The 144,179-nt window shown below is 42.9% G+C and overlaps 1 protein-coding gene across 1 annotated transcript; it reads left to right on the top strand.

The window, feature by feature from the left end:
* The first annotated feature begins 62,390 nt into the window (after window positions 1-62,390).
* LOC147747522 (vitellogenin-A2-like) lies at window positions 62,391-137,667 on the top strand. The gene is made up of 34 exons (XM_086953989.1): window positions 62,391-62,492; window positions 62,758-62,778; window positions 62,901-63,052; window positions 64,362-64,613; window positions 65,900-66,061; window positions 66,151-66,299; window positions 68,676-68,826; window positions 72,866-73,023; window positions 73,107-73,272; window positions 76,598-76,723; window positions 77,441-77,659; window positions 79,601-79,824; window positions 79,943-80,040; window positions 81,189-81,313; window positions 83,291-83,392; window positions 85,647-85,766; window positions 85,856-86,045; window positions 86,153-86,246; window positions 95,654-95,839; window positions 98,516-98,663; window positions 99,290-99,515; window positions 99,642-99,814; window positions 100,193-100,738; window positions 103,538-103,588; window positions 104,282-104,386; window positions 104,814-105,026; window positions 105,140-105,282; window positions 118,572-118,710; window positions 118,799-118,934; window positions 119,811-119,997; window positions 123,874-123,962; window positions 134,184-134,281; window positions 134,375-134,556; window positions 137,403-137,667. Exons 1-33 carry the CDS (start codon window positions 62,453-62,455, stop codon window positions 134,537-134,539), a joined length of 5,154 nt encoding a protein of 1,717 aa, XP_086810115.1. The 5' UTR covers window positions 62,391-62,452; the 3' UTR covers window positions 134,540-134,556; window positions 137,403-137,667.
* Window positions 137,668-144,179: the final 6,512 nt, after the last annotated feature.

Below are 144,179 nucleotides of genomic sequence, written 5' to 3'. Positions count from 1 at the left end.
TGCTGCAAGTTTACTGCTACACGTGTATTTCCCTATTTCCATACATGCACATTTCTTTCCAAATAGCACTGTTGAGCATACTTTCAGTGAACTACCCCCGCACGAGTTATCTTACCGGCTTGCGCTGCGCAACAATACTTTTATCAGTATGTTACATCATTCCCATCAGACCAGCAATGCTACCAATTGTTGGATATGTGGCCGACTTCCTCCCTACCAGCAATACAAGGGAGTCCTGCCCCTTTTCCCGTATCCGTTCACACATAATGGTTCCTGTGGTGCATGGTTTAGTTTAATAAATTCCTTAGACTCTGAGTCCATAGTCTACAAAGGCAGTTGGGTATTGGGAAATCTGAACAAAGTTCTGCATAAAGCATGTTACCCTAACAAGGAGGGTCTTCCACAAAGGACAGGGACCGATCTAGAAAATGAAGTATATGGATTAGGTAATTATACACTTAACCTTATGATTCTGAATGTCCAGTCTGATACAGGACCAGACTTACCCTCTATGTCAGTATTACCAGTCAAAGGCGAATTATGTGTCAGAAAGAATGGTTCAGTACCCCTAGGTCATAGTAAATGTACTACTGTGATCGAATTCAGTGATAAAGGCAAATCTACATTCAAAGCTACCCGCCATTCCTATTTCATTTGTGGTCATACAGCCTATATACGTTTGCCACTAGACTGGGATGGGACATGTTACATTGCATTCCTTCTGCCACCTGTTTTTCTAGCTCCACCTGATTATCATAAGAACTCCCGGCTAGTACCTAATAGACACAAGAGAGATCTCCCGATTGTCGACTATACTGAAACGGCATTGGAACAATATACAGATTTCAATAAAGGTTTCTTTCCCTATTTAGGAGCTATCTTCAATAGCAAAGCAATACGTCATTTGACCAGAACCCTTGATGAAACTACTTCCGCCCTAGGCAACTTAACAGAGGAACAGTCTGCTATGAGAATTGTTGTCCTTCAAAATCGTCTTGTTCTTGACGTCATCCTGGCCGATAGGGGCGGAGCCTGTAGAGTCATCGGATCGAGTTGCTGTGTTTTCATTCCAGAAAATGCACCGTCAGTATATAAAGCCATAACGCGTCTCCATAAGATTGCAAGTCAGTTACACCAGAATCCAGGCACCTGGACTTGGTCCGGTTGGTTCTGGAGCGTATTATCAGCCTGGGGTTGGACAGTCCTATCCTTCCTCGGAATAGCCCTTCTCATAGTATTCAGTTGTTGCTTATGTATACAATGTGGGCCAGCGATTTGCGGCTTGTGCGCCACATCATGTTTTCCTCATCCAAGTCCACGTTCTAAATCCCGCCTGAAAAAGGAAGAGCAAATGATGTTATATGAACAAATAGATGGACTAATGAAGATTGATATATCATGAAGGGTCCGTAGGGGACAAGGAGGGAATGAGGTAATATACATTTTTATGGTCAATTGTGTCCCCTAACGTGAACCCCACCGTCTCCATGTACGAGCTTAAAGTTCATGTAACTTCCCTCCTCGACCTGCTATGAAGACGCAAATACATTTGCGTCCAACGTTAACATGTCCTCTTTCAGATCCACCATGAATGGATCGATAATTCAGTTCCTAAGTATGCCTTGCCAACGTCTTTTCATGGTGCACTTTCACGTTTTTCCTAGCCCCACAGAGCTAGGCCCTGATTTCTGCCATCGAGCCCTTTTCTGTTCTCTGCCTCCTGAAAGCTGCAATGTGGGATGCATCCCTGACCTCTGTCCTACTCCCTGCGCGGTGAGCGGTGCCCGGCTCGGCCTGCTTGCCTGCCAAAGACAGTATTTTGCCTCCAAGTTATCAGTATAGCCGAGTTCAGCTCCTCGAAAACACATTCCAGTCTAGCAGAATAGATAAACATTTCCCCGGCTACAGAGCAAAGGGCCCGGCCTCTCTGTCTTCATGCACGTAATTCATTGCTCCTGTTACCATGGTAGGCCCATGGCCCCTCGCATTACACGCAGACACGTAGTCACATATGCACGCATTAATAGTCAGTATAGAGTAGCCTCTGCCCAAGAGACCTTTCCTTCTAGATAATACAGTTCCCCAAACACAAGATATCAGATATGATTTAGGAACGAGTCGATCTGACATGCCAGACTTCTGTCTCTTTCCTCTAGTGCTAAATGTCAAGTCCCCTGCACCCTCCAGCCTCACGTCAGTCACACGTCATGCTGCTGCGCGCGCATCCTTGCTACTGATTTCTGCTGACACTGCAAGATTCCACTATGTAACCACCCACTTGTGACACTTTCATGTGACGTTTCTAGCACACACCTCTGTGTACGCCCTCGTGCACGCCTTTCTGTTACGCACATGTGTTCTTATCTCGTTTCTCTCAGCTGTTACGCCTTCTGTATCCATCACCATTATATGCATTTACTATAAATATTGTATGCTGTCAATAAAGTATTGTCTATCCCTTCCTGATCCTTTATGGTGAAAGGAACATGATACCCTGGTTCGAACCATTCCATTTTATGGAATAAAACCCTTATAAACTCAGATATCACGGATTTTGCCTCTTATTTTTGACTGAGTTATTTTATTGAACTTTACTGCATAGAAATTCCGACGGTAAATATTTATTTACCACACCAGACCCCCTGCTGACCCCGCAGGACATGTGGGTTAATGACCTGGGGAGCATAGATGATGAAAAATGGTAAGAAGAGGCAATACACAGCCCAAGAGAGATTACAATGTACTCCAGATTTAGACTAGTACAGCTTAAGACACTACATCGTACCTATTAGCCCTGTGCACACATATATACCTTGGTCAGGGCTCCTACAGCATGCATCAGGGGTTGCCAGCAGGAGGGAACTTTCCTACATATTATATGGCAATGTCCAGAAATTACCAGATACTGGCGGAAAGTCACAGACGTTATGTCTAGGGTGGCAGGAGTGACGGTTCCAATGGATGCAAAATGGGTTCTTTTGATGATTAAAGGGGACTCTGATTGCCCCAGATATGTAGGAATATTGTTGGCACTCGTAGCTGGGATCGCCAAAAAGAACATTGCCAGGGTGGGGGGTGTCTTCAGCTCTGTCATTAGAGGAGTGGGAACGGGATCTTGACTGTTGTCAGCGGGCTGAAGAAACAGTGTATCAGAGATGGGGTTGTGTTAAAAAACTGGGAGAAAGTATGGACCCCATGGGGGTCACACAGAGAGACGCTGGTGGGAGAGTGATGCACAACAACTGCAATGGGGCGGAGTGGGGGATAGATTGGAGTAACCAGGCTAAGACACTTCTTGGATAATATGTTGTGCCACGAAAGTACTCCTGGAGAGCCATTATGCAAATGGATTATATCCAACGTGAACGTTGCAATAACTTGAAGCATGGTCTAGTGGTGGTATGTGCCTTCAGTAAATGGATAGAGGCATACCCTACAAAGGATAATACGTCTCTCACCACAGCAAAGGTACTTTTAAAGGAATTCTTCCCTAGATTTGGTATTTGCAAACTTTTGTGGAGTGACAACGGACCTCATTTTATTGGGCAAGTTGTTGAGTATGTCCTGAAAGGATTAGGGATTAAACAGAAAAACCATGCCGTCTGTCACCCGCAATCAGCAGGATTGGTGGAGAGGTAGTATAACGCCACTTTGAAATTAAAATTAGCGAACATACTGGCTTCCACATCTTTGAAATGGCTGATGCGTTGCCCTTGGCATTGTTGTCTATTAGATCAGTGCCACATTCACGATCTGGACTTACACCCTATGAGGTGGTATTTGGGAGACCAATGAACATTTGGGGAGTTCCTAAGCCATGCCCCATAAATGATGTACCATGTGTTCTGATGAGTGACTGATGAGCCACAAAGCCAGCAGTTCGAGTGACGAACAGAAAGAACTGGATTCACTGTAAACTAGTGTCGCCTACCTTGGTGGAACCTGCTGTGCTGACTGACCATCAAGAGATTCTGTAAATGGAGAAAGGCCGCACCATATCATCTGACGAATCTGAGGGAGTCTTCCGAGACCACACGATCCATGGAGTATCCCGGTACCAACTGAGACCACAGAAAGAGTCTGCATTGTTGAAAAAGACTGGTTGAGCTACCATCTTGGGTTTGTGAAAAGGAGATGATGTGGAAAGGAGGGGGGCATCAGTCCTACATAGTGACACCCGTCTTGACCCTCGGTGAAGAAACCAACGGCTGCCCAGGACTTTAGAGCTCCAACGATTGATTCAACAACAAAGTGATTATGTCTGCAGGGAGATCAACTGTTGCTAAGATCTGTAATAAAAAGGCCATATGTGCTGTAGGATTTGTTGTTGCTATGGTAGTTGTAGCAGTGACAACCTAGTTTGTTGAGAAAGTGGCTCGTGCTCGGCAGCTTCTGATCACCACTACCCCAGTACCAGCTGAACATCATTACTTTACGCTTCCATACCATGAGCAAAAGCATCGACAATCCTACCTGAACAACACGTTTACTCAGATGTTACATCACACTCACAATGCCACAAATACTACTGACTGTTGGGTGTGTGGGATGATACCTGCTCATAAAAAGAAGGGAGGAACACCTTTTATTCCTCTTCCTTTCTCGCATAATGGTTCTTGCCAAGCCTGGTTTAAGCTATTTTTTGCTTCTGAAAAGGCTAACATCTCAAGGATGACAGTAGGATGGATTAATTACCATCTCAATAAAGTATGTTATCCAGATGAAGATGGTTATCCTCGAGCTGAAGGGACTAAATGGGAGTGGGAGGAGTATCGACCTGAAAATATTTCCATGCCATATTTTCCCAAATATGAGTACTATTAAGAACAATGGACCATTTGTGATTTATGTTACTAGAGCTAAAGCAGACTTGTGTATAGGCAGTGTTGGGAGAATTCCAGTAAGAAGAAGTGAGTGTACTGTGGTTCTGACTATTGAAGGTGCCAATAACAGTAGTTTCATATCCTCGCATAATACCTACTTTGTCTGTGGTAACAACGGATGTTACCAACTACCTGTTGGATGGTCTGGAGGATGCTATGTGTCCTTTTTGTTGACTCCTGTGTTTTTGGCGCCTGCATTGTATCACAAGGATTTCAACTGTATAATGATATTTCTGAGAACAGATATAAGAGGACATTTAGCACTGATGAGGTGGACCAGACTGACACCACCTTGCAACAATACGTTGATTTCAATTTGGGCTTGTTTTTCTTTGTGGGTGCTGCATTCAAAAGCAGAAAGATAAGATGATTGACTTGTGCTGTGGAAGCTGTTACCAATCAGACAGCTATCGCATTTGGGAACATTACAGAAGAGCTCCAAGTTGCGAGGATTGTAGCACTCCAAAATCGTATGGTTTCAGACGTGGTTTTAGCTGATCGAGGTGGTGCTTGTCGTATCATCGGTAGTAGTTGCTGCTTCTACATCCCTGATCACTTTCCTTCAGTGTTTGAGGCAATCTCTAAACTGCATAACATTGCTGCTGAAATTCACCCAGAGACTGGCACCTGGACTTTCGCCAGCTGGTTTTGGACATTGTTTGTTACCTGGGGCCGGAAGCTATTGACCATCCTATGTGTAATACTAGTGATACTATTTACATTCTGTGTATGTATACAATGTGGTCAAATGCTTTGTTCCATCTGCATTACTGCCTGTACACCTGCTAAGTGAAATGTTGCAGAAATAAAAGCCCAACACATACTGAAAAAAGAGATTACCAAAATGATGCAGATAAACGTACAAGATGTGAATCCAGATTACCCCACATAAACAAATGTCTTCAGCTAATGCTAAAAGGGTCTTCTGTTGTAATTTAGCAGCGATCGGGGTTAGCTGAAGCCATCTTGTTTTCGGCAGTCATCTTGTCTGTCATGTGCTCACCATGTGCTCTGTCCTTCCTTGCTGTTCTTTACTCTTGTACTCTGCTTATGGACAGACTATATTTAAGTTCTGCTACTCTGCACATGCGCAGAAGATACTGCAACTGTTCACATAGTTCTTAGTCTATAACTATCAGGGTATTTTTACCGCAATTAGCAAACTGCTAAGCTCCGCCCTACCGTTGACTGTGCATTTCTGTATGACCTTTTATGTATGTAAACCTTTTCTTTTTTGTACTAGTACAGCCCTCTTCTGAGCCCCTGTGTGGGTATAAAAGGACCATGTTCCTTTTTTTCAGTATGCTACTTCATACACAACCGAAGGGTGTTGTGTGAATGTAGTTCCACCTCATGAGATTAATACATACTTTGTTTTATATTCCAGTTTCTGTCCCAACTTCTATTCTATTGGTCTGAGGACTTTGTGCAGAGAAGGGCGAACCCCTAGCACTGGTAGGCCTAGCTGAGGCTCACAACGACACCAGAGTAAGAATCAGTTGCAAGTACGCTAGATTTAAATGCGTCATTCAAATTAAGAGAACCACAATGGTCTAAATAAATGCAGCCTAAAGGTATGTTGGAAATCAAAAGGGGTCTCTGTGGTGGATGAAGCACGGTAGAAGTGTTTATTTGCTGACAAATGTTGCGACAAAGGGCATACTCCTTGGCCTGTTTGTATACGACATGCCACTTATAACGTTCCGAAAGTAATGAAATAGTAGCTGCCACACCTGCATGTGCATAAGCTACACCTTAATGCGCAGCTATCACTAAGGCTAGTATGTGGTTTTTGTTGGGAATCACACGATCACTAAACTACTGGAATTTTAGCAAAGGGAACATTTTGTTCACTTAAATGATATGTATATTTAGCTGGAAAGTCCCTAGGCAAAGGGGTGTAGTCGTGTGTAGCATTAAAAGCAGTTATTATATCGTCGTCTACCCTCGTATGTGAATGAATAATTGCACCAACAGTTTCAGTCGCAACTGCAGATTTGGCCACTGCATCTGCTAAAGAATTCCCCACAATGTGTGCTCTCACACTTTGATATCTCAATGGATGAATAATTTGAGACCATGGCAATCCATCCTTTATGTCAACCACTTTCACCCAAAGTGGTTTATGCTTTAGTGTGTTGCCTGTAGAATCTTTGAATCCATTTTGGCGCCAATAATGCAAATTGTCATTAAAAGACTGAACACAATCATAAGAATCACACACTATAAGGTTGGGGAATTCAGGATCATTGGGCCCGATTCACAGAACTAAATTAAGACAAAACCCTAAACTTACTACCATTTTGGTATTCACAGAAGGCACTTACTCATTTTGGTATTCACAGAAGGCAATTACTCATTTCGGTATTCACAGAAGGAATTTAGGAGTCCTAAAGTTAGGACTCCTAACTTTACTACTCCTAAACTGAGAAAAATCCTAACTTTAAGACTCGGTATTCACAGACGGCATTTAAGACTCCTAAAGTTAGGAGTCCTAACTTTGCTACTCCTAAACTGAGAAAAATCCTAACTTTAAGACTTTTGGTATTCACAGAAGGCATTTAGGAGTCCTAAAGTTAGGACTCCTAACTTTAGGACACCTAAAAGACTTCTGTGAATACCGAGTCTTAAAGTTAGGGTTTTTCTCAGTTCTATATGTTTTACGGACTATATTATTTATAAGTGCCCTGCTGTGTGTATTTTGTATTGCACATGTGCATGTATAACTGTTTACATGTCTGCAGTCCAAGACTGTGTGATATGAATTATCTGATTTCAAAACAGGAAAAGGGGGACTATTCATTTGAGAGACACAGTGTTCAAATACTCCCTGGTACTCCAACTGGGAGAGTATTTCTCTAACAGGTGCCATAGCATCCCGTGATATTGTGGTTGCAGTTTTGGGTTTGACTAAATGGGTATTTTCTGATAAGTGGAGTCCTTATCCCAGCCAACAAGATTACGATATAAAACTGGGTCTAACGCAAGAGCTCATTCTGCCGAGTAGGCTTGTTTGACCTCGTCAGGGACAAGCGCAAAAAAGATGGGAGTTTTACATCCTCCCCCTGTGGGGATGTTTAGGCAACCTGCAGGGACCAATCGATCTCTGCTAAGATAATGTTGCATGATAAAGTAAAATGTTCCCAGAATATTACCCTAATGGTGCACTGTATGCCACCCTCTATTTGTATATTCAAATTACATAATCTATCTGGAGGTGATGCGCGACTGTTTGGGGTTTCAATTGTAACACATTTATCAGCTGCTGTTACTGCCAGACCCTTCTGGAGAATCCAATGTTCTATAGTAGCGTCTGCAACGCTGTCAAGGAGAGTCACCTCCCACATCCTGTGGAGGAGGAGAGATTGCAATGTTTGTGGCATATTCGGTGGTTATAGCTGCAACTTTATTTTTCAGAAATTGGGGCTTAAATTAAGGAGGTTTCTCCTTCTCCTTAATCTTCACATCACACGAGCACTGTGAGTCCCTCTTTTGATTCATACACTCTTACTATCTGCGGTCAGAACGCCCTCCCCTCTCATTTTGTTTGGCTGATGTGTCCTGGAAGGAACCAGGAGGATGAGTATCAGAAACCTGATATCTATCAGGTGCTTTTAACTGTGTGTGATCACAAAAATTACAGTGTCTGTCAGAGGGCTTCGGTGGTGGAGAACACCTCAAGACTTCACATTATTTGTGTTTGGGGTAATCAACAAACTCTGGGATCTGCTTGGCATTATCCTTGTCAGAACTAGGTCTGCCAAGTTATGGTTTACAGGTCTGGTCACCAAATTATTGTGTCCTATGGAAGTATACACTTCAGAAATAATTATAGGTAGCTTGTGTTCCTGGTAGAGTGGTTCAACCTGTGAGAGCCGCTGGTGTATAGCCAGAGAAGCAGCCTCACCTTTTATATTTGACAAAATCATTGAGGCATCTATGGCAAAGATTCCCATTAATTTTATCCCCAAATCCAGGGCAGCAGCTGACCCGTGTTTGTTCTGTATATGTTTTAACACCTCCGGCAATACTGACATGGATGGTGTGCCGTGTATGATGGAATAGACAGCAGCAAAGACTGTGTACCAAGTGACGCATTCACCTATTAGGGGAACCATCCCATGGGGTAAGCACATAGTCAATATTTTCTGTTTTTATTTTGGTCCTGTATGGCGAAACACTGATTGATTTTGAACGATTTTTTGGTGATCCAAAAAGAAATATCCTTACAATATGCGGGGCTTTTACCCATAGCTGAATGTATGATTAAAGGACTCATTGTTGGCACTGTAGATAACTGAGGATTACCTGCTAGGGCTGCCCTAGCTGGGACAGCTATTAAGGTGTGCTAACCATACTGAGTCAAGCTTCTGTGTAGTCTAACTAGACCAGTGTATAATTGCTGTAGCTCATAAAATTGAGGGGCATATTATCAAGCCTGGGCGATAAAATTATCGCCGCTTTATCGGCAGGAAACTGCCGATAAAGTGGCGATAATGGGCTTGATAATATGCTCTATGGAATTCCAATTGAAGCTCATGTTAGATGTCTTTCACATTGAACATGAGCTTCGATTAGAATTCCATAAAGCATATTATCAAGCACATTATTGCCACTTTATCGGCAGTGTCCTGCCGATAAAGCGGCAATAATTGTATCGCCCAGGCTTGATAATATGCCCCTGAGACCCTTAAATTTAGTAAATGGTGTATAACCAGCTAATACTGACCAGTTGCCCCCTTCATTACTAGGGAACGAATGTGTACAGGGGCAAGTATGTGTATAAGGACGACTCAGAACCAACTCTGATGTTCTCAATGTGAAAGTGGAAAAGCTGACATGCTCTGTATTGGTGCGGTGCTGCAACATTAGTGTATTCATGAAATGTATGTACATTCTCAGCAGGTTTATGACCCATAATAAAATACTTGTAAGCGATAGCCATCATGGGCTTCAACCACGAAGATTATGTCACCACTTACATTGATGGTAGATGGTTGTGCATTAATATTTGTCCTTTCTGTGTTTCTCTGCCAGGGTATACATTGTCTCTAGGGAAAATCTGCCAACCCCAGATATTTTCATAAACTTGACACCAGCGGGACTCCAGGGTAGTATGTCTTGTGTGGATCCCACAAGGTTTTCATTCCTAGAAGCCTTTGCAATCCTCAAACATAGGATAATAACACACCTTTTCTCCATTGCTATGTGACCCAAAGCGCTGGAATCTATGGAGAGGAATGTTCCCTCTATTTACTTTCCTCTATGTGCGATAATAATGTTGCTGCAAACATTGCAGCCAAGGCTGCATGTGCTGAAGACAAGCAACAACTTAACATGGAAGCATATTCAGTGTGGAATCTACCTAAATCAGTGGTGTAGTAAGGGAGCCTTGGGCCCTAATACAAACAAGAAAAAAACACCCCCTTACATCTGGGTTAGTAATAAAAAGAAACCCATTACAGGGGCTCAGGGAGCTCCTTGCCTCCCTGACCAAGGGTGCCACTGCATCTTGGGATCTAATTGTTCTCTCTAGAATTCCTCTCTATTTGATATCCCCATGACGCTCTTATCTCCTCCTTCCACTGCATCTTTTCTTATCCATGTTTACTACCACTCAAACTCTCTTGATTATCCTTATCTCTGTCCCCTCTTTGTTTAGTAATTTCTTTTCTCCTCACTGCTCCTTATCCCTCCCACTTTTCTTTCTCTATGTCTGCTCTGCTCCACTACTTTCACATCTCTCCCTTAGACTCCCTCTAATCTTCATGTTCTCTCTCATCCCAAACTTACTCTTCTTCTTTCTCACCGACCTCATTTCTCTTCTTGTCTCAACCTCCTTTGCTTGTTACCTCTTGGTCTCCCTATCCCCTTTTGGTTGTTTTATCATCCTTTTCTTCCTTATTTCTTTCCCTCTCGTTTTCCTTTCCTTTCTACATTTAACTCCCTTTCATTTTTTTCCTCACCATGTCTTACTCATTCATGTGTTACTTTTTCTATTCACTTCCATCGTTCATTCTCTCTATATATGCCTCCTTTTCTCTTTACACACACATCTCCCCTCTCCCTCACACTCCCAAATCTTCTTTCCTCACCATCTTCCTATTATTTTTCCCCTTTCCTTTCCAGGACCTTTTCTTTCTTTCCAACCCCACGGTTACCTTTTCTTGCCTCTTCTATCTTTACTTCCATTCTGTATTTACTGTCTCCTTGTTTATTTTCTAATTCTGTCTCTCCTCTACCTTTATTCTCTCTACTTCATATCCCAATCTCATCGCCCCCTTCTTTCCCTCCTTAATATATCACTTCCACAGTTGACCTCCTTCATCCAATCTCATTTCATTCACCTCTATAAAATCTCACCCTTCTGCTTTTCTTCATTTCTGCTGCCTTTTTGCCTCATCCATTAATTTCCACCCGCCGCCTTTTCCTCTTTTCTACACATAACAGGATCCTGCACAACGCATTTAACGAATATTTGACTTTTGCTCCACTGTCTCCTCTGTTTTAAGTTTTAGCAGGGCCTGCCTGGGACCTATTTATTCATATAATATATATTATATAGAATATTTATGTTATTTCAACTGTCATTTTCTTTGGGAAAACCTTGCGGTATCTACACCACTGACTCCTTGCTGAACTCAGATTTCAGAAATCCATAGCTTTCTGGGATCACCAATTGGTTTCATCCTTGTTTCCACTACATACTTGAAGTAGGTTGAAAGCACAAACATTAGGAAAAATGCCAAACTCAGATTTACAGTCTCCTATCTCGGGTAAATACTACTGCTTGTCTATCTAAACCTCACCATGTATAAACACAAGTGATTAATGTAAACCATGGTCTTTTGAGCAATGTTAATAAAAACAGCTTTTTTTTAAGAAAAAAAATTATTCAGGAATTTACTGAAAGGCATTTTTTCAGTTCATTTAAAGTGATTTTTTCACTTTTTAAATTTCATTTTATAGGTGTAATTTTACAATTTGTATGTGCAATCTATTTCTCTGTTTTAAAACTGGTTTTATCCTACTAAAGAATAGATTGTATTGAAAAACAGATGGACTATTCCTAGATAATGATGAAATGATGAATGGTACAGTGCACTATATGTCCATTATTAACTGCTCTGTCACTTAAAATCTTTTGTGGTATAAATAGAACAAAATGGCGTCAGGAATTGGTTGTGAAAAAGACCACAGAGACAGTCAAAGCACATTACCTTAAGCCACAATAAAGTTGATTACAAGAGAGGCCGAGCATGTTGGAACATATTTTTGATAAATAAACGGGTGTGTTAAAAAATATATATATATATATAGATACTCTGTGGTGGAATTGGCACTGAGGAAAGCCTTCCGGCTGAAATGAGCCTGCCAAGCACTTCACTGACTTTTTAAACTTAATGCCATGTGTAAGGTCTGGTGGCAATAAATTCCACTTGGTTCCCTAACCATGCGCTGTCGGACCCTTCATAGTGTGAATGGGTTGTGACTTTATATATATGTATATATAAAGTATATGACAAAATTATACATTATACTGCTAAAATGTATTTAACTAATTAAATAAAACTTTTACACTTAAAAAAAGTTTTCAATAATTAAATACCTAACTTATAGCCAGGTTTACTAAATATTACATAAAAATACAACTTATAGTTAGGGTTTATGTTGTTTCAATTATTGTTTAAAACGTAATATTCATGAATGAAATTAATATATTTAAATTGCTTTTTTATTTAATACACATTTATTTTGAAGAGTTAAACTGTGTTTAATTATTTCTAGGTTAATAGTAAATATTTTAAATTAATGTATATTTTACTTAAAGATATTTTTTTTGTTTAGTTTAAAATGAACATTACTACATTTCCCAAAATGTTCCCCTATGGAGACCTCCACCCAAGTGGTGGAAAACTCCACCAATAGGTAAGTTACAAAGAGTACATAAACTCTCAAAAATTATAATGTTAAATGCTACAGCTCCTCATTAAGTCTACACTTATGTGTAAATCTCCTCTGAAAAATTCTGATCAGCAAAGTGGGGATAGGAAACTGAAGAGTTAATCCTAGGTGTCGGAGTAAATGTTCAGGTGGGTAAATATACTCAAGTATATTTACCTTTGTGACTCTGTCTCTTTGTTTTGATTGAGGCTCAAAATGTAATGTCATATTGGTGAACCTAGTGAGAAACAGTTGAGGATACTACCGCAAGTAACATCAGTTTTGCTTTGATGGATGATGCTTGATTGCTGCACAAGCCATGGTAAAGCTTCCTGTTTTTTAGGGTCAATCAATCAATCAATCAAGACAATTGTAAAGCACGCTACTCACCCGGGAGGGTCTCAAGGCGCTGGGGTTAGGGGGGTGCTGCTACTGCTCAAACAGCCAGGTCTTGAGCAACCTCCTGAAGGTTAGTAGATCTTCAGTCTGTCGTAGGAGGATGGGGAGGGTGTTTCAGGACTTGGTGGCAAGTGGGAGAATGATCTGCCACCGGTGGTTGTTCTCCTGATGCGGGGGACAGTGGGGAGGGCAAGGTCGGCGGAGCAGAGCTGGCAGTTCGTGGTGTAGAAGGTTAGCTGTTTGTTGAGGTATGCTGGACCGGTGTTGTGGAGGGCTTTATGTGTGTGGGTGAGGAGCTTGAAGGTTATCCCCTTGTTGACGGGGAGCCAGTGCAGGTCTCTTAGGTGTGTTGTGATGGGGCTGTGGCGTGGGATGTCGAGGATCAGGCAGGCAGATGCGTTCTGTATGAGTTGCAGTCGTTTCAGTATTTTGGCCAGGGCTTAGGGGTAGAGGGTGTTTCCGTAGTCCAGTCTGCTGCTGACGAGGGCCTGGGTGACCGTTCTTCTAGTGTCAGTGGGGATCCACTTGCAGATCTTTCAGAGCATGCGGAGGTTGTTGAAGCAGGAGGATGAAATGGCGTTGACTTGCTTGGTCATGAAGAGTGTAGAGTTGAGGATGAATGCCAGGTTGCGTGCTTAGTCGGTAGGTGTTGGAGCAGCTCCCAGGGCGGTCGGCCACCAGGAATCGTCCCAGGCGAAAGGTGAGGAGCCGAGGATGAGGACCTCCGTTTTGTCCGAGTTCAGCTTCAGAGGGCTGTTCTTCATCCAATTGGCAATGGCTTTCATACCTTCGTGGAGGTTGGTTTTGGTGGTGACAGGGTCCTTGGTGAGTGAGAGGTTGTGTGTTGTTGGCATAGGAGATGATGTCGAGGTTGTGCAGTCTGGCAACGTAGGCGAGTGGGGCCATGTATATGTTGAACATCATCAGGCTGAGGAAGGATCCTTGGAGTCTGCTGTAGATGATCTTGGTGGCTTTGGATCAGAATAGGGGGAGGTGGATGCTCTGCGTTGTCCAGTCCAGAGCTTTGACTCAAATTCCTGCGTCATGGAGGCGGGTGCATAGGGTGTATGGCAGACAGTGTCGAAGGTGGCGGACAGTCCAGGAAGATGAGAGCCACGGTCTCGCCGTTGTCCAGCAGGGTCCTGATGTCATCGGCGGCGGTGATGAGGCCCGACATGGTGCTGTAGTTGCTGCGGAACACGGACTGTGATGGGTCCAGGATGTTGTTGTTCTCCTTGAGGTAGCGGGTCAGCTGTTTGTTGACTGTTTTCTCGATGACCTTCACCGGGAATGGGAGCAGGGAGATGCACCTGAAGTTCCTGAGGTCCTTGGGGTCTGCTTTGTGCTTCTTGAGCAGGGTGTTGATCTCGGCATGCTTCCAGATTTCCGCCAAGGTCGCGGTCTCAAAGGAGATGTTGATGGCTTTGCGGAGGTAGGGTGCGATGGTGGTGCTGGCTCTGTTGAAGATGTGTTGGGGGCACGGGTCTGACAGGGTGCCGGAGTGGATGGTGCTCTGCTCATGATTTTGATGGTGTCATCATCGTTGATGTTGGTCCAGGTGAGGAGGGGGCAGCCGTAGGTGGTGGACGAGGGGTCTGAGGTGTCGCGGGCTGTGGAGGAGGCCTGGTTGTCGAACTGTCATGGATGTCTGCAATTTTGCAGTGGAAGTAGGAAGCCAGGTAGTCAAACAGGTCTTGTGAAGGTGGGATGTCCTTGGTACTGGCGTTGGGGTTGGAGAGTTCTTTCACAATGTTGAAGAGGCTGTTGTGTGCATTGTTGTGGAGGCGATTCTTGAAGAAGGTCTTATTGGCAGATCTGATGAGGTGATGATGCTGGCATATGGCGTTCTTGTGGGCTGTTTAGTTCTCTAGTGTTTGTTTGTGGCGCTATTTCTTTTCAAGCTTACAGCAGTTTTGCTTGGAGGTCTAGAGGTCCATGGTGAACCAGCCGGCAGTCTTGTTTGAGTGGCTGTTGGAGCAATTCTTGATCGGGGTGAGGGTCTTGGCGCAGTCTTCAATCCAGCGTCTGAGGCTGCTGGCGGTGGCATCTGGGCCGGTGGGGTCTGTGGGTGGGCTATGGGTGAGGGCGCTGTGTAGCTGGTCTTCGGTGATTTTGCTCCAGCAGCGGCAGGGGATCTGTTGGGTGCGGTGGTGCGGTGGTGCATGGTAGGCTTCTTGAAGGAGAAGTAGATGCAGCGGTGATCGGTCCAGTGGAGTTCGGTGGTGTGGCTGAAAGAGACGTGGGGGCTTGCAGAGAAAATGGGATCAAGCGTGTGTCCAGCGGAGTGGGTGGGAGTTGTGACAAGCTGTTTGAGTACGAGGTTGGCAAGGTTGTTTAGCAGGATGGTGGAGTTAATGTTGTTGTTTTTCTCAAAGTAGAAGTTCAGGTCCCCGAGGAGGATGTAGTCCATGGAAGTAAGGGCGTGCGTGCTGACGAAGACGGCAATGGAATCACTGAACTGTATATCAGAGTTCCGCTGAGGGTGGTGTTGGGATCAGTGTGGATCTGGAAGTGAAGGTGTTCGGCAGTGTTGAGGGTGTCGCCGGAGTTGGTTGAGATCTTGAGGGTGGACTTGTGGACGATGGCAATTCCACCTCCTACTCCATTGGTGCGGTCTCTGCGGGTGATCTTGTAGCCGTCCGGGATGACTATGGCGATGTCGGGAGCTGAGGAGTCGTTCATCCAGGTCTCAGTCAGGAAAGCAATGTCCGGGGAGAATGTATCGAGCAGATCCCAGAGTTCGATGGCATGTTTGCGTGTGGAGAGGGTGTTCAGGAGTATGCATCTGAGGTGGTTGCGGCCTGTCCTGGTGGGTGGATTGGCGGTCCTGCTGCTGGTGAAGCTGCAGTTCGGGCAGGAGAAGGGTCCTTGGTGCTCTTCGGGGCGGCCTGGAAGCAGGAGTGTGTTCGACCGGTTTTGAGTGCGTGGAGGATGCTGGCATCGGAGCGGAGGCTGGAGTTGTGGTGGTGTTCATGGAGGTCAGGGGTTCTGGTGCTGGGCACGGTCACGGTTGGTGGGCGGGGCTGCAGGGGCAACAGCGGTTGGAAAAAGCCCGGAAAAACACTGAAGATGCCTGAAGGAAAGGGGTGCGCAATACCAGAAATACAATTTAAAAATTAAAACTTAACGCACTCACAATATGAGGCACAGGAAAGGAGGCAAGACAATTACGGCGAGCGCAGGGAGGCAGGAGCAGTTACCGACGGGCAGACTGCTGGCTCAAACCTGGAGCTGGGAGGCAGTTAGAGAGCAGCCAGGAGCAGTCAGGAGTGTGGCGTGCAGGCGAGGCTGCTGGGAAGAGTGCTGACCTTGAACCAGTGGTCAACGCTTCACATTCTTGCTTGCGCATAGCAGTACCTCAAGTAGCAGACAGAGTTCTCCAAATCAATGAACCCTCATAGTTTTAAACTCCTTTGAATGGTTTAGGACAATAGAGTTTCTAGTCTTATTTGAAGTGTGCATTTGCATGCCACAATGGAATTTTGAAACACATTTTGCACTTTCATCATCTTTACTGTGATTTTTACTTAATGAATAAACCATATGCACAGTAGGGGCGGCTTTACTTTTTGACATTCATTTTTTACCTGAGGTCAAAGTCTTAATTACTTGTGATAGGATGAGTATTCGTTTACTTGAAGTAAAAAAAAAGTGACCACTTACATGAATTCGGGACTACATGATATTTTTTGTAAAGATCCTGCCATATTGAAACCACAAAGCTGCCCACAATGCTGAAAGCCTTTTCACTTGCTAAATGATTCCTATTCAGATCACCAACTGTCACGCGTTAGGTAGACCACAATATGTAGAAATAAATATTATTTTAAAGAGTAACCTGTGCCAGTTACCATTCAGGCAGTAAAGTTTTTGCTGTACACTCCCATTTAAAAGACACATCAAGTACCTGAAATACACTGCTCTAACTTCTGTTTGTGAGAAGCTTGTTACTTCAATGAACAGGTCATGTGGCCTCCTTTCTTTCATTCTTTCTACAACCCTTTCCATGAATGTATTCTACTCCCAAGTTCCCTTCCATCTCTCAATGTGATACCTATTGTGCTGAAAGATACCCTAGCAAGCAGCTGCATAGTCTTGCACTGCTAGCTCATGGCATGTGTAAAGCACAAAGCAGAAGAACTTTTGATGATGTTAAAAGGTCCAACTACCACAAATTTTGTAACATTTATAGAAGTTTTAGGACTGTTTTCCGCATCAGCAACAATCTTGTACGTCTTAGCTCTTCACTTAGTCAGGCTGAGGCTTTCTCTCAAAATCATCAGCAGAGCCTAAGTAGAGAAGACAAGCCTGCATATTTGCAGGTTGCAGAGGTCAGGTGAGCCATGCCATTACTGCCAGTGCCTCTAACTCATTTGCACAATGGTTTGCATCACACAGCTATGAGTGAGCCAAAGGTGGGCTGAGAGCATAGGACTGTTCCCATGAGGCACAGGGTCAGACTGATTTGCATATGGCATTGTCTGGAATGGGGTGGCAGAGTGGGCTAAAGAACAGTGATGGATTAAACCCAGATCTGATGACTGGATGTGAGTGTTTGATTGGTTCAGATGCTCCGTCCATCACCACCCGCTTTTGTACCGCTTTGTTCGCCATAAGTTGGCAGGGTATACTCAGACGTGAGTCCTTTGCTCACTTTGCCACTGGATTCAAGCAAGCTGGGCTGAAGACGGCTGGAATGCCAGAAACCCATCCTCGGAAGCATGTTTCCGGTCCAGGGAAAGCATGGCTTGGCAATTCGGGCTGGACTGTTCCCATGAGGCACAGGGTCAGACTGATTTGCATATGGCCATGTCTGAACTGGGGTGGCAGAGTGGGCTAAAGAGTGGTGATGGATGAAACCCAGATCTGTTGACTGGGTGTGAATGTTTGATTGGTTCAGATGCTCCGTCCATCACCACACCCTTTTGTACCGTTTTGTTCGCCATAAGTTGGCAGGCTATGCTCAGACGTGGGACCCTTGCTCACTTCGCCACTGGATTCAAGCAAGCCGGGCTGAAGACGGTTGGAATGCCAGAAACCGGTCCTCGGAAGCTTGTTTCCGGTCCAGGGAAGACATGGCTTGGCAGTTCGGGCTGGACTGTTCCCATGAGGCACAGGGACAGACTGATTTGTATATGGCCATGTCTGAACTGGGGTGGCAGAGTGGGCTAAAGAACGGTGATGGATTAAACCCAGATCTGTTGACTGGGTGTGAGTGTTTGATTGGTTCAGATGCTCCGTCCATCACCACCCCCTTTTGTACCGGGCTGACAGCATATGCCAGTTTCGCAGCTAAATTGTTTACCTGGGGCTAATACAAAGATTGGACTGGTCTGACTCAGGCTCCACTCCACTCTAGTGTATTGCATTGTCTTATAGTTGAATTTATATGACACTTACTATCCCTGATGAGTGGTTAATTTATTAAAGAATAAGTGCTGATGTACAATATCTTTCTTAGAAGGCCACGGCCCACTTCCATCACTGATGCATCCATAGCCGATGGAAGTGGAGCTGTGGGAGGGTGGTACAGACCACCATGTATTTATGTCAAATTTCTCCGGTATATGACCCCATTAGCTTTGTTTGTAAAACCACAACTCAGTCATGGCTAGTAAGTGTAAAGCAGAAGTATCCAAAATACCAAATAAGAAGAAAACCCAACACAATAAAAATGTGACAAAGATTTGTACATATACTTAGCCAGGAATACCCAGGAATTGCAACACATCAAATTAACATGCTATTAGAATTCCAAATTTCCCCATGTCATAGGATGTATAGATGGGACACATGTGCCTCTTTGTCCTCCATCTCTTCTTGAAAATCTTTTTAATAACATGAAAATACACATTCTGTCAATATTTAAGTGTTGTGTGATGCCCACAATATAAGAACTGATATTGTGTCACAATATCCTCGAAGTACCCACGACTCTTTCTTTTTTAAGCACAGTGGAATATACAGACAGATGGAAATAGGGGAGTTTTTCATGGATATTTATTAGGTAATGATATGGAAACTAACTATAAATATGTCTGTGGTAATCCATTTAAAAATGTATGAAGGTTTACACTTATTTACGTGCTTCAGGTGATAGTGTGTCTTCCTTATATCCCTTGATTCTGAAACCATACCTTTCCCCCACATCCCAAAATGAACAGTGATATAACAATGCACATCATCACACTAGGACTGTGACTAAGAAGAGATTTCAGCGACTGAAAGCTAAATTCTGCATAGGAGTGGGGGTGCCTCACAATAGATAGTAGCAGTGTGTGCCATCCCACACAATATTGCCAACAGAATAGGTCTACACATCACTGTTTCAGAGTCTGACTCAGATAATGAAGATCCTGGGCCACCTGTCCATCAGTCTACAGATGAGAGTAGTGTAGTGGAGGGGAGAAGGTACAGGGACAGCATTGTCACACATTACTTCTCAAAGTAAGCCATATGTGCATGTAGAAGATTAAAAAAATCTACAACACTTGTTTGACTCTTCACAGTAAAGATACCCTTATTGCCAGGTGTATTGAAACTGTTCAAAAACAATCTGGAACTGTCACATGCAAATGCAATATAATGTGTATGTGAAAAATAAAATCAGTTACACCACTGACATACCCTAAATATTCTTCCCACAAAATAATTCTCATACATTATTTTGGGTCCACTGGATCCCCATCTCAAGAATGACAACACTCATTTTTTACTGGACTTAATGCTGACTCTAGCCTGCAAGCTAATTCTAAACAACTGGTAAAACTTTAAAGCGGTCTCTTTTTCTATGTGGCAAGAGTGGTAAACTTTTCTCAGAAGCGCCAATAACATTGCTCGCCAATTCTCCCCATGGATATCTGCGCATTGTTCAATTTGGAATGCGCTAGACACAAGTGCCTTCATTGACAAGCCCCCATGATCTCTCCTCCATGAAAATCAATTCCCCTTCAGTAATCTCCTTTCCCAACAAAAAAAACTCGGTCCTGCAACTACTACACCAAGCTCCACGATCACCCTCAACACCACCTTCCCTCATTCATGTGAGACAAAATCATTTTATTCACACCTGTGCATATCGATGTGTCATAGAAATCAATGTATATTATTCAGTTTGCATCTATTTCTCAACAGCATCCCAAATTGTATTGTGTGAACATGTATGAACTTTGCTGAAGTAACCCTTATTCGAAAATGTAAAGCTCTTCGACGATTTCATTACGTTATTTATGCCTCTCTGCTTATGTATTAACTCTTACGGAAAGTACTGATCCCTGTGCCCCCTTCACCTTCACCCTCGCCCTCTCCTTTCATGCTCTGGCTCACCCTCCCCTACCGCTTTCCCTCTTTCATTCTTTGTCTACTTACTCTGCCCATATCACCCTCCCCTTAATTATCTCCCCTTGCCTTCTATGCCGCCAAGCCCCCTGTCCCTTGTGCCATTTAACTAAGCACTCCTTCTCCCCTTGTTGGGGAAAGATCCAATTACTTATGCTCAGGAGTCTCAGTGATCACTCTGAGAGAGACCACAGCGCCAAGGGAGCCACTTTCAGATTAGGTACGGTATGGTGCCCCTTGCCAAAGCACTCCCTCTCCCTTTTTTGGGGAAGGATCCAGTAGGTAAGACTTGGAGTCTCAGAGACCCCTCTGAGAGAGTCCATTGCGTAAAGGCAGCATCTCACAACAGAGTTGGGGAAATTATACCACTTCCCCTGGGATCACAGCTTACTGGACTTTGGACGCAGCTATTACTCATCTACCGGTTTATACTCCCATCACCCTACCCCTCTTCGTTCATGCTGTGTCTCTCACCCTACCCCTCCTCCTTCCCTCCTTTAATTTTTTGTCTACTTCCCATGCTCCTACCTTCTCTCCAATGAATCTCTCCCCTTGCCTGCTTTTTCCCTTACACATTTTGTCCTTATTGTCTGTCTCGACCTAACATTGTTTCTATGTAGCTATGCTCTAATAAATGTGTAACCTTTGTAACAATGTAACCTGTAACTATGGTCTGATACTCATGTAAAGCGCTCTGATACCTCCGGGTCTAGCCAGCGCTATATAAAACCTTTCAAATAAAAATATGCTAACTGAATACTGTTTACTGTATCATCTTATGCACAGCCTCTCCCCCTCCCCTTTAATGTATCCTGCCTTTCCTACTGTATATTTATTTTTTTGACCACTGTCTATCACGGCTTGTAAACTTAATCAAATACATTGAACATTAAAAAAAAGTGCAGCAATGTAGGTATTTCCTGTTCCATGCCCTTTCCTACTTCTTCTGGCTGTTTCCCCAATGAGATGTGCTACCATGTTGAGCAGCAGGAGTATGTCTGCTGCTGCATCACAGCATGTGTGCAACTGGGTCGGGGATGCTGCTGAAACTGGATATATCCATGCTAGCATGAGGTTCTGCGACTACCCACTTGTAATTTGGGCAGTTTATATAGCTTTCACCACAGTGGCGATCTGACATGAGCCCCTTGATACATTCCCACTGCAGTGGTGGCCCATTTCCACCTGTAGCATAACCGTCTGCCTGGATAGGGTTAAGGTGGTATTTGAAAAGCTGCTGTCGTGGCTTGACAACTGGTTGCAGGATTCGAGTAGGTGGCTGTATTACATCAACCTCATCTACTGATGGTGGATGTGGGGGAAACATGCACTGCTAGAGTGGCCATGAGGTGTAGTTGTCTGACTCTGACAATATTGGATTTTCCACCACCATTTGTGACTGCTCTTCTCCCTCCACATTTGTCCTATCGTTTCTTTCCTCAGACACATCTGTTTAAAGAATGAATGTACAATGAATGTTATTACATGGGGACCACATTTCTTCTTTTTCATTTAATATAATTTCAGTACAGTGAGTTATTTCATGACTACTTGTCCCATAATGCATTATGATAGGGGTTTTTGATAAGTTACAAAACATTACTTATATGTCTGTATTAAGATAAATTATATATGCATAACAAACAATATACACATACTTTGCAATGCTACAGGTGCTGATGTGTCAATATTGGTGAGGTTGTCTCCACCATTGCCTCCGGTGTAGTGGGTGGGAGAACAGTAGAGGGGCCACCTCCTATTGCCGGGGACTCACTCAGGTGTGTTGCTTTGTTCTCTTTAGTGCAGGACCTGGGGTCATACCACATCTTCTGTATTTGTGTTCTATTGAACTCTGTGCCACCCCTACTGCATTTATATTCTGATGAATGTCCTCCCAGTTTTTACACTTCTGTGCCTCCGGCACAGTCATGTGTGACCGCCCAAACAGAAGGGCATGATTTTTGCAGCACTCCTCATTAAGTATTTCTAATACTTTTTCAGATAAATTCAGTTTTCTCTTTTGTCCCTCTGCCTCCTTCTCTGAGTCTTGGCTGGCCATTATTGATGTTGGAAGTTGTTATTTGGATGGCCCAGTCGCAATTCTCTCAGACAGCAGTTCTTCACCTCCACTCTTGCTGCTATCCAGGTTTGAAATGAGCGCCACTATCTGGCTGAGTCATCACACAGAACAGAAAGTACTTTCTTTGTGTGACCGCATTTGCAATTTGCAACTGAGTTTGCAATTTTGGAAATCCTAAATCTGATTTTGAAACTAAAGAAGCGACTCATTTAAGAGTTGCTACTTTCTCTGTTATAACATATGTGCATTTTAATTTGCGATTTCTTAATTGCGATAAGCAAAACATCACAATTAGGTCATCGTAAATCAGAACGTTCATACATACTAAATGTTAATGTATTGCGATTTATATAGCACACGTATCACCCGAAGGCATCAAGGCGCTTGCTTAGGGAACCCGTCCTGGTATTCCCTGGTGAGATACCCCGGCAGGGTATCCGCAAGGTGAAAGCCAGGCATCCCGCCGCGAGGGGCCATTGTGGAGATTAAGCAAGCTATTGCCCAGAGTCACAGAGTGTGAACCCGTGAATCGAGTCGGCACCGGAGCGAGAATTGTCGAGTCCATGGACATTTTAGGACTCAAGACCCCGCCGAGCCGGGAATTGAACCCTGGTCCCGGGCTTACCTCTGCTTCCAGGTCTGCCTCCTCTAACCAGTGAGCCACACTACTCCACTAAGTTCTGATATGCAAGTAATGCCTGCTGGAGACCAAACAGTACAGCTAACTGCTTCTGAATTGTCAGACAGAGCTCAATTCAATTCAAAACCCACAACTACTGCAACAGTAACTCCTATGTTTGAAGCCAAATTATCACACAATAATGTAGACAGATGTGTTTAATGATTCAACAACAGTTTCTACAAAGGGGACGCATAAGAAAAATATGCAAATAGAGGATGAGGATAGCATTATATATAATAATGTAGTTGTATGTGGCCCTTTCTGCAGGGTCATCCCCGAACTTTTTGCCTTCATCCTCCTGTTTTCTGAACCTGTTTTGTTGGTTTGTAGGACTCTGCACACTTTACTTCTACTAATCAGTGAAAAAGTGCTTCCGCTTTCTTCTTTAATTTGCTTGCAAGCCCCTCGTAGAGTGGTATACCATATACCTTAGGCCTGTAAAGTGAATGCTACTAGTGGGCCTGAAGCACTTATTGTACCACTCACCTAAGCAGCCCTTTTAAAATATGTCCCAGGCCTTCCATTGGAATCTGCCATTGTATGCAGTTTTAAACTGCCAATTGGATTAGGCAAAATATTTCTATTGCCAAGCCTTAAACTCTTCTTTTATTATATTTACTTTATTACATATGTCACCCCTAAGGTAGGTTCCACACACCCCAGAGGGCGGGATGCAGTCTACTTTAAAAATTGGTCATGCATTTTTAAGTTTTACATGTCCTGATAGTGAAAAACTCCTAAATTTGTTTTCACTAATGTATGGCCTGCCTCTCTCATAGGATAATATTGAGTTTCCATTTGCATTTAAGTGATAACATTCAATTGAGACCAGGTGGACAGGGCGAGTTTGGTGTCTAAAGAATTGTGATTAAAGGTCCTTGTTAATGATAAAGTCAGATATTTAGGCACAATTCTGAAAATGACACTTTTAGAAAGGTGGCTTTTTCTTGTCCTAACCATTTGGGGCCTACAGCTGGTTTCTGGGTCACGTGACTAGGTATAGCTGGCAGTTGGTCTTTGTGTATCTCTCCCTGACAGTAAGACAAAGGGAAGCTATTTGTTGGCAGGATGGGCTTCTCTGGCTTAGATGGAGATGCTGTCACCACCCACACTTGTACATCACATAGGCTTTGCCTGAGTGCTCTCACACAGGGTTTGCACTAGTCTTTTGTGTCCCCAGACAAGTGGGGGCAAGGGCATGGAGGAAGGGGATGCCTGACACCTCAGGGGGTGGAAGCCTGTAGAAACGTCTCCCATTTGAAAGTGGGCACTGGGTATAAATAATAGACCTCAGCTTCCAGCTCTGCAGTACACATCTAGACCTGTGGAAAACTAAGACTAAGGACTGCTGTTCTGCTTTGCTGCAAGAAGTACTGCTACTCTGCCGCCCTGCTGTGCTGCCCTGCCGCCCTCCTACCTGAATGAGAAGGACTGGGCCTGCAGATGGAACCCAAGACTACTCCCAGAGTGACTCAAAGCGCTAGTTGGCTGGCCTACTGATCAGAAACCTCAGGGACAGAACAGGCTTTCTCCATCTTGAACCCAGCACTTGGTTATTGCCAGCTGTAAGTGCTGCCCTCCCAAGTACTGAATCCTTGGAAGTGGGGCTGAAGGTGCTTTGCCAGTCCGGCTGTGGTCCCCTTCAGAATCGAAGGAAAAAGACGCGAAGCCCTGCAATGCCTCGCAGTACAGCTGCTAGCTTCTTTGGAGTTGACGCTGAGCAGCGCAACCCCCCAAAAAGCCTTGCTGCACAGCTGCCAGCTGCATAGGATCCGTAGAAAAGTGGCAGCAAGCCCATCAAGCTTTGTCTCGCACCTTCCCAGAACTGACACAAAGAGATGCAAAGCCCTTAAAAACCTCACCACACAGCTACATCATAACCGATACCGGATGATGTAAAGCCTCATGAAACAATATCACACAGACTGAGATTAGGATTTAAGGCATGTTGTTCAGTGGGCCTAACTTGGCCCATGTAGGTGGTCCACACTCTATCGCTGACGGCCTGCATTTATGACTTTGTCCTGATCCAGTGCGAACAGATAACTAAAGTTGGCGCTTTGTGCTTTTTAGCTCTATTTTCTTTCAAATCTTTAAAATTGCATATCTCTGGCTCTGCTGGTTAATTTAGCAACTTTTATTGTTAACCCTGCCTGGGACTGTGTCTGTTGCTTGACCGGTGCTTACACCCCATGCAATCAACAATCCAATTTCTCACATATATGCAGACCAAAGCCAATCAATCACTCATATGAAAAACTTGCTGCGATGGACTCAATCAGCAACCTAAGCAGAAAAACTGTTTGATCAATCAGTTGGCTCTAATTATAATTGGACTAGCTCAATCAATGCACCCTTGCAAAAGGTACGTTTTAGTGTAGAACCAGCAGAGAAGCAAACTATCACACAGATGCTGGCTGCAAACCCAAAAACTAAATTAAATATATGAAACTTGCAGAAGAGATAACATCAGAGCAATTGAAGGAGAAAACGAAATGCATTGACTTAACATTTTGACAGTTGTCATCTAGAGATGATCAAGTAGTTTTCATAAATTAAAATCTCACAATTTACATTTTAGAATCAATAGTAAAGGATTTAATAGAAATGACACTGAAAAAGCATAGAGTTTCACTCAAAATCCTCAAATCTATGAATCATGTGCATACCAAAACATAAAGAGGACAGTATTGATTCACTGACTCTGCTAGAAAAGTTGATGAGAACCTTTAATTTAACTCAGCCATACCACATTTTAAGTATCTATTTACAATTCTGGTAAAGGTTGCAGACTATAGAACTAAAAAGCAGATTCTGTGTAGAGTACTCTCTTTCTGATCTTTCAAAATCAATAATAAATATAATGTACAAATGTTTCCGCATATGGCTCATGACACTGCTACATGCTAATATGTTACTCTTGAGGAGTTTGTAAATCTATATTGTGCGCTCTGAACTGAATATCACATAAACATTTATTCAGAGAATATTGTGTGTATTCTCTAAACTGAAACATTTCTCAAGTTGAAAATAAAAGTCTGTGTCAGGGTGAAGCCACAAGCAAACTCCAAATTAACCTGTGGCCCACTCCCTGATAGCTTGGCTTAGAGCAGTCAGGCTTAACATAGAGGCAATCTGTAAAGTATTTGCGCAACACTTCAAACAGTACCATAAGGACAAACACACCAAAAAGGGATCACACACCAGGTATTTTGAAAGATTATTCTTTAATAAATAAAACAAGACTAAAACAACAGAAGCCTAATCTGTGGAACCAAAGTTATGTAATTTTAAAGAGATTTGCAATTTTAAAGATGTTAGTAAAAATAGCGACATATACAACAAAAAAGGGAAACGTTGGATATCTGCTCTTGCAGGATGGGTCAGCTACAGCAACCCAGGTATGCCTGCAGAACAGCAATACCTTAAATCCTGCTTGCAGGGATTGGCAGGTACTGTGTCATGGATGCGTCACACAGCTAAGACTGTGAATTGGTTCAGAGGAGCTGCTGAGGTTCAATGAAAGGTTTTGCATCACTGTTGAGTATCCCATTGACAAGGGTTTGTGATGGAAAATCCAGGACTGAGGATGCGTCTCACAGTGGAGGTGATGTGTCAGTTCAGAGGAGCTGTGATGCAAGAACCTGCATTGTCGGGTAGGCTGCCATCGACAAGAGATTTGTAATTCAAGTACCTGCATCAGAGAAGCTTTGCACAGCGGCGGTTCCGATGCGCGCTGCTAGGTCAATGCGAAAACCTTGCTCTGAGATAATCCTCATAGCAGAGGCATGCATCAGGTCTGTCCGGGATTCTGCAGTGCAGCAGAGGAGATGTGTCAGTTCTGATGGATCAACAGATGGGCTGGCAAAGCATCGTCAGGCGCACCTCCTGGAGTCCAGGACTGAGGTGGTACCATGTGGCAGGGTAGGACTCACAGATGGAAGAGTCCTATGCTGGGTTTAAGGTTGTTGGCGCCTTCCGTTCCTCAGGCTCTAGTCCGGAGGCCAGCCAATTAGCCCTTAGAATCACTCTGGGTCCTGGATTCACCAGATGGCTGTCCAGTCCTTCTTACATAAGCATGAGGGCAGCAGGTCAGCACTCACCACAGTAAGGCAGCATTCCTTCAAAGCACAAGTCAAGCAGGGTGGAAGTCCTTTAAGCAGCACAGCAGTCCTTTTTCTTAACAGAGTATCCACAGGTCCATATGTGAGCTGGAAATTTGGTGTCAGAGGTCCAATATTTATACCTGGGTCTTCCTTTGAAGTGGGAAACACTTCTAGAAGTTTCCCTTTGAAGTCCACAGGCTTCATACCTTCACTGCCCTGGCACCAAACTAAGTACAGGGGGTATGCAGTCCTTTGTATGGAAGCAGGACACAGCCTTATCAAGTGTAAGTAGCTCTGTGCCCAGGTACGCTCCCCTATCTTGCCAGTAATGATCCATCCAGGCACACCTAAGCTTTCTATTTGTGTGTCTGTCTAGTTGTTAAGGGAGAGACCACAAGCACTTGAGCACTTGAGCACTGGTTAGCATTGATAAACTGCACAGAGGTCAAAGGCCAACAAAAATGAATTCAGCAAAAAAGTAGAGGGTAACAGCAAAATGTTTGGGGGTGACCCTGTAGACCCTGTAGACAGGGCCAGGTCCAACAGTCATTAAATAAAACATTATCATGTTTCTATAAATCTGGTTGTATGTTGGACTCTATGATACAAATTGCCCCCAGACTCTTTTTTGTTTATTAGAAAACATACAAGTGTTTTGGCTGGTAACTTGTATATATGTAGGGGGATAAGCTCCAAGCATTCGTTTTGGTTACCCTCATCATGCAATTTCTTAATGATTGAAATAATTTTCTTATAAACCGATTCTGCTCAATAAATGATTCTGTCAATAGGTTGTATTAATGGTTAATGACAAATTACCATCTCTAGCTTTAGTAGTAAACGTCATAAAAAGACAACATGAAACTTCCAGTAGTATTTGGGTGTTTTCTAAAGCTGCCCTGTCATACTGGGTTCGGATTAAGAACCAAAATTGGTTCTTACACTTCACCTCACTCTAATTCAATCTTATATTTTAAATAGTTGTTTGTGTTGTTTTTGTAAGGTGAAATGATTTTCTAATTAAATATTGGCACTGAAATATATTCAAGGAGTTTAAAAAAAACATGAACTGAGAAGGACTGTTTATTTTCTTCTTGCCTTCTCAGGTATCATCTTTTTATTCCTTCCACACATATTTGAAGACTCGGTAGTATCCATTCTCCTCAAATCAGAAACTAAATCCAGCGGGGATCAGAAAAAGGAGCATCTCAAATGTGCAATTTCCATTGTTGATTTCCATAAGAAACTTTGCTCTTCAATACAGAAATTTGTTGAATAGTTAGAACTTCATACAGAAAGCATTCTTTTGGGATATTTTGTAAATTCATTCAGCTTTTTTTCATAAATTAGTGTTTAAAAAGGGGCTCTGGTTGGGCATGAAGGGGTTAAAAAATTGGGTATATCTGGACCATAAATACAGAATATTAATGCTTGACTGCGCTGAAAGTGTGGCAACGCAGGGAGAGAGCAGACTCTAATTATTTGTAGATATGGCACTATTTTGATCTCTTCGGTTCAAGCAACACAGTGCAGCTACTTTGAGTGCTGCCACGTATTGTTTCAATCTTTTGTAACTCTATGCCTCTGTGTGGAACAGAGATCTTCTCTTTTGATGCACTGCTTAGGGCCCGAGGGCCATGAAGTATTTGAACATCTTCCTGAACTGTCAGCAGATGAGACCTTGGGCCAAAGAGAAATTGTCTTAAAAAACTTGACTTGCATTATCGTCCCAAGGTGAGCACCATATAACAATGGTAGCACTTAGGAAAGAGAGTGCTTCTCATGCAATTTTGGTAGTTCAGGCGAATGTTGGATGGTAGAATGGAGATTGCAATAGAATGTTTTAGGCAAAAGATGATCCTTCTTTGAAGGAAGTCTTAACCTTTACCAATACATGTAAAGACAGTACACTGTTTTGGAGGAGACGAAGAAAGATAATTGTGATGTGACAAAGGAAATGGTGACAAGGTGCATGTGGTTAAAATGAAAACATTTGAGAAGGATTATGTGAGAGAGTAAGAACTATTTCAGGTAAAGTGTTTAGGTGTGGAGTATATGGCCACATGGAAAATATTATTATTTGCAGTGGATGGAGGTTAATCTGCAAATTGTGTCTAGAGGAGGGACATAATGCCAATAGTTGTAAGACTGAATGAAACAAAAAAAAAGAGATGTGACATGATAAGTAAGACAAGTGTGCGGATGCGGTGTTGCAGGAAATTGGCAAGTTTGAGAATGACCCATTTGAGGAATTACAAACTGAAAAAGAAGAGATACCATGGTATTTCATTTGGATGTGAAAGTTACCTTAATTCACTGGGAGATCTTTGATAAGGAGTTAAGATGGAAAGTTAAACCATATATGCCTTATATAAACTTAACGGTCATGACAATTAACCTATAATGCTGCTAGATTACTTTAGGGTCAATGCTTTGAAAGATATGCCACTAAAAAGTTTCATGTATTCATTGCAGGGACTCATTAATGTGCTCATTTCATTAAAGGGATCTAATGGTATATCTCAATCCGAGTGCAGTATTCTCAGCCAGACTAAGAAATTGATCAGACATTAGTCAAGTTTGCACAAAGTCTAAACTTTGACAAAGAGTTCCCAGAGGTATCCAGAAAGGATTTGGGATGGCACAGGTGTTATGTTCATATGATTAAACTAAAGGAAGTTCCACAACACATAGTCAACAGAGTCATAAATGAACTTTAAGAACATTGTTATTGTTGAAGAAGTAGATTAGGAACCATAGTTGGAGCCTGTTGTGGTGGATTGTAAGGCCAGATTGTGAGTAGATATATGAGCACCAAACAAGTATGTTGTAGTGGACCACTACCAGATGCCGAACATCACTGAGAAGCTGTCTTTGCTCAACAGGGCCAAATGCTTTGTCACTGGATTTCACTTTGGTTTATCACCAGGTGAGGCTACATCACAAATCACAAGAATGAACTTGATTTATTACACGGTTCTGAATGTTTAAATTCTTGAAAATGCCTTTTGGCTTACTCTCTGCAGCTTCAGTCTTCCAAAGGTTCATGACATGTTGAAGGACATAGCTGGAGTGAAGGTATATCAAGATTATGTCCTGCAACATTGCAAAACGTTGTGGTGAGCATTATCAAAGGTTGTAAGAGGTGCTAAAGAAGTTAAAAGAAAGTAGCCTTATGCTCAAAGCAGAGTTTAATCTCACAGATATAAAGTGTCTGGAACATAAGGTCACATCTGTGGGTACTTAACCTAGAGATGAATATGAGGAGCCCACCCATAAGGAGGACTTGATTAAGTTTTTCAGCATGGCTGAATATTTTAGTAAGTTCATTCACAATCTTGGAAAAGGGAGCAAGATCATGAGGGAATTGATAAAAATAGAATATAATTTGTTTGGAAGCTGGATTGTGAGTAAGATTTAACTCATTTAAATGTAACCTTTGAGTATGCCCAAATCATAATGACTGATGCCTGTTCAAAGGGTCTAAGCTATACTGACGCACATAAAGAAGAATCTTGTTTATTTTGAGAGGCACACCTCCTGGTCTTAACATGGCGAAATGAGGAGAAATGCTTCATTTCACCTCATTTTTTGCTGTTTCTATGTGTGCTGCCTTGTTCAGCACATATAGAAAGAGCAGATCATCATAAATGATTGATCATGTGCAGAAAGGTGTCCCTTCATGCACATAAACTATCATTTAGAAAATTACGATATGCAACTTCATTGTGCAGCACGCATATAAGTTACAATCCCCCATTCTGGATTGTTTATGTGCTGGAAGGGACACTTTCCTGCTCATAAACATCCATCCCACCCAACAAATCACCCTTGCACTATGGTACAAGGGTGCGTGCATTGGCACTAGGCAGCAAGATTTAAGTCCAGCGCTAGCGGAAACACAGGGGAGCACTGCATTCCTGTGAACAGGGCACATCCCTGCATTTTCAGAATGGCAGAGTGTTACATTAGCAATGTTTTCTTAATGCCACACTTTTCCATTCCCTTGTAATGCCCCTCTGTGTTTGACATTACTTTTGTGCCCAGAGGTAAACATTTCCTGGTTGATTTCTTTTAGAGGTTAATTGAAGTGAAGTTTAGAATGTGAAGAAAGAGATAAGGTAGAGACTAAACCTGAGGAAGTGTATAGATATATGAGGTATTATGCAGGTAGAAGAACAAAAGAAGGTAATGAAAGTGTATCAGGTATTACTAGAAATGTTGGGCAAAGCAAATGAAGGTTGGAAGGGAAGTGAAAGGTGTAGTGAAGGCCCCCCGGTTTTTTAAAATTCAAAAGATGCTCTTGTGTGCAAGGATGGATAAATATCATGTGCCATTCAGTTGATTCCTTGTGTTGATTGATTGTGTTCATGAGAATTATTTCTGTGTTACATGCATTATGATGTTGCGTATTGTGTTAGGGGTGGTCGGCACTCGCAGACAATTCTGTGGAGTTACAAAAAAACTCTGTGGGATTCCACAGAGTTCTGGGAGTGGGCTGAATTCAGCATGTTGCACTGTTTTTGAGCACCTGAAGCTTGTTATGCACTGTAAAATCAGCACAAAGGGCACCATGCAGTGCGCCAGCGGCTGCTGCTTCTTTCTGCTGCTCGAGTAGATTTTCTACTCAAGTGGAAGCTTTCTCAATGCAAATGGCAGTTAACTGCAGTGACCGCCCTTGTTGATAAATCTCACCAGGAGGCATTCTAACACCTGAAAATCGTGCTAGGGGAAGCAAATTCTCACTCACATTCTCCAATTTAACATTGGTGAGCCGCAAAAAAGAAAAAAATCCGCCACGCGGCCCTTGACAGAGTTTTGCTGGAACTCCTTGCTCCAAAAGGAACACAAAGTGGGCAAAACTCCACAAACTTCACCAGTGCATAATGTGGCAGCAAATGATCTTGCCAGAAATCTAAAGCTGTCTATAGCAAGACCTAAATAGGGTTCCTATATGCTTAGTAATTGTTGTTGAGAGAGTTGCGTGCAGTCTAAACCAAGTATACAATATTTGAGTGGCATGAAGTACGGACTCTTCTTTTACACTCTTTAGTAGATGTGAGAGATAATGAATTGGTGTATGCAAGAGACCCGATCGCTAACTTTTCTCATGCCCAGAAGGTATATCACAGTCAGAAAAAAAGCAATTACAGAAAAGACAGCAAAAATGCAAGCTAAGTACAGAAACAAAGCAAGCACTGCACAACTAAGGTAAGATTTTAACCAAAAAAAAAAAAATGCCCATCAGAGGCACCAGGAATGGAGACTTCTCTGATGCACACACACAAAGGGAAGGAATTGTATAGGCAGCAGCAATCCTACATTCAGACATTGATATTATGCAGTTTTTCTTTTATACATGTCTGGCTAAAGTATGCTGCTAGCTTAATTATGTATCATTGGGACTCAGATGATGAGCAGCCCGGTAATTGGTGTGATATTTCTCACACCTGAACAAGCTGACTCTGCTGAGTTAGATTGTATCAAGCATGATAAATACCACATAATTACAGAGTTTGGGAAAATAACATGCAGATTTTGGTGCTTTAACATAAAGATCAAGAACAATGGATTAAACCCAGATCTCTTGACTCGGGGTGAATGTATGATGTAGTCATCATTTCATTCATCATTTGTTTGTGTAGCACCTTTCACCCTAAGTGGGATGGGTATGCCCAGACATAGGTCCTTTGCTCACTGTGCCACTGGATTCAAGCTAGCCTGGCTGATGAAGGGTAAACTCAGAAGCTGGTCCCAGGATGCTGGTTTCCGGTTCAGGGAGGACCAACCTTCGCAGTTAGGTCTGTACTGTTCCCATGAGGCACAGGGTCATGACTGATTTGTATATGGCTTGATCTAATCTGGGGTGGCATGGTGAGCAAACAAACTATGGATTTAACCCAGATATCTTGACTGGGGATGAATGTATGATTTTTAAGCATTCCATCCATCATTTGTTTATGTGGCACTTTCACCCTAAGTGAGATGGGTATGCTCAGACGTGGGTCCCTTGCTCACTGTGCCACTGGATTCAAGCTAGCCTGGCTGATGAAGGGTAATACCCAGAAACCGGTCCCAGGATACCTCTTTCCGGTTCAGGAAGGACCTGGCTTGGCAGTTTGGTCTAGACTGTCCCCAAGAGGCACACGGGCAAGACTGAATTGCATATGGCTGGGTCTAAACTGGGGGGGAATGGTGAGCAAAAGAATGATGGATTTAACCCAGATCTCTTGACTGGGGTGAATGTATGATTTATTCAGTATTACATCCATCATTTGTTTGTGTAACACTTTTACCCTAAGTGGGATGGGTATGCCCAGACGAAGGGTCACTTGCTCACTGTGCCACTGGATTCAAGCTAGCCTGGCTGATAAAGGGTAACACCCAGAAATCAGACCCAGGATGCTTGTTTCTGGTCCAGGGAGGACCTGGCTTGGCAGCTCTGTCTTAACTGTTCCCATGAGGCACAAGGTCAAGACTGATTTAAATATGCTGGGTCTAAACTGGGTGGCATGGTGAGCAAAAGAACAATGGATTTAACCCAGATCACTTGGCTGGGGGTGAATGTATGATTTATTTACCATTCTATCCATCCTTTGTTTGCACAGGACTTATCATCAAGATCAGCATTTCTGTTTAAGACCAGATATTTTTCTATTGATAATTATTGACAGGTTTTACCTGGAGACGTTTATCTCAAAACGAATAATTTCAATATGTGCATTAACAGGAGTTACGTTAGAAGTTAACTAGCCAGCCTATGAATGTGGAGCTTTTATTGTACCATCACAATTTCAAATCCTCGATTTTGACCTGTTAATAATTTTGAACTCTGGATAACCAAGATTTTGGATTAACATTACTTGATATGCAAAACAAATCCCAAATAACAAGCAGTTAAGTGTACAGGTAAGTAATTGTGTTTGCATATGCGTTTGCATATGTGTGTGTTTGTTTGTGTCTGTTTGTGTGTGTATGTGTTTATATAATATATGTATATATGTGTGTGTATATTAATATATGTATATATTACTTACTGAAGGTTGCTAGTAAGTAGATATATTTAGGGCCATATTGTCTCTAGGAAATGCATTTTTTGTTTTGCCAATAACTTTGGCGCAGATTGACGAATCGTCACAAAATTTTTAAAAATATCCCCTTTTTAATTCAGCTGCTATGTTGAAAGTTGGTGGGTGATCCATCAAGCGGGGGCCAAGAAAAAAAAGGAAAAAGGGGGGATTCCCCTTGTTATGTCTATGGGCATTTTTCATTTTTTTTACATGACTACGGTCTGGTAAACAAAATTATACCAAATTTGGCAGAAAACTAGATGACAGTTTGGAAAGCATGCTTTTTCTGATTTGGTGTACATCTGTTCAGTAGTTTCTGATATATTTAAATTAGTAAAATATAGATATCTGGGGATGCGAGTCCTTGCAGTGGACTCGCAGATCCTACTAAAATTGAATTGGCTGCCAACACTTCAACCAGGAAGATGAAAAAAATGGAAAATTAACCAAAGTGGGCAGATATGGTGGGGGGGGACTGTCCCACAGGGACCCCGCTGAGGTTTAAAAGCAATTTTTTTTATTTTGCAGCAAATTCGCAGGTGAATCCGCGAATCAGCGGCAACATTTTAGAAAAGAAATACAGATCCCATCCGCCTTTTACTTTAAGACCCCGGCTGGGCCAATTCTCAGGGGCATGTTACATAATAATGTCGGGGTGCCCTTGCGTTACCCTCATGCCCCGGGACTGTCACCTCCCGGGGCAAATATCTTTAAACAGCCACCTACCTGGGGCTCAAACGATATAATGGAGCGGTCCATTACTGACTCCGGGCCCCGCAGACCAACACCTTCATGGGGATACATGAAAGAAAGGAGTGGGGGCCCGTTCCTGAAGCCGATGATGGTCCTGGGGACCACCACCCCCCAGGGCTATCTATAGCAATGTCCCAGGGTGCCTCCCTGGACATTGCAATTTGCTATGGCTTGGCAGGAGCACCATGTCATCAGTGATGACACTCGAGCTGTCCTCAGTAATATCAATAAACATGTCATGTAAGACGTAATATATTAGGTCATTAGCACAAGATATAGTTAGCTCAGCTAACTATAACAGCTGAATTTCACTGGTTTTGTACAATTGAAACCTGATCCTAACTATACATTTCCTGTAACCTTTGTTTTTTTAATGAATTTCTAAACTATAACATCTCTGTAACCTTGGGTTTTTTCAGTATTACCTACTGGCAGTCACCAGTAGGTAGTTATAGTTAGGACCAAGTTTCCATAGGAAGAACAATTTTTGTTTTGCTTATAACTTTAGCGTCGTTTGGTGAATCTTCATGAACTTTTCCAAACGAATTCCTTGTTCATATCAGCTCCTATGTTGAAAGTTTGGGGTGATTAGTCAAGGGGGGCCAAGATAAAAGAGGGGTCTCAATACGTGTTTTCTCCATGTTAATTTCGATAGGTTCGACAGGTCGAACGGGTGAACGGAATTACCCCACATTTGGCAGGGACAAGGGTCTTGGTCTAGAATACGCACTTTTGTTTATTTGGTGTAAATCTGTTCAGAGGTTTTGGAGAAATATCGAAATTTACAGATATCTATATTTGGGCACGTGCTTGCTGCTTATTGGCTGCGAGAGGTTGCAACTAGGAAGTGTTGGCCGCCATTTTGTGATTCCGTTGAAGCAAGTAAAGGGGAAAAAGGGCAAAAAGAGTAGGAACAAGGAGGATAGGAGGATTGTAACCTCTGTAGGGGAGTGTGCAGCAAAGTAGTCACTCCTACTGGTCTGAAAGTGCGGTGTTGCTCAGAGTGACATGGTGCTGAGATGAGAGGCTGCTACACTCGGGTATGAATCTGAGAACCTAAACCGTGAGCTCATTGCAGTAAAGTGTTGTGCTCTGGTCTTTGTAGCATACGTGTGCAAGTAGTGTTAGTAGGCGTTTCTACCATACAGGGAGTGGAAAGCAAACTACTGACAGCTACCGTGCATTTATACTATACTGGAAGTGGGAAGCGAAGTACTCACGCCTACTGGTGTGAAGACTCGGGGATCATACCGAGCGGAATGCTGTAAAGTGATGGACTCTGGGCACTGTAGCATACTGTGTAGGTAACGTTAGTATGTGTTTATAGTATACAGGGTGTGGGAAGCAAACTTCTCACCTCTGATGGTCGGAAGACTCAGGGATTAAACTGTGAGCCTAAATCGTGAGCGCATTGCTGTAAAGTGATGTGCTCTGGGCGGTGTAGCATACCTGTGGAAGTAGTGTTAGTTTGTATTTATACAATACAGGGAGTGGGAGGCGAACTACTCACCCCTACCGGTCTCAAGAGTCGTTGATAAATGCATGAGCTCATTGCTGTAAAGTCATGTGCTCTGTGTAGTATTCCGATGTAAGTCATAGTAGAATGTTAGTATGTAAATCTACTAGAATGTAAGTATGTAATGTTAGAATGTAGGGCTGTCATAAGGAGAACCTTGGGGAGTGTGTACACAGTGCTGGAGAAGACGGTTGCCATGCTGTCTGCTCCTGTTGGTGGCTGTTTCAGCTGTCTTGTTTTCCAGCAATAAATGTACTTATTGGATCCACTGCTGTCTGCCTCTTCAGTACATAAATTTGGTGACGAGAGGGAAAAGGTAAAAAGAAGGCAGCACGCAAGAATATTTTGAGCTTGCTTGCGTTGTGCTGAAGACCAGTTTTCTTCGTGAAGCTGTTTTTACTCATGCCAGGGTTGTCGGCTCATTGAACTATGTCATCAGACCTCTGGTAGGATTTATATTTTCGATTTTGCGCTTCCTCTGCCTTTTCAGTACAATCTGGTTGCTGTACTACACCTGTGCAAGTAGTGTTAGTATGCGTTTATACTAATTCTGTAGTTATGCAGTACCCACTGCATCATGGCCCTAGGGAGCGGCACCTCCCAGGTGCAGCTCAGATAATGTCCCAGGGTGTGCATCCCCGGGACATTTATGTGTGCTATTAGAGGGCGGGTGCATGGCTTCCACCATGTGATAGCAAATCCTTGTTTGCCTTGTTGAAGCGAGAGGAGGAAAACCTCTTATTGCTTTAATAGAGCGGATCTGGATGGTAAAAATGGAGAAAAAACTCTGGAGTCCGTGAGAAAGAGTGCGGTGAAGCAAGTCCTTAAAATGAAACAGATATGAATGAGGCCAGAGATTACATTATTATCTACGGCAACATCACTTGCCTGCACCTGTGCACCCAGGCTGCTGCACCCAAACCCCATCACCCGCACTGTGCTCAATTGTAGCTCCTACGCACCGAGGCTTCACTGATCACCTGCCACCATCGGTGTGTTCAACGACGTATGAGTGCCTCTGTAGGGTGGCACAGCAGGTCTCCGGTCGGGGACGGTGTCTTGATACCACGATGGAAGGCGTCAGAATGCCCAGGGCATCATCACGGGGTGAGCACCCGCTCCGCCCATTTTGCCGCAACCAATTCAGAGTCAGAAAAGGGAGAAAAAATACATTGGTGGAAACATCTGGAGGTAAATGAAGCTTTATTTGAAGCTTAATAGAGAACACCAGTTGAGTGCATCATAAGGTGGACTTACCTGGCACTCTATCCTGCCGTGAGGGGAACGGCTGCATTGGAGAGTGTCCCGCTGACCTAGCTCTCTATCCTGCCATGAGGGGAACGGCCGCACTGGAGAGTGTCCCGCTGACGCCGTGAGGGGAACGGCTAGACTACTGCTCCCAGGTGCCCCGGCGGTACACACCTGACGCCGGTAACATCGGGCCCGGGGGCGCTTGAAAAGGAAGGAGCGCTGAGCGCTCAGTGGGGGACTTACCTGGCACTCTATCCTGCCTTGAGGGGAACGGCCGCATTGGAGAGTGTCCCGCTGATGCCGTGAGGGGAACGGCTGGACTACTGCTCCCAGGTGCCCCGGCGGCGCACATCTGACGCTGGTAACATCGCACCCGGAGGCGCTTGAAAAGGAAGGAGCGCCGAGTGCTCAGTGGGGGACTTACCTGGTACTCTATCCTGCCGTGAGGGGAACGGCTGCATTGGAGAGTGTCCCACTGACCTGGCTCTCTATCCTGCCATGAGGGGAACCGCCGCACTGGAGCGTGTCCCACTGATGCCGTGAGGGGAACGGCTGGACTACTGCTCCCAGGTGCCCCGGCAGCGCACACCTGACGCCGGTAACATCGCGCCTGGAGGCGCTTGAAAAGGAACGAGCGCTGAGCGCTCAGTGGGGGACTTACCTGGCACTCTATCCTGCCATGAGGGGAACGGCCGAATTGGAGAGTGTCCCGCTGACCAGGCTCTCTATCCTGCCGTGAGGGGAACGGCAGCACTGGAGAGTGTCCCGCTGATGCCGTGAGGGGAACGGCTGGACTACTGCTCCCAGGTGCCCCGGCGGCGCACACCTGACGCCGGTAACATCGCGCCTGGAGGCGCTTGAAAACGAAGGAGCGCCTAGCGCTCAGTGGGGGACTTACCTGGCACTCTATCCTGTCATGAGGGGAACAGCCGCATTGGAGAGTGTCCCGCTGACCTGGCTCTCTATCCTGCCGTCAGGGGAACGGCCGCACTGGAGAGTGTCCCTCTGATGCCGTGAGGGGAACGGCTGGACTACTGCTCCCAGGTGCCCCGGCGGCGGACACCTGACGCCAGTAACATCGCGCACGGAGGCGCTTGAAAAGGAAGGAACCCTTCCCGCATCCGCAGAACGCCCGCGGGTGGCGCCGGTGAAGCCCAGGCAAAGGGCGGGCCGTCTGTTGCCGTCCGGGGCAGGAAGAGGCAGGGCAGGGCCACACCACCAACATATGCAGCTACAAATGGGTAAGCGAAAGAAAACACTCACCATGGAGGAGGGCAGAAAAAATGCTTAAGTTCCTTAACACTCAAACTCCATCATGACTTATCTCTCCTCTGCTGTAGGGGCCCTAACCAAGGAGATTGCTAATGCCGAGCATGAACTGGGGCTGACATCCCTTTCCCCCTCTAACATTGTATCTTCTGATCCACTATAGGACGACGCCTTAGGCCCAACCAATACACCTTCTGTACCCCTGGAACCAGTGGTGACTATCGTAAACCCCCCCCCTACCTCGCCCTATGAGCAAGGATATTGCCCCTGTCCTGCCCACAAATCTTACAAGACAGAACCCCCAGATGGTACCTCAACCAGCTAGGCGGAAGAAGGGGAAAAGCATTAATATGATGACCACTTCCAGTGAACAACATTACCTATTGAGAGATAAATTGGAGGAAGTTTTTGTGGCCAGGATTGAACCTCTACTTGTGGGAATTGCGAAAGATATTGTGGACACATTAAACACCTGTCTGGAATGCCTTTTAAAGAAATGCTCCCTTATAGATAGACGTGTAAACTCCATACCCCCCAATATTGACTCACTTAGTAAGGGATCGACAGTGGATAGAGTAGGGAGCTGGGAGGCACCCGGTAATAGGCTAATCACACAGTCCTCAAGCAGGGCATTGCATGTGGGTGTCAGTTCACATGTTACCAAATCTACTCCCCCTTGTAAAATGGCTAGTGCTTCTAACATGGTGGATCCAATATCCTCTCTACCACAGATGAGCCCACCTGCCCATAGGAAAGTTATCTCCAGCACATACAAACTTAACCTACCTCCAGAGGCGTCCCCACTAGTTGCGGTGTTTATTGGGGTCTCGCCACTTATGGAGGGGGAGAGGGAATCAAACCGGGACCTTATGGTCAAGGTGAATAGGTGGTGCTCAGAGAAATGCTGTGGGGAGAATATTGCAGACATGATTATCCATGCAAGGAGGGTGGGTTGGATTGGTACACAACCAAAAACTATGCAGGGGGACTGTGTGGTAATAAACTTTTGTAGGGCTGACCTGGCTGACAGGTTATTTTGGGGCGGCTCGGCGATTTCAATAAGGGACCATCTGAGACCCATTCCCTTGGGTTTTTTCTATCAACTCCCAGCCCGTACTAAACAAACAATTCACTACCAAGCAAGATGGCAGGGTTTGAGGTCATTACAGGGGAGGAGCAATGCACAAGACCCTACAAATACACAATTTTTAAAGCGACCCACTGCCCCGCTAATACCCCGCCCCCAGGCTCCTCAGGGTCAAGAAGAGGGCGCTGGGTTGGTCACCAGTAACCATTTTGCCAACTTGTCTGGCATGGATGACACAGACTGCCTAACAAATGAAGCTTTAACATCGGTTAAGGGGGGTAGAAATTCAAATGGGATTGCAGCCTGTAAAATCCTTAGCTGGAATGTCGCAGGAGTTAGATCTAAAATTGGCGACAATGAATGGTCTAGATTTGTTTCTGAGCACAATGTTATCGCCCTACAAGAAACATGGGACACCTCATCCTGCTTTTGGCTGGACGGGCTTACCAGTTTCGCTGTAGCCTCCACCCCCAGCAATGCAGGCAGGGCTAGGGGAGGTCTTCGAACCCTATTTTCACTAGATCTTAAAGGGCCTTTAAGGCAGATTAAAAATGATTCACCACATTTTTTAATTGTTGAAAGGGAAATTAGTCCCACAAAGAGCACTTTGTTTATAAATGTTTTAAATTCAGGAAACAGGGATTGTTTGTTGTGTTCTATCTAGGACCTCGATCAATATTGTGACCTTATGCCCCTATACGGCTATAATCAATACATATCCCTATAATGGCATAAATGATCAGAGCCATATTTCAGTAACTCGTCTCTGCAGCTCATTACAGTACATGACACAGCAGAAGCCACTTCCTTAGATTCCTAGATAACACACTGAGGTCTTTCGACAGCTCAAACCCCCCAGCAACCTGGGAAAGCCCCGCTTGCTTTGTTTTGATTACTAATAGAACTCCTGCGAGCACTGTAAGAAGAGACCAGTTCTTAGTGACATCTTTATTGACGTCTTATGTCCAAAAACTTACGTCAAACTCGGCACCTTTCAGGTATAAATAATCCCGACGTTGCCTTAAGCAAACACGACGGTGGTGGTGAATATTGGAGCAGAACAGCTGTCCCTTGCAGAGAGCCCAGCAGATGCGAGAAGCCCATGGACACTGCCCCTCCTCCTTGACGCGCTGAGAAAGACGATGTCTTTTCTCCTGCCGAGAAAATCCAGCTCCGGCGTTTCCAGCCTACCCTTGCGGGTGACTGGAATATTGAGTCCTGAAAGGAGATACCAGACCTCCAACATTTTAATCCAGAGGTACGGTGCTGAATAAACCCTTAGAGATAATTCTTGAAGCAAACCCTTGGAAAAACCAACTTAAACTTAAACTGCTACTTACTTACTCCCTCCCACGTATTAGGCTTAGGTCAGGTACATTGGGGTAGGCGTAGTTAGAAGCACCAGTTGAGGATGTTAGCCAAATGTATATATGAATGTATATATTTTATTCATTTTAACTATCGTATGGCTAAGAAACCATATCAATGCTTTTACAGTATTATTTCGTAATACTCCTTTTACTGTACGCACTTTTTATAATAACAAGTCTTGCAATTGTGGCAATTCATTTCTCTTGCATGAGAAGGAAGACTGTTCAATAAATAATACCTTTTATTGAAAACGCCCGTCTTTCTATTCTCTGCATACTGGTGAAAGTAATTCTGCACAACTGACTGGGTGAAATAGCTGTCTATTGTTTCACACGACTCTAGAGATTGACTCTTATTCTGAGGAGCAAAGTTGTCATGTTAATGCGGTTGTTGGAAAACTGAATCCCTTCTTGTCTGACCCAGGGAAGCTGATCACTTCCTATTTAGTCAAGAAAGTTTCCAGTGACCTCTGAGCTAGCTGGTACAAACCCAATTAAGTCTAACATAGTCAGTAGAGACCTAGAAGATCGCAGTCCTACGTCTACACTGCTGTTTATGTTATTCCAATGTGCAGGGCCTATAGGGAAAATAGGAACTACACTACATGTTGTGGTAATAATATTGCTGCCCTAGATTCCTTCTTAAACTCAGTCAGTCACAATACTCATATCAATTTCGAAGACGTGCTTATGGGCGATTTTAATATCCATCCCTGCAAACTTATGTGTGGCTCAACCGACTTTGTGGGGGTTATGGGATCTGCGGGACCCCACTTTGAGCACACTAAATCAGGCGAAGAGTTGGAAGAACTCCTGGCCAATTTCAATTTCTAAGAACCCACAACTATGGAAGGGGAGTCTAGAACACCAACTTTTAAGGGGATAGTCCCGGTACAATAATCGTTTATATATTTGTGACCCCAGCTATCCTTAACAGGGCTATCTCTTACTACACAGTCCCCTCTCCCCTCAGTGACCACAATCCTGTACTTCTGGAGGTCGCTTGGGGGGGACTCCATCGGCCCGAAGCCGGGGCAAGCCAACTCAGGGCTTACTTTACGCCCAACAGACCAGGGCAGAAGGCTCAAGTGGGCAAATGTGGTACCGGACAATTTTTATGTTGATATTCTCCCGCAAATCGAGGACCAGGTCACGATCTGCCAGAACCCAGACACCCCAGATCATGAGATAATGGATGCTTTTCAAATCATTTGTAGCCAAATTTCTTCTAACCTCACAGTTAAATTGAGGAAGGGCGAACGCAACCATTGCCGCCGGTTCGATGCTTCATGCTCGAAATCCCACAAATCTTTAAAGGCTGCTCTTAAAGCAAACCCAAGGGTGAGGACAGAAATCGCATTTTTAAGAAAGGAATATAAGCGAGCTATCAAGGTCAGGCAGGACACAATTAAAAACGAAGCCTGGGAGAATTTACTCTCTACTGATATCTTACGGGACAGCAGGCAATTTTGGGCCGTAATTAATCAGCCCTTCTCTGACTCGCCCAATCTAGCTATGGACTGTGTCATCCCTGATGATAAATGGTTGGCACATTTTAGATCAGTCTATGGAGATAATGGCACGTCTTTGCAGTTGATTAACACGACCGTCCCGGAGGCCCCCCCCATATGCTTTAACAGGGTTGAGGTTGAGAAAGCCATTCTGGCCACCACTAAGAACAAAGCCCCTGGGCCAGATGGGGTGCCGGCAGATTTCTACATACACTCCCCAAAATTATGGGCAGGCATTCTAGCTAATGTATTTACAGCAGCCAATGGCAACTCTCTACCAACTACATGGGTAACCTCTACAATCGTTTCCATATTTAAGACGGGGCACCGGGACGACCCAGGGTGCTATAGGCCCATATCCCTTTTGGGCTCTGCAATCAAGATCCTAGGCAGAGTCCTTTTGGCCAGGCTGAGGGACAGTTTGGAGAGTTGTGGAGGTTTGGCTGACATCCAATATGGATTCAGAGAGAAGAGAGGAACAATAGAGCAGTGCTCCAACTTACACCTGTTGATCTCAAAGTATACGGTGGCCAAGGAGGGGCTTCTGTACCTAGCGTTTATGGACCTCTCTTCGGCCTTCGACTTGGTGAACAGGTCTAAGTTGTGGGACATCCTTTTGAGGATGGGGATCGATGAGGCACTGGTTAGGTTTATGGCCTCACTCCACCAAGAGCTATTTGCAGTTATGCGGGTCACAAAAGAGGGTAGATGCACGTCTCGTTTTAACTCCATGCGAGGGGTCAGGCAAGGCTGCATACTGGCTCCCCTGCTTTTCCCAATCTATATCAACGGCCTAGGTAGCCACCTGGATGCAGCGGCCAGAGACGTTCCACGTGTAGGAGAAGTTAAGATCCCTGCTCTCCTATACACGGACGATGCAGTGATGATAGCCCACACCGGTGTCTGTCTCCAGCAGCTCCTGGACGCCTTTTGAACCTTTATGGACCAACTAGACTTGAAGGTCAACTCGAACAAGTCACACACCATGGTTGTTGGACACCACAGGAAAAAGGCCATAGTAAAAACTTTTAAATGTAAGGGTGAAGTTGTTACTAGTGTTTCAACCTTTCCCTACCTGGGGATGCTTTTTGATGACAGGGGCACCTGGGGCCCACAGGTAAGGGCCAAAAGCCTGGCGGTGACCAGGACATCAATGGCCCTTTTGGATTTTGCGAAAAGGCTGGGCTCTAGACCGATGGAAGCCCTCTTAAAGGTTTACAACAGTAAATGTTTTTCAGTGGCATTGTATGGCGCCCCATTATGGGGTTATGTATGTCTGGAAACTATCCAAAAGGCGGAAAATAGATTCTTACGTTCCCTTTTGTCTGTTCCCCAGTCGACACCAACTTTTTCCATACATGCAGAAGTGGGTCTGGATCATGTTTGTGATAGGTTAAACCTAGTGCCTTTAATCTACTGGCCTAAGACATGGCTCAATAAAGAACTAACTCTTAATCATTTGATTAAGAAGGAAGTCATGTCTTTGGATCACAGTAATAGAGTACCGTGGATGGCCTACCTGAAGAAGTCCTTTATGGAACTGGGCCACCCAGAACTCTTTACAGACCCCTCTGGCATCATGAAACATGATGTAGACATTGTTAAAAAACAATTTATGCTAAGGGCAATAGTGTGTCGAGAGGAAAGGGAACTGCAGAAGCCAGCAGTGAGACGACACTATTTGCTAGTGAGTTCCATTGCACTAGAACCTTATTTATGCTTTGTCACCAAGCCATTTCACAGGTTTCTTTTAACCAAATTTAGATTCAATCTTATACATTTTTATTTAGGAAGTTTTAATACATGGGTGAAACCAGAGTCAGCACCGCCCTGTACTTGTGATAATTTTTCCGTACAAGATACTCTGCATTTTGTTATGTTTTGTGGTTTCTTTTCAGATTATAGAAAAAGATATTTGTTACCTGTTCTAAGGTAAGCTGGCTTCTCTCAGGTGAGACCAGCCATGTTTTATCTTCAATCTTTGTGTAATATCCGTATCACATTTTGTATGGCAAACTTTTTAGTGGCGGCGGTTAGATCGAGATCACGCAAGGTATTATAAGATTTCCCCGTATGAATTGTATTCTAACACCTTTTTATAATCCTGTTTTTAGCCTAAATAGTTTGCCACATGAATACGATTGATATGAAATTGTTTAATCGTGTTTTACTAGTATAAAAATGTTTTTATTTTCTTTGTATGATTTTTAACTAAATCGAATAAAGATTCCTTGACTGACTGACTGACTGAGTGCATCATTCCTTCTTGAAGTACTATCTACTAACTGTTAGTGGTAATCGTGGTTCAAAGAAGCATAATGTGCGCGTGTAATGCAGTGGCGCAAGCCTGTGTGCATGTACACTTAGTGATCAGGTCACTATAGTGCCCTGAAAGCCAACGCCACGGGTGTGTAGGGCAGCGCTGCCCGCTGGCTCAGGCCTACTGTACGGTTCAGCAGGTCCTTAACATGAGACAGAGATGTGACCGAATGAGGTCAGAGATCACATCATTATGCACGGCAAAATCAATTGTTCGCACCTGCGCACCTAGGCTGATGCACTCCACCCCTCCCGCAGCACCGAGCTCAACACGTGTCTGTAGGGCAGTGCTACTTACTGGCCCAGACCTACAGTACGATCCAGCAGGTCTGTAAAATGAGACAGAGATGTGACTGAATTAGGTCAGAGATCACATCATTACGCAGGACAACATCGTTTGTTCGTACCAGCGCACCCAATCAATCAATCAATCAATCAATCATCGAATTTATATAGCGCACTACTTACCCAGAGGGTCTCAAGGCGCTGGGGGGGGTCTGTTACTGCTCGAACAGCCAGGTCTTGAGTTGCTTCCTGAAGGCGAGGTGGTCCTGGATCAGGCGAAGGTGGGTGGGGAGGGAGTTCCAAGTCTTGGCGGCGAGGTAGGAGAAGGACCGTCCCCCTGTGGTGGTTCTACGGATGCGGGGGACGGCGGCGAGGGCGTGGCTGGTCGAGCGAAGCTGGCGTTTGGGAGCGTAGAAGTTGAGGCGGCTGTTGAGGTATCTTGGGCCTTGGCTGTGTAGGGCTTTGTGTGCATGGGTGAGGAGACGGAAGGTGATTCTTTTGTTGACCGGGAGCCAGTGCAGATCTCTCAGCTGTCCGGAGATGTGGCTGCGACGGGGGATGTCCAGGATGAGTCGTGCTGAGGCGTTCTGGATCCGCTGGAGTCTCTTCTGGAGTTTGGCGGTGGTTCCGGCGTAGAGGGTGTTGCCGTAGTCCAGACGGCTGGTGACGAGGGCCTGGGTGACCGTCTTCCTGGTCTCGGTGGGGATCCACCGGAAGACCCAGGCTGATGCACCCCACCCCTTCCGCAGCACTGCAGTCAATTGAAGTCCCTGTGCACCCAGGCCCCACTGCTCACCTGCTGTCATTGTTGTGTGTCCAAACACGATGGGCAGCAGTGTTCACAATTCGGGTGCAGTGTTGATTGCAGGATGGTGTACACCTCATGGATCCCTTTCGAAACAAGAAATCCAGTAGGGTTCACAATTCATGTCCAGTGTTGATTGCTAGAATGGTGTACGTCTTATGGATCCCTTTTTTTATTGTGCATTGTGATATGCGAGGTGGATCCGGCCATATCACCTGAGGCAGTATGGAAGAACTGGGACATGTGGCGTCGTTGTTATCCTATTTATACGTACGCAAAGTGGTCTGGGCTTGCGTACGCCAGACCAGCGTAGGGGTGTGAATAATTGTTCCGGGGAACTGGGTGTTGTTCAGTTCCTGCCTGGCCAGGAAGTGTACGTATGTGTGTTTCTGTTGCAGTTTTGACGTCGCAGAATGGGCAATTTACATTAATGTGGTATGTACCAGGAGGGCAGCAACTATTGCTAATGAGATGCTGTTCGAAAACATTGAATGGCCAACATCACATGTAATTGTCAAGGTTGTGGATATGTGCAGACACACATGTAAATGGTGTGCTGTATTATTGAAAGTGTTGCTGTCGTGAAGCACACACATGTGAATGTGCTCGGATGGAGGGAGGATCAGCAGTGAGGCTACGTCATATATAGATGATAACGTTCATTACAGTCAAGCACTGCATGCCAAAGGTTAATCTGAAAGTCTCACTTATGACTCACTACTATACTGGTAAAGCCTGACAACAGAGCATACAGCAATACACATCTACACATTACTGTTTACTGTTTGTCAAATGTGATCTAGGATGTGCACTCTGCCCGTGGCTGATGATACTCCTTAGAGCCACCAATACCCAGGCGGAAAGGCAGCACAATAATGTGCTCAGACTCAGACCAGGAGCATCGTGAAACACACATTGGTTTTTTGATGTAACTTTTGAGATGCATGGCCATCCCACGTGGAAGGCTGATGTACAGACCATCAATATTGATCAAGATGATTGTTGCATGTTGTTTGTAGTATAAGATATGTGTACACAGCAAACAAGCTTTTCAAAAATGCGCTCTAAGCAGAAGGGGTGTGTCTCATCAAACACTTTAGAGAGAATGACTAAAATGAGTGGGGTCCTCCAATTGTTACAATGGGAAATGTTATCATAATATAAGTTTATCACAGTTAGAAATATATAAATGTTTAAAATATTTTAGATTATAGCTTGCTGACGTACCCGGCGGGACACCATACGTCTATGGCGTATTAATTTTATTTATTTATTTAACACAGGGCCTGGCAGCGTGCACTCGTCGCATACGCATCGTACATGATGGAACACGTGGCTCGGTACTGGGTACCCGCCGGAGGCCAAAGTAGCAGCTGGTGCGACCTCATAGGAATGTGATGTTACGCGGGACGCGGTGCCACGAACCCGTCGTAAACGAAATACCCATCATTTATGAGTTTAGCAATATAGTGGATAGGATTCGCGTGGTGATGGAGCTTGGTACACTACCGGTATGGGAGTGCAGATATACATATTTTTGGGGTAATTATAAAACATTACATAAATTTTTAAAGTAAAAAAAAGCAGTATAATGGAGATCCAAAATATTGCAAAGAAATTGAAAAAATATAGGTTTTATAAACATTCAAATATGAAATTAATATTTAAAAAACCTTTGAAATTCACTGAAAAAAACATAGGTTTTACAGACGTTATAGTTAGGAATAGCATTTAAAAAGCCTTTGAAATTCACTTAATAAACCATAGGTTTCAGGGACGTTATAGTTAGTTGGACATTTGACTCATATAAAACCAGAGAAATACACCTGTTATAGTTAGTTGAGCTAACTATAACTCGCGTGCCCGGAATGCACTGCTGATGATGTCACATTTTACATCACTCAAGACATTGATTTGTTGAGTATCACACGCCAGTCAACCAGATTGTGATAGTCACCCACTCAACCCTGTCTATCCATACCCCACCAGCTACCTATATCGGATATTGGTTCTCTGCTACAATCCCACGGTGAAGCCTCTGAGAGACCCATATTGCCAACTTATGCCATACAGATGAATACTAACACTTACACACGGAGACCAAAACTGAAGAATAAAACTCTATCCTCTGCTCCAGGGGCAGGACTTAAATGCATGCTGCACAATTGCATGTCAATGGCCAAACATGCAACAGACACAGCAGAAGCAATCACACAAAGCTAGACGTTATGGGGCTTTTTTAAAAGCCCCTTGTGCTTCTGGTACATCACCTTATCCCATAATAAAAGTAAGGTATCAGCAATGCAAGGGGCTTGTATATAAGCCCCTATATTCCAGAATTAAATGTAGCTAAATCACTCCTTTGCCCCCAAAGGATATCCTAGTGGTTGTGAACTCCCAGATCAGCCACAGTAACAGGTTCACTGGATTACAGTCATTCAGTGAAACTCCCTAAATATCGCTTCTTTTCCAATTGATAACTTTTCCACCTGTGAATGCATGGGAGTCGAAAGGTTCACAGCACTAAGATCAGTAGCTAAATGAATCGCATATTCATTGGCACTCGACCAAGGGATACCCAGAGTCATTATTACAGTAATCGATCAGTACTTTTGTAAAGTGCACTACTCACCCGTGATGCTCTCAAGGCACAGGTCAAATAGCCAGGTCTTGATTAGCCTCCTGAAGGTTAGTAGGTCCTGGGTATGCTGTAGGAGGGTGGAGAGGTTTTCCAGGTCTTGGTGGCGAGGTGGGAAAACAATCTGCCACCTGTGGTCGCTGTTAGGATGCGTGGGACAGTGGCAAGGGTGAGGTCGTCAGAGCAGAGCTGTCGGTTCGGGGTGTAGAATGAGAGTCGTCAGTTGAGGTATGCCAGTCTGGTGTTGGGGAGTGCCTTGTGTACGTGGGTGAGGAGCTTGAAGGTGATCATCTTGTGTATGGGAAGCCAGTGCAGGTCTCTCATGTGTGGTGTGATGTGGCTGTGATGCGGTATGTCGAGGATCAGGCGAGCTGAGGCGTCCTGTATGCGTTGTAGGTGTTTCAGGATTTTGGCTGAGGATCCTGTGTAGAGGGCTTTTCCGCAGACCAGCCTGCTGCTGACGAGGGCCCGGGTGACCGTTCTTCTTGTTTCGGTGGGGATCCACCTGTAGATGTTGCGGAGCATGCAGAGGGTGTTGAAGCAAGAAGATGAGACAGCGTTGACTTGCTTGGTCATGGAGAGTGTTTGGTCGAGGATAAACCCCAGTTTGCGTGAGAGGTTGGTTGGTGTTGGTTCTGCACCCAGTTTGGACAGCCACCAGGAGTCCCTGGCTGAGGGGGTGGAGCCGAGAATGATGACCTCTGTCTTGTCCGAGTTCAGCTTCAGATGGCCGTTCTTCATCCACTCGGCGACAGCTTTCATTCCTTCTTGGAGGTTGGTTTTGGCGCTGAGGGGGTCCTTGGTGAGGGAGAGGGTCAGCTGGGTGTACACTCCCATCTACACACGAACACCATCTTTCTAGCAGAATCCAACCTCCACTGGAATGATGAAGAGAAACACCAACTACTGCTCTAAAAACCTTCTTTGCAGACCTTAACCTTCTACGAGCATGTACAGGCCCAACACACATGAAAGAGAAAATGATTGAACACATTGTCGAGGATAAAGTACTGCCCATCAAATCCACCAACCTAATTGACTGCTCAAACAACCATTCAATCCTATTCCATCCCACTCTGCACATACAGAAGCCAAGGGATCAAACTCAAACACTGAATAGGAGACACTAAAATGTAAATAGGAATGATCTAGTATCACTTTTCAGAGGAACCTTACACCCACAAATGAATTGCTGAATGCGCAAGAGCTAATCGAGCAGTACAACCAGACTATGACAGACACTATGGAGGTATTAGCTCCCCTGCGCCTCAGAAGGCACAAAAACATAATATCCAGCTATTGGTACAACTACAAGTTAAATGTAGAAAGAAGGGGACTTGGACTAGCAGAGATAACATGGAGACAAGAACCATCCTCCGTGCATGTAAGAGAGCTCTAAGAGTTAGGGACTCCTTCATGAAACTAACATGGAGTGCCAAAGCCTAATTCTGCAGATTCTACCTCAAGAATGTGAAGACCAGCCTGGCAAATGTTTCAAAATTTACAAACAATAAGCAGGCACCAATACTACCACCACGATCAAGAACACCTCCACGTAGAACTATGAGGAATTGCAACCTTTTGTGAGGAACACATTTGAAAAATTAAACGATCAGTTGCAAATGACAGAGGCAATACAGACTATGAGAAAGTACATTTACTCTTCCTAATAAGAATACACAATCACTGAGCAGGTTTTTAGGATCCTGACTATCCCCCTAAGACCTACAACAATACAACATGTAACAATTCCAAAACCCTCAACTGATACCAACTCACCCACTGAAACCAACCTCTAACTTTACAGATCCAATCCCCTCAGACATCACAAAAGATCTCAGTCACCTTTTAAGATTGGATGAATATTGAAAATGCATCACTAACCCAAGTCACAATTCCAGACTACCTTTAAAAAATCAGGTGTTAATCCAAACTAAATTACCTTTGTCCAGATATTAAAATCCTGTCCTGTTAAAAAAACACTGGAAAAATGTGTACACCTCAACTCTATCAATACATTAAAAAGTTTGACCTTCTCAACAACTTCCAATCAGTCTTTACACCAGCACAAAAATTTCAATATGGACAACACACTCAAGTTCCTGGACTTGAACAGCTCCAGCATGTTCGTTCTCCTCGACCTCTTCTCAGCTTTCAACATGATCAACTCACAGCAATCTTTTGGAGGTGTTAGAACTCAGATTGGGGATCAAATACTCAAATGGTTCCCCTCACAACAAATCAAACTGGGTTCCTCAGTATGAGGACCATCCTCAGTCAGGTTTGGAGTCCCACAAGGATCCATTATGTGCCCCACAAACCTCAAGATCTATTTGGAACGACTTACTGAGATCTTCCAGCATGCAAATCATGTGCAACACATGTACCTGGATGAGACTCAGTTGCACCTACAGATATTCTCCCTGCAGGATAATATCTGACTCAACAGTGCTTAAAAGAAATCCAAATCTGCTGACACAAAACCTCCTCAAACTGAACTCTTGGAAAAACTGAATTCCTCCTCATCTCCCCATGACAGTTTTCCTGCATACAAGAAAGCTTCAACCTCCTCAAATGCAAACCTGTAATTATTGAATCAATGAAATCCCTTGGGATAACCCTAGACCAAAACCGTAACATGCCCACAGGAGTTCTTTTATGTGAAATGCAATTCTCAAATCAGCTTCCTCAAGAAGGTTAAACTGTGCCACCAACTTCAAGGCTGCAGTGCTGTCCATGGTTGCATCAAAACTAGGATATGGAAGCAGTACCCTAATAAGAATATGGAGCACAATTTTTGCACAGCTCAAGGCAGCCCTCTACGTATCAGCGCCAATGAAAACAGGAACAATATGTTTTAATCACATGACACCTCTCTCATGTGCCGCCAATGGCGCCCAATGAAGCCAGGAGCCTACTTCAGGTAACATGCCTGATACAGAAAGCACTACACAACTGCACCTCCAAATACGTATCCCTAAATCTCACCATCTCATAAGGATGCTGCTCCCCTGAAAGCTCAAGATCCTTTATACTGGAAACACCCAGATCCAAGAAAAAGAAAGGTCTATGCCTGAACTTTTTCTAGATCTGCCCTCAGAATCTGGAATTCTCTTCCACAAGGGAACCCACCTACCATTGCTTTCAAGAAAGAGGTCATGACAGTGTATACTAATCATGCCAGCCCTGCATTGGCAGGCCTGGGACATCTTTTAAAGGGCTAGTGAAGTGGGAGGCACAATCAGTGCTGCATGCCCGCTAGTAGTATTTCATTTATAGTCTGTGGGCACATATAGTGCGTTTTTTAGGGACTTATAGGTAAATTAAAATATGCCAAATGTGGATAAGTCAATTTTGGGAAATGACCCTCTTTCAAGGGTCACTGCAAACTTTTTTCCTTCTTACTCCTCTTTTTCTGGCCATGTTTTTGTTGGCTTTAGGTTTCTGAGCACCCTACCACCGCTAACCAGTGCATGCATGTCCCCCTCCTCTAAATATGGTTTAATTTATGAATCCACAATAGACATATTTAATTTTTCTGTAAGTCCCTATACAATGCACTACATGTGCCCAGGGCCTGTAAATTAAATGCTACTAGTGAGACTGTAACACTGCTTGTGCCTCCCACTCAAGTAGCCCCTTAAAAAGGTTTCAGGCCTGCCACTGCAGAGTCTGGGTGTGCAGTTTACACTGCCTTGGCTGCTTTTAGTACATTTAAGTTCAGCATATCCCGGTAGTGAAAAACGCCCACATTCATTTTTCACTACTGTTAGGCCTACTCCTCTCATAGCGTAATGTTGGGAATTTCCTATTACACTTTTAGGCTGCAATTCCTGCATGAGAAGGAGAAGACATGTCATGTTTTATATCATTAGCATTGTAATGATAAATCTGCCTTACTGGTAAAGTTGGATTTAACGTTATTATTTTAGAAATGCCACTTTTACAAAGTGCTGGGTGTTAGGGGGTTGGGCCCTTGACAGCAACCACTGTGGACCTCTATCAATATGCAAAACAAGATAATAGGTGGTACATGATTTAAATATACTTTACTTTGAATATTGTTCACATTACTCAATAACCATGACCTTTCAGCCTCTGAGACACAGTTAAAAGACTATATCAATGGTATAGCACTGCCTTTGCTCAGTGCCGATTTAGCACAGTTGCTTACTCAAAATATTCCTCTAGAGGAGCTTTAGGCAGCAGTTGAAAAAGTAAAGAGAGCCAGTGCTGCCAGGTTGGATTGTATTCCCAATGAGTTTTACAAATCTCTTTCCAAAGAAAATGTGCCCATTTTGGCTAAGCTGATCGGGGGAATATTTTTTGAGGCTCTATCGAGCCTGAAGTCTTGAGACAAAGCGGCCGTTAGCTTAATCCTGAAACCAAATAAAGATCCTAAAAATTGTGAGTCTTACAGACCAATTTCATTGCTTAATTGTAATTTTGAAATGTATGCTCAAATTCTAGCAAAGAGGTTGGATTCAGGATGATCTGAAGGGAGTTATTAAAGGCCATCAGCTGCATCATTTAACACATGATTTGATGGCACAATTGATCTAGCTATAATAGACAACTTTTCTTTATCTGTTCTCACATTTGACGCGACAAAGGCCTTTGATAGAGTATGCTAGTCTTTCTTACTTCAAACTATCCATAAATTTGGACTGGGTGAGAAGTTTGTTAAAGCTATCAGTGCCATAAATAGGAAGCCTACTGCGAGGATTTTAATTAATGGGACCCTCACTAAGTCAATTAAGATAGAATGAGGGACAAGACAGGGTTGAACCTTACCCCCTTTGCTTTTTGATTTATATCTCAAACCTGTAGTATGTAAAACTTAGGCAAATCAAACTCTCTTGCCATGTCTGGGAGAATACGTAGAGCGGTCGACCTCAAATCTGGAGAACTGGGCGGGAGTATCTGCAACAACCCTTAACATCCTGTGATTTTGGGCACATCACTTAATCTCCCTATGCTCAATAACAATAAATGTGTCCTTCTGTAACAAAACCATTGCTCATGTAAAGCACTCTGATACCCGATGTCTTGTGTCTAGTTCACGCTTTACAAAACTTTTTTAAAAGTGGCAAAACACGCTGACTATTTGATGGTTTTTACAAGGGACTTTGCTCGTACCTTTCCTGTTAGAGCAAATTTTAATTATTTTGAGGAGATGTTTGGTATCAAATTAATCCACAAAAAAAATAGATCATGTCATGGAATACTCAATTAAATAACCCCCTGATAAAACAAGAGATAAGATATCTCAGGATACAGGTTACTCTAGACCTTACCAAGATGGCCCAATGATGGAAACTAGACCTTTGTTATGGTCTTAGAGTGTTTACCACGCTCAATGACAGGCCGTTCGAATCCGGTGAAAATGTCTATTTTACCAAAATGTGCTTTTATTTTTTATACAATCCCGTTATCATTTATTTTAAACTAAAAGCTATAAAAAACTCTACACTGAGAAATTACAAGTTTAATTTGGTCCTGCAAGGGAGTGAGGATCACTTGAAAGAAACTTTGAAGATCTAAATTAGATGGAAGCATTGCAGGGCCCGATTTTCGTTTACACTGTTGGACCCTTAAGCTAACAGATATAAGACCTCTCTTGTGTAACTGAGCTTATTTTTCTCCTTGTTTTTAAGCAATGACAAAAGACTGATCTTTTGGTGGTGATTTCTTTCTTTTTAAATTTGGTCACCCAAAGTTTTTCAGAGAGTTAAACTTAAGGTATTAAGAGCGGCAAGTGAGCTTTGGTACTAGATCAGAAGAATTTTGAAGATACCCTATTACAGTCTATGTGTACCTTTTTGGAATTCCCCAGGGACTCCTTATTGCCTACAGGATAAAATGGCTGTCCCATTGATGATAAATAAATGGGGCATTTACTGTATGCGGGATAACACAATAGTTTACTGGGAGAACTTAAATACTATCACGTACCAATGTTTATCTAAGTTTAAGTTTTATCAATTACCGACCTACACACGCACCTTATGGAAGAATTGGAAAATAAACTGCAGGGACCCCTTCATCAATGCAAAGACGTTTCCAAGTGGTACTGGATGCTGGTAATGGAGAAAGATTTGGTTTCAGGACCTCCTGAGGAATCCTGGAAGAGTGACCAGCATACGATAGATGTAGCATACCTATGATACGTATTGATGCTCACTCTATGATCGGTTGTTAAAGCTGTACATCACGGAAGAATAATCCGTTTACTTTTCACAGAGCGTAATGGACCCCTAAAAGATTATCAAAACTGGGAGGTGAAGGATCCAAATCTTGCTCAAAGGGTTTTCACGTAATGCTGATGACATATGTTCGAGCAGTGTCCTCAGATCCACGTCTTCTTGCAAGATGTTGGTAAGGCTATCTCAGAAATGTTGGAAAAAGAGATTGAGGTAATCCTTGCTTTGGCTATTTTCGGGGTATTGCCAGGAGAGGAGTTACAATTTAAACTTAGAAAACAGCATGCACAACTTTTATTTGTCTAAATATTATTGGCAAGAAGGGAAATCTGCTTGAAATCGTTATCTCCTTCAGCTCCAGTATATTTGGATTAGGTCAGGTCTGTAAATAGAGTAAGCAGTCTAGTAGAAGTCTATTAAAAAAAAAAGTTTGTGAACTTGGGTGGCTTTGGAAGAGTGGGTTAACAATAATCATTAGATAATATCAATTAAAGTTCCAATGATTATGAAATAAGCAAGACCATGGCAGGATGGAGGAGTCATTTTCAGGCCGTTATTAATCCTCTGTTTGATTGGTTCACTTGAGATTGGCTCTTTGGAAATCTCAGAGACGGCTGGAAACCCCTTGAGTAGCCGAGCCCCTCTCTAATTGGAATTACATTTGAACCCATAAGAAAAATGTCTTATTTGTGAATGAAAACTAAAAAATAAAATAAAAGAAAGAAACATGGTTGCTGTTTCCACACTCACTGCATCTGCCTATGACACTAATATTATCATCAATTAACCGTATTTGCAATACTGCCGGTCTAATTATTAAAAGGATCCTGATATATGTTTTGCACACCTCATGACAAGATCTACACATCTGTATACAGCAGCACATTAGGACTATCTTTATTCATATTACAAAAAAACAAACTGTATGTCAAACTTGCCAATAAACTCGGACCTTGTAGTCCATATCACAAGATGAGAATGTTTGCTTTTTATACATACATTATTGCTACTGTGCATGGTAACATATAAGGTGTGCTCCGGACAGTCCGAGTATACTCAAATGAATCACACCTAAGCCTAAAACTGGATTTACAAATTTTTCATGTAACACAGTGCAGCAACCTAATTTGCATCGTGCAAGTGGGAAAATCTAATGCAGTTTAGAAATGACCAACACTTCAGAGGTCATCACTGTACCTTAAGAAGTTTCCTTCTAGGTGCAAAATGTTTTGTCGGTGTTTGCCATCAGTTCCTCCAAACCATTAAACTGAATAGGAATGTGTTTATGAAAAACAAAAAACTAATGGCCCTCACACCCTGAGATATGTCTCACAGGGTCAAAGGGTTATTATTACAATTGTCTGTCATTCACTGTCAGGTTTACCTGGTCGTGATGGGCAGAAAAAAAGGGGGTTCACATTGCCTATCCTCAATCAATCAATCAAACAGGGGGATTATAAGCATGCTCCTCACCTGCGAGGGTCTCAAGGCACAGAGGGCATGGTCGTCAGAAGGTCTGCTTAGCCAAAGAGCCAGATCTTGAGGGTCTTCCTGAAGGTGTTCAGGGAAGGGGCACGTCTGATGTCTACCGGTAGCTCATTCCAGGTCTTCGCTGCGATGTGGCAGATGGAACTTCCGTCTGCTCTGGCTCTATGGATGTGCAGGGTTTCAGCCAGAGTGAGGTTGGTAGATCGGAGGTTTCTCTTGGGTACGTGGAAGTTGATTCTGTCGATGAGGTATTTTGGCTCATTGTTGTGTAGGCATTTTTAGGCCTGGGTGAGGTTCTTGAAAGTGACACGTTTCTCCACAGGGTGCCAGTGGAGTCTTCATAGGTGCTGACTGATGTGTTCTCGCTTGAGGATGTCTAGGACGAGTCTGGCGGAGGCGTTCTGTATTGTCTGGAGTCTGCAGAGCAGGGACTTGATGTCGACGTTGAGTGCATTTCCATAGTCCAGAATGCTGGTGATGAGTGCATGGGTGAGCATCTTTCTTGGCTTATGGGGGGTCCATTTAAAGGTTGTGCGGAGGATTCAGAGTGTGTTTAAGTAGCTGGAGGTGATGGCATTGACCTGTTGGTTCATGGTGAATGATGAGTCGAGTATGATGCTGAGGTTCTTGGCGTGGTCTGTGAGGGTAGGTGGGCTTCATAGGGCAGTCGGCCACCAGGTGTGGTCCCATGCAGGGTGGGAGTGGTTCCAAGGACGAGGACTTCTGTCTTCTCTGCATTGAGTTTCAGGCAGCTGTTGAACATCCAGACTGGGACGTCTTGCATACCTTTCTGTAAGTTGGGTTTGGCAGTGGAGTGGTCTTTGGTGAGGGGGAGTATGAGTTGGGTATTGTCAGCGTAGGATACGATGTTGAGGGCGTATTGTCAGACGATGGCAGCGAGGGGAGCCATATAGATGTTGAAGAGGGTCGGGCTCAGAGGCGACCCTTGTGGGACTCCGCAGGTGATTTTCATGGGATAGGAGACGAAGGGTGGCAGTATGATCTTTTGGCTTCTTCTTGTGAGGAATGATCAGATCCATTCCAGAGCTGTTCCCTCTATGCCAGAGTTGTGTAGTCTTGTGGCTAATTTGCAGTGGGAGACAGTGTTGAAGCCCGCTGATAGGTCGAGTAGTATGAGTGCTGTGGAGTGGCCCTGGTCCAGGAGGATGCGGATGTCATCTGTGGCGGTGAGTAGGGCAGTCTTGGTGCTGTGGTTGCTTGGGAATCTGGATTTAGAAGGGATGAGGATGCGTTTTTTCGATGAGTCGTGTCAGTTTCCTGTTGACTGTCTTCTCCCCATCTTTGGCTGCGAAGGGGAGGAGCGAGATGGGTCTGTAGGTATTTAGGTTGTTGGGGTCAGCTGTGGATTTCTTGAGCAGGGGTCTGACTACTGCGCGTTTCCAATCGTCGGGGAAGGTACCTGTTGTGAAGGTGGTGTTGATAGTGCGTTGTGGTTTAGGTGCGATGGCGGCCGTAGCTCTGTGGTAGAAGTGAGGAGGGCAGGGGTCGGTGGGGGTCCCCGAGTGGATACCTTTAATGCTCGAGGCAGTATCTTCGGTCATGATTGGTGTCCAGTTGGAGATGGAGCTCCATATAGGGGTCACCAATGGTAGCAGCTCTTGCTTGTGCCTTGTGAACGCTGGTTGCTCCCTTGCAAACCCTGACACTGAGCCTGCAGGAAAGTTACAGGACTATAATGGACAACACAAACCATTTTTACCTTAAGCAGAAATTCAACAATTCTGTCCCAACATCAGCTTTTAACCATTAATAGAAAATTAAACTCTGTGGAATATTGGGAGTTGAAAAGAAAACTCCCAGCTCCTTTCATCCAGCTGTGGAATGAGAAGAACAATGAATACTGCAAAGCAACGAAGTTGGAGCTATAAACAAGAATCTGAAGAGAAATGCCATGCCATCCTTACCATTGAGGATTGACGGGGGCAGAAGTTTGCCAACTGTGCTAGCTTCACCAATATTATATTTAGTTAGTCATGGCATTTTGGCAATGACCATCTTGTATGATGGGATTAGTATATTTTCTTTTCTTTTATCGTTGAAGTTGTCGGCCTACAAGTTTCAGCCTTCATGTTTTCTCTGAAAAACAATAAAACAGGACAAGCTAAATGTATTGATAACAACAAGAGGGCCCCTTTGAACAATAGGGAGAGAGAGAGCCTGCGGTAAAAACAGAGACAAAAAACAAAACTCTATTCGCCCTCAAATGTATAATAGAGCTTAAATCCTATGGTTTATGAAAATTAATTTAAAGGAGCCAAGATCTTTATGATCAACATTTATTATTTATTATATTTGTGATTTTTTTATTTCATCACTTATAAAACTGATAACGAATAACAATGATTTAAGAAACACATATTGTGACAAATTACATAATTCTTTACTTCAAAGATAGATTAGATAACATCATATATACAAATAAGCCACCCAACCATCACTCATACTAAAATAGCATGTACATACATATCAGTCATAACTCATTCACTCTCATACACAGGACAATAGTAAATTGCTAGAACAGTTTATGTGTGTGTGTGTGTGTGTGTATGTTTGTGTGTGAAGTGGAGTTTGGCTAACAGTCTGCATGTACTGGCATTTGGTTGGTGGTGTGTGTACACTGGCACATGGCTAGCGATGTGTGTGGACTAGCGCTTGGCTGGCAGTGAATGTGGACTGGCGTTTGACTGGTGGTGAATGTGAACTGTTGTTTGGCTGGCGGTGCATGTGGAATCGCGCTTGGCTTGTTGTGTGTGTGGACTTGCACTTGGCTGGTGGTGTGTGTGGACTAGTTTTCATAATTATACAGATTTGCTAGATTTCCCTACTTGCCGGATGAGCTGAACTCAAAATCCACAGTAGACAAATTGCAAAAAAAGAGTCCCTTTTCATAGGAAAAATGTGATGTATCCACGTTGCGTTTTCAGCCATTTCCTGCCACTGGCACTAGTCCTACCCACACAAGTGAGGTACCATTTTTATCGGGAGACTTAGGGAAAAACAGAACAGTAGAACAAGTGTTATTACAGTTTGTCTTTCTATGCATTTCTACCTTCCAAATGTTTGAAAAATGCCAGCTAATTCACATGCAAGTGTGGGTACCACAAATTCTGAGATGTACAAATAACCACTACTTCTAAACTCCATAACTTGTTCCTATTTTAGAAATACATAGGTTTTATTGATGCCTATTTTTCACTAACTAGGAGGAGGTTGAAAGTACATAAAATAGAAAAAATAGACTATGTCTCTGTAAAATGGGTTGCTTCTATTAACTTTAACAACATGCACTTACCATACATCTGGTTCAAAGGGCAAGTGGCTTATCCTCATGCGATGTCATTGGGTGTTAAAACTATGTAAAATCATATATGCTACCCCAGGCATTTTTTGTGTAACTAATCTCCTTTGACCATTCCAGTCTGTTAATGACCACATTTCAAGCCTTGACTCTTCCCCTCCTGGATGCAGGTTACACACTACTACTCCTCATCTCATCAAGTGTGTGAAGAACTTAGACCACGTTCCTCAAACTGACAAAATGTAATGGCCTCCTACTGAAGCCAGCGGCATTGCCCACTATACTATCAGAAACAGCACTCCTGTTTACTTGGCTCAGGAACTATCTTTCTTGGAAAAGAATGTCTCACCAATAAACAGGACATATATGCACAGGAGGCAAAGAAATACAATAAAGAAATGACCAGAACATGTATCCACGTCTATGTCTGGCCTCAGGGTCTGGAACAGCATCCACATCAATATCAATTTTGAGCATACAAAGCAGACATATCTTCAAAGAGCCCACACAGCGCACACCCTATATTAAACAAACGTATTCCTAGGCCTCGCCCACGGTTCAGCGCTCCATTAATCTCTAGATAGAGACACTTTTCTGTAAAATGGCCCCCGTTATTCCAGTATTTTAGGAGTGGCATAGTAATGCAGCATTGGCTGTTATTTTCTGACAGTTGCATGGTCTATCTCAGGGACTACATCAAAAGGAACATATTACTAAAATAAATTCTTTAGGCTCACTAGCATTTTTCATCTGCTTGCTGATATATAGGGCAGCAATATTACTGGTGCTTTCTTGATATTGAAGTGTATGACCATGGTTCTAATTGAGGGTGAATTATGGGAGTGAGGCTAAATCAAGAGTCCCACTGTAAGGGCAGGGGACTCTGGTATGACTTGCACGGTACTACAAGGGGATAATGTACCTGTTACAATATATATCATACATGTGGATACCTCCTTACTCACCACTCACCCCACAATTCTTGGTAAGTAACTCTTACATGGAAGTGAGTTTCTTGTTACACCTTTATAGAATACATTTGCAATATGTACAATGAAAAAGATATGACCAAAAGCAGCCTCCGACTTCTTGAAGATAGTTTAAAGCAAGTCAATTTCCATGTGTAAAATGATTGCCAATGTGCACATGAATAGCTGCCCTCTTACATTCAACTCAAGGTGGGCATGTTATTCATAATCTGACACCGATCGCTCCTTATCATATCAAGCCTGTGAATGCTAATTGTATAAGTGGCACTTGGTGATGTGCTTATGCAGCTGCTCTGCCCACTGTCTCTGGTCTGGCTCTGGCAGCAGGTGTTGTGCACCACAACTGCACAGCAACTGCACAACAATACATTAATACCATAGTGGGGCTGTTTTCTATTGCAGAGGATTAGCAATGTCATGACCACAGTCTGATAAGGACTTAGATGTAGATATATACACAGGCATAGGGGGCTTTCTATATATCATATCTGCCTTCCAGCAGTGACCTCACAGCCTGTGCCTTATAGTGTAAAAAGAGGCAGCTGCACTAAGGACAGATCCAGGAGCATGCAGCATTAATCCACACATTAATGTTATATATAAACCTAGGAAGGTGCCACAGTGCATCACTGCATTCACACAAATCCGTTAACGTGGAAAATAATACATTCCTGGGGGCAACTGTCTACTCTGATGTCATCTTGTGGTTTGCACAGTGCTCAGACTCACTATCATTTAGATAAGATCTGTCGCTCGAGCCAGAATGACCAGAGCAAGGTTATCACAACCTTTCACAGGTGTACAGTAAGACCTGCCAAAAACCTACAGTGAATCTCATCAGCATAACCACGTATTCATTTCTTTCATCGCTGTCTGACAATCAATCACTTTTTTTATAAATCTTCACAAAGGTACATTTGAATTATTTTAGTGTATACAATATGTAGATTAATGCTAGCTATGTCAAGCCTTTCTGCATCTTTATTTCCGGCTAGAGATCGATATCATTGAGGGTGAAAACAATGCTTATCGTGAATGCTAAAAAAAACGGACGCATCAGCTAAAATCAGCTGGTAGGCAGCCAAACACTCCCCCTTTCCTGCTATAAAAGCAGCAGCACAACCACTCCCCTCCATCCACCGCCACCATGAGGGGAGTCATTCTAGCCCTTCTGGTTGCTCTTGTGGGTAAGCTCGCACTTCTGCTCCTTTCAATGGAAACTTGAGGGGAAGCATAGAACATGTTTCTTTTAATTGTATTTTCTGCATATTTTTTAATAGAATTACTAAATCTAAATGTTTCTTTCAGAGCGCTTGCGGTAGAGTCAATAGTAGGACAATGAAAGAAGCCTCATTTATTTAATATAGTGACCTTCAATATACTGTTAACCTTTATGAATCTGGTTCTTTCTAAGCTGCTTCTCACCTTTCCTGTTTGGTATTTCTCCCACAGGCAGCGAGCAGTCCAACTATGGTAAGTACCTTTTTTGGTATAAGTGGTGTGTGCACCTGTAATGACCTCACTGCATCTCATTATCTTGCGTCAATGTCAGGTGAAATGTTCGTCTCTGTGCTCAGCTCTATGTTTTCTTCCAGAACCCGTCTTCAGTGAAAGTAAGACCTACGTCTTCCAGTACGAGGCCATTATCCTGAATGGATTACCGGAGGCTGGCCTGGCCAGATCTGGAATAAAACTGAACTGCAAGGTGGAGATCAGTGGATTCGCACAGAAGGCCTATCTCCTCAGGGTAAGAACGAACACAGTGTGAAGCGCACAGTGATGACGTGGCAAAGGGGGGCAGTGGGAGGAGGCTCTCCTACAATCATAGCATTTTCTTTCAAAGTTAAACAAATATGATAGACTTAGCCAACGTTGCCAGTGGAACCACTCTTCATTTAATTGCAATTGCATAATTTAAAATAATAATGATTCACTGCTTTGATATCACAATAATAAGTTCACAGCGATGGTTCACAGGGCAGAGTTCCTTTCCAGTCCTGGTCATTTGGAAGAGATTCAGTCAGTATCTTCCCTCCAGAGCGCTGCACTCTGCTTCTGCGTTGCTTTTATTTATCCGTCGCTGTAAGCCTATCTCAGGGGGTGCAAAGCCTTTTCCTTCCTGGCTGCTAAGGCCTGTATTGAGCTTCCTCGAGACTTGTGCTGGATCTCTTCTGAGCTCACTTTCCCCCAAAAACTTCAAACCTGGATACTCTTCGGAGTGCGCTAAACAAATCCCACTCATTCATTAATTAGGTTGTAATTACTCTGCTATGTCACCAGTGGTTGTGCTCGTTTTCCTGGTGTTCCTTCACCTTACCCAGGTCACCAGAGATTGAGCGAAGCAGCAGAATGGCACATAATGCTCTTCTTCGTCACTAGCCTTCTCCCACTTCTGTTGGGTCTCCACAAAGCTGAGGGAGGTGGAAGAACTTAGGTCGTGCTCTGTCACTCCCCAGCCAACATCTTCGTGGTCAGCTTCAAGTCTGCAGAGACCCACAGCGGGCAGGGGATTCAGTATGTGCTGATGTGGCTTTCAGAGAGCCCCTACTGGCACTGCGCCTACCCTAAGGCACAGATTCAGGTTGGGAAGGCACAAAGTGTTGTGGAACAGGATTGCAGAACACCAGTTATTGTATTTGCTATATTTGAGTGAAGTTGGGAGGGGCAATAAAGAGAGGGTCATGTGGATATGTGGCAGCACACCAGAATTTAAATTTTTCTATATTTCGGAGTTGAAAGATTGAAAAATGCTGAGGGTGCTGTGGGAAGGTGACAGGATGACATGTATTTTGTTTTCCATTGGATTGAGGTGGGAAAGGCATCCAGAATGTGGTGGGAATGAACTATAAATGCCAAAGTGATCAGTATTACAAACAGTAGTGCACTGTGTAATACATGGGTACAAAGTGTAATACATAGGTGCACACATTATGGGTAAATCAAGAACCTCAATATTCTACAGGATGCACTCAGCGTCTTAGTTTCTAATGGAATTGTCTTCAGGATATCTAGCAATACATTTCAAAAATCCTACATATAACTATTTTATTTTGCAGATCACATCTCCAGAAATCAAAGAATACAATGGCATCTGGCCCAAGGATCCATTCACTCGTTCCTCAAAGCTGACACAAAGTATTGCTGCTCAGCTGAGCAGACCTGTGAAGTTTGAGTACAGCAATGGACGTGTAGGAAACATGTACGCTCCAGATGGTGTTTCTGAAACTATACTTAACATTTACAGAGGAATCGTGAACATGCTGCAGGTCACCATCAAGAAAACACAAAATGTCTATGACTTGCAAGAGGTTAGTGTCAATTATTTTAAAACAGTTGTTTGCAATATTGATATCCATTGGGAAAATCAAGAGCAAATACTTTCTCAAATATATATTTAAATGGCATGAACAAATTTATTAAGCCACCTGCAAAATGTGGTAAAAAGACAACTTAAGGTTTCACCTTGGCTCACTTCAAGATATAAAACTGCGGTTGCAGTGTAATGGGGTCTGAGAGGTGAGGCCTGCTTTGAATTGCAGAGGGACATGCAAGAATAGTTAGTTTCAAAAAGTATTTTTTCTTTCCAAAACTTCAGAAACTAGTCAAATAAAAGTACGCCTTCACCCACAATCTCCTGTTTTTAAAACTCCCATAGTTAGTTGCCATGACATCATTGAAAGTTTGATGTGAACCTGGTCAACAACGCCCTGGATGTCTTTACCAGTGTTTCCTACTAGGTTCATTGATGGTGTGATGATAATAATATCTATAAAGCATAGACCTGCGGATCAACATTCGAAGAAAGAATATAGACCGACCTTCAGAAACAGTGTCAAGAAAAAAGCCTCACAATATCTCCCCAGAGTGATAATGGCACAACTTGAAAGACTGTCTTAATGTATAGTTTCCGTCTTGTTTCACGTTGGTAGAATATGCTCTGCGTTTTGCTAACCTAGTGTGTTCTGAGAGCAGTAGTTTTTGTTTGCTTTCATTGAGCCAATCAGACTAATGCACTCAGTAACAATAATTTAAAGCAAAAAAACCTGCAGACAACTCGTTTCCTGCATACACAGAGAAAGGTAGTAAGGTCCTCTTTGAGTTTTGTGCTTTCTAAAAAGATGAGTTTCTAAAATCCAAAGTGCATGACTCAGGTGGACCTGGACATACTTAGACTCTGAAGTTTAAGCAACATTGATGATGGAGATGCCAACCCTATTTTACTAGAAACAAGACAGTTGATTTTCCCAACACCTTGCATCCAAGGATTACTGATGCAGACTCTATAGAATGGATGTGAAGTAATGACACTTGTTTGTATCACTCACACATCTGAAAGAGGCATGGTGTCCTCCCTAAAGAGTCAGTAAAATTAATTCTAGATGGTTTTCATAGAACATTCAGCTTGCAGCAAATCAAGATATCACCCATTGCTGTCATGGCCTGCAGATCAGTAAGTTGAATCAAGTGATGGGCTTCTTACAGCAGAAACCTTTCATTATTGGGAAATATTACTTTATCTGAATATGCTCATATAAGGACAAACCAATATCGAGAATACTGACCAATAATTTTGATTGTCTGCTAATTTCCTCAGTCTGGTGTCACTGGTGTCTGCCACACAAGGTATGTGATCCAAGAAGACAAGAGAACAGATAGAATGATCGTTGTGAAATCCAGAGACCTGAACAACTGTCAGGAAAAAGTGGAAAAGAACATCGGCATGGCGTATGTGGAAAAAAGTGATTCTTGGCTGAAGGTACGTCCATGCTACATATCTAGACTCAAATTTGAGTGTTAATATCGTACCTGTCCATGATCATTTTATGTGCTTCTATAATTTTACAGATGGTAAAGAATCTACGAAGGGCTGCAACATTTACTTACAAGATGAAGCCCAGAGATGGTGGCGCTCTAATCACTGAAGTGACAGCTCGACAAGTGTATCAGTTCTCCCCCTTCTATGAACTCTATGGTGCAGCTGTAATGGAAGCCAGGTGTGTCCCTTTCTTATATTCACCAATCTCTCTGTCTTGTGCAAGATCATAAAATTACATATCCTCTGCTCAAAGGATCACAGCAATGTTAATAACAAATTTAGCTATTCAAATTTTAAATAAAGAACTTTTTTTCGGCGAAACAGATATTCAAAATGTTTAAAATGAAGTACTTATTAAGGTTAATCACAGCTAGACCAGAATCATCATGGACCTATTAACATAAAAGTTAATAAGCTTGCACATTAAACACAAAAAAATAATTTATCATCTATACTTTAAATTCTTCCTTTTATAGAGTCATCTACCCTCAACTTCCATCTTTTAGTACCAGTTTTTTCACCATAAAAACAAGTGTCTGCCTGCCAGTGAAAGGACAAGTGACATCTCCACCTTCATGGCCTTCTGAATTGATTGTGGAAAAACATGTGTTTACACTTGCTTTCACATCTATCAAATGTTTAAGACATATCAGTAATATGGCAATAGCTTTTTGAAAATTTGAAATAAAAAAATTGGCTTGGTTCAAAATTGCTACTGCTTAGCTAGACTGATTATATCCCAGAGTACCACCCAGATGATCACCAACAAAAGCATGTTATATGTTCCAAGGCATACTAAGATGAGAATGGGGTTCGGCCATTTTCCTTTCTGCATGCAAGCTATGGAACACCAGACCAATTTGAACTTGAGCTCAGAAAGACCGTTTGTTCTTTTAGAAACAGCTACACTGCCTGTCTATTCCCTCAATAATCCTCCTGTACATCATAAGGACAAAACACTCGCCCTTACAGCTCCAGGAATCCACACATATGGTGACAAACAGCTGTGAGCAAAGAATAGCTTTTAATTGGGTATTGAGTCCACTGGTCACACATTTATTGCTAAGGGAAAGGCAAACACATTTATATAGTGCATGGAGCTTTGTACTTTTAGAGGTGGAGTCTTGGAAGACAGAGGATGTTTGATTTGAGTCATGTTAGAATATGTCTGAGATCTAAATGTGTGTTTCAATGATGCTAAAGCTTTCTATTGGAAATTTGTAAAAGTACACACTGTGTCAAGAATAGAGGAGTAGTTGAAAAGTGTTTGTCAACACCTGTCCCAGTGGTTTGAGTGCCACAATGGCGAGATTTTGATTTATAGAATTAGAAATCACTTTGGTATTGAATAATTTCAGAAAGCCAGCATTTCAAATTCAAATGAATGTAAATGCTTATTGGTGGTTCCCTTTGTTTTTAGTTATGTGAGTTGACTTAATGGAAAGAAATACAAAAGCTTTCCCTTGAGATTGTTTTATACATTGGATAACGTTTGAGAGTTTACAAAGTTTCCCCCAAAAAATATATTTGAATTCTGATTGATCTTTTTTCTTCATGGACCTGTTGTCCATTAACATCAGTTTGAAGTAGCCAAGTTAGCAGCATCTAACTCTTGCATGCATTTAGGCACCCCTGGCACTGTCCTTGCTATCTCAGGCTCTGCGATTATGCTGGGATTAACAGCAAAAGAAAGCAATAAAGGCTGTGTGAGCCCTATTTACCATACGTAGCTTCCAATCACGGGCTTTTCCTTAGGCACTTGCAGCAAACATGATTCTTAGAGAGTGCGGGATGTCAATTATGATACACCTGAGGAATTAATGTCCATAATAGTGTCTACAAAAAGGCAATAGCAGATTGATAACCATGCTCTAGCAAAAGACTAACTGGATTTTTGCTCGTTAAGTGTTGTCCTTCAACATTGTACAAGGGTATGTCTCTGTACATCATTGACATAGTAATGTTAGTATACAACCGTAGCTGTTTAGTGTAGTATGATCTCTACATCGATTTTGAGCATCTCTCGATGTTGCTGTACCTTCTCTATCAGATAGGTTAAAATTAAGGAGGAAAGACTGAAAGGGTTCATGCCCTAGATATCATTCACAACCTGGAGCTGTGAATTGAAAGGTGGTGAGGAAAAAAAGTGTCCAGATTCTCAGCTCACCAAACCATAGCATTAAAACGAAGTCAAAAACATCCATGTTTGACTCTTAGGCTAGAGTGTTGTCCTTGCATATCAAAATGTTACTTTTGATAACTGTGAGGGAATCATGGCCGAAGCAACTTTTGAGGAGGGCCAAAAGAAATTAAAATTCTCAGTGAGAAAGACAATGGTCCATTAGGAAGTAGGAGTAACTGAACATCTGCCCTCATTGTATCAGTACAAAAAACATTATTTTCAGTCTTCAGTCAGATGTCCAAATATTATATGTAAAGGCAAACTCCAAGCAGGTGACACTTTAGGACCACTTCCTACTTGATCATATGCAAGCTAAGGAGCTTGACAATGCAAATTGGGAGCTAATACATTTTCTGTTCACCTTTCTTTCAGACAAGTGCTCACTTTTGTGGAAACTAAAAGCAATCGAGTGAATGCTCCTCAGACTGAGCTTCAGAACCGTGGTGGTCTTCAGTACCAATTTGCTTCTGAAATTTTCCAAATGCCTATTCAGTTAGTGAAGACAAGGAGTCCTGAAACACAAGTATGTAAATCACAATATATCATTTTACATGTGAACTTCAGATTGTCACACATACACTTTGCATTTCAACATAGTACTTATCAATATAGAAATACATATGTAACATTGTATTGAACAACTTTATTGAAGGAAAAAATCATTATTTACAAAAAACATTTATTGATTTTACAGTGCTGTAAATAACTGTCAATAGTACTCACTTCCACAACTTTGGAAAATGAAGGCCAATGTCAGACGCACCAGAATTGAAACCTTTACACACATATCACAATATATGTTTAGCAGTGAGATTTATTTTCAGGTACCTGTCTACCTGCCATTTTAAGTCCATCTCTCCACCCATGTGCAGTGGAAACTACCACTTAGTTTGACATATCTGATATGTGTCTCTTTATGAAAGAGATCTTGGGTCAGTCGTATCAACATTAGTAATACCGATTTCCTAATTGAAATTCTCTCTCGAGAAATTAGGAAATCCTAATATATGAAACTCACTGAGTTTCAAATAGGTAATATTAATGAGTTAGGTCTCAGTTTATGACCCATTTGGAATCACTGCCATCACAGTGATGGTGTCTTGCTGAGGTCAGAAGACCCCCATGCCTGCGACTGCTTTTTAATCAAGCAATCTTTTTTTTTAAATGCAGCCTGTTTTCCTTAAAGTACAATTGAATGTGTTTCAAAAGGAAAGAATGAAACCTTGAAGTTTTATTTTTTAAGAGTAGACGGTTGTCCACAATAGAACTGCCTGCTCTTAAAAATACTTGCATTTGCATTTTCAAAGGGGAAGGTGTCCCTTGGGGACCGCTTTCCCTTTGCAAATGGGTTACTACCAGTTTTAAACTGGTGATAAAGTATTACTGTTTTGCTACCAGAATTCTATTGCAAAACAGTAATACATACCATATTGATTTGGTATGTCAAAAGGACACTCTAAATATGCCCCTTCCAAATACAGAATCACAAATGCAAAATGTGATTACATAAAAATATATGGAATCATATATGGTGCATTTGAAAAAAAACATTCTTCCTGTTGCACACAGCCTGATTCCACCAATCAGGACGTTTTAAACTGGAAAAATGCATTGTACATTTGGCCCCTGGTTTCATCACAGCTGATTCTAGCCTCTTACAGGCCCATCTAATGAATATAGAATTATATTTGAGTAGCATAGTACAGGTGGAATTTTTTTCACCGAGGTGTTCTTACTGGCATTAAGTAGACAACAGAAGCAAAGGTCAAATTGTGTATGATTTTACTCAGAACCCAGAGGTGAAAAATATCTCAGTTATTCACTTTATACCCATATATACTTTTATATTATGTTATGTTATTTATGGCCTCCAAAATCATTTGCCCCTGGTTTCAACAATGCAAATGAACAGAGGAGATAATTGGGGAACTGTACATAACATGGCCTCCCCACCCTTTCCATTGTAAAATAGGAACACCTTGCCACCTGCTATAAACTCCAACACACTCTGTGTACTCCCACCCCCAATCCTCCTAAAGCTGTGCTAGACACAGTGATGCGCTAACAGGCTCATAGAGAGCTCTGTCATACCAGTCTGGACTTAATTTAGGAAGTAGCAACTGTGAGCATCAACATTTGTTTCTCACTGTTACTACTTCATACCAGGGAATAAAGAGAATTAGAATCTGGTATTCACAATAAATGCCTCCAATGGAAGCCATAAACAGCATATAGATGTATAGATGGGTAACTGTGCATTACAGGGATGTTTTTCACTGAGGGGATTCTGTGAAAAACTTAAATGTACCCATCTATAAAGTAATGAATGGCCTCCAAAAGCACTTACCCCTGGTTATCACTGATACCCAAGGGGCAGTGGAGTAATAGGGGAGCATGGCCTCTTCGCTCTGACCCAAATGTGAAAAAATAGCTTACTGGCCATCCTTAACTAGCTCCCAACCCTTCCCCACCTTCCTTTTCCCTTCTGCAGCTGTGCTTTCTGCTTTCAGTAAAAGCAGACAAGTAGTGCTGTGTTGGCAGGCTTTTAGAGAGCCCTGTCAGGCTGGCCTGAGAATCCTTTATAATGTAGCAATGGTGGATAATGAGTTTTGTTATCAACTTTTGCTATGTCATAGTAGTGAGTTGCCAGCTTTAAAATTTGCTTTAAACAATAGAGGTTTACTTTGGAAGTCATGCCTGAAAAAGGATCATGTATTTTCACCCATTTGCGCATCATTAACGAACAATCGATCATCAACAATAAGTATTCTAAAATGTTCTCTGTCTGATGATGTCAGCTTCGGCTTTAAGACATTATTCCCCAGATGTCCCTTTAGAATGCTTGGAAATTCTTTAGTAACACACAAGTATATAGGCCCCTGTATCTCTTAAAGAATAATTTTTAACCATAAAACAAGGCCTGACCCCAACACCACCTAAGATCTGTAGGACCCCTTCAATGCTTACCTACATTGCTTCTACTCGTTATCGAATCCAGAGTTGGCTGTTTGTACTCATGAATTGATGATACATAGGTACAGCTCCTGCACAGGAAGAGGCCAGGCCACACTGGTTTAACAGTTTAAAAAAATCCTTGGATGAGGAAAAACTTGAAGGACAACAGGCTAACTCTCTTGGGATACATTACAATTCAATGTATGTTCCCATACCTCTCCCCTGTCGAATGTACAACCATTCTAACCGCTAAAGTTAATCCTCAGTCTGCTCACTCTACACACAAAGACCTTACTTCCTGATTTATTGCTAGAGATGAATCAATGGTACCTCACTGAGGCTCCATGATCATTCATTCAAAGTGTTGTTCCCTTTATGGTCAGACCTTCTATGGCATACAAGTCAGATATCTGCTTGAGACAACCTTCTCCCTTATTTATTTTTTAGAGATTTTGTTTAGCGCCAACCGGTCCACAAGAGGCGTCAGAGTGTTGTACTGTAGTGGTATACACCCGTTACAACGCATCTTTTACTCCGCACTACCATTACAACGCGACTTTTACTCCGCATACCATTACAACGCATTGCGCTGGGGGGCGCTCTAGGATAGGGAATAAGTATAATTTACTATCCAACACCTTCCCTAGGGTCCACGGGGACTGGAGTTAGAATAGTAAATTATACTTACAACTATCCAGCACCTCAAAGCGCTATGCGTTGTAATGGTATGCGTTGTAAAAGTCGCGTTGTAACGGTATGCGGAGTAAAAGTATGCGGAGTAACGTCATACATCCACTGTAGTAAGGGTTGGGTAATAGGATAATAGATTTTAATTGCACTAGAAATATCTTTAAGCAGAGCCATTTACCATCTTTTTAAAGCATTGTACAGGTCCTACACTGATTTTGTTCTGTAATCCATACATCATTTGTTAATATAATACAGTTGTCCACAAAACGTACTTCTAGATACTTTGCCTCTATAAATTAGACATTGTACGTACTCATACCATATAAGAGTGAGAGGCAGAGAATTAATAGACACTTAAGACAGTAAGAAAGTTTTGAACAACAGGTCTGATTAAGAATTGGATGGTGATTTGATTCCACAAAGACAATGTGCTAAATCTGGAGGCTAGTTCCCCAAGGAATTGCCCAAACCATGGTGATATTGTGTAGAAGAAGATAGAACAATACCTGGGATTAATCACTAATAGAATTCAAAAGTTTTTCCTAGGAAAATTTGAAAAACATTTATTCAAATATGGCACTAAAGATTTTTCATCTTCTGTTTTTGTATCTGTGTTTCATATAATAAATACCATGTATTGTTTGTGCCTTTGATTCATGCTGCCCCTCTAGTGCTCCAACTTTAGGTAACTCTAGAAACACAAAATTACCCAGCAACAAATTAATCAGGGACGAATGTCCTTACAGAGCTAGTGTGAGGAAAGAGGCAGAAAGAAGTATCTTTAGCAATTTAAAAACTTCAAATTTGCAAATCCACTCCTTTCCCCTAGCTTCTTGAAAGATATGGCACAGTGTGTTTCATGATCCTTTCCGTATGTTTTTGTGAATGCATTCCACCCATTTTCTTTTTTGGTACAGGTTGCCGAAGTCCTGCAGCACTTAGTGCAGAATAACCAACAACAGGTACATGCTGATGCTCCTGCCAAATTCCTACAGCTCACCCAGATTCTTCGCGCAGCAAACTATGAAAATATGCAAGCCATATGGAAGCAGTTTTCAGACAGACCTCAGTACAGGTACTTTTTGCCAGAATGTCACAAAATGCTTGTAACACTGGAAATGTATCTGTTTAATTCATGGGTTTTGTATGGACTTGCAGGCGCTGGCTGCTGAACACCATCCCAGTGGTAGGAACCATTGATGCACTGAAGGTTATCAAGCAGAAGATCCACAACCAGGAGCTGAGTCCCAGGGAGGCAGCCCAGGCTGTCACTCTAGCTCTCCAGTTCACCAAAGCAGATCACCAGACCTTACAAGTAGCTCAAGTAAGTCTTTTCAAATCTTTTCATTTTGTTCTTTCATGTTCATGGACATATTTTGTCCAAATATGGAGGACAATGTTGTATGACTTATGAGGGAAGTCAAATGCATGATAAAACACCTAAATGTCCCCGCTTAATACCTCCCCCAATTGGGGCCAGGGTCAGCCATTATTCCACATATGCAATACCATCAAATAATTGTTACAGAAACGGTATCCCTACTGATATACAAACAAACTGCAACACTATTGTGATTAGTACCCTGTCTTTTACCTTGTTAACAGCAAAACAACATGAACAATAGTCAGGGTGCATAGTTATCCAGGAACACTGGACCATAGTAAATTTCAAAGTCATGTCTTGAGTCACCCACAGCTAAAGATATCTTTTCCATTGCACTGCATTTAGATTCTGTTCACCCATCCATCAATGCTTAATACGACTTCCCTTCCCCAATGGGCTGCTAAACGTTGATTGTCTGTGAAGGGACCTGGTGATGTTTGTTTCCCTGATTGAGATAAGATTTGCGGTTTGGTGTAGGGCAACTGCAAGTTCATTGAATGTGCAGTGTTAAAATGTCATTCAATTTTGTTATCACATCATCCCAGCTGTGGTTTAACTATTGTAGTGTTCAATTTGTAAAAATGAATAAAAAACACCAAGGCAATGCTTGCAAAAAGTCTCAGTCTGGCATATGCGTCCACTATTATAGTGGGAACCTTGCACCAGTCCAAAAGTCCCTTATCGTAGGTTAAAGACAACCTTTATTGAAAGAAATCCTAGTGGAATTCTACCCCCACTGCCAGGACTGGCGGGTGGGTGGATTAGGATTCCAAAGTGTTTGACACCAAACACAAGATGTTTCCATACAGCTATCCTGAAGTTAGCATTTACCGCGAGGTTATAATGCACTTAAGAGTATATGGTTCGGCTGCATCACCGAACGGTCTCAGAGAATAGATTCCAAAAGCTGCAGAGGGATTCTGCTCATACATGCGCACCCTCTCACACGAAACCAAACACCCTGCCTTCAGGATTGATAAGGCCTGCCATAGGGGTGACTGATATGTTTCTAAGTGCAGAGATTTAAGGTAGATATAGGTAACCTATATCTTAGTAAGCAGTAGCAGTCCTGTTGTTTCATTTTGGAAGGCTTCCCAGGGGTGGCATAATACATGTTGCAGCCCCTGGTAGGCCTCTGGTGTACCTATGCCCTTAGTACCTAAGGTACTATATACTAGGGACTCACAAGGGTACCCCAGTAACCAAACTGAAGTGTACCTAAAGTACATGCAATCAATTTGGAGAGGAAGTAGCTAGGCTGGGGTCCTGGATAGCAGGGCCCCAGTCAGACTAAAGCAAAAAACAGTGAAACACCAGCAAAAAGTGAGGGTAACCATAGTAAGCAGATCCTACTCTCCTACACACTAGCAATCTCTCTTGCTACATTAAAGTATTATTTTCAGCCCAGTATAAAACTTAGGATGTGCAAATCAGCCCAGGTCCTACTCCAATAGGAACAACAGTGCACAAACTCCGAGGCATGGTCTAAATGAGAACACCTGCAATTCCAGAAAGGTCTTGGCTTATCTAAGCTTTGTTGGTGAGATATAACTTCATATATGTCAACAAGGAGAGAGGTAGGGAGAATCAGAGACACTCTCTTGATCCCCGGTTAAGTATCAAACAACAAAAGAAGAGAGGTCTGGTCAAGCACAAAGCTACCAGAAATATGGAGCAAGGAGATAAGAGGGTAATTTTGAACACAGTCACTCTATTTGAGTAGGAAAGCCCTCACACACCGACCTGGTCAGTGTCATGCTTCATCATCGGGCCCCACCGAAGAGACCGAGTGTCTCTTCGGTGTGCTGCGACGCCAGAAAGACTGCGGAGCTGGTCGTGTGGGGAGGACGTGTTGTGGAAATTATAAAATTAAAAGTGCCTAACAGGGTATCAAAAAAACTTTTAATGAGTGATCCCTAAGACACGTGTAAGTGGTATATGTGTCTGAATTTAAGGGCCAAGGTTAAATTCAGCTAAATACCACAAGTTTTTAAAATTAATCAGTCAACATGTTTCTGCCGTACTTGTGGTATATATTCACCATGGCATTCTTCAGGACTATACCCCGGCGGTATGGACACCGGGGAGGGCTTTCCTACTCAAATAGAGTGACTGTGTTCAAAATTACCCTCTTATCTCTTTGCTCCATATTTCTGGTAGCTTTGTGCTTGACCAGACCTCTCTTCTTTTGTTGTTTGAGATATAACTTCAGACAAAATAGGCAACGGACCCAAACTGGACATTCCTGTAGTACTTAAGACAATGTGTGGAGGAAAAAGCAAAGGTGATGCATGGAATGCTTGTAAAAAGCCTAATCCACTGATAAACGATTGGGTTGCATTCCAGTGCATTATTTTTTACATACTATGCCACTTTAGATAGAGACCAGCCTTGTTCACGTCTAGCATGGTCCTGCTCCTGTAGGAACAGCCAAGCTTAAACTTCAGGCTAGGTCCCCTCTGAATGAGAACACAAGTAACCCAGATCATTTTTCAACCATTAATGGACTTCAACTGGTCTGGGATTGCTTGTGTCATCGGAGACCTTTCTAGCAGTTTGGGCTGAAGTGTTCCCATTGGAACAGGATCAGGGTTGATTTTCATTTGACAGGCCTCTGATAGTTTGGCATGGTGGAAGAAAAACAATTGAATGGAATGCAACCCCAAGAGATTTGCAGTGGTTGAGATTAATTCTAGCATGCCATCCATCATTTTGGTGTTTGATGCAATTTGTGAAAATGCCACACTTAGGATGCATATTCTAAGTTCCACACTCTACGTAAATGGTTTGTTTTGAATTGCTTACTTTTCTGCTTTTTTGAAGCATTTTATGTATTTGATAGTATTACCAATCAGTAACATTCTAATGTTGACTGTGTTATAACTTCTTAAGGAAATACCTTAATGCCACCATTTACTTTTAAAAACCACCCTGTCATTGCTTTTACTCACCCAAAACATATTGGCTAACCAATATATCCTTAGCTGTCTAACCTCGGTGCCATTAATGTCTGAAATTCAACAAATAGCCCAAAGGGGCATGTAAACTAAGTTCACTCTTGTAAAAGCATTTGATAAATGATTGTCATGTACAGTGCTTCCCTGTATGATATACCTCAATGATGTATTTTTGTAATCTATTTGCCATCGTTTATGTTTTAACCATATTTGCAAACATTTAGTGAAATGTCCATACCATGTGTGGTGTATAAAATAAACATGGTCTACAAACTTCCCGTGATTAACCTCTGTCCATAACTGTGCAGGATTTAGTGAAAGAGGCAGAACATCAGAAATCCCCTGTCGTCTATAAGGCAGCGATCCTGGCATACGGGTCCATTGTGAACAAGTACTGTGGTGCACATTCTTCCTGTCCTGAGGAAACTCTATCTGTGAGTAACTTTTCAGTATTGACAAAGCCATTTTTTTTTCCATTTTTATTTTATTAAAACAAACAGTGTGCTTTATTCAATCTAAGCACTAAGGTATGTGCATCAATATGAAAACACAACATCTGTGACCATTTTGTATTCATACCACCAGGTAGACACCAGTAGAAAGTGTGAATAAAAAATCCAGAAATTAGCATGTTATGTCCTCAACTTCTTAGTACCAGTCATTTGCACACACTAGTTCGAATCCACCCAAGGGGAAGAATGTCACTGCATGCATTGAGCATGTCCAGATCATAACTCATGTAGAACACTGATGCCTCTGTGCCAGATTACTTTTTCCTCTATATTACGGTTAGAAATCAAACATTATAATGAATAATTGTGCTTTATGTAGAACAATGTTAACAATAAGTTCACTGCATTGCCATGTTTGTGGGTTTCGAGGAGAGCCATTAGCTTGGAAACTGGATTTGAAACCCGGTCATTCACTGTGATGGCACTAGAGCAGTGAAAATTACAGAAACACAAGCCACCTCTTATTTGGGTTCTGAGAAGAGGATGGTAGAAAGACACGGAGGTCATTAGACAGGGAGCCGGAATTTTGGGTAATTAAATTTAATTCATAAAAAGGAGGCAAAATAAAGAATGGGAGATAGAGCTTGAAAGTCAAGGAAAGGGGCTAAATGGTGATCATTAGATGTGTTTCTTTTGCAGCCACTCCATGACTTGGCAGCTGAGGCGGCCAACAATGCCCATGAAGAGGATATGGCGCTCGCCCTGAAGGCTCTTGGAAATGCAGGACAGCCAGCCAGTATCAAGCGCATCCAGAAGTTCCTGCCAGGTTTCTCCTCCAGTGCATATCAGCTCCCTGTTAGGATCCAGACTGACGCAGTGATGGCTTTGAGGAACATTGCAAAGGAGGATCCGAGAAGGGTAAGACAGAAGGAGCAAGATTCATTAAAAAAATCATACTAAGATGCGTACCAGAATCGAAAGAAAAATTAAACAGTTCACCCTGAGTACAATATTTGTTTGCCTAAATACGAGCACGATAAAAAAATCCTAGAAGAACTCAGAATTTCATCTTTATCTTATCTTTCATGCAAAATACAATTAATAATGTAATTTAGGTGTTGCTGAGTGCACTGAGTTATTGTCTGTTGGGTTATTAAAGGACAATTCATCCTTCATGATCCTGGCTCCACTTTACACCTTGGTGGTGCTGTCTCTCAGTGATGTCTTTCCAAATGTTGTTCAAATAAAATCACATGAGACAGCGCATGTGAATGTGTGTGCCATCATATGTGTGTGTCCCCGACTTTCATTTGGGCACGTTTTCGTAAAATGTCCTATATCACGTCTGGTGTCAGTATATATCCCTTTTCGAGAATGGTTTGAAGATATCTCAGATTAACCATAAAACATCGCTAATTGTCCAAGGAAACATTCATTTATCTACTATATGCCCCTAGTAATAAGATTACATCTAGCCTTCCATGGAAGGTCTGTGTAGTACCAACGCAGGCAAATTCTATAGGCCCTTCACAATTTTCAGTTTAAAGAATCTAGTGAAAAAGATGTTCATTGTTCAGGCACTTAGGTCTGCCTCCTTTTAAAGCAACACTACAAATGTAATTTAATATCATCACATGGTCCACTGAGTTGGTGATAACAACATCAGTTATTCTCTCTTTGAGGGATTCTGGAAGACTTTCTAGGAAGTGGACAATTTTTTGTTGAGTGATGTTTCTGATATAAAAATCACAAACAAAACCTGTGGAATGCAGAAGTCTTGTCAGAATCAGGTGAATCCCACGTGCAATTTACTGGAGATCCAATATGGTACAATAGAGTGTGTCTTACTTCTGACAACATTTGAAAGACAGCAGATAATTTTGTAATGTGTTTCTCGAGTATACATTTTTACTCGAACCTCCAGAAGTGATTGACACACTTTGGTTCATCTACTAAAGTAACATAATTTCCAATGTTTCCCATTCTTCAATATTCATCATTAATTTAAAACATAATATAAGAAAATGCCTCTAAAGCATAAACATGGTTATGTCTCAGATAAGCATGGCCAATTGGTATGGAACATTTTGATTTGCATCAATTTCCTCAGAGGCACTTCCAAATTCTATGTATATGGAGTCTCTGAATTTTTGAAAATTCTCATTCTTATATTATGATAGCTTAGACTACTGGCCTGACAGTTCTGCATACAGGGTTTCTGAACTTTTCCCTCAAAGGACTGCTTTACTAAAAATAAGGTTTGTAAGAAAGACAAAATATGAATCTTGAGGGCACAAACTGTACTTTATGGTAGCACACATTATTTCAAGTTAACATATGGATTCTCATAGCCAGAGCTTTATAGTTTCAGGCACATTAACAAATCTACACGTTCACTCACTGAGAGGACACATCTTGTGTAGAGTTTGTCTACTTCACTGGTATTCTGCCACATCTTATCACATGCACATTTTGGAAATAGAACTTTAAATCACAAATTGTTGCTTCCTATGAGGTACATTGAGTATGTCATCTAGATCTGTTTAATCTTAGTAGAACATTCATACCACTTGGTAATTCTGTTGTTATTCTTGCAATAAAGATAGATAAATAGAAAGCTGGACAAATATTGAATGTTGCATGTCAGCAATCTTGACATCATCTTAGACAGATGAAGAAATAACTAGGCTGTAAGGTGCCTCTTTAGTAACTATTCACCCCTCAGCGTCTTTTGGGTATCAAGCTCTTTATCAGTGCAAATAAATGGATTTTGTACAAAGGTAGATGTGCATCACCGGATACTGTTGATGTGTTTTCACCCTCTATATTTAAATAGATATATTATGTTTCTTTATGTAGGTTCAGGAAATTCTTCTGCAGATCTTCATGGACCGCCGGGTTCGTACTGAAGTCCGGATGATGGCCTCAGTGGTTCTGTTTGAAACCAAGCCTGGCCTCGCCTTAATGACAACCATTGCCAACATTGCATCAAAGGAGAGCAAATTGAACCTGCAACTCGCAAGTTTCGTCTATTCACAGATGAAGGCCTTGTCCAGAAACCGTGTCCCATCGCTCCATCAAGTGTAAGCATGAAAGTACAATGTTATGTTATGGATAGAAACTTATAATAAAATGTGATCATATATGCTAACTCATCTGTAACAAGACCTCAATGATGAGAGTTAACATATATTCCTCTAGGGCTGCTGCCTCCAGTGTTGCTGTAAAGATGTTGAACCCCATGCTTGACAGAATGAGCTATCGTTACAGCAAAGCTTTACACATCGGTTCATTCCAATGTAAGTACATAAAATGCATACAAGATACTTGAGCAATTTTAAATTTGTTTCGACTGTCTATATTCAACTTTCCCAAACCCAACCAGCTTTCATGTAGCTCAATACAAATGCATAATACAAACAAATATATAGGTGACCTTTGAAGTTCTACAGAACAATTACTACAATTAAGAAATAGTGTTCATGTAAGATAAATGTAAGTAATTCACGATTTTCAAAATATTCATCCTCCACACTATCCACATTTTTACAGGCGGAAGACATTTTGAAATTATAAAAAACTTCTAACCTTCACTCACTATCATGAATGCCTTCAGTACCAAATGTCAGTGGTCTGACACAAACACAGGGCAACAAAATATTTATCTTGTACTAAATATCTACCTTCCACATTAACAGGCTGTAGTCAGTTTGCTGTTGATACCAGGCGTACACCAAGCATCTCTGATCTGGAGATCTGTAGGAACCCATATTTAAAGTCAATGAGCTCTTAGCTTTAGAATGGAAAGTCAAATTATTGTTTGAGGACTTCTTGATCTATTGAGTGTTCACCACATATTTGATGGTGACACAGATAAGAGCTATTCAAACTGAAATTTGGATGGATAAGAAATACCTAGACAGTGACACCCAATCATTAAGGGCTTTACCTACTTCCACACAGTGCTAAGGTGGTAAACATTGACTGCCAATAGTTCAGAAAGAGACACCACTCAGAATATACCTATTAAATAGTGCATCCTGTGAAAACGTATTTCCAAATGTGGTTCCTAGTCGAAGGTGCCTCTATTGACATGTATATGAATTGCAAATGTGACGCATGCCTCACTTGGCCAATAACATATTCCTCATGACTCCATATGGATGATCAGCTTTTTTAGGTGGTAGTTAGAAGTGACATTTGAGCTTTCTGTGAAATTTATGCTGACAACATTTTCTCTGAATCCTTTCTAAATTTCAAGTTCAATGCATTTTACCTTGATGCTGTGAAGTGTTAATATTAACTACACATTTCCTAAAAACTAGGAATCTTGTACAGTGTCTTAAGTTGTCATGAGCATATGGGAGTCTTACAATAAAGCAGAAGGATGATGAGCCATCTATGCCATTTTTTTAAAAAAGAACATGAATGTATTCTTTTACTATAGATGCAGTTATGGCTGGAGCAACTGCAGATGTCTTTATCATGAACAGCGCAAACACAATGTTCCCCGTGTTCCTGCTTGCCAAAACCCGAGGGTACATCACTGGTGCAGAAGCTGATATCCTAGAGGTAAAGACTGGTAGTCTGCCATGGTAAATGACCCCCCTTCTAGACCAGTAAATAAAGAATGCAGGAATTGTCATTTTAACCAAAGCACTGAAACCCTCAATGCACTTCCCTGCAAATTTCTTCAATGAGATGAATAATTCTATATTCCAATTTTGACCAAGATAGTCAATGCATCCCTACTTTACGGCATGATCCCTGATAGTCTAAAGTGGGGCAGCTTATTCCTATTTTGAAAAAACCCATGGCAGACCACTGAGACCTCAACAACTTCTGCCCAATCACCAACATTCTGACTCTGGTGAAGCTCCCCAATAAATTAGTCCATGTCCAACTTCGCAACCACATAGACCAATTTGATTCTTGCTACCCTTGGTGTAGCAGCACTGACAGGCCACAATGCACATCGTTGATGATGTGTTAAAAATACTTGATCAGAATGAAGCCTGCCTTCTAACCCTCCTCGACCTCTCTTCAGCTTTTGATAATGTCAAACATGTCAGCCTCCTAGAACGCTGGATGGGGATATCCGGGCCTGTTTTACACTGGTTTATATTGCTCCTCTGCAATAGGATGCAAAGAATCAAGGTCAATCAGTCCCTGTCCAAGTCCACACCTGTCACACTAGGGGGTCTACGGGGCTCCACACTCTTAGCCACTCTCCACAACCTGTTCATCTAGCCTTTAACTCAAATCTTGAAATCATCTAACCTACATTATCACTTGTATGCTAGTGACTCCCAACTGTAACTGAAAATCTCTTCCCCTGAAGATATCAGTTTCCTCAACATAACTTTTCTTGAAACAAAAAACAGGATGAGCTCCAATCATCTCAAACTTAACACTCTTGAAAACAGAATTTATCCTAATCGCCCCACCCAAGCAATCTCCTTTTATTGAATATTTGAAACAACGAACTGCTTTTAACTGCGTACCACACATCATAGATTCTGCAACACCTTTGGGAATAGCACTAGATAAGATCCTGAACATGCAGGAGCACATCAGCACTGGCACCAGAGGAGCAAATTTTCAAATGAGCATCTTAAGGAAAGCAACCCTTCTTTCCCCCTGATTATTTCAATTCTATTGTTCTAGCCCTAGTACCCTCCAGGTTGGGCTAGGAAAGTGGAACCCTCTTTTGTTTACTGAGACACAGGGTTGCGCTATAAGGGCCTCTCTTAACACTGCACCAAGGCTCATCACCGGATCCAAAAGAAACAACCACTTCTCACTGGATTTGAAATCTCTAAACTGGATCCTTCATTCAGCAAAAAATTGGCTGCATAACCCATAAAGCCCTACACTTCAACACCCCACCGTACCTTGCACTTAAACTGGTGTTATTTGATGGCTGCAGGTCCTCTTGAAGCACCAGTACTTTATTTTTTAAACTACAGAAATTTCATTCAAAGAAAACCAACAAACCTCCTGTGCCCCAAAGCCAGACTGAATCCCTCTAACTGCTGCTTTAAAAAAATAAGTTAAAGCGTTGCTGATGAATAGTTTTCTGAACTAGAATTCACAAAGTTGACCTCCGTATTATGTCATGGGGCAGTCGATTTACTCAGATTTACCACTTCCTACCTATGCTCTTGTTTGTTTACATATCTGCCTTTTACTTCAGGGGAACTTTATCTCCTCTCATTGACCTTGTGACAGCTAGTTTCTTTCTGGGATTTATTGTTTAATTTTGATCCACTTGTTTCCTTTCCCTGACTATATGTAAAGTGCTTTGATACCCTCTTGGTTCATGATCGCGCTATATAAAACCTTATAAATGAAATAAATACAGGCAGATATAGTAAAGTGTGTAACAGGAAATGAGACGAACCTTGCACACCAAAGGCCAAATGAGACACCGCTGTAGGGGAAAATAACTATGGCAATTCATTATATACCAAATCAGAGATCAACATGTTCCTAACTGATATATCACCGCTGTCATACAGAAACTTACATTTGAATATTTGTTATTAGATTGCTGTTCGAGCAGAAGGTCTGGAACAAACTCTCAGAAAACAGAATACTCCATTTTCTGAATACCCAATGCGCAAGAAAATCCAGCAGATTGTTAAAACGGTAAGGCATTTATTCACATTTGTTGAACTTACTATTTACACAATAGATTTAATGGGGGATTTCTATAAATACTGTAGCACACCCATTTCTACTTCAGTATGTCAATGCCTGTCAAATATAGGACACCACCGAAAGTCTCCCACAAGTTCACACTATGTGCACTATTGCTATGATTAACCATTTCAGGTTGTCGTTCAATCTCAGAAGATTAATGTTTTCCCAAATTCTTTTGCAAAAATTGCCCAAATAATGTTGGCTCTGTTTTAGAAGTGGACAGCTAAGTAAAAAACAATGATTCCTGTCAGATGTAAATCTACCAGCAAATGTGTTAATGCTGGCTCCAGTGGTCTGAATGCTGTGAGGATGTGCTGCATCTGTCAGGAATCAGAAGATTTACCAAAAACGCGAATCTTTGTATCATTATGTTCTGCAATACTAAAGGTTCATTATACAATTTCCAACACAACTAAATTATGCCTAACAATGTATATTAAATCAGTCTTTCATAGACATGCATCTCTCTTTTATGAAATATTTATTCATTTTCCGACAAAATTCAAAAGTTAATGAAAACAGAACAAAGATAGTACATTTTGCTGCTATAGGCATGAAGAAGAGCTACAGGAATGGATTTGTCTAATGATAACAAGCCTTTTGGAAAAAGGAAGGTCTTTCTCTGTCCCTGAAACAGCTTTTGGTCTGGCTAGCACATCTTAAGGCAGGGGTCCCCAAACCGGTCCTGGAGGGCCGGATCCATGCCAGATTTTGTACATATCCCCATTGAGATACATGTAGTTTTTTTAAAAATCTGGCATGGATCTGGCCCTCCAGGACCGGTTTGGAGACCCCTGTCTTATGGCATTAAATAGGCAAGGCCACTCCATTTTACAATGGTGTAATATGACCAAAGTATTTATGTGCAATTACTGTGCCCCATCTGAGTTTAAGACAGTTACACATAATGAGGCAAATTTAATTCTCACTTGGTGCAATGGGGTCCTTGTTTCTACCTTTCTGGCAGAGCACCGGCCATCTTAGAGATTTCTGCCTTGTTGGTGAGCAGTGTATTGATGTAGGTGCTTCTGCTAACATGTCATGAGCACTTTTTGAAAATCTTAACTGCCAACCAACAACATGCATTAGTGGCCTGTCATCATTACCTGTGAAACAAGCCCCTAAAGTGGGGCCATAGCAAATCAATTGCCTTGAAATGCAAGCTGTTTGTACTCTGAGCATGGGAGATATTGATTTCCCTACATACGGCAGTCCCAGGCAGGAAATATATGCATTGAAAGGCCCATTCTATTTATGGGGCCCTCAGAGATACAGACCAAATATATAGGCCAGAAGACCTATGCATTTCGTCTGTACCTCTGTTGGCCTAATACATAGGGTATGGAAGGTGGGCGATCAGATCAGGAGTCTACAACACTTGGGGCTGCTGGGGCTCTGCAGTTGGAAACATAATGAGTGTCCCAATCCTAAATAAGATGGAGGAACTTCAATTTTTGTGGCACAAGATCATTGCTGAATTACAGCTGGACGATCATTCTGCAATACTCTATATGGTGCCCATAGCTTCCCATTACATAAACTGTTTAAAGGGTTCTCTGACAATAGTGGGTAGTTCAACCATAGGTGCTCTTGCAACCCAATATGTGACTACTGCGGTGACAGATTCTACTTCAAAAGGTCACAATACGCATAGGACAATTTCATTAGGTCATCTGAGGGACTTCCAAAAGTATCCTACGGAACCCTCTCTGATGTAGGGGCATCCAGAGACCCAACTTCTCAATGGGGAGATGATCTCAATCAACATATGTTGGATGGCCGGTTTGAGAACCTATAGCACTCTCTCTCAGTGAGATGACATATCTCTCTTGTCGCTGCCAAGGCAAAAGATCCTCAAACAAACATCTGAGCGAATCAGTTGAGAGTGTCAATTCCTCCTAGTTTTCAACAGGTTATTGGAAGCCTAGGTGTCCACTGTTTCTGTGCCTCACTCCTACTGGCTAGGATTTAATTTAAAAGAAGGGGCCCACTGGAGTCAGGGCTGGCCACAGTTCCTTTTTGCCCATGCCCTGGGCAAAGGTTAACTGACAGAGGCTTATTCAATGTCTCCCCAAATGGTATCTGCTTACAAGAGCTTTGCATCAAACGCTAATTACTTAGTGAACTTAGTTTTACAAAGCATTTTGATTTTATAAAGCTGTTTTGTATTTCTGACTATTTGTGTTCTTTGCTTCCACAGCTGCTGGGCTTTAAGGCGCTGCCTGCAGATGCCCCATTAATCTCGGCTTACATCAAGCTGTTTGGCCAGGAGATGGCCTTCCTTGATATTGACAAAGAATTTATTCAAACTGCCATTAAGGTAAGCACTGCCCTATTCCGCATTCTCAAAGCTCTCTACAACAGCAGTACATCTCATTGAATGCTCCTCTTTTTTTTCACTTACCAAAGGCTCTCAATGAACCAGCAGCAAGGCACAGTATGGTGAAGACTGTTATCAACAAACTTCTTAATGGTGTTGGAGGGCAATATGCCCAACCAGTGTTGGCAGCTGAAGTTCGACAGATCGTTCCTACATGTGTTGGTCTGCCCATGGAATTGAGCATATATTCTGCTGTTGTAGCGAATGCTGCTGTTAACAGTATGTTTCTTACATTAATTTATTGAATACTTATATCAAGATGAGGACAACAGTCTAGTGCTGCACAGAGATGTGTGTTTGTTTCAATATCAATCTTTCTTTTACAGCTGATGTGAAGGTGTCTCCAACTCCATCCTCGGATTTCAGTCTTGCTCAGCTTCTTGAGTCTAATATCCAAGTTCACGCTGATGTAGCTCCAAGGTAAAATAAATACACAATAATTTATCCAATGAAGATTGGCAAAAATGTTAATATCCACTGTGACTATTTGTGAAAGTCCTGCACCTGCATTTGAATAAAGTGCCATAATCCTAGTGATTTATTTTTATCCCAAAAAGTTGGATGTAACAGTTAGGCCCCAAATACTAGTGAGGTGTAACTAGGTGCTGAGATGCCAGGTGGCTGAAATTAATGGTTCTGGTCAGTGTAGTTTGAACCTAACTATGGGGCCGATAATGATTGCGGTTAATCCGCATCCTCCGGGCCGCCGGATCAACCGCTGCGGACTGAAAAAAGACGCCCCGCCAGATTACGATGGCTGGGGGATCTTTTTTCCGTCCACCGCTTTTCCGCCGCGGTCGCCTTTCGACCGCGGCGGAAAAGCTCTAACATGGCTGGCGGTGTCTATCAGACACCGCAAGCCATATTAGGATGTCAGCGGTCCTATGCCTTTCCACGGCGGCATTTCCGCCGTGGAAAGGCATACTGTCTTTTCTTTGGGGGCCCGTTGCGGGCCCCCAGGGTGAAGGGGGAGTGGGGGTGCACATAGGAGGTGCCTATGGTACACCCCTGCATTTGCATGCACGAAGCGGCAGGCACCGCGCGGTGCTTGCCGCCTTGTGCATTCAAATGCACTGCTTGCATTTTTAACATTGCGGCGGGTGCTGCTTCAAGCAGCACCCGCCTAATGTTAAACATACAGAATGTGACTGCCAGGGTGGCGGTCACATCCTAATTTCCACAGAGGGACCGCCGTAGCCCCTGCGGATGGTCCCTCCTCCTCTGGGGTGGCGGACGGACTCAGGTCCGTCCGCCATCCTAATAGGCCCTTATGTCTTGTATCAGTTAAATCCAATGAAATTGGATAATAATTGTGAAATCTCAGAGTTCATGGCAGAAGTATGTGGGATTTAACATACACATTTTCCACCTGCTACAAACAAGTAGGGAATTGGTGCGAGGAGGCTGGTGCAGGGTTGAGATGGAGTGAGGGGTAGACAGTTGATGGGAGTGTTACATGCTGCCCCTTGTCCTGGCAGAAGGTTGGGTACTGAGGACAGGGGCAGTGCTGCACTGCAGTCATTTACCAATGCAAGTATACTGACTGACTTGTAGTGTATTATTTAATTTTTGTATTCAGTAAAAATCAGGAAATGCAATATTTCATTTGGTTGCTACCAGATTACTTAATAGATTTGTTGGCTCTTAGAAAGAGAGTGGTCCAACCCTACCCCTTTTCTACTATAAACACAACATTTAAGAGCTGTGCTTCATGTTTATTAAATAAGAGGGAATTCTGAATGATCTTTTGTGTATGAGGACTTACAACTCCTGAGCATGAAAAAAAAACAAGCCCCTTCTGTTCAAGATTACATGAAAGACGGGGATGTGTTCAAGGTTAAGACACACATGCTGTAACTATTATACCTTTGGCATATGTGTCTATATAAATCATAGCTGCACAAAAGCACTTTCAAAGTGGCTTCCAAACTCACAGGTTTTTATAAAAAGCATCACGTAGGTCTATAGAAGCGGTAAAAGACTTCTGAAATTGGAAACGTGCTATCCTGCATCTCGCTTTCCTCTGATTTCTATAAACTGTGCATATTTGAAGAGATTTATATTTGCCTTATAATATTAATACCAATGATACTGATGATAGCTCACAGATATTATCATATTTCTCAGTTTGTTCAAATGGAGAGGCAGAGAAAAGGGCATAACAAGTTAAGTTAGTATTTCCTTTATTAACAACCTACATGAACAATAATCTTTAAAATTGTGGTTCATTACCAAGTTAAAGGTTTTAGGCGATAAGCAATCGTAATTTGAAACAAAAGGAAGAGATTTGTGTTAGTATTGTCCCCCTGGCCGGCTGAGTGAAAATGGGCACATTAACTAGGGCAGGATGATGAGGGAGCAGCCACAGGCATTGATGCATGTGATACCAAAACTTCCACAAAAATAGGTTCAGTGGATGTCATCAGTGAAGGCGAAAAAGCTTCTTTAAAGTATCCTAGCCTTTGATTCTATGAGTCATGTTGAAAGAGTACTGTAGGGAAATAAAGCGATTGAAAAAGCAGGAAAATTAAAATAATAATGGATATGTGTTGTAATCTAGGCTTTGAAAAAGTTAACTACACTGTAGAGTCCTTACCAATTAGAAAAAGAATACAGGTGAAACAGGAAAAATTATTTAATCATTTGGAAGCAAGTCAATGGGAGCAACAAAATGATGGATTTTAGCAGAAGAAAAGAAATGACTAACACTCTGTGTGGGCTTTTAGCTGGAAAGGTGCCAAAGTCCAGGCAGATTCATGTATGACCATATTGCAATTAGACTTTGAGGATTGGATCAGTAAGTGAAGTCACCATTGAGGTTCAAGCATAACCAGCTTAATGGCACCGAAACAGATATAATCCTCTTTAAGTTAAAGATAGGCCCATCTAATTCAATGATGAAGATTTCCTTCACTGAGTTACTTGGAAAGATCAAACCTAAGTATGAGCTATAAGTAAAACAATAAACTGGCAATGTAGAGCCCAACATTGACTTCCAAACAGCACTGTCAACATACTAAGTTTAGACTTGCTCTGGCTCTTCACAAATATGATGATAACTTGCAAAGATAGAGGTTTATTCAATGACTTGAATTTAAACAATCAACTAAGGTTGAAGATCTATGTATATACCTAAAACTCTACATGATACATGGCTTAAATACAGGACCGTCACCTGGAACAAACAGGGACAGTATTAACATCAGAAATTAACCTGTTGAATATCTTTAAATGCCAAGGACAGAGAATGGGAGAAGAAGCCTCTCATTGCTGCAACCCAGAATGTGAATTCCTATTGCTGCCATTAGAATTTGCTACTTGAAAAAAGGTGACATGACACCAAAGATATGTGGATAAAAAGGTTGCAAGCAGACAATAGACACGTACTTTGTTTGGGCAAATCTTCATCAATTAGGTTGCTGCATAAAAACTTGAACAACCTAGCAAAACCTAGATTACAATGTTTGTAGAATAAGTGTATCAGAGTTGCACTTACATCCCATTACAAGAATTGTATATCAGCTGAACACAACTGATATAAATACTTTGTATCAAACTTTTTCAATTTTAGTTGGTGAGAATCGAGGTTCATATTTCAAAAATAGTATACGGAACGGCAATCAAGCCTTATCTATAGCAGTTTATTAAGGCTGTAGCCAGCACACAAGCTAATATGAATTTTGTCTGCCACTTTCTACTTAGGACCTTTTTTTAGCTCTATTTACTAGTTGGGTTTTATATTTGTACCTTCCACAAACAAGATTATACAGATTGAGGCCGATGAATTGGATGCTTTGAGTTTGTCCTGTTGGAACATGAGCAGTGCACGCAGTCATAATTTTTCTATTTTTGCAAAAATAGAATCAAAACTACCATTCCCAGAAGTAAATTGCACTTTAAAATGGCCTCAAAACTTCATGGTGACTCACAATATGTGAGTAATATACAGTTGGGTGTGCATTATCCCATACATATTATAGTAGAAACTAGTGATAAGTTGCAACAACCCTTGGCTGAGTGTGGCATAAAAAGGTTAAAAGTTGGGGAGGCGTTGCTAAGAAGGCCAAGATGGCAATGGCGCTTTGAGAATGGTCCACAACCTCCTCCCAAATCTGCTGTAATCCTCCATTCCCAGCCACACCGGTCCCTCCCAATAACCGGAGGTCCCAGGGAGTGCCTTACTATAAAATTGTACCAAAGGGGCAACTAAGACACTGGTCGGGGTCCAGGCTAGAGGTACGTTCGCCACATTCTCCAAGGCAGTACTGACATTGGAACAGCTGCAAGAGAACACATCCAGCCTTGGAGGAGACTGCAGACCCCCCAAGGTTTGCCTACACTAAAGCGCATGACTGTGGTCACAAGGTGGGTGATTGTCCGAAGCCAGGGCTGCACTATTCCACAGCCCCCAACACAAGTGGGCTTGGAACCCTGCAGGAGGCACCCAATGGTTCACAGCCCACTCCAGCTTGGAAAAGATTTAACCCTAGGGGATGTGGCTCTTAAGATGTTGGGCCCTTCTATCCCACAGCAGGAAAACCATGTAGTCAGCTGCTGCCTGTTTGTGCTGCCTCACCCCCCTCAAAGATCTCCTGAGGGCAAGTGTGCTGATAGTAGGGCGCCAACAAGCTAAATCTAATGGCACCCATTCCTCCCATCCACACTTGACATTCCTGAGCCAGCCCACACACGACCCACTTGGCCAGGGGCCGGGAAGCATTCTCATTGGGCCCTTATTTTCCCCTATACCTTGCAAGATGAGGGACTTCTGTGAGAGGGTATGGAGTCAGACAAGGCCTATCATGGGCCCTGAAAAATGGGCTGCCTTGGGGCCACAAATCCGAGACCAATACAAAGTGAACAACTGTAGGTTGCTGGGTGCTTGGAAGGTACCATTGACCTGATCCCAGAGACCCTTGGAATCCTTGTGTTACCCAACTCGCACCCCTGCCACCAAAAACAGTATCAGTTGGACACAGCGTCATGGGGAAAGAAAATGGCATGGGTGCTCTATCTAAAATGGGCAGAAACATGGTTCGTTCATCTGGTGTGACCACACCCCACAAGGATGTCTTGCTCCCTATAGATCCTGGAGATCTAGCAACCATCCTGCAGGTCCTCTGGTCCTTCCAGAAAGCAGTGAAATCAGAAATAGGAGAGTTAAAAGTTGATGTCTCCTTCCAGAAGTGGCATCCAAAGTTACTAAAGACTAGAACCGGGACTCGAACCTTGAGGATGGCATTCGAACCTTTAAAACATGAGCCTCAAGGCTGCTGTCCACTGTCATTGCCTGTGAAGCTTGAGCAGAGAACACAGAATACAAGTCGCACAGAAAACAGATTGCATTGGAATAACGTATTCTTCGCCGGTGTGTGAGACAGAGATTAAGAACACAGAATCCTTCCTGGAATCCTGACTCGAATCCTAAATGCTCCCAGAGTGCCTGTCCAAGTGGTTTATAATTGGAAGGGTGCACTGCTCTCTAGCACAATGTCCTCCATGGGGGACCCCCCAAGACCTCTGTTTGTATGAAAATAGAACTATAAAGATGGAGACATGATCCATAGAGGAAGTCAAACAAAATCTTTGTGCCATCAGGCCTCCAGTATATGCTAATATTCCCAGCACACCTGAAAATCCTCTATCAAAAGCAATCATATTTCAGTGATACTACCTAGGCGGCGTGGGAAAGGGTGATGGAGAGGCCTAAGCTACAAGATCTAGGGGCTCATCTGTTTTGTTCCCTGAGCCACCATTCTTGTGTACCAGCGGCTGCACCACAGCAATCCTCCAGGTGCTAGACAGTACCAATAGGGGAGACACCGTACACCCTCCCATAACCCACCCAAACCTCATGATACTGCAAACTGATAGACACACTGATATAGATACCTTTCACCAATGGGGTCACTGCTCTACTGGAGCCTCAAATTAAGAAGAGAATCTGGACCCAGACTCCTTGGGCTGAACCCTTCTGATTACTGTGATTTGTTTCAGTGCCATACGGTGTGGCTGAAATTATTACTGTGTGACCCTGGGACGGAGGGGGATTAACTCTAAAGCCTGTTTTTTTTGGTCTGTGTTTGTTTATGAGTTCTGTTGCAGGGGATATTTGAGGTGACAAATCCTTATGGGGAGGAAGTGCATGTTGGAGGGCGTTTGTTGAGGGATGTGACATTATGGTGATCTGCCATTAGTTTGTTGGTTTAGCCAGCCCTTTTTCACTAATCCCTGATACACAACATGAACAGCTAATTAACACTGCATCAGTATTTTTTTAGCAAATTGCTCACCAGGATGGTGACCCCTCATGCAGGAAGTTCAATGTTCTACTTAATATCTTGAAATATGAACGGTCTCGTTGACCGGATAAAATGATTTGCAGTGCCGAGACTTATACACCCACTGTCCCGGTCCCCTGGAGAAACTGCACACCCCCATTGGTTGCAGACATATCCCTCCCTCATTTTCCAAGATTAGCCTTACTGGAGGCTGCTCTAATTATTGATCAAGTAGTGAAGGCAACACTAGCACTAAATATTGGAAAGACCCCAGAACCTGATGGAGTCCCTTATATTATATATTATATTATCAGAAGTATTGAAACATGATCACTCCACATTTACTGGGGGAACACCAAGAAGTTTGTGATACTGTGGTCTTCCCTGCAGAGATGGGCTCTGTGACCAACAAGGTCATTCCAACATTCTCTAATCCTAACCCCAAATGAGATCCCTTTTGCCTCATCTCCCTGTTAAATATAGAAATCAGAATCTTTTCAAAGCTCCTTGCCCTAAGAATCAACTATCTTCTGGACACACTCGTCAACCCTGATCAATGCAGCTTTATGCCAGGTCACAGTACCCAACACTGTAACAGACTAGCAGATACAGCACTAGCCCATGCCTGGGAACTCCGAAACCCAAGTGTCTTGCTGCTCTTTATCTTCAAGAAGGCATTTTATTCTGTAGAATGGACCTTCTTGAACATGGTCCCCAACAGCATTCACTTTCACCCTCACTTCCGCTCATTTGTGCATCTCCTTTATGCTCAGCGATTGTGCAAGTGCAGGTCAATGGAGTACTGTCTGACTACTTCTGTATATATCGAGAAACCCACCAGGCCTGCCCACTCTCTCCACTCCTCTTTGTCCTCGCCATTTAACCACAAGCTAGACTGACTCATTGGGATGTTCTGATTATGGCCTGGGACTGAGGGGAGGGTTTTAAAGACAGGATTACCCTATACGCTAATGATGTCCTGCTCTATTTGTTGACAGACCCCCACCAATCGGGAACCCGTTTCTTAAACATACTAGCTCTTTCCAAACAGGCATCAGGACTCCTATTCAATAAAGGTATATCCCTCTCCTCATCCTAATACACAATTCCTGGCAGGAAAATGCACCGATCCACTAGGATGGGTCGCTCTATTCAAAATAATGATCCTCCCTCATTTCTTCTACACCTTTCAAAACTTCCCTTTAAAGATCCTAACACCTGCCTTACACAACGGACCACAGATATCCATTCCTTTCTATAGGCCAAAAATCCCCTGGCATGTCCTAGGCCAAATGCCTACTCTTGCTATATTACTGAGGGATGGGAATGGCCGACATACAACTATACTACTCAGCCCCCTACCTCCTAGTAATCAATGACTGGATGTGTAGGGGCTGAAACGATCCAGCATACCGCTCAGAATTCTTTACACTGAGCCTGGATAAGGCGATGGGACTGCTATATGGGGACCTGATTCCCCGAAACCTCCTTGGCATGATACAACTGGTACTTTTAACCTAGAGAGTGACTTTACATTCCACAGGATGGCTGGGCAGACTGCTGGCCCTTCAGATTTACCTATGGCAGGACCATCTCCTCCACCACATTTCACAGTTGTGGGGATCCAGCAAATGGGATAGAATTATTGGGATGTAAACTCTTGGGGATGTATGGGGAAGAGGGGGTCCAAGATCCTTTCAGGAATTACAGACACAGTTCCACCTCTCAAATACCTAGTTTCATAAAGACCTGTAACTCTGAAATACAGTAACAAAATTCAAAATAGAGTTGGTGGACTTACCTGAACACAGCCCACTAGAGGCCAAACTCGTGATGGGGACTCTTGTAAGGAAGAGGATTTCCCAAATATACCTAACCTTAATACTCGATGCACAACCTCCTGGACTCCCTGGGATGGTTGGGTGGGCCCTCTCAAAGATATCAATTGGTACAAGGCCTGAATACCTCCAACAAATTAGTGATCTCCTCCTGGCTCCTGATGATTAATATTAACTGTCTTGACACCACATACCTTGTGTCTCAACATCTATGGCTAACAGGTTAAAGGATCAGACACTGACCTCGGCTTGACCTCGGCTTGCCTCCAATCATCCAAACTGACACTGACTTGGCTTTGTCTCCCTATTGCTCATTATTGCTGCAGGGTGGGCGAAACCCTATCCAGAATCCTAGAATATCAAATTACACTTACACCAAAGAGTACTTTGCTGGGATTTCTGAACAATTTTAGTGGCACCAGAGGATACAAAAAGATGATGAGCGTAGTCACCTTAGTGACATAAAGAGATACAGCCTGAATATCAAACCACCCACATCTACCTACACTGGCCATGTGGTGCAAAGTAGTAGACTGGTGCACCAAACAAAAGGCCCCCATCTATGGAGTGAGAGGCTGTGCACAAAGACACACCAAGATCTGTGTAGGTGGTGCATATATTCTGGATTGGACCTAGCAGTGCTGACTGCTTCCTGATTCTTAGCACTGATGTTGCTAATAGGAATGTTGTACATGACTTGAGGGCAGGTGGCCTCTTACCTGTGTATCTTACTGGTTGTGATTTCACTAAAAACCCAATGAAATTATTCATCAAAAAAGGGTGAGAGGTGATATATTAAAGAAGATGGCAGAGCTGCAAGGAATGGGGATGAGGAGTAATTTATTGCCTGGAATTTTTGGTTAAAAACACACCTACAAGTAGACTTTACATTTTTGCAGAGTATCAAAATATAGAAAGTCATCAGTTTGTGCCTTGGTGCAGGGACTTCTGAATTTCCCACTACATATTTTGGAGGGAGCTACCCACATTCATTGTGTGAGGTATGCTAAAGTTACTCTACAAAGGATACTATTCACTCACGATAAAAGGACAGATAGGCAGAAAGACTTTCGTTTAATCACACACAATTGTACACTAAGTATCACTTAGTGTCTAATTTAGAGTTTGGCAGGTGGTGTAATTGTTACAAATGTGACAGGTATCCCAGTCACCTTATTTCAGATGCAGTGGATACAACACATTTGTAATAATGTGGGTGGGATAACTGTCATGTTTTCGAAGGAGTAACCTGTCTACCATACTCTAAATTAGACCCCTAGAATATATTTCTCCTTTGCTCAAAGTGCCTTTAACTTGAAGGATCCTGGAAGAACAATGTTGCTGTTCTATTGCTACCCAGGCTAATGATCCCAGAATTTATAGCCAGCATATAATTCGTAAATATAGTCTTACCTTTTCCTTGCTCTATCCACTGTAGAAGATTATCTTATCTTATATCACAACTTACATGAATGTGTACTCTACTTTAAAAATGAATTGATATTACCTCACTCTGCTGGCTCTCCTCTACAATCCATGTGACACACATATTGTGTTAACAAATACTGATACTCTACACACGGGTGGCAGATGAGTATTTCCTATTGTGTGCATGCAGTCCTACAATGACCACCTTCTGCTGGTCCACAACATATTATTCACCTTGATAGTGAGTTCATGACCAGAAATATTCTAATTTTTCTTTCAGTGTGTCCAAGCACACAGTGGCAACTATGGGTATCAACACCCACCTCATCCAGGCTGGAATTGAGTTTCATGCCAAGGTTCGTGCAAATACTCCAATGAAATTCACAGCCAAGATTGACATGAAAGACAAAAATATCAAGATTGAGACAACTCCGTGCCAGCAGGAGAATGAACTGTTAATAACCAGGTATTCCATCTGTTTGTTTACTATTTGTTACTGTAGATTTGTTGCAAATGCTTAGCTGTTGCTTTCTTCATCATTAAATATTCTATCATAAATATTTACCTGAGAAATTAACATGACTGTAATCTGTAACCAATGGATGTTAATATTTTCTTTGATTTGGTAAATTATCAAGGTTCTGAGCATTTCCTTTTAACAAGGCAAAAGCACTGCCATACAGCAAAAAACACATCTTTGGTACTAATCAGTTGCTTTGCTTCATATAATATTCCCTTTGTTTTAACAATAAATGAGAAAATATACACCACCTAAAATTTCATTCTATGAGAGCATAGGCATGAAGTCTTGGTTTTGCCAACATAAATGCATGGAAACAGCTGTGGTAGGTGTGCGTGCTCTCGACTGAAAATGTGGAATCACTCTTAAGAAGCATACACCCATTCTCTTAACTTTTGAAAGATACAGAGAGAGATGATGTAGAGTTCATAGACAGCCTCGCACTCAATTTCTATTTAACTTGTTTGCTTAATCTAAATATACATGGATGCCATCTCCTGCCCTAAAGAATTTGAGGATATTCATATCTCTAACACTGGTTCTGGTTGGTACGTTTCACCCCTACATGCTATTATACATCTATTATTCAGAAATATATAGCAGGGATTGTAACCCATTACCCTTATCCTCCCAAAACAAACATCCCATAGTCTCTGTTGTGTTTTTATCCACCAAGCATCTGCCTTTACTAATATGCCTATGTGTGCATATGTCAAAATTAACATGTTCTTTATTACAGAAAATAATGTATCTGCATCCATTGAAATGGTGAAAGAAAGTATACAGTGTCAAAATAAGGATAAAAGACCCATTCTGCAGTTTTGTTTTTTGTAGAACGGGTCATCCATCTTATTTTTCCCACACCCGCCCCTCAACAAATGGGCCTGTGTGGCTTTTGCTTAGCAGCTCTAAAGCTGAAACTAAAATTACACAGTTGGATCAGACCTTGATAACTTCACATTACTTGAGTCATTAATCATATATATTGTCATCTGAATTTCAGAGCACTATCTTTACCCTCCTTCTTGAAGTCCTATTTGCAATCGACCCCATCCTAGCTAGTACTGTGTATTGATGAGGTGTTTATAATATATGTGCTACTTGTGCCTATCACAATACATTTAAAGCTACATTATATATAAATAAGTGGTAGATTCAACTATACACAAACCAACCAGTAGATATATGATGGTATGTGGCAATTCCCTTCGCTGTGATTGTGTTGAAAAGCCATAAGGGTTTATTAGCAATCCTTGAGGCGGGAAACATCCTTTACGTTGCAGTGATTACACTGCGATGCATTTAGAACGCTGCCATTACAACGCAAGCATCGACTTGCACTGGAGGGCGCTATAACTTAAGGAATAGTAAGATTTACTATTACCAGACCTTCCCTACTGTAAGTAGACTGGTGTTGGAATAGTAATCTTACTACTCCTAAGTCCAGCGCCTTCCAGCGCAAGTCGTTGTAACAACTTGCATTGTAAAAACTGCGATGTTACATACTGCGATCATTTTGATCACGTTGTAACATCACATGTTCCATGAGACAGATGTAAGAGCTGTGAGTGGAGGCTTAAATCATGTACAGCCATCACCATTTCACTTACAGCTGAAATAGCTACCAGTCAAGGGTCAGATAAAGTTAAATATCGGAACCTTGAGGGATAAATTGCAAGAAGAAATTACAAGACTGTCACTTCATTAAACTAAAATAAAACTCTCCCTCACATAATCTCACATTTCCAAAAATCATCTCTAGGGTGAAATTGCTTTGTTGCACCTGTTACTACATTTTTTAACCTTCCTCTGTTAAACCTTTATCTGTTTCATAAAGACAGCTAGAAGTATAGCATTAAGGCTGAGCATGAGCATTTGTGGTCTGACATTATTATTGTGTCCTGTATATTGTTTACAATCATGTTGGCCTTTTCTAGCAAGTTCTTTATTATTACCTCCAATGAGACAATATTTTTGAAGGAATATATAGGACAGAATGATTATATCTAATGATAACCTGACAATAATGTTCTGTTACCACACTTCTTGGAGTAACCTCAGTGGTGTTGTGCATGTTTTAGGCCACAATCAGATATGCAGCCTTTAGATAGAAGGAACATAAACAGCAAAGTCTTCAAAAATGACCCTTCACGGATGGTCAACTAGTTCAAGTGTAAATAAGTATGTGTTCAGTGTCTTCCAGTATAATTGTTAATGAAAATTGATCGATCATTTTGTGATAGGATCTGAAGCAAGCATTCGGAAGCACACATAAAAATAGAGAAAAGCCTCCCAGGGTTGTTTTTGTACAGGTAGGTGCAACTTCCGCACGAAAACAATCCTGCCGACAACACAGGCACCATTGCACCATGGTGCGAGGGTGCCTGCATTGACGCTAGGCTGCAGAAATTGCACCAGCACAGGGGGAAAGGACAGATTTGCAGCGTATTGGCAATTTCACTTTGATGTAAGGCAGCACAGCAAGGTGACTTGCTGCGCTGCCCTATGCCAAAAAACCATTAATATGCCCCTAAATGCACAATGTAAACCTCACCTCTGAACCTTCATGTGCAGCCCCAGACCATTCGACAGATTCACAGTATTTCTTCTTTGTGTCACCAGAGCTCAGGTGTTTGCTGTTACAAGGAATGTAGAAGACCTGGAAACAGCCAAGAGAACCCCATTACTGACACAAGGAGCTGTGCCAAACATTCTTAAGAAACATTTTGAGACAACAGGAAAGTCATCAGCGGAAGCTGCCAGCATGATGGTAATATGGGCTTTTACAACTTCAACTTGTACTGATCCTATTTGAAAAGGGAATTTAACAGGCATATTGCATTAACTTTAATTTAATTCTGTTTAAAGTTCAAATGTTTAATACAAACAAGCAATGTTTCAAACTTGATGTTAATTTGTAATCAAATACTTAAATGTCAGATCAGGACAAAGCAGAATAATGTTTGACCAGATGTTGAAATTATTAGAAATATATAGGGCTAAAACCCTAAACTTTACCTAATTTAATGAACTGATTGGAATTCAAAAGAAATGAAAGTCAAAGAATAATATGAAAATTAATTTAAAAAAAGGTATTGTATTCCTTTTCACTTCATCTTCGCAAAATTTGATCTACATCTAAAAGAGTTCTTATTAACTATCTGTGCAAGACCGAGAGCAACAGATAGCCACAAAATCACAAAGACAGACTGACACAATGACCACTAGCTAGACAGATGTACAGGAAGACAGGCAAACATAGAAATAAACTAATTAACCATTATTGCCTACATAGTAACACAATGAACAGACCTGGCAAGAAAATCACAATATGCACTACATGTACAAACACTAAAACACATTTATGAATAATCATTTTTTCTATGTTTAAATCAGGAAGTATCGTCTGAACTTTTGTCCAAGAGGTATGCCTACTCCGCAGAAGATAGAGATCACCACTCTGCTGCCAGAAGTACTAATGCATATCAGGCCTGTGCAAAGGCTAAAACCTTTGGTTTCCAAGTCTGCCTCGAGTACAAATCACAAAATGCTGCTTTTCTCAAAAATTCACCTCTGTACAAATTAATTGGAGAGAATGAAGCCAAGCTTGTCATAAAACCAGGTACACCTATTACAACATTTGAGCAATTTCTTTTTTGTGTTCGGGCACAAAATGTTGAACATTATTGATACCTGAAGATGTATTAAAGATAGCATGCAATAATTCAATTCCCCTGCTTGATTGCAGCTCATACAGATGCAGCTATTGAGAAACTGATGCTAGAGGTCCAGGCAGGACCAAAAGCAGCATCAAAAATAATCACTATGGTAACGATGGAAGAGAACGAAGGTGAAGAACTTGAAGACTCAGTGGTTCAAATGAAGCTGAAGAAGATTCTGGGAATTGATGAAGAGCATACGGTAACTGGCAACATACTATCCTAGCCCTCTCAAGAAATTGTTCTTCATAATGTCATTTACATGATTTGCTTTTCTGATAAAGTTCACCATTATTCTTCTGAAGAATGTTTTGCAAATATTGGACGAAGATGTTTACATAATTTTCTGTTTTAAGTTTGACTTTACTTACCGTGTGTATATCTGTTATACTACTTATATAATAATCATAAGAACATCATTTAAAATGGCGGTCCATGGTGCATTGTGCAAAATTACTTTGGTCACACCAAACACCTCTGGCATTATGTAACTTTGCAAGAGAGTATTGTTGGATAAACACTGATGGTATTTTGCAGAGCAAATACAAGACCTTGCATTCATATTTAATTCTGTTTGCAGGTTAAAAAAGAAAGCTTGCTTAAAAAAAATAAGAAACGTCAGAGGACAGTCAAACATTCTTTGGAGCATGCTCCAAATGTTGCTGAGGTTGCAACGCCTGGAAAGAAAAAGAGTTTATCTAGTTCATCTAGCTCGTCTTCTTCCTCTTCCTCCTCATCCTCATCATCCTCATCTTCTAGCAGACTCTCAAGCAGCAGCCAGCAACAAGACAGCAGAAATGCTAGAAAGAACAAAGGTCGAAGCAGTAGTAGTAGCAGCAGCAGCAGCAGCAGCAGCAGCAGCAGCAGCAGCAGCAGCAGCAGCAGTAGTAAGAGCAGAAACAAAAAGAGGCCAAACAGCAGCAGCAGTAGCAGCAGCAGTAGTGTTAGTAGTAGCAGCAGCAGCAGCAGTAGCAGCAGTAGCAGAAGAAAAAGTAACAGGCACCATCAAACTTCTCACCATGAAAGCCAACAACAGCATCAACATAATCGAAGGAATCAATGGAGCATTAGCAGTGCAAGCAGCAGCAGCAGCAGCAGCAGTAGCAACGAGTCCCACAGGAAACGGGTAATGTACTGATTTAATTGTGATATGAATGATATACATGATATAATTTGACAAGGTATATTAATGTAGTTAATGTAGTAATCTTCAAAAATGAGTCGACGTATATGCAGCTGAACTAACTGCATGCACTGTCCCGGTGGGGTCAGTCCAAAATAAACACCCAACGAGGGCCAGCCTTTGCTAAGATAGTGCCCTGGGCATGAACATCCCCGCACCTCCACCAGCTCACCTAAATCACTGATAACTTAGATGCCTCATGCAGATGATAGTTTTGGTGATGTCTGCCAGCAGGGTGCAAAGGGATGACAAGGAAGGGGCCAAAGGGTGCTAAAAACATTGGCTGCCATATGATAATGTAGGACTAAATCTACTTTACACTGGCAAATCAGACAAAAACGAAAAGGCAGGGACAAGGACATGGACATGGCTGGAACATGACCTTATTGCACAAAGCTCCATGAACCCCTCAGAAAATTGCCCCGCGGGCCCAGTTCGCCTATGCGAAAGGCCATCCCCGCACCCAACTCATGTATTCATACAGTAGTATATCCGGAGCAAAACTAGTTCACTTATCGGGTTAGAGCAGAGCACAATGACTACACTGCATCATCATTCTTCATATAGTTGATTCAATTTGATTTCTAGGCATGCTAGACTTGTGAGTTAGAGATGTGCACTGTGATAATATATCCCCAGCTCTCACTCGAGTCCACTTTATTCAAACCAAACCCTACAAATCTGAGAAAATTTCCTCAGGCAGTCATACACTGCGTTCTCAGACATAATTCACCAGTTCACGCTCCTGCTACAGTCATGGGTGTGGGGTGACCACATCATTTTTGTGTAGTTGCTTTATGTACTACAATTATCCTTTTCTGATACAATCTTTTTTGTACGAGTGACATACTTTATTTCCCATATGCCCAAAAGTAAAGTAAGGGTTTTTAGATCCAAAGGAAGTCTGAATGCTGTTTTCAGTTTCACACACACTCTTCTCCAAAATATCTCTATGATTGGGCAGCTCAATAGCATGTGCATGAAGGTGCCTCTTGACTAACATCCTCTCAAGCGATGACCAGTGGTTGACCTGCAATTCTTTATTTTTACCTGAAGCCTCATGTAGTATCATGTAGTATACTCAGTGAAGAATCTTCAATTGCATTATTCGAAAACCTGACCTCAGTAATACTTTGCTTGGGTACATCACTGGCTCCTCCCACAAGCTCTCATTAGCGCTGCCTCTGCCTTGTTCCCTCCTCTACTGCATGTTCCTTAGATCCGTCTGTGTGTTCATCCTGAGGGTGACATACGTGCATGATTTGACCTCCTTTCCATCTTGCTTTCAAACAGTCTCTATGTGTTCCAGGGGTGATTCCAGCTGATTTCATTACTGATACTCTATACTGGCTTCAGGAGTGTATTTAATCGTGCAATAGTAAACCACATTTTGACCAGTCATACCTTAGCAGTAATGCACATCAAACAAAATAATTGTATTTCATGAATATGTTTATAAGATATCATTACTTTTGTAGCTAGGGACCCCAATAGAGTATAGGTAAAAACGACCAATACCAAATGCATTATTCGTTGCAACAGGTTTGTAAATAGAGCGCAGAATGACATAACCTAGCCAATGTAAGATATGCAGCAGAACAGGTGTAGCTAACACTTGTTATTTAACGCACTCTTTATCTTTCCTTTTCATACATCCTTCCAAAATTGTTAACCCACTGACCCTTTCAAATAAACTTAGAAGGCAAAAAAACGTAATGAAATCTCATTACTCCTCATATATTTTGCAAGCCAAATGGCATTTATTCTGGAAAATTGGATCTAGAAATACATATGGCATCAGACAAAAGAAACTCCCTTTAAGCCTTTTAGAAGAACTAAGGACGGCTTCAACAGAAGTTGTCAAGTTCAAATGAATGAATAAAACCTGCCGCTCACTCTACTTGGTTCCTTCCTCACCTCTAATACAGAAGATCATGGCATCCTACCTAAAGAAGGAAAAGGCGGATGTGCACTATTTAGGATGCAGCTAGCAGGAAAGTTGAATATTAAAAATTAATTAAATGGATTTCATTTTATGTGAAATACATTTGGGAAATGCGGAATACTAATGGCATTTAAATGTTAAATAAAAGTTTAATTTTAATGCGATTGAGAAAGCGTGCACCTAGCTAAAATGAAATGAAGCGCTGTACAGGAGACAAGTTACAATATATGTAGGTGAGAAGAAATACAACTTTCTGGGAGGGGAAGGATGGTGATGGAGTCAAAGTGAATAGGTGTAGAAAGCTAATAGTAAGATGACTGGCGAGCACGAGAGATGGGGACTGATGAAGTGGCGGCACCTTACATTAAATGGTAGTGAGGGTAGTGAAGTGATGGAGTGCTGCTTGAAGAGAGGATTCTTCAGCTCCTTCCAGAACTGGAGCAGTGATATGACCTGCTGGATTTTATTTTGGGGGTTTGATCCAACCTATTGACACGCAGTAGGTGTCGGTCTGCCATCCCTTCTTTTTCGTCTTGCTGTTCTACATTTGTAGCCTGGAGACTGTTCTCCTGCATGTTGTTTGTGTTTTGTTAGAGGTTCTCTTATTGGCTGCAAATGTAGGGAAGGAGGTTGGTATTGACAGTCTTGCAATTAATGCAGCTGGTGTTGAATATGATACATCGGGTGTGATAATCATGTGTTTTGTTCTTTGTGCAATATTAATTGCATGTTTATAGAAAAGACCAGCGCTTCATTGTTCTCACCAAACATGTCTGTTCCCATTTTTTCTCCTGCAGACGAACCCTGACATTTATGACCTACGTTTCACCCCAGCATACAAAAGCTCTGTAAGTGGTATTCAAAATAATCTGGAGTTAATATTTGCGAAACCTCATGTTGATTTGCTTGATTTATGTGTTAGGAGCAATAATCCTTCTTTAATGTTAGCACCACGTTGCATATGTCATCAAAAACCTGAATGTGGGGCTCTCATGTGTGAAACTATGCTATTTCTCTTAATTGAGCTATAAGCGGTACCAGTCACAAAATCCGGACACACTAATTATTACATAAACACATTAAAATATTAAGTACCTTTTACAGGTCACAGTGTTTTCATTTAGTTTGGGAGTTCAGCTATAACTTTGTAGATAGAAATTAAAGAATGTTCAAATCTTGAAGGCACGTGTAGTTCCTTTACTTTGCTTAGCTCAGTTCACCCAATAGCAATATTCATGCACTAGCTGCTGCTTGTATGTGGAAGTAAGACCTTCGAGCACATCCATTGCTGCCATACCTCAATCCAAGATATCTTTAGCAGGAGGACAGAAAGATCAGGAAAATAATGTTTGATAGAAATACAGCAATACATGACCATCGAGCTCACTCGTGAGGGTTAGTTAGTCCTGAGATCTCTAAGGATTGGTTAGGCCTGCACATATATTTAAAAAGTCGTGTTTTTAAAGATATTGCCATAACTATCATTTAGGTAAACTGCATTTAAATTGTGCATTTTCATAAACAATTTTGCATTAATCCAGAATCCTAAGAAGAGAGCCTCAGGACACAGAGCCTCTTCCCAGTCCAGCTCCAGCTCTTCAAGCAGCAGCAGTAGCAGCGCCTCCAATGCCAGAAGATCCCAGAGGGTAGGTGCCGCATGAATATAGATCAGTATTACATTATTCCCCCCATGTCGGACATCTTGGGAGGGCTCCTTTTCAGATTCTGCAAATTAACAACTTACGTTTTGGCCAACACTGAGAAAGTGGATATAGAACGCTGGCCACCTTAGGGGAGGGGTGGATCACGAAATCAGGACACTGGGTGCCATACAAACTGTAAAAACACTGTATTTCAAGGCAATGCCCACATTTCTAGAAGCAATGCAAGGTTTATGATTACAAATATCTAAAACACACCACTTTGATCAGCTGAGAACATCAAATTAGGGAATTATCCAACACTCTATCACTGAAAAGTAAATTTTTAAGTATAAGCTGATGATAGAACTGATGCATTGTTTTCAGGTCCTCATTTTATTAGCTGTTTTCCACTTTTGTCACATGCCTCTAGCCTGCATTTATGGGAGACAACAAGCCCCCAGTGCTGGCAGTTACTGCTCAAGCGGTGAGAAATGACAACAAGAAACAAGGATACCAGGTGATCGTATACGCCGACTACCACGCCTCCAAGCCCCAGATCCAGGCCTATGCTGTGGAAATCGCTGCCTCCAGTAGATGGCGCGCGTGTGCAAATGCAATTGTTGTCAACTCTCATGAAGCACAGGTGAGCAGCTGTATATAGAAGGGGTTGGGAGCAGAAGATATAGGGAAGAGTAACATGGTCTCTGTATTAAATACTTCGGATTTAATAGATGCCATTTCTTACATTATGATTAGGCCTATCTAAAATGGGGTCAGAATTGCCAAGACTACAAAATTGCTGCAAAGGCTCAATCTGGTCACTTTGGCAGCCAACCGGGCTTGAGGCTGAAGGTGGAGTGGCCAAGAATCCCATCAAAACTGAAATCGGCTGGAAAATGGTAATATTTCTACATTTTGTAGCAATTTACTAATTGCATATATTCTTGAAAAGCAAGAAAGCTATATTCTTGGGTAGGCACTGACAGGTGATTTCCCTTGTGACTTACACATTAGAACTACATAATGTCTCAATTTAACCTGGAGTTTGAATAGTGTTAAGCAGGATGTTAGGTTTTAGGAATACAGAAAATAAAACTGGGGATTCAAAATGTTATTTGTTGCAATACTGCAGAAACGGCATTGTCTTAAAATCAACCAAGTTTACATCATAATCAGCCACAAAGTTTCAAATGTACCCAAAGTACAACACAAATACACCAATATGCCTAGCTGTGTGGGTTCCTCTGCTAAGGCGAAGGAGCGTCACCCTACTGCTTTCAGCAGTGCAAAAAAGGAAAATTAAAATGAGATCAAAATGCTGTTGTTATTATTTTATTTTTCCGTGCTAAGGCAATTTTGCAGGGCGGGACAGGGCTAGGCTGCTCATCTCACAAGGGAAAAGTAGTGAACACTTAAGTGCGCATGAAGGTTCGGCCGGCCGTCTCGGGACGGCCAAATCATCATGTGCACTTTGCATGTTCTGCACCCAGGCTGTATTACAGCCTGGGTGGAGAAAATGCACAGGCTATTAGTCCCTGTCTGAGTGCCTAACAACAGCACTCAGACCAATCACAACTCTAATATTAGCAGTGTTATGATTGGCTGGGGAAGCCTGTGTGCTTCCTGCTTCCATTCCAGGCTCATCGGAAGGGAAGTGGAGAAGAGAAGCGGCCGGCCGAACAGGTACGTTATTTTTCCTTTTCTTCCTGCAAGGTTTCCACTGGTAGAACCTCAGTTGGCTCTTCTGTGGGAAGCCCAAGAATGGTGGTCCTTCGATCATGAGATCACAGGGTCAACATGACCAGTCTTCCCAAGCTAGTCAGGTCTGTACGATTGTCACTCGTATTACCCACTGGGACCACCGTATGTGACTGACGTGAGGTAATTGTGGGCCTGGTTGGGAAAATTGCATAGTAGTGCACACACTCAGTGAAAAATAGCACTACAAGTCAGAGGCATTGTTGTTTTGTTGTTGAGGACCAAAATTCAACTTTGGAAGTTTATTCTTGTAGAAAAAACTACTTTGCCTAGCAGGCATAACAAATATGGCGCCTTCTTATCAAATATTCAGTGGCTTTAATGATGCCTCGGCATCAACGCCTTCATTGAAAGCACAGAAATCCGAGCCTGGCAGATAGCGATTGCTGCATCTGCTGGGGTGTCCTCTGCTAGGAGTGTGAAGGCCAGAGACTCTGCTGAACTGGTGGGTGGGCAGGCCACATCCTACACTCTAAAGTACAGTTCTTAAAACTGTGGGGCGTGCCCCCCTGGGGGGCATGATTCAGAAAAGGGGGTGGTGATGAACAGAGTGTCTGAATTAAGCAGACCACTCTTACCCAGTCCACCCCAGCTCAGAACCTGGCTATATGCAAATCAGTCTGTCCCTGGCCCAGTGCATCATGGGAACAGGGCAGACTAAACTACCAAGCCAATTCTTCACCAGAAAGGAGACAAGCTACCGGGGACCGGTTTCTGGCATTTCAGCCGTCTTCGGCCCGGCTTGCTTCAATCCTGATGGTGCAGTGAGAAAGGGACTCATGTCTGAGTATACCCTGCCACACCTATAGTGGCCAAAAACGATTCAGAAAAGGGGGTGGTGATGAACAGAGTGTCTGAATTAAGCAGACCACTCTTACCCAGTCCAAAGATCAGGGCTTGATCCATCACCGTTATTTATCTCACTGCACCATCCCAGCTCAGAACCTGGCTATATGCAAATCAGTCTGTCCCTGGCCCAGTGCATCATGGGAACAGGGCAGACTAAACTACCAAGCCAATTCTTCACCAGAAAGGAGACAAGCTACCGGGGACCGGTTTCTGGCATTTCAGCCGTTTTCGGCCCGGCTTGCTTCAATCCTGATGGTGCAGTGAGAAAGGGACTCATGTCTGAGTATACCCTGCCACACCTATAGTGGCCAAAAACGATTCAGAAAAGGGGGTGGTGATGAACAGAGTGTCTGAATTAAGCAGACCACTCTTACCCAGTCCAAAGATCAGGGCTTGATCCATCACCGTTATTTATCTCACTGCACCATCCCAGCTCAGAACCTGGCTATATGCAAATCAGTCTGTCTCTGGCCCAGTGCATCATGGGAACAGGGCAGACTAAACTACCAAGCCAATTCTTCACCAGAAAGGAGACAAGCTACCGGGGACCGGTTTCTGGCATTTCAGCCGTCTTCGGCCCAGCTTGCTTCAATCCTGATGGTGCAGTGAGAAAGGGACTCATGTCTGAGTATACCCTGCCACACCTATAGTGGCCAAAAACGATTCAGAAAAGGGGGTGGTGATGAACAGAGTGTCTGAATTAAGCAGACCACTCTTACCCAGTCCAAAGATCAGGGCTTGATCCATCACCGTTATTTATCTCACTGCACCATCCCAGCTCAGAACCTGGCTATATGCAAATCAGTCTGTCCCTGGCCCAGTGCATCATGGGAACAGGGCAGACTAAACTACCAAGCCAATTCTTCACCAGAAAGGAGACAAGCTACCGGGGACCGGTTTCTGGCATTTCAGCCGTCTTCGGCCCGGCTTGCTTCAATCCTGATGGTGCAGTGAGAAAGGGACTCATGTCTGAGTATACCCTGCCACACCTATAGTGGCCAAAAACGATTCAGAAAAGGGGTTGGTGATGAACAGAGTGTCTGAATTAAGCAGACCACTCTTACCCAGTCCAAAGATCAGGGCTTGATCCATCACCGTTATTTATCTCACTGCACCATCCCAGCTCAGAACCTGGCTATATGCAAATCAGTCTGTCCCTGGCCCAGTGCATCATGGGAACAGGGCAGACTAAACTACCAAGCCAATTCTTCACCAGAAAGGAGACAAGCTACCGGGGAACGGTTTCTGGCATTTCAGCCGCCTTCGGCCTGGCTTGCTTCAATCCTGATGGTGCAGTGAGAAAGGGACTCATGTCTGAGTATACCCTGCCACACCTATAGTGGCCAAAAACGATTCAGAAAAGGGGGTGGTGATGAACAGAGTGTCTGAATTAAGCAGACCACTCTTACCCAGTCCAAAGATCAGGGCTTGATCCATCACCATTATTTATCTCACTGCACCATCCCAGCTCAGAACCTGGCTATATGCAAATCAGTCTGTCCCTGGCCCAGTGCATCATGGGAACAGGGCAGACTAAACTACCAAGCCAATTCTTCACCAGAAAGGAGACAAGCTACCGGGGACCGGTTTCTGGCATTTCAGCCATCTTCGGCCCGGCTTGCTTCAATCCTGATGGTGCAGTGAGAAAGGGACTCATGTCTGAGTATACCCTGCCACACCTATAGTGGCCAAAAACGATTCAGAAAAGGGGGTGGTGATGAACAGAGTGTCTGAATTAAGCAGACCACTCTTACCCAGTCCAAAGATCAGGGCTTGATCCATCACCGTTATTTATCTCACTGCACCATCCCAGCTCAGAACCTGGCTATATGCAAATCAGTCTGTCCCTGGCCCAGTGCATCATGGGAACAGGGCAGACTAAACTACCAAGCCAATTCTTCACCAGAAAGGAGACAAGCTACCGGGGACCGGTTTCTGGCATTTCAGCCGTCTTCGGCCCGGCTTGCTTCAATCCTGATGGTGCAGTGAGAAAGGGACTCATGTCTGAGTATACCCTGCCACACCTATAGTGGCCAAAAACGATTCAGAAAAGGGGGTGGTGATGAACAGAGTGTCTGAATTAAGCAGACCACTCTTACCCAGTCCAAAGATCAGGGCTTGATCTATCACCGTTATTTATCTCACTGCACCATCCCAGCTCAGAACCTGGCTATATGCAAATCAGTCTGTCCCTGGCCCAGTGCATCATGGGAACAGGGCAGACTAAACTACCAAGCCAATTCTTCACCAGAAAGGAGACAAGCTACCGCTGGGGGGCATGACACCATCCTAGGTGGGGGCGCACACCTGTCGCAAATCGAGGGAGGAGGGAGTGGAAATCGATGGGGCACAAAGTGTCCATGTTTTTATTATGTTCACCATCCCTGGATGGGGTTAATTCATTCAGCTTCAGTTGCAATGAGGAGGCAGGAAGCCTCTGCTAAAACCGAAGGTAAACGAACAGACAAGCCTGTACCTTCGCATTCAATAATATAGTAGAGGAGACTCCTAGGGATCACTGAAAAAATATCGAGGGACAAAATATCGACTTGCAAAAATATCGTGGACAAAATATCGACAGTCAAAATATCGAGTTTGTATCTACAAACAGGTAAGTACAAAAATATCGAGTACAAAATATCGTTTACAATAATATAGTTATAAAAAATATCGACTTTATTAAAAACAGTCTTTAATTAAATTAATATTAAATTTTAATTACTAAAATATACTTAAAAATACCTAAATTAACTTATACTAATTAAATAATAAATGAAATTAATTAAAATAATTTTTTACCATCATATTTGTTAAAACATTTATATATAGTAACATACTATAATTAAATAGGATACTATTATATTACCGTACAATACCAGAAGTGTAAAAAATACTATTCCCACTCCAAAGAGTATCGACGGTCACATTATCAACTTGCTAAAATATCATTAAAAAACTGAAAACTGACCCTGAACCCTAAAAATACCCCTTTACCCAAAAACCCAAAACTGACCCTGAACCCTAAAAATACCCCTTTACCCTAAAACTGAAAACTGACCCTGAACCCTAAAAATGCCCCTTTACCCAAAAAATGAAAACTGACCCTGAACCCTAAAAATACTCCTTTACCCAAAATTAATCAATATTATTTAATTACCAATTAATTATTAATTAACAATAACAACAAAGTAAATATATTAGCACATTAGCTGTAATTAATTTCATAATTAATATTATTTTTTCCCAATTAATTACTTAACAATAACACAAAATTATATATATTAAAAATGTACTCTAATTAATGTAATGAACTAATTACAATTAATTAATTTCCAAATAATTACTAATAAAAAATATGTACAAAATTATAATTAATTAACTAATTAATAATAATTAATTATCAATTAATTATTATTTAAAAATTTGCAAACATATATTAATTAATTAATTATTATTAAATTACTTCCCACCCTATTCCCCTATAAACCCACAACCCGCTACAGAATTACATTACGCAATTATTATAAAAACAAAATTCATTTAATAAAATATTTTATAACATTAATACACACTTTTCACACATATTATTACATAAAAATACACTATAAAATATTATATATTATGAAAAATTCGATATTTTTGCTATCTATATTTTATACAGTCGATATTACTTCACTTACCTTAAAAACGATATTTTTGTAGTCGATATTCTGTCCAGTCGATATTTTGTCCAGTCTATATTTAAAAGTCGATATTATGTCCAGTCAATATTTTGGAGTCGATATTTTGTCTGTGCACCGACTCCTAGCCATGCACTGCAGCTGAAATGCCTGTCTGTTTGTTTGCTTTCAGTATAAGCAGTGGAGACATCCTGCCTCTCACTGCAGCTGAAGCATTTCAGCTCTATGAATTAACCCCCTCCTGGGAGGGTTAGCGCTTCCCAGAAAGGAGAGAAAGTTTCATTTAAACTACACAGGCAGGCACCCAAAATGCAAACCAGCCATGTGTTCTTTTACACAGACTGCCAATTGCTTGTCTATAAATAAAGAAGCATGTTCCCTTTTATTATTTGTCATAGATTATTCAGGCAGCCCTAGAACACAAGTAAAAGCTATTTCAATTTATATTTGCTGTTCAAAATATGCATGGACAAGAACTAACAAAACAGTTGTAGGTGACTGCTTATTTTTGTACCGCTTGGGACATCAAAATAATGAGTTGGCAACTCTAATCACAAGACCGGGAGTTTGCTGCAGGTTCACCACATTATTTATTTCCTCCACCCTGATCCGTGGTTACTGCCATATTGGCAATAGTTTAACACATTTGAAACCCTACTCTGCCCTCAATAACATTCTGAGGTACTTCAAGTGTCTGGGAATGCATCTTGCATTCAGACAACTCGCTTCTCATTCTCGCCCTTCACTTTCAGGCTCACCCGGCACTCACACTGATCCCCATCCATTCACACCATTCACCCACTTACCCTGCACTCACAGTGATCACTCTGCTCTCACAATGAACATGCACTGTTCACCCTGTACCTCACCCTGCAATCACAGAAGCACACTACTCAACCTGCGCTCAAGTGACACTTTACTCAGCTGTCCCCCTCACTGCTCAATCTGCAATCTCACTCAAATAAGCCCATTACTAACCATGCATTCATTCGTCCCACTCTTCACTTATATCTGCACCCAAATTCATATGGTCACCTCACTTACCCTGCAGTCACTCCTCTTACCCTACTCGCAAACTGTTGTATGGCTCACTCTGCGCTCACATGAGCACTCCTGCCACCCACACAGCACAGAGGGTTAATGTGCCTGCTCCATAGAATATGTACCATACAGATCACAGAACTGAGTGTGAGTAAACAATGAGTAGCGCTATAACAAAATAAAGAGAGATGAGGTGCATCGTTGGTGAGTGGTAGTGAGGGAATTGATGGAGAAGGAGGAAATGTGAGAGGGGGCACCAAAAAAAGACTGTTGCACTGTATGCAACAAGTGCTTGGTCCAGCCCTGGCTGGGAGTGTTAGCCCCCACGTGAAGTTCGGGTCTAGTTGCGCCCCTGTACACGAGTATGGGCATGTCGTGCCTCATCAAGGTTTTCATCCTAAATTACAAATGCACTGCAATCCAGCCTTCCAGGGGAGCCCTTGATAGAGAAAGCTCTGTTTTTGCCCTGATGGCCTGGAATAATTCCTAGACAGATTCTTGTAAATACCGTTTTTGACATTTCTTTTTAATGTGATTGATGTAAGCAGCCTATTACTGTTTGCAGAGAAATGTGTTTGTTTCAAGCAACAACCATAAAAAAGTTTATTTTAGATCCAACCAAGCGGGTCCTCACATATGAGAAATTAGAGGATATCACAGATAGTATTCGCTGTAAAAATAGTGGGCTGCTGCTTTGTTACATCAGTGAAAACACACATCACTATCTATGAATATTAGATGTAAACATTTTTAGAATTTCAACCATAGTGCCTGTGCACCATTAGTAGCCTGGCTAAAGAGGGTATGGCAGAGCTGAAAGTAAATCATTTAGACAACAAAGCTGTACTGAACAGGTGCCCCCAAAATAGTTTTGGCCCTGTCACCCAACATCCTTAACATGTCCCTGCCACCACAAAGTCTGTCAGACAACATTGCTCTGAAGTAAAATAGACATCATAATTCATTTGTTATTAGTTCTATTTTTTTTAAACATAAGCCCGACGTGTCCTCAACCCCAACTGCTTCAGGCAAGCAACTTATCATACTACTAAGGAATTCTCAATTAGGTGTTCGTTCAACGCCCTCTCTGTGGACTTCCAACTTTGTCTTCGGGTCCATAAAAGGTTGGTGGGCAATTATCCCATTATAATGCTGCCTAAAACGGTTGTTAATGATTTCTTGAGAAGATTTGTTTCTCGTGTACCAGCTCTGAGCTACGGAGTGCTCGAAAAATCTGACAACACTGGCTCCCTTAAACTCCCTGTTTTGGCTGAAAATGTCTGCATAATGCTCAGCTTTGAGAGAAACTGCTATCAAAACTCTCTTGCCTTTCAGCTCGTCCTATTTATGTGAGATTGGGTTATCAGCACTTGCGGTATTAAAGACTAGGGGCAGATTTACAAGCGCCCTGCTCCTCCAGTACGTTACTTTTCATGACGTACTGGTGGTGCAGGGGCCTCCTCCATATTTACAAGGACGAAAAAAGCCACCCTGCGTGACTTTTCCTTTTCTTGTAAATATGGCCCCTTCACATGCAGCACTTTGTGTTGAAAGGTTGTATCATGGGTATTGCTGTGGGTGTTCCCATGCAACACCCATGGAACAAGGCACATCTACAGATTTACGAGGAATCGCAAATCTGGCAATGCATCTGAATGCTACGCTACCCTAGAGGTGGCTTAGCGAAGCGCAACGAGGAGAAATGTTTTCATTTTTCCTTGTTTTTCCTCTTTCATGCGTGCTGCATTCTACAGCATGCATTGAAAGAGGGAAATGCCTGTAGTGATTGTTTATGTGCAGGAAGGTGCCCCTTCCTGCACAAAAATAATCTCCCCATGACGCAGGCACCCTTGCACCATGGTGCAAGGATGCCTATGCCAGCGCTTGGCTGCAGTTTATTTATTTTTTATTTCTGGTATTTATAAAGCGCGACACTCATCCCATGGGATATCACGGCGCTGTAAAACGAAGGAGACTAGTTTTTGGCGGAATTGAAGGTAGTTCATGGTGTGTCTGAGGTCTACAGGTAACTCATTCCACCTTTTGGCTGCCAGGTATGAGAAGGCGCGTCCGCCTGTCCTTGCCTTGTGGATGCGCTTGGATTTGGCAAGAGCTGAGTGATTCGATCTTAGGTTCCTGTTGGGGACATAGAATTCAATTTTCCCTTGGAGGATAGTGGGGCCAGTTTTATGAAGAGCTCTGTGCGCGTGGCAGAGTATTTTGAAAGTAGCCCTCTGGCGCATCGGTAGCCAGTGAAGTTTCCTGAGGCATGCGGATGCTGAGTCTCGCTTGCCTTTATTACAGACCAGTTTAGCCGCCTGGTTTTGTAGGACCTGTAGGCGGGAGAACAGTTGTTCGTTCATCCCTTCGAATAGGGCGTTGCCATAGTCCAGGCGGCTGACCAGTAGGGCTTGAGTGACTGTACGTCGACAGTCCAGGGGTATCCAGGGGAAGATTTTTGCCAGGAGTTTGAGTATTGCGAAGCCTTTGCCCCAGAGTGATCGTATGTGGTCCTTCATGGACAGGGCGTCGTCCATAATGATGCCCAGATTTCTGGCGTTCTGTTTTGGGGTGGGGGCTGACCCCAGTGAGGGTGGCCACCATGTGGCGTTCCATGTAAGTTTGGCTCCTCCGAACAGTAGTATCTCCGATTTGCCGGCGTTTAGTTTTAAGCAGTGGTTGCGCATCCATTCCGCCATTTCAGAGAGACAGCTATGTAGCTTTTTCTTTGTTGTCTCCGACCCTTCATGCATTGTCACCATCAGCTGTGTGTCATCGGCATAGGAACATATGCCGATGCCCCACTTTCTTCCAATGTCAGCCAGAGATGAAACATAGACATTGAAGAGAGTGGAGCTCAGCGAGGCCCCCTGTGGGACCCCACAGCCGATGGGATAGGGTTTTGAGTAGAACTGGCCCATGTGCACTGCTTGGGTTCGATTGCTGAGGAATGATTTAATCCAGTTTAATGCTGTAGATTGCACTCCTTTACTCAGGAGGGTGTTTAGTAGGCAATCGTGTGATACCGTGTCAAACGCTGCTGACAGGTCAAGCAGTATCAGAGCCACAGATCCCCCTTGATCTGTGATGCATCTGACACTGTCCGACACTGCCAGCAACGTTGCCTCTGTGCTATTGTTGGCTCTGAAGCCGGTCTGGGCGGGGTCTAGGAGTGAGTTGTTTTCCAGATATCGGGACAATTGTGTGTTGACCAGTTTCTCCAAGGCTTTGGAGAGGTAAGGGAGCTGAGAAATTGGCCTGTAGTTCTCCGGATTGGAGATATCGGATCCGGCTTTCTTCAGAAGGGGGGTCACGGATGCGTGTTTCCAGGCTTCCGGAAAGGACGCGGTGGTGAGTGATTGATTAAAAAGTTTGGTGATAAAAGGGCAGAGCGTTGGTGCAATTTTGGAAAACACAAAGTGGGGACACGGGTCCGCGGGAGAGCCGGATTTAATTGTCTTCAATACCGCTAATACCTCGTTTTCAGAGAATGGTTGAAAACTAGTTAGACGCGGTGGGTTACCTGCGTCTGGTTGGTCATTGCATTTGTCTGGTGTTGGAGAATGCTTGTCAGAGTTGTCGGGCAGGGTAGGGGTGTTTGAGGGGGCGAAGGTAGAGTAAATGTTGTTGATTTTATCAGCAAAAAAGGTGCTGATGCGTTCACAGGCCTCGGTTGAGGGGGTGAGGGTTTGTGAGGTGCTGGATGGGTTACTGCGCTCCTTCACTATTTTGAACAATTCTTTTGCGGAATTGTGGTTTTCATGAATTCGTTGAGTAAAGTATGCTTTTTTTGCGTCTCGGATGGCTAGTTGGAAGAGTCATCCAGCAAAGTGACATCTGTCTCAAGAAAGCGGTTTTGAAAATTAGAGTCATTGATTAGTCTCCAAGCTCTGTTGGTGACAAGGGGGGTGGATCTGGGCTTCAAGGGTTTACCAAGGAGTTTAAATGAGAAGGATAACATGGAGTGGTCGGACCAAGACAGGGGGAGGATTTCCTTTATGGTGGTCGACTCAATATTAGTGAAAAGAAGATCCAGGGTATGCCCTGCTGAGTGCGTGGGGCCCTCAACCCACTGTTTGAGTAGTAGAATTTCCATGTCATATTTCAACTGGGAAGATCCGGGGGCGTTTGTTTTTTGGTAATGGACGTTGAAGTCACCGACGACCATGTAATTTTTATGTTTTAAGCAGAATGGTAGCAGTTGGTTCAGTAGTTTGGTGCCTACACTGGCTTGTTGCCCTGGGGGGTTGTAGAAAACTGCACCGGCTAGTATGATGAGGCCCTCGAGGAGGATTTTGAATGGTAATATCTCATGTTCGGGGTAAACAGTTGTCGTTTCCGCGAGGCATGTTAGGTGATCTCTGAAGATCACAGCGACTCCACCTCCTTTTTTTTTGCCTTGTGTATTTTGTGTAATTATTTTGTATTCAGGGGGAAGAGCATTAGCAAGATCTGGAGCGCTAGCGTCAGATAGCCAGGTTTCGGTGATAAAAACCAGGTCAGGGGTCCTGGATGTCAACATGTCCCAGATATCCAGTGCATGTTTAGGTAGGGATCTGGCATTAAGGTATAGGCATTTCAATTCCAGCTGATTTTTGGCGGAGATTGTGTGGTGGTCAGTTGGGGATTGGCCCATACTTGACCAGCGACAGGAGAGACAGGAGATAGGTCCATAGGATAGGCCGGGGCCGGTTTGGATACATAGGTGAGATCTAACACCCGTGGTAGCTTTGTTGAGGGCTAGTAGTTTGCTGCGTGTATAACAGATGGGTATAGACGTGGATGAGTTGGAGCCTGTAGGGGGTATAGCCCCTAGTCCCGGTCGGTCGCGGACGGGCGCAGACGGGCTTGCCTTAGGCGCGCCTTCGGCGCGCAAACGTCGCCCCCACTGTGCGACCGAGGATTACACATAATTTATGTTGCTCTGGGGTTGTGGATCGAGGGGGTGTGGCCTGAAAGGGGCGTGTCCTCCGCTCGTGGCAGGAGGGCGTGAGGGGGAGAATGCGTGTAGCATCAGCGCTGGCTCCGCTGCGTGCACGACTGTTCTATCAGGTGAGTGAAATTAAAACACAAGCAATCTGTGACAATTAATTTCTTAAAATACAAGTAATCTGTGACACAAAATTTTTAAAAGATGCTGCCTTACTCCCGGCTTCCGCCTCTGGAGTCAACTCTTAGTTTTGCTCGGTGCCTTGACACGGCGCCTTTATATACGCGAGTGTCTGGGGGGGTGGCCTGAAAGGGGCGTGGCCTCCGCTCGTGGCGGGAGGGCGCGAGGGGGAGAATGCGTGTAGCCTCAGCGCTGGCTCCGCTGCGTGCACGACTGTTCTATCAGTGAGCAATCTGTGACAATTAATTTCTTAAAATACAAGTAATCTGTGACACAAAATTTTTAAAAGATGCTCCTTACTCCCGGCTTCCGCCTCAGGAGTCAACTCTTAGCAGTTTGTGCGCCAGCGCAGGGGGAAGCACAGAGATGCATCATATTCTTGTAAATATGTCACATCCCTGTGCTTCAGAAGTGCTGCAGCGTGGCGCAGCCAGAAGGGCTTGGGGTGCCACGCTCTGGCACTTCCTTGTAAATCTGCCCCCGGATGTGGAGCACAACCTGAGGATGGTAGTAGCAAAAATCCATCCACAGATTGACTGTTTGTGGCGAAAAACAGGCACACCCATCACATTTATGTTGGTGGTGTTATCAATCAATTTCATGTGTAAAACAAAGCATCCTGGTAAAAACAATATGCGCTCATTTTATCTAGGAAAATGGTGGTTTGAGCTATGTAATAATCTGTCAATTCTGCATACCCACTCACAAACCTGCACTTAACTAAACACTCTTATTATGTTGAACATTATATGCTGGATATTAACCATGGGCGCAGTGCTTCGCTCCGTCCACGGAGTGTAGGTGGTGTTGCCTAAGTAGGACGTGGACGGAGCGAAGTTACCCACCACCCACCTCCCTCTTCTACATGCCTAATTTAATTTAAAATAGAGTAAAAGAAAGTTAAAAAGGACTTACCTTATATGCGGCATCCCGGGGCTCCCTCTTCTGCTGACGCACCGACTTCTTCCAGCCAAATGCGCATGCGGGGCGCCCACGCATGCGCATTTGGCTGGAAGAAGTTAGCGCGCCAGCAGAAGAGGGAGCTCTGGGACGCCTCATTTAAGGTAAGTCCTTTTTAATTTACTTTTACTCTATTTGAAATTAAATTGGGCATGTAGAAGAGGGCGGGAGGGAGGCAGGCGGCGCGTAGTGGGGCTACGCGAAGTGTATAGGTGGGTGTAGCTTCCTACCCACTTCAGAAAGCTTTGCGTAGCCCCACTACGCCCACTACGCCCACCCCTACTGGATATGGCCCAGGATATGCGCACGGTGGTCAATTATGTAGTGTACCAGATTCCAGAAATTTCTGTCAGGTGTTGGGGGTCCAACAGCTAAAAAAATTGAGCTAAGGGGCTCAACCTTCAAAAAATGTTAAGACCTCTACTCTAAAGGAATACCCTGGAATGCTCTAACTTAACAGTGATGGCACTGAAGACGTGTGCAATGCCCAAGGGCTGAGGAAGTAATTGCCAATGGCTATATTAGCTCAAAACACACACCTGAATTGAAGGAAAGATTCCAAGTTGAAATATGCAGACTGCAAAATCTCGAACTACCATAAATGACTCCCTACAAATATTGCAATAGGTTTTTTGTTTCTAAACCAAGCCAAACTCACCCATTAAAAGCCTGAATATCTACTTAAAATGCCCATAGAATGCTGAGCACTATATTATGGAAACACCTAATTTCATGTTTCACCTAAAGGAGTTAATCAGCATCAGATATTGCTGTTTTTTCAATTATCCAGGGCTGCACAGTTTGTCCCAGGAGCTGCACTTATGGCTGGTTTCTCTGAAAAGTTGCAGAAAAATCCTTCTAAGAAAGCAACAGTCGTCCTCTCACTAAGCTCGCCAAGATCCATTGATGCGGTTATGCAGGTTCCAAGGGTAAATATTATAGTTACTGACAGTAAAAAAATTCTATGTAAAGGGTGGATCCATCAGGATGTAATGCGTTTCTTTGAAATCTTTGCAGCTCACACTTTATTACAGATCCATTCAGCTTCCAGTTGCAATCCCTGCTGCTCACCCAACACAGATCTCAGCCCTTCAGTCCCCCAGCTGGAATATTTTTACTGAAGCCCCTGACTACCTGCTGGACAACCTTAAAGGTAAACACCTGTGATAACTTTTTAGATATACATTCCTTTGCACTTAGATGTCATTTTTATTTTAAGGCCACTCTTGCTGCTTGTATGAAAATTGATTCATATCAAAACATGCCACACATTTATGTAAAAATAAATTAAAATATAAAATTTGCAAACTGTAATACTTTTCCTCCTAACAACAATAAGTAGCTCATAGAATATAATAAAGTCACTGAGCACAAGTCCCAATAAAAACAGGTGCTATGTCTGGTACTTTGAAAGTGAATATTTAAAAATGCAGGTTTTTAAACTTTTGAATTCACAAATATCAGGCACCCCAATAATACTTACTCATACCATGGTCTATGCATGATCTTTTAAATTGGCAATACATATGGAATGTTAAAAGGCATGTTCTAATCCATACAACCACGACTTTGCAAACGCCATGATAAATGAGTGTACATGAAGAAGAAAATGTGCACTCATTTACCTGAAGTGTAAATTAATAAAATCTGGTTCGTACGATGGGACACATGGTGTTGATGATAGGACCAACTATTTAAAGATTGTACCAATTAGTAGTAGCAACCGCTACCCTTGGCTTTCCCTTTGGTAACCCTAATCTCAGGCATTATGAGGTCAAATGCAGGAGTATTACATAGGCTAATTTTTTCCATTTCCATTCCTAGCATTTTCTCATCAGCAAATAAGATATTGGTGATTACCGAAGTCTGATGAAGAGATTTATCAGAAACATCAAACTTAAAAATGTTCCTGTCACTTCCAGTACCCATTGCATTACTGTTAATCAATATCCTGTTTTTAGAGTTTCTGTGTTCCCTACTTTAAGGTGCCAAAATATAGTTATTTGAGTTTTTGTATAATATTTCTTAGGTCGCTGCACGGTTTCCAAAGATACAGTCACTACCTTCAATGATGTCGCTTTTAACTACTCGATGCCCGGAAGCTGCTACCATATCCTGGCCCAAGACTGTAGCCCTGATCTGAACTTCCTGGTGATGATAAAGAAAGTGGAAGAGTCTTTAGAACAAAAGGCCATTAATGTCAAACTTGGCAGCTAGTGAGTATTTTCATTCTTACAAGCGGAATGGTCGAAAGTGTATATATGTGGTGGTACCTTTAGATGTTCAACTCTAAAAGTCAGTAGAAATATGTTCCTTGTGTGTTTTAAACAGATTCAGTATTATGTGGTGGATGAAAGCCAGCTTGTGAATCATCTAAGAATTTAGGGGCTAATTACAATGGCGGAGGGATCGCCACCGCCAGCCGTGAGATGGCAGTCCCTCCGCCAACTGAATGCTCATTTCCCCCGCCACATCAGGATGGCAGGGGGAATCGTTCCACAAGTGTGGCGGGTGCAAAGAGCGCCCGCCACTCTTCTGCCACAGGCAATCGCTGCGATTGCCTGGGGGAGCGGTTCAGCCTGGGGAAATGGTGGTGGTGCCTAGCAGCACCGACCGCCCGATCACAATGCTGGCATCAACCAGCCTTTCCATGGTGGTACCGCCATGGAAAGGCTGGCGGAGGCTGGCTTTGGGGGGCCTGTTTTGGGCCCCCTTCGTGGTGGGGGGCCAGATGTGCACTGGGTGTACCCATGGTACCTCCCTACATTTCCCTGCACAAGTTGGCAGGCAACGCATGGTCCCTGCCACGTTGTACAGGGAATTGTGCAACATGGCCATTTAACATAGCAGGGGTGCTGCAGCCAGCAGCACCCGACACAATGTTAAATTGCCAGATGCGACTGCCGTGGTGGCGTTGCATCATAATTAGGGGTGCGAGACCGCTGCATTAAAGGCGGGCGGTCCCAATCCTGCTTCGATGGCGGGTGGACTCAAGTCTGCCCACCATTGTAATTGGCCCCTTGGAGACTTATTTACAAGCCCCTTGCACCATCAGTATGTCACTTTTTCCCATGTTAAAAGTGACGCACCAGCGCCACAAGGGGCTTGTAAATAAGCCCCTTAGGGCCAGATGCAGGTAAAAGCACGTCCTTACTAGCGATTTTTAGGGAATCGCAATTGAGGACTCACAAAATGCCATGTAGGTAGGAATCGCAATATCTTTTGCGATTCCTTAAAATTCCTTAATTGCGAATTGCAAATTGTGATTCGCAATCAAGGAATACCTTCCCATTCATTCCTAGGGGCCTAGAGGCCCATAGGAATGAATGGGAATTGCTCCCGCTATTTCAAGGGTACAAGGGTTCCAAAGGGACACCTTGTTGCACCCCTAAAATGTGCATGTGTGCACATGTGGTGCACAGGCATGAATGTGTGCCACATGACACTTGTAAAAAAGGAAATAGGTGCTTTTTTAAAGGAAATTTCAAATTACCACCAACTTGACATTTGCGATTCCTTAAGGCAATATCGCAATTTGCGATGCCTACTAGCATAGCATTTAGGGAATCGCAAATTGCTATTCTCTAAATGCTTGTGCAAAATATGGAATCGCAATTTTAGCAACTCATTATTTTGGGAGTAGGTATTTGCCTTTCTACATTGCACACAGCTAAATTGCGAATTTCGAATTTCAGCGTTTGTGATTGCAATTTGGCTTGTATTCTTGTCTGAAGAAGATAAGTTATCAGAAATTAATTCTAGGTTGGGGAGGCAGAGAAAAACCCTTTGTCAATTTCTAGGCCAAAGTTTACAATGTTTTCCACGAATGCGAGTTAAGTTGCTTGGAGCAAGCTTGTGTGGAATCATGCAAGTGTGTTTTTTTTAGAAGTGTCAGAGGGCTCCATAGCAATAAAAAAATGTCTTTCTGCTTATTGAATGAGTCACTAATTACAAAAAAAATCAATTTAGTCTGACCACAAAAAAAAAGATGTTTTTGTGTGCATAAGGCTATTCCTAAACTCTTCTTTAGCATGATCATTGGATGATCCCCACCATATGCGCTTTGACTTCGTCCTGTGCTAAATCATAGGACTACTAAGGAGCAGAAACTCACTTAGAAGTCAAAGTGGCATGGTTAACAAATGCCTTCATTAACCACTTTGAGAAAAGCCGACATTGAGACTCAGCTGATTTCAGTTTTTTAAAATGAGTCTCACTAAAGGACTTGGCATTAGCAGTTAATGTTGCTCTATTCATAAGAATGGATCCAAATAGAACACGGTGTCTATTTTTTCTTGGATAAAAAAAACAGATTGTAATCAAATGGTGGTTTTACGGGAAGAGGGAGGAAAGAACGGAGGGTTTACCTAATGAGAATTAAAAGATTAGACATATTCTAAAACATGTCTTATCACGTGTGGTACGTGCATTGAATGTATTAGATTATTTGTGTACATTCATTAAAAATAGTCCTTTTGGCTCTCATCCGAGCTTTCTGTAACCTGAGTGCTCTGTATTGCTTTATTACTTGAGTAGTGATACAACACCAGAAAAAATATGATCAGCTTGTCTCTACTGGGAAAATGCTCACATTTTATATTACCATGTTCATTTGCCATTTAAAACACAACTATTATCTATCAAAAAACTACTTTGAACAACGTTCATATCCAGTAATATTTGTTTCGTGGAACATGGGGGCATATTACCTAGCAATAGCGATAATTATCGCTATTGCTTGGTTAGAGACAAAAATTTACCGCTGAGCTGCGGCGAATTTTACCGCAAATAAACCTTGGTATTACCAAGGTTTATCGCAAATGCGATAAAAATCGGCCGCAATGCATGAATATCGCTGAAAAGTCAGCGATATTCATGCATTACCGAGCTAATGCTCTTAGCCCCGTTATCCACCTCCCATTGGATAACATGGCTAAGAACTGCTCAGGGCAGGTGTTAGCTTTTGGAGATATTCGCGCTTAGCGCGAATATCTCCAAAAGTTGGTAATAGGAGATAGCGATGTTAGCGACTGTTTCCAGTCGCTAACATCTTGGCACGCCCACTTTGCATGTCATTTGTGATAAATATCACTGACATGCAAAATGGGGCCCAAGATGGTCGCTATCTCCTACTAGCTGTCACTAACTGGTGTTAGCGACAGCTAGGTAATAGGGAGATAATTTTATCTCCGCTTTCTTGGCTTTTAAAGCCAAAAAAGTGGAGATAAACCCCTTGATAATATGCCCCTCAGTGTCGGTTCAGTGGGCCGCAAAGGTCTATTTAACATGTTATCTGCAGTATGTGTTTTGTTGGTCTGTTGGTAATGATTTGTTATCAAGCGTAGACTCCAAGAGTAGTTATCCCCTTCCCTAAATGTACGTTTCGATTAGTGATAAACGTTGACCGTAATGTTGCCAGTGAGCTAAGACTGATTGGTCTGCCTCCAGAAATTCACAATCTTGTAATAGAAGCATCCACATTCTAAATCTGACCATGTAAACACTGATAGTGCGACAGAATATTTATAAGGAGGGATATATAGCATATGTATCAAGCAGCATGGGTTTCTTCAGTAATTAAAAGCATAGTAAAACATTGACACATGCATACTGACCCAGACCAGTCCTATCCTAAAACGCAACTGATGTCAAATTAAGAGTAATGAGACAACAATAAAATTGCAGGCTATAAGACGGAAGGTGGTACGTCATACAACTCAGTCTGCTGCCTACAGGAATGTGGTATGGGTGGTGAGTAAAGCCCACTGTCTGGGTGGATGATGAGCTGCACGTCTCTCCGGTGTCGAATCAGATGGTACAATGTTCTTTTTTGTGAACGTGCACCAGGCAGGCATATGGGATTCCTTGCTTTGACTGAAGTATATGCCACCACTTGACCAAGTTAGTGTTTATGCAGTGGCCACATGTATAGTTTTACAGAAAAGACCTTCATTCATTGCAAAGTAATAGCCAAACAAACAGAGCAAATTGTTATAAGCACTGGGCCACTCACTTACCATAACAAAGCATGTGCTTTTGATTTTGTAGTAAAAGGTATAAAAACACACATATAATCTGTTCTTATTCTTCAGCGATATTGACATGTATCCATCTGCTGACTCACTGAAGCTGAAGATAAATGGCATTGAAGTGAACAGCCTGCCATATGAATCACATTCTGGTAGGTGACAGAATTTATTGGATGCATCAATAATCAAACAATCAATTCCATCACAACTGTAAGGAGGTATCATTTAAATGTCAGTGGCAGGGGTCTACCAAGTTACAGCTGATAAGTTGGTATGACTCATTTTCTTCTACTATGAGATGAAGATAGCAGTTGATGTTGATATATCATCAATCTCAGCATCAGGGTATAATGCTCAGTTAAAACTATTTATTTAACCTCATGTAGTATTCTATTGTCCTTCTATGTGTAAAATGCATTCAGATTATGTTCTGTCCCCTTCTCTTTCTTTCTCCTGCTCTCCCTGTCCTTTCATTTGACGCTGCTCTCTCCCCTTGCTTGTCACCTGTTCTCTCCATGACCTCAAATCGTATAAAATTGTCAAAACAATTGCACTCGAGATCTGTAAAACACGTAGAAAGTGTAATGTTTGTGGTGCAGATTACATTGTTTTTTGGTCCTACAGTGAGTAGAGTCTCTACATTCCTATCTTTGTCCTTGACCCATTCACAAGGACCATCTTTACAAAGTGAAGAATCTACTCCTATGTTTAAAGCAGATATTCTACTGTTTGGGTTTGCCTAACCATTTTCAGGCAGAATTATGTGAATCCATGGCAGTCATGCTATTCCAAGAGCACCCCTACTCCAAAACTGTACTCGTTCGAGTTTGAACCACCCATGAAATGCTCAAGATTAAACATAAACAAATTCGTATTGGCATATTTTATATTTTTCTCTGGAAGGAGGTTTTTTTCCTGTTCGTAGAAGCCTCTAGTCCTACCCCTTATGCTTACATCAAAACATCAAATATTGTAGTGTTCCTTGTGCTCTCTTACGCTGAAAGGGTACCTACTCATTCCTGTGGTGGGAGTAGTGTTATATATCTTTCCAGGGAGGGAAGCTAAATTAAAACGTGTTTTAAAAAAATAAAAAAAATGCACACAACGCCCAGGTTTCCCAAAGAAACTATGGGGCATATTATCAAGAACTGTGATCAAATTATCCCCACTTTAGCGGCAGGAAACTGCTGATAAAGCGGCAATAATGGGCTTGATAATATGCCCTTTTGAATTCCCATAGCAGCCCACACCAGGTTAACACCAGAACCTGGGCTGCTATGGGAATTCACAAGGGCATATTATCAAGCCCATTATCGCCGTTTTAGCTGCAGTTTCCTGCCGCTAAAGCAGCGATAATTTTATCTCCGTTCTTGATAATATGCCCCACGTTTATGGATAATTAAATAAAGCACTAGTTACACATCTGAACTGCATTCATTTCCGTCTTTTCTAGAAACATTGAAAAATCCTAAATTGCTTTGATCACTTAAAGTTAATTCTTGCACTTTAAAGATTTTCAGTGCGGACTTTTTGTAGTTAAACTGGTTGTTCTACAGCAGAGAGCCTGATCTTAAAATATGTATTTGAATTTCCTCGAGGATACATAGATACCACCTTCTGCCTTCATGACATGTGAATAATGTTTCCTTGCAATGTTGTAGATTTGCTGAATTGTGATAAAGAAGTTTTACCAGCAGTGAAATCAAATACACAAGTGGTTATGGTACCAGAATATTATGTTTTGAGTACTGACATGCAAAAATAAGGTGGCTAGAATACTAACTACTAGAATATATTGAAGGTAAAAAGGCATAGGTATGCATAGATTTACAATATTTAACTCCACAAGTAGTACCACAACAGACAAATTGAACTCTACTTTTACCATTATATACCTGATTACACAATATTTTGGTTGTCAATATTTTGGCCACAATATTTGTACATGTCAATATTTTTGTTGTCGATATTCTGACACACAAGCACAAATGTACTTTGCCCTTTATTATTGAGGTAGACTGTGACCACTCAATTAGATGGGACGCTCAAGCGGTCAGTGGTGCTCGGTGCACTTTATATGGCTGAGATACCCGCCACCCCCTCTCAACACAATCCCACAAGGAGGGAAACCGGAAACAGTTCTTTAAGTTTTTGGATGTGGGAGGGAGTGACCCTCCCGCGGCCGTATTTATTAAAACAAAAAATTAAACATTAAACGTTTCATATTATGTACAATTTCATTATCACATTGCGATGTTTGGCTAATCTTAACATATTTTCTAATACAGAGGTTCTCCTAGCCGAACTAGCATCCTACAAAAACATTCTCTATAAACACTGAAATTGTACATCCTAACGTTTAAGGGCCAACGGCAAGGTCATAACCGGTGTCAAGATCCCTAACCAGACTTACCCCTCCCACTTGGGAAGGGCGACAGCACAGAGGCTTACCTCAAGTGCAACTACTAACAATTTCCCTTGACTTGTCGGGGGCACTTAAGACTCGACGCCATTTAAAGGTCGTTCGAATACTTGTGTGTGGTATCTAGAAGGTATCGTGGACCTCCCCCCACCCCACACAACTTACCGCATCTGCCGTCGCAGATGACCCTGGCCCCGGGAAATTCCTCAGGAGGGGGCTGTAACCCCTCCTACACAGGAAGGGGCCTTGACCGCCTTTCCTTAACTTCCGGCGACCCGCCCTTAGACGGGACCGCCTCCCCATTGAGGGGCCAATGGCCACCTCCCCCGAGCGCTCCCATCCGTGTTGGGTGACGCCCACTCATAGGGATCTACCAATTAGTGCTCACCGATCATGACCTTACCGCCTACCAAAAAAATAAATACGACAATTCGAACTTATGAAAACATTGGTCGCTACGACCGAAAGAGCATGCTTAAAAGCAACACTACATCAAGTCCTTTTAATCGTAACAACCTAACGATATTCACCATACTTTATTATGATAAACCACAAAACTGATACTTTCACAACCTGTAAACGAAAAGAAAGAACATACTTAGAAAATTCACTTTAATGCACAACAACTTGCTGTCCTCAGGGGCTGGTGGGTGGGTCAAAATTGGCTCTTCGTTCTGTCCCGAGCTCACGTGTGGCGAGGCGGTGCAGCTTCGGAGCACAAGAACAAGAGGACGTCTTCAGGCCTTGCGTCTCCTTTTATCCATCTTCAGGGCGGGCGTAAACCCGCCCCTGCCCGTCCCGGAGGCGGGTCTGGCTACGTCGGTGTCTAGGCCAGCCCACTCTAGGGCGGGAACAAGCGCGCCCCGGCTACGCCGCTTCGGGCATACCAGCCGAGACGCGCCTCCCGCCACAAAATGGCTTCCCGGGGGGATCGAGGCACTCCGCCATACGTTCGGGGGGACCGAGTGGTCGCCCCTTTCCATATGGCTGAGATACCCGCCACCCCCTCTCAACACAATCCCACAAGGAGGGAAACCGGAAACAGTTCTTTAAGTTTTTGGATGTGGGAGGGAGTGACCCTCCCGCGGCCGTATTTATTAAAACAAAAAATTAAACATTAAACGTTTCATATTATGTACAATTTCATTATCACATTGCGATGTTTGGCTAATCTTAACATATTTTCTAATACAGAGGTTCTCCTAGCCGAACTAGCATCCTACAAAAACATTCTCTATAAACACTGAAATTGTACATCCTAACGTTTAAGGGCCAACGGCAAGGTCATAACCGGTGTCAAGATCCCTAACCAGACTTACCCCTCCCACTTGGGAAGGGCGACAGCACAGAGGCTTACCTCAAGTGCAACTACTAACAATTTCCCTTGACTTGTCGGGGGCACTTAAGACTCGACGCCATTTAAAGGTCGTTCGAATACTTGTGTGTGGTATCTAGAAGGTATCGTGGACCTCCCCCCACCCCACACAACTTACCGCATCTGCCGTCGCAGATGACCCTGGCCCCGGGAAATTCCTCAGGAGGGGGCTGTAACCCCTCCTACACAGGAAGGGGCCTTGACCGCCTTTCCTTAACTTCCGGCGACCCGCCCTTAGACGGGACCGCCTCCCCATTGAGGGGCCAATGGCCACCTCCCCCGAGCGCTCCCATCCGTGTTGGGTGACGCCCACTCATAGGGATCTACCAATTAGTGCTCACCGATCATGACCTTACCGCCACAGGTCCGGATAGTTGACCGGCTATCCGGACCCCCCACCAAACCCCTACCTAAAGGTCATGTTTTAACGATTTTAACCAAGCTAGGAAGTCACCTATGAGTAACTCATTGCCCACCCTCGACAAATGCACACCATCCCCCAAATACATACTATCATCATTAATACAACTATGCGAGATCGAATGCAATGTCTTGGAACGGAACAACCTACTCACTTTGTTATTTAATTTCTTAACGGAATGATTCAAAGCAGGGACCGAGATAGCCCCCCGCCACACTTTTCGTGGGATCATATGAGACCACGCAATTATACACCCCGGAACTCTCCTTGCTAACCAACTTACCGTGGAAAGCATAGCCTCCAGGAGAAGTCGTCTACCGGTGGTAACTAAGTCGTTGCCCCCCAAATGTACTATGACTATGGACGGCGGTGACCTCATCCGCTCTAACAAACCCTCAAAGAATGCCTGAAACTGGTCAATACAGAGACCGCCCCTTCCGTAGAAGGACACTCTGTACCCGTATTCCCCAGGTACGTGAATCATATCACCTGCTTTGAATACGTCTGCGGCCCGTCTCACGTATGAGTGGCCTACGACCCACACCTCCTTTCTCTCAGCCGGTGATGTGTGACCGCTGGCCTGGTGTTGGGTCAACTGCACAGTCCGCCCTGCCGCGTAGGCTTGCGCAACTGAAAACAAACAAAAGACAAGAAGCGTGAGTACATGATTACAGCTTCACAACATGTGCAATCGCACATACCTCTTATAACAATTGGAGGACCAACGCCCCACACGTTTCACTTGTTCTACATTAAGACCCCTGGCTGTAGCTTCTGTGGCAGCCCCTATACGAAAGGAATGGGTCCCAAATTCACCCGGGTCCAAGCCCGCTGCGGCAATGGCCATTGCAAGCACCCGCTGAAACTGAAACCTCGTCAGCGGGGTGGCGTCTACATGCCTCAACAATGTCCCCCCCCATGATGCCACCCTTCGTGCTAGGTAATCTTCTAAGCACTGAACCGGACACATGGATGACTCGGGGATCCTGCGAATGATCGTGCAGTCCCCCCTCCCATCCTGGTCAGTCTTGGACCTGAGAAAGGAGACAATCATCGCATCACCTCTGATCTGAACCTGCTCTCTGCACAAGCCCCCCGTCACATCCCGTTTGTTCCTTGCCACTAGCTCACTAACTCTCATAGCCCCGTGAAATGCCAGCATAAATGCAGTCCGGAACAAACAGGTCTCGAACGGGGACGAGCATGTGTTAGGGAGTGTGGTCAGCAAATGGGACAACCTGTCTAGACCTATCGGTCGTCTTACGTCTACTCTGCGACCCTCTAGGCGTTGCCACCCACGCAGCGCTTTCTGTACCGTAAAAGACGCTGTTGGGTCCAGGATGCCATGGGCCCTGGCAACAAAGGAAATGGCGGCACGATGCCTTTGGGCCGTAGCCACCGATTTCCCAGCCCTACGTAAAGACATCAGGAAAAGTACTACCCACTCCTCCTGCCCCCAAAGTCCCCCTCTCTCTGCCCCTAAAAAGGCTAAATAGGCCTGGAACGCCCCTTCATATGCCTTCCTTGTCCTGGGTGCTAGACTCTCTCCCACGAGGTGACGAAGTTCGGGGCACCGAGAGACCAGAGAGCTTCGGGGAAGGGTGCCGGCTCCGGGTCCGCTGAAGGAAGGAAACCCGAGAAAGCCTGCATGTGAAAACGAGACAGTGCATCAGCGGCCTGATTCATCACCCCAGGGACATGTTTTGCTCTGAATACCACGTTCAGCTGCATACACCGTAAGACGATTTCTTTGAGCAGCCTCAAAATCAATTTACAACGGGCTGCCTGACTATTGATGCATTCTACCACGGTCATATTGTCGGACCAGAACACAACGGAATGATCTCTGAACCCTTCTGGCCAGGTTCTAAGGGCCACCAGAATGGGAAATAGTTCGAGGAAAGCGATGTTACTTGTCAGCCCCTTCTCGTGCCACCATAGGGGCCACTTCTGTGCCGACCATTTTGTGCCGAAGATGGCGCCAAAACCTACGCTTCCTGCTGAATCTGTCCATAGCCCAAGCTCATCGGAGGACATGGCTGGCTTGTTCCAGACAACTCGACCATTGAAGTCCGCCAGAAATGCTAACCAAATCCGCATGTCCTGGCGGACCTCGGCCGATAACCTCGTGCGATGATGACCCTCCTTTAGGCCAACCATCGCTTGGGCAATTGAGCGGGAAAAGGGGCGAGCCATTGGGATCACCCTCAAGGCAAAGTTCAACTTTCCCACTAATTGTTGTAACTGCTGTAGTGTAACCTTGGATACATGTAAACACACTTGGAGGGCTGCTCTGAATTTACAGATTTTGCTGGCTGGTAAACGGAAACACCCCTCCCTTGAGTCCAACTCGATCCCCAAAAACTCGAGGCAAGTCGTGGGACCCATAGTTTTACCCGGTGCCAATGGTACACCAAACTGGCCCATCAACACACGGAATTCAGCTAAGGCCTGTGCACATGCGGGATTTCCGGCGGGGCCAAGGAACAAAAAGTCGTCAAGGTAATGCATTACATTTCGGAAACCCGTTTTCTTAGTGAACACCCATTGCAGGAAAGTACTGAATTGCTCAAAGTAAGCACATGATATAGAGCATCCCATTGGCATACACCTATCCATGTAGAATGACCCCTGGAACCCGAATCCCAGCAGACGCTGATCGTCTGGGTGTACCGGGAGCAACCGGAACGCTGACTCGATGTCTGATTTTGCCATCAGCGTCCCGGGCCCCAGGCGATTCAAGATGGCTACTGCCTCATCAAACGATGCGTATCGCACCGAACAAGCTTCCGGATCAATTGCGTCGTTCACCGAAAGACCAATGGGAGCAGACAGATTATGGATCAAACGAAACTCACCTGGGTCCTTCTTGGGGACCACCCCTAACGGAGAACAAACGAAATCTGGTACCGGGGGTACACTAAACGGGCCGGCGACCCGGCCCCGGCTAACCTCTTTGTGGATTTTTTCTTGTACTACAGATGTATGTTGTAAAACGGAAAGTTGATTTTTGCACATCCCTACACCCTGAAAGTCCCCTACCGGGATGCGGAAACCATTTGTAAAACCGTTCCGCAGCACCCCGGCAGAAGTCCGATCCGGGTAGTCGCTGAGCCAGGGAATCATTGCCAGGGTATCAATCGGGGTTGGTAAAGGCGCCCCTCGGCCTATCTTAGACCTGTTTGGCGCCTCCCTTACCCCCATTCTCACTCGTTCTGGCTCTGCACGATGACTCAGGATGGGATGATCCACACGTACTACATTCGTGTTTGAATTTACACGACCCCGGTGGCCTAGTACACTTCCCCTTGTTGAAATTAAAACAGAAACCCTTTCTCCCTGTATTGCCCGCGGGCCTCGACTGGTCGTCGGTGCTCGTACTTGGGCGAAAGGGCGTCCCCACATTCTGGCGGGAGTAATCAACAACATTGCTCCCGACCAATGGCATCCTTAACATTCCCGATTCCTTCATTTTGTCCCATGTTAGAGAATCGTAACAATCCCAAGTCAAACTCTTGTTATGTTCCTTTTCCTTCCTGAACAGATTGTCGTAACAAAACCAATGGTTGCCTTGATATGTTGTTGAGTAACCCATAATCCGTGATTGATAAACGGGAAACTCAGGAAGCAACTCAGGCCTACGTTCCCCCAGAATCGATGTGAAAATTCCCCATGCATTGCCCCAATTGCCAATGTTCTCATTTACCTTAAAGGCGGCCATTTTTGCGCGCCAAACACTCGGATGCATTAAGTCCTTTTGACTTTTCACATGCTCCACATCATAATGATCAACAAGCAAGGAAAAAATATTCACGTATTCCCCTGCCCAGATCTTTTCCTTTATGGCTAAAGGCACATGTTGCCCCAATCTCTCTCTACGAGAGGGTGCTGACTCGTCCCTTGCAATCGGCAACGGCCGCTTACCTGAACTGGACGCAGCTTCTGCCGCTTGCGGCTTGTCTATCCCCGCCAATGGCGCAGCTACTCTTGCTGCCTCTCTCTTCTCACGAAGCCCTTTTATCAGCGCCTGTGCCTCGGCAGCCGTGGCGCCACCACTACTATCCCCCAACCAAGCCGCTAGCTGTGCTGCCAGCTCGGGGGGCATGTCTTCCTTGGGCGTCGGGGTGACGACAACGGGGATTGGATTCCCCTCTATTGGAACTGGGGTCGGCGCCTCGAGCGGTGCAGGGGGAACCGGGATGTCTCCACCGGCTGGAACCTTTCTCGGCCTCTTCGGTCTCCCTCCAGCCGGCGCAGGGCCCGAACCCTCCTCCCCGTCTCGCTCTGCCAACCGTCTCTTTATGTCTGCCATATCTTTGAAAAGGGCCCGCACCATCTGGTCGGTCGACATTTTCTTTGCGACTTTCTTTGGCATCTCTCCGACGAAGTATCTAGAAGACAAAGAAAAAGATCAAAAACGCTCAAAATTGGCTCTTCGTTCTGTCCCGAGCTCACGTGTGGCGAGGCGGTGCAGCTTCGGAGCACAAGAACAAGAGGACGTCTTCAGGCCTTGCGTCTCCTTTTATCCATCTTCAGGGCGGGCGTAAACCCGCCCCTGCCCGTCCCGGAGGCGGGTCTGGCTACGTCGGTGTCTAGGCCAGCCCACTCTAGGGCGGGAACAAGCGCGCCCCGGCTACGCCGCTTCGGGCATACCAGCCGAGACGCGCCTCCCGCCACAAAATGGCTTCCCGGGGGGATCGAGGCACTCCGCCATACGTTCGGGGGGACCGAGTGGTCGCCCCTTTCCAATAGTTTAATAGAAAAGGGAAGTAAGTAAGGTTCTGAGAGGGATGGTTTCCTCACTGTACACCAGGGTGGTGTCTTTTCCCTTAATGTCATGGTCAGGTGTTTCCTGCTTCTTCCCGTCCCATTAGAAGAAGGGGGTTGAAATATGTCCATCAAAAGAAACAAATATAAGACAAGGTCAGATGTCTGTGTCTCTGTCTAATGTACACTCTAACCTTCACCGTCACCCAGGGTGCTCTTGTGCTTCTGTCAGTGTGGCATGCTCAGTACACTAGTAAACCAGTGAATGACACAACCTTATTTGTGCCCGTCCCTCCACCTACCCAACATAAAGAAGTTTAGGAAGGATACTTGCCTTCAGCCACGGCCCTCCAGGGTCATGGCCAAGGGAGTGGCACTGTCCTTTTCTCCGGATGTATGTCAGTACAACGTGATCTTTTATATTGCTGTACTTGATAACGCTGCCATTACAACGCAAGTCGTTACAATGACTTGCGTTGGAGGGCGCAGATTTTGGAATATTATAATTTTATATTCCAACACCAGTCCACGTAACATTAGGGAAGGTGTTGGAATATAATATTCCTTAATCAACAGCGCCATCCAGCGCAAGTCGTAGTAACGACTTGCGTAGTATTGGCAGCGTTGTTATGGTAGTGCGGTGTAAACACCACGTTGTAAACGATGTTCCCCCTTTTCTCCTCCAGGACGGCTTGATTGGCTGGCAGTGCCTTACGGCGTTATTTCTCTGGCTTACACCGTTCCTTCCACCTCCGCGCTGCTGGTCAGCTCCCTGGGGTCTCTAGGTCCCTCTTCTGGTGTTGGCGTCCCTTTCCTGGACTTTCTGCTTGATGCTGGTTCCTCGTGGTCCTGCTTGTCTTCTATTTTCTTCCCGTCTTTTTGCTCTCTCTCCTCCAGTCTTTGGTCATTTTTGGGTTTCGTCCGTGTCACGTCCCCTGGGAATGCTAGAGCGCTGGGCTCACTCGACTGACGCCACACTTCTGCCGCCATGTTGGAAATCCCACCCGGGGATGGCGCAGGATTACACAGACCTAACCTGAAATTAAAATGCCTTTACTGTTAGTCTACAAAGTGCGATGATTGGGCATAGGACATGCCTGAAATTATTAGGACAACTTTCTCTAGAGGCTACATAAGCATTGCAAAATAATTAAAGGACCCCCTCATGCATAGTAATTGTGTTTATTAGTCAGTTTGTTGAATTCTAAATAGATGTTTCAAATTAAAACTATGTGTACAACTCCTATTCATTAACAGATAAATCGCTATAGTTTCCTTGATCCATCTCAAGCACTTGTTTTTTATCTATGTTGCATGTTTTCTACAATATATTATATAGTTCTTTGTTCTTTTGAAAATCAACCACACTTCACTTCTTTTGATTCCAGAACCTCGTTTGAGGATTGAACAGGAGACTGATGGGCTGATCCTGCTTGCACCTGACTTTGGCATTGAGAAGCTTCACTATAATGGAGTCACATGCCAGGTATTGTGGTGCAATCCATGACTGCATGGTTGGCAATATTGACAAGATTACATATATTTATATCAGAGGTCTCTTTCCTTCTTTATCATAAAGGTTAGACCAGCTTTGTGGATGAAGGGCAAGACCTGTGGAGTTTGTGGTCATCATGATGATGAGCGGGAACAGGAATATCAGATGCCAGATGGATTTGTTGCCAAGGATGAGGAGAGTTTTGTCCAGTCTTGGATTACAGAGGAATCTTGCTCTGTTCGGCAGTGATAAAGAGTTCAGAACTGGTGAGTTGACAAAACTGGTTCATTGGAGGAGTGCAATAATTTAGCAGAATGAAAATTATTTTATTGGAGCCAATTCTACCACATATAAAGGCAAAGGGACCCATCTGTCCATTAACACATCTCCACTCTCAAGTAGTTTTCCCACATTTAGTTTCCAGGTATTTTCCAAGTCACTATTAAATATTATACCTTGGTATGTTAGCACATTTAATGTTGCCTCCATTATCAAACAGTATCTAGAATGTCAAATTGTGAACATGATTTGTTTAATGGTAGCTTTTTATATATTATTGCAGTTTTTCTGCTAACCCCTATACACACACTATGCACAACAGTTACAACACATACACACACACTTACACTCACAGACACATAATTACCCACATCTTCTGTATGCTAAAAGGATGAAATATGGCACTAAAAGGAGTTCCGAAAAATGTCAGGTTTAAAAACTATTGGATGGTAATGATTGGGAAGTAAAAAGCATTTAACAGTCATAAATCCTCAGATTCAACATTTGCCACATGGGATTCCGAATGGATACAGTTCAGTATCTGGAAGGACTGTGTTGAGGATGTCCCTTCCAATGCCAATTTGGCAAAATAAGTATCAATATTTGTAACCAAATCGGGATTGAAAACATTGAAATTTTGCCGACCCCTACATTCATGTGGTAACCATCTGCAAAAATGAAGTGGTCACATTCGGACCTCTACCCATGTGAACGTAAAAAATCAAACAAAATTAAACTTGTCTTTATGGGAAACATGTGTATAAAACATATATATTTTTTATTGAAAGACAATCACAAACATGGTGTTATGCTGACCCCAGCAGGCGCATCATCCAGGTGATGGCCTCCCATTAGAATGATCATAATTTGCAAACTACCTGATGAAAAATAATAAGATAGGGTGAATGTTATCCATTCTCGGTCTGAATTTTCCAACAAGAACTATAGATTAGTTTAGAATAGTACTTACTGGACGCAGAATTACTGTTTGCAACGGTGACCTGTATTTTGCAATAGGTAAACAAAATATATGGCTCTATGATTTCTTATCACCTTTGATTTTCTCTCTGAACTTTGTTACATCACCTTGCCTGCCCTTCACTATGCCCGTTTAAGGGGCGATCATCCCTATAGAAATCAATCACACCCAATGTGACAAAGAACCGATTATGCTACTACACAGAGAAGCAAGTGACCCTAAATGGTTGTCTTTGAGATTTGTCTCAGCGGTGTACCTTGAGTCCCTCCCCCCTTAGTGACGTTATAGTAGTAGGCCCAGGTGATCCTAGGGAGGTATTTGCGTCAAGGGAAAGGGGCTCTCTGGGTGATATCCTGTATGACAGATTAATTGAATTATGTCCTCTGGATGTTACCTATTGAATTTGTCACTTACATATTTTTCTGCTTGTCATTCACCTATCCTGCAATTGAGTGTACAGGAGGGGGGAGTGCAATTGAAGTTCTGGTCTTCTTTGGTTTATACTTATATAAAAGTTGTGCTATTGAAAAATATATTCTTGCAAATGTAGCCTTTATCTATACTAATATAATAAAGAGAGAGCCCAAACCTTTGAGGCGGGTAATCTCAGGAACCACAGCACCAATCACAACACCCAACACAGCGTTGGAAAGGGCAGTTGCGGTAGAAGGACATAGGCTATGCAGACGCCCACCATATACATTTAAAAGGTAAAAGAACCGTACTAGTAAAGTAGTCCCTTGTGGGCGTGTCTGTGTTGTGCTGTGGGTGTGTGCTGGGGGCGTGACAAACGCTGGGGGCGTGTGGTACGTTCCACCCTTCCATGTCTCATATCGTGTGCTAATCCCACCCTGCTCCCTTTAAATACCCCTACATCCCATGATCACAACCCACCCTTACTCCTTAAAATACCCCAACACCCTTAAACACTAACCCATCTTAACCCTATAAATATACCCTGTACCCCAAAACCCAAACCTATCCCTAAACCCTAAAAATACCCCTGTACCCCAAAACCCAAACCTAGCCCTGAACCCTATAAATACCCCTGTACCTCAAAACCCAAACCTACCCCTGAACCCTAAAAATACCCCTGTACCCCAAAACCCAAACCTAGCCCTGAACCCTAAAAATACCACTGTACCCAAAAACCCAAACCTACCCCTGAACCCTAAAATACCCCTGTACCCCAAAACCCAAACCTAGCCTGAACCCTTAAAATACCCCTGTACCCCAAAACCCAAGCATACCAGTGAAACCTAAAAATATCCTTGTACCCCAAAACCCAAACCTAGCCCTGAACCATAAAAATAACCCTGTACCCCAAAACCCAAACCTACCCCTGAACCCTAAAATATCCTGTACCCCAAAACCCAAACCTAGCCCTGACCCCTTAAAATACCCCTGTACCCCAAAACCCAAACCTACCCCATAACCCTAAAAATACCCCTATACCCCAAAACCCAAACCTAGCCCTGAACCCTAAAAATACCCCTGTACCCCAAAACTCATACCTAGTGTAAATTGTGTGAGGAAAATGGTTTAGCTGCAGCTTGTAGAGGGGGAACATAGCAAGGGTAGATAATATGTCATCCGATAAAAATGATTAAGTCCCCAAATAATGAGATATGTGTAATGACACCCTTTGTAATGTCTTACCAGATTATATCAATACCAATTAACTGGGAGTGTACTGCTAAAAAAACAACATATACTCATATATGTTCCACCACTAACAACAAATGTATCTGCATTCGTTTGTGCATTTATTTAGGCCTCTTACAGTAAACACTGTAAGGGCCACAAAATCAACCTGGCTGTTCCATGTTGACAACCCTCACTCTTTTTGTACAGATTCGACTTTGAACCCTGCTGATAGTCTGAAGTAGAAAAGTAGAGAAGATTTTAGTGACACAAGATGATGCTGATCTGGAGAACTACAAAGCACTCCGCAGAACAACCACTCAGGAGGAGAATTCCGCATCAATCTTTCACCAGTGTGTCATTTTGAATGATTCAAAATTTAAATCGATCCATGATTTGCCATTCCAACTATAAAATGTCAAATTCCATGTAAACATATTTTTTCCAAATAAACAATGCATTAATTCAAAAATAAGTACAGGAGTCACTGTTTCATTTCAGTTAGTATTAACATAGGTTGAATTATCTTGCAGTGGCACTGGAGCTAGGGGTGCAGCACCTGATGCAGCACCAAAAGGAAGGTCAGCAGAATAATGGAATATGAAGAGGGCGCTTCAAAATGGTGTTTTTTTCGTGCCAGAATGTAATCTATGTTCAAATACATACGGTCAATGCCAAGCACACATTCCTTCTGCTACCAGTTCATTTATGAAAACATTTCTGTTTTTGTCTCTTTTTGGCTGAGTAGGACCTTAATTCTGTAAACTGAATCCTAGTAATGCCTGACTGAAAATCAGGAGACTGAAAAAGACCGGTCTAAAATTGTTCTAAAACACACACAAATGCTTGTCACCTTTAAACTTAGCAAAATATATCACCTTCATGAGACCTACAAATGAGAATTTTCCTGTGTTTAAGTGGTAGGTACCCTACATTTTTAGAAGCTTAAACACAAACCACATACACTAGTTGTGCATGGTGATATGTATACAAGCCTAAATTTTAAAAAGCTCATACTCTGTTGAAGATTGACACAACTGAAGATCCATAGCAGAATGGATCTGGGTGCATATTTAAAAGTCCAAATCGCCACCGTAGCATCACTTTTTTTGAAGCTCCGGTGGCATAGCACCATTTCCCACATTTACAAGGTGGCACAAAGCCACTTAACATGGCTTAACACCACCTTGTATCTATGGTCCTTTTCACCACAGTCCTCTGCAGCAAAGGGGGGGTACAATGTGTGTTGATGTGCTGGTGTTTCACCGAAACGCCCATTGCTTTTTAATGCTGCACCAGATTTTAAAGGCTGAGGCAGTGCCAAAAACGAACACCATGGATTACCAGGCATTAGAATGGCGATACAAGGAGGAATTATTAATTTCACCTCGTGTTTTGCTCTTTCCATGTGTGCTTCATTTTGCAGCACACATGGAAAGAGCAAATCACCATTATTGATTGTTTATGTAGCGGAAGGAGTCGCTTCATGCACATAGACAATCAGCCCTGATGTGCAGGCACCCTTGCAACATGGAGGCAGGGTGCCTGTGCTGCCCTGAGGCAGCTTTTTTTTGTGCCAGTGCTAAAACAAACACCGGTGTGCAAAGTATTCTTTTGAATATGGCACATCCATGCATTTTAAAAATGTCGCAGTGTGGCGTGTCTAAATTTGGCGTAGCGCCACTTTCTGCCATTTTCTTGTAAATATGCACATAGAGTCCTCAACTATTATACTGCTTTTCTCTCCTATTGTGTTAGTCTTTTCCATGGGTTTCAGGTTTTGAGAAGACTTAGCAGCAGTAGCATAAACCCACTCAGCTAGCATAAAATTGCATGACACTATCAGCTAAATAGTAGTAAGCCTCTAGGTTTCCAAACCTTGAGTATGAGTTCTTCTTCAGAAATTAGTGTGTCATAAATAGAAGGCCCAATTCGCAGAAAAAAGTCATAAAATGAAAGATATGTGGACTTAGCATAAGCATTGCAGACAGTGATGAATTTTCCTCTTTTTTTGCGACATTCCTGCGTATTTGTCAAGACAATCCATGATTTATGTAGATGTCATTCAAGGGAGTAGCCAGAAGACCTAAATGCCCCTCACTTTCCACGAAAGTCCAAATGGCATTGAGTGACAATTGCTCACCCGAAGAGAATTCTGTAATGTACTATTTTACTTCTCTCCATCATTATTTCAGTGCTTTGTCCATGCTTTCTTGCTACTGACCATCTTTTCTCTTCTGTGCTTTTTTCCTTAATTCCATATTTTCTCCATCCATCCATTTTCTCTTTATTCTTATCTTAGCCTTTCCTCTTCATCATCAGCTCTTCTTGCCATTCCCCCATTCCTTCAACTGCAAGAGTGGTATTTATGAGCTTTCCATCAAAGTCAAAGGAACCATAAAAATCAATGTAACTATTTCATTTCACACAGGAGTGCCCAGTGGCAAAACATTAATCTCACGCTACAAGATTGTGTGGGACAGGGTTGTTTCTAGATGCTGATGATGTTACTCCATATGGATGCTGTGCCTTACATTACACTACAGACTGCCCTAAATTTGAACAGTATGGACAATGCATATATAACAGCTTAGTAAAATCATGAACTGTTTTTGATTTTCCTTTTTCAAGCTGGAAAATAGTTTCCATGTGCCAAAATTCCTTGCTCTAAAACCTGGAAAGAGAGGGGAGATCGGAGTAATGTCCTACGCAAACTATGTAGAACTTTTACACCTACCTTATGTATGTGTAAGTTAAGACATAAGGAAAGGGCATCTGTGGGTGTTCACCACATTTGCATTATCCACAACATATTAGGACCACGAACTCATATTTCCAATTGTAGATTTAATTTTTTGAGATGTAAATTTTACTAATGTTGCAAATACCTCAGAACTCCACAGGGGGGAAGGAAAACCTTTCCGCACTAGTATTAAGACTGGATAACACCCAATGATTGCCTTTCTACAATGGCTATGTAAAGAACAGGCCACTGTCACACAATTGTTTTATTTGCATTGTGGATTGTTCTGGAACATGCAAGAAAACTGGGTAACAAACTGGAGCCAGGCTCTATCTGTCCATAGTAGCAGCAGCGCAAACTCTCTAACCCTGGTGAGGCAGTAGGGATCAAAAAGAAGAATTTTGATTTCAAACTGACAATGGTACCACCAGCGGAAGTGAACTAAAAGTCCAAGATGAACAGGCTAGAGAGAGTTCTTAACATTCTGGTTTAGGCCCTGATTTAGAGTCTGGCGGAAAGTGCACTCCTTCACAAAGGTGACGGAGTACCCTTTCCACCAAACCGAAAATCCGTCCACCTCTTTTAGAGTCAGGCTGAACTTCAGCATATCAGTGACAGAGACTACTACATCTCTGCTGCTGACATACACCTCCAAATGTCTGATGGAGTAAGGGCTGTAGGAGGTTTTACCACATGATCACCTGTCCGATTTAGAGTAGGCGTTTGAATGGCCAGTGTTCACTTCAAGTCACCCCCCGGGTAAAACCCGGTTGTAAAGGGCAGTGAAAAACATGCCCTCAGAACTTAGGAGACAGTGCAGGCTTTTCACAGCTTAGTCACACTGAATGGGTTCTCTGTGTTCTAGTGAAAATCCTGAATGTCTAATTCACAATGGCTATTTAATTTCTGCATCCGGTCTATTACAGTATTCTACCTGAGATCAAATTATGACCCATGTAATGGTTTCCAAGTTGCCGTCTGCTAAGCTTGTCCAATGCATTTGATCAATATGCAACAGCAATAGGAATAGTAGCATATGGCCTTAACCTATCTGCTGTTACAGGGACACAGGTGCATCTAAGAGGACACACAGGTTTTTCATTTTACCCATAGTAGATTAATTCCTTGAAAAGCAGTACTCAGGAAAATACTTCTAAATTGTAGATGTATATTGGGTGATTTGCAAAACAAATGTGTTAGTTTTGAAGGTATTTAATTTCATACAATAAGCCTGTGTCCATCTGTGAACTTATGTGAGACCAGTCAGTCAGTCTCCAGGTCTATAACAAGCCCCCATTGACATTAAAACTGAATTCACCACCCACTGACATCCTGCTTCTTCGTAAAAGATCGTTAATCATAGCTTAGAGTTCCTGCCCTATGTCAACACTGTAGTTAGGCTCATGCTTTACAAATGCCTCTAAAGTCAAACATCAATTGTAGAGCATGACAACATGTAGACAATCCAAGATCATCAGCATAACATGTTTGATCAATATATTAACTCTTAAGTGGATACACAAATATGTTAAATCAAAACAGAGAGAGATGAGAGTTCTAAGGAATGTGTTGGTAACTAGTTATACATCTCCTCCAAATGCATCAATCCTGGTGGTTACACTACAGATTTAAATGTTTCTAACCAGCCCCAGCTCCATCTGATACCCCAACGGTCTATACCAACTATGAAGCCATGGTCAAGGGTGAAAAAGGAAATACAGAAACCCAACAGAATGAACAATAGAGTCATCCTGGTCCAGGGACTGTCAGGGCCTAGTCGGGATGGCAGGCAAGGTAGTCTCAGACCATCCACCCAAGCATCAAAATGAAAATTGGCCAGAAGATCTGTACTGGTAACTTGACGAAAAACAGAAAGTGGGTGACCGTACAAAGTGAACACTGTGAACCATTCTTGCTTAAAAAAAATTAAGATAGTTACTTAAGTAATGGGGTTTTCACCAAGCCAACAATTAATGGAACTAAAGCCAATACCAGATCTGTTACACCTGTCAGCCTTAGGGTGATCTTCTTTCTTTTGCCTGCTTCCCTCCAATTTTGCTGAATTTGTTTGTGTTGGCCTCATGACTCTATGCACTCACTGTACCACTGCTAACCAGTACTTGTGATAACTCCCCTAAGGATGTTTTGATTGATATATACCTAATGGGCATAGTTCATGCTTCATCATAGGAATCCTGCCCCCACCCTGGCAGGACAGTGCCACCCGGGCGGAATCAACCTCCTCGAAGACTGACTAGACAGGAGGGAGTTCTTACATACATCTTACTGGACAGTCCCCCTCATCAAGCAAGAGATGGCCCATCCTGCCAACACCTATTCCCCTTTTTTCCCACTGTCTAGGAGCAATACACAAAGACCAACTTTCAGCTACACCTAGTCATGTGACCCAAAATAATGCAAGACCCAAGGTAATGCATGCACCAAATAGTAAGGACAAGAAAATGCCAACTTTCTTAAAGTGGCATTTTCAGAAATGTGACTTAAAATCTGACTTTACCATTGAAGAGGGTTTAAAATTACAATGCTTTAGATCCCAACCTTGACATACATATATGTTCCCAAGTTATCACTTATTAAATGTAATAAGGTAACCCAATGTTATCATATGGGAGAGGTGGGCTTTGCAGTAGTGAAAAATACATTTAAGAGTGTATTTCTATCAGGACTTGTACAAGTTAAAAGTACATGCCCAACCTTTTAACATACACTTGATCTTGTCCTCTGGGCTGTGTAGGGCCTACTCTGGGGGTGAAGAAGCATTAGGCATGGCAAAAGGTTTATTTTGCCACGCTGAAATGGCAGAATAAACTGCACACACACACTGCAATAGGAGGCCTGAGACACATTTGAAAGGCTTCTATTTATGTGTGGCACCATCAGAGCTGCTGGCTCACTAGTATCATTTAATTTACATTCCCTTGGCACATGTAGTACCACTTTACTAGGGATTTAGAAGCAAAATACATGTGCCAATTAGGTGTAAGCCAATCTCACCATGTTTAAAGGAGAGAGAACAAGCACTTTAGTGTGGGTTATCAGTGGCAAAGTGTGCAGAGTCCTAAAGCCAGCAGCAATGGGTCCAGAAAACAGGAGAATGTAGGCACAACGTTTAGAGATAACAATACAGAATTGGCCAAGTCCAACAGAGAGGTGAAGAAAAATAAATAGAGGTAGAATGAGAGAAAAGGGAGGTGGAGAGGTAAGGTAGTAAACTAACAGTGAGGTAATTTGAGAGGTGTACAGAATGTTCAGGTAGTGAGGAAGATGTAATGTAGAGAGAGAAATGAGACAGAAAGGTATTGGCACAGATAGACATATAGACAATTGAGATAAGAAGTGTAGGCACAGAGAGACATATAGACAAGTCATATGTAAAATATTAAGTTAATTTAGGCCTTGTTTATAATGAAAGAGAGGAGAGGTAGACAACGGTGAGGTTGATAGTGAGAAGTAGGATGAAACCACATAGGAAAGTAGTGGTAGAAAAAGAGATAAAGAGAGAGGATTTAGGTAGAAATGTTGAGGTGAAGGAGAAAGAATGACTTAAAATAATTATTTTTATTTTTTAATGTACTTGCCCCAAACCCTATGAGAGTATGAGTTTAAAGCTGGGCAGTACATGCATGGACACAAAGAGGCAGACTTACTATTTGGTATGGCAATGCTGTTCAGGGAAAGAAAGCAGTGCAGGGCCATATTAATAAAAAATGGCCTGGTGCTGTTCACAACCTCTGTGATGGTGCACAAACAAGCTGCTTAGCACCACGCACAACCTTTTCACCATGCTGCAGAAAGGTGTGTGTGCTGTCTAGCATAGGATTAGTACTGGAAGGATACCATATTAAATCCTTTGCATAAACACATTCTTAAATATTCCACATATTGTATTGTGCTTTAGGCAAACATGCAATTGGTTGAATGTATGGCGATGTTAAAACTTTTCTCCATATTAGCACCTACATTAACAGGGCTTTCGATGTTGATGTAAAGTCCAGTCCGGCTATCTTTATAGATCAGTCTTTGTGCCAAAACTTGTGGGTGCTTCCACTAATCTGTCCAAGTTACACCCAAGTCTTGCCTCCTTAATATAAAGTGCCACAAATCGATATTTGTGCTGCTTTGCATGACTTTGCCTCACATAGACCCTTGGTAAATCTAGCCCCAACTTTCCGTTAAACAAACGTGGCTGTCAAATTAGAAAACACAGCTTTTCTTTTAAGAAT

Source organism: Lissotriton vulgaris, chromosome 1_1 (assembly GCF_964263255.1).
Source record: "Lissotriton vulgaris chromosome 1_1, aLisVul1.2, whole genome shotgun sequence".
NCBI classification, from domain to species: Eukaryota; Metazoa; Chordata; class Amphibia; order Caudata; family Salamandridae; genus Lissotriton; species Lissotriton vulgaris.
The sequence above is the reverse complement of the archived record's forward strand: the minus strand, read 5'-3'. Positions and strand labels throughout refer to the sequence as shown.

What these genes read in the sequence shown, in the direction of transcription:
- LOC147747522 (XM_086953989.1), top strand. Translation starts at nt 62,453, where the DNA reads ATGAGGGGAGTCATTCTAGCCCTTCTGGTTGCTCTTGTGG. An exon ending in TCAGACAGACCTCAGTACAG is followed by an intron (nt 73,024 to 73,106) that starts GTACTTTTTGCC and finishes ATGGACTTGCAG; the next exon opens with GCGCTGGCTGCTGAACACCA. An exon ending in CAAGCTTGTCATAAAACCAG is followed by an intron (nt 99,516 to 99,641) that starts GTACACCTATTA and finishes GCTTGATTGCAG; the next exon opens with CTCATACAGATGCAGCTATT.